Here is a 137,537-nt window from a genome sequence, read left to right as displayed (position 1 = left end):
AGCCCGATGCTCCCAGTGATGGCAGCGAAACTTGGCCAGTGGCATAGACCAGTGAACATGGCAGTCAGGAACTCGAACTAAGGAGGTGATGTTTTGCCAAGGCTCTTTCTACTCAGCCCAGAGACACAGTGAGAAAGATATTGCTTTAAGTCCCATTCTATTCTATATTTAGTATTAGTTTGGGAAAGTCATTTAACCTCTTTTTGCCTCACCTGTAAAATGGAGATAACAAGGTCTTTCTCATTTACTTCCACAGAGATATTGTGGGGACCAAATAAGAACACGGATGTGATCATGCCTTATAAGCACAAAGGGATGATTATTTACATGCTTATCTCATTGTTTTATAGAACGGAGAAGCAAAGGCATAGACTCAATTGGTAGGAAACTGGATAAACCTGAGGAATGACATCACTGCACAGTTTCCAGAAACTAGATTTGCTGTGTACATGACATGCCGGTACTGAAATCATAACATAACAATAATAGCTAAAATTCATTGAACACTTACACTCTAGACATTCTGCTGACGTGCACATCTATTTTTTACAAAGGAATTTTACAAAGGAAGGCACTGAGGATTAGGGAGGTTAACACCTTGTCCAAGGTCACACAGCCAGGAGTGAACTTGGGTCTTGACATGCCACAGTCCAGCTTCAGAGCCCATAGTTAGAACCAGCTAAGCTTTCTCCCCCAAGGGGATGTCTCTCTGCTCAATATTTTAGTAAATGTCTCAGGTGCCCTCTGCAGACATTCTCTCTCAATCCCAAATCAGGCAGGGCTGTGCCAGGAATCAGGAGACAATGGGTCTTTGTTCTAGAATTTTCTGTGCTATCTGGAGATGAGACTGGATGTTTGTGATAGGGTTTTCAAAACAGATATTTTCCCTCAGCATCTGAAAATAAGCCTAATGAAATAAGATTAGGGTTTTCAGATAGGTTGCAAAATGTAGGGTGATCTGCCTTTAGAGTTTCTGGTTAATATTCATCTGTTGAACACTTCACGTCCTCTAGGATGTTTGTTTGGCATGGAGGGTAGACCAAAAATACAGTTGTGTATTTGTACGCCTTACAGTACATGTTGGTCGGGGAGAGGGGGAGAAGACTGATAAATGTAACATGGCAAACAGCAAACATCCTTAACATGTACATATTACAAAAATGCCTAAGAAGAACATTGTTGCCAAAGTTTCGTTGTTATATAAAGTCACAGTTTGGGCTTCCCCAGTGGTGCAGTGGTTAAGAATCTGCCTGTCAACGCAGGGGACACAGGTTCGAGCCCTGGTGTGGGAAGACCCTACATGCCGCGAAGCAACTAAGCCCGTACACCACAAGTACCGAGCCTGCGCTCTAGAGCCCGCGAGCCACAACTACTAAGCCTGCGTGCCACAAGTACTGAAGCCCGCGCACCTAGAGCCCGTGCTCCTGAACAAGAGAAGCCACCGCAATGAGAAGCCCGCGCACTGCAATGAAGAGGAGCCCCCGCTCGCAGCAACTAGAGAAAGCCCAGTCGCAGCAACGAAGACCCAACGCAACCAAAAATAAATAAATAAAATAAATTAAAAAAAATAAAGTCACAGTTTATCTTTTTGTAAGGAATGAGTTTATAGAAAGGCAAATTAGGAATGCAATCTTTCCCAAATGACATCTTTTACTGGTATGTATTTTTACTGTCAACATTTTCTTAAATGGGTAAAGGATTTCAAAATAACATAAGTTCCCATTTTGAGAAGGGAAATGATTTTGTAATGCAAAATTATTACCAAAGAACTTACCTTTAAAAGGGGACGCAGATTTACAAATGCCTTCAGCCACTCTGACTAGAGGTGAGGTTGTAGAACAGGGGGCCTGCCCATTTCATCCCCCATTTGAACAGGTGCTTAACTCTGGCCTTCCCTGAGCAATTCCAGCCCCTACATTTGAGTTCTTTGATTTCAAAAGACTGTGAAGAGTCATCTGCAGGCAAACCAAGATTGAGTAGTGCTGATCATAAGAACTGTGGGGACCCTGAAAATATTAGGGCTGTGTTCCATCAAAGAGAGGATGTGCCCAGGTAGTCTTGGGGAATCTCATAGCCTTGCCAGTTTGCAGCAAAATTGTCCAGATGGAAAATTCAGAGAAATCTCGGAGAAAATCCAATCTTCCTTTGAGAAGGATGAAGGATTTTGGCTCTACTGCTAGCCCATGCTGCCTCCTAAGCCCCTCTTGCTCCCTTCAGCCTGTTTAACCTGCCCAGAAACTGTCCTCTGAGTCTTCCAGGGCCTTGGTCCGCAGGAATAAAATTGAGTCACATGAGGAATCCATCCTTAAGGAACTCACGGTCAGGTTGACCCTCTGATCCGTCAGTTCATCAAGTGCCCTTGCCTCCCAGCTTGTTTACTTACGTGTTCCCAGAACAATGTGACCCTGGAGAATTATTCATTTATTACCAGCTAGTATTGTGTTGTGAGTGAGAAAATAGATGAAAAGCACTTGACCCACTGATGGGCACATAGAAGGTGCTTCCAAAACAGCCTCTGTTGCACCAGCAGTGTTGTGAGCAATCGTGTCTTCCTTCCTAACTCCACGGCAGGCCGTGGAGGACAGAAGTGAAGTCCAGCTTCGGATTTCTGATACTGTTGCAAGTGCTCGCATGCCAAAGCCCCAGAACCATGTTCTTCTTGGGAGAGGTGTTTTATGTTGCTCCGTGCAGGGCTCCAACTTCCAAGCTGCTGGGGTGAACAAAGAAGATAAGGAAGGCGATCTGACCATCAACACACCTCTCTCACCAGGACACTTACATTAAGACTGAACCGCAGAATCACTCACTTAGAGAAACTAGATATTCTGTAGGCACTTCTCCAAACGCTAACATTATGTAAGGGCACACTATTGCTTTCTTTGCAAGGCAAAGTAAAAACAACTTTAAGGGGCTGGCTTAGACTGAGTCAGTGAGAAGAGTAAAGAAGAAATCAACTTTCAATAATGAGCAACTATGTCCACCCCATCCACTCCTACTGAGGGAGGTAGTGTTTTAATGAAAACACACTGAACGGTGAAGAAACTCTAGGACCTCTTTAGATTTAATTACTGAAAAATGTAAACAGATCTTATCCCTGAAAAGGATTTTATTCCTAACCCTCATCCCGCAAATATTCTTTCTCTTGAATGAGTATCCCAGTCAATCAACTGGACAATGACCTAATATCTAGTCAGGCTTAGCTGGATGTAGGTAAACACTGTGATCATGGCTAAACATTTTTTTTTTAAACTAGAGTAGAGTTGATGTACAACGTTGTGTTAATTTCTGCTGTACAGCAAAGTGATTCAGTTATACATATGTATGCATTCTTTTTAAAAATATTCTTTTCCATTCTGGTTTATCGTAGGATATTGAATAAAGTTCCCTGTGCTACACAGTCGGACCTTGTTGTTTATCCACTCTATATATAATAGCTTACATCTGCTAATCCCAAACTGCCACTCCATCCCTCCCCCAATACCCTCCCCCTTGGCAACCACAAGTCTGTTCTCTATATCCCTGAGTCTGTTTCTGTTTCGTAGATAAGTTGTTTGGATCACGGCTAAACTTGACCCCATTATATGCATTGCTTAACAAAATAGAGGTGATCCTCTTAGGGACTAGTGAAGTGTTTCCTGAAGCCCTGAGGCTCCTAGTGGAGCCCCACCCTGCTGCATTTCCCTCAGGGCTCTCTAGAAGATCATCTTGCTCTGGGACTTAACACCCTCCGATGTGGTTTCTCCTCCTTGCCCGTTAAAGCTCAGGAGCCCGACATGCTACCACACTGGGCAGGGCTCTACCACTCTCAGCAGTCATGCATTTGAAGTGTCACTTTTACCTAAGAGATCTTTGCAATCTTTCAGTTGCAAGTGTTGCAAAAAGCAGCTGAAGCCTGGCAGGGCCAGTGGGAGGAAGATGAAGGTTGTGCACCATGATGTGAGTTGATCATGATGTGAGCTATCTTTACCACTAAACTGGGAAAGGAGAAAGAGGAAGATGATGGAGACTCACTTGAGGGGTATGAGACAGATGGGAAAACAGATGGAGGCCTTTTGACCAATGCCAAATGGAAGCAAGAATGAAGGTCTGACTTTTCATAGGCTTTCTTGTCCGGACTCCGTGGATCCATCTCTCTCTAGCAGGGATGCAATGATTTCCCAGATCCTTCTCATTCTAGAAGGGCTCAGCAAAATACCTCAGACCCATCTCACTCAAGGGGGGTCCATCATGACCCTCCAGACACATCGCAGTCTAAGAGGGCTCTTGACTCCTCAGGAACAATGCAAACTAGGAGAACATATCAACATTCCCCAGATGCAGCTCTTCTTAGGAGAGCTCATCATGACTTCCCAGATCGATCTCTCTCCAGGAAGACCTGTCATACCGACAAGACACATCTTAATCCAGGAGGGCTTTTGACTCCTCAGACACTTCTTTGCAACCCAGGAGGACCTGTCATGATTCCCCAGTTTTGGCTTTTCATGTCCATTACTTCCTGCCCCAAACCAAAAGAAGTAGTGAGATACTAGAAAGAGCCTCCAGCAAGTCTTTTCCACTTTGGACGAGCTGAGGACTCTCTCATCAGTCATTTTCAAAGGACAGTAAATATAAATATAATTTAGACTCTCTTCTCCATGAAAAAAAAAATGCAAGCAAAATCCTATTCTGGAAGTAATAAGCTTCATGACTTCAAAGGCTCTTTTCCCAGCCATAGGGAATTTCAGATAAACTTCATCTGGAAGTTATGGCTTGGGATCTACTTCCCACTGGAATGAAAGCAGGGTGGCCTCTGACCCAGACCTATCTTCGTTGTAGGATAGACCTTGACCATGGAGCTTTGATTCTGACTCCAAAGGAAACAGGAGACCAGCTTTTCTGATTCAAATCTGACCTCACTCATTCTGGATGGGTCAACCTCCTGGAAATAAGGCTGAGAACAGGTTTTCTGGGGCTCAAACAGACTTGGTATTAACTGACACACAGTGAGAATCATAGAACCTTAGGAAGTGAGATGAAGGAATCATGGAGTTTGAAGATGAATTCTAAAATGCCAAAGCCATATTTTAAGATAAACCCAATCAGATGAGGAATTTGAAACTGGATTGTTTGGAGCAAAGGAGAAAAGCAGAGAAGATTGGGAGTCTGCCAAGTGGGGTAAGGAGCCAGAACAACAGAATGTAGAGGAAACAAAGATGGAGATGCAGATGCCACTGGAATGTTAATTCGATTGGATGCTCAGGGAAAAACAGGCGGATCTATGGCCAAATTCATTGAGAATAATAAGCCCAAGGAGAACACGAAAAAGAAAGGGAAGCTTTGTGGCAGTAGCCTGGCACCTCCTCCCAACAGATTTGAAATCCGGCCTGGATATCACAGGATGGAGTAGACAGATCCAGTATTTTTTTTTTTTTTTAAAGGTTAAACTTACAGCTATTTTTTTTAAAAATTAATTTATTTATTTTTGGCTGTGTTGGGTCTTCATTTCTGTGCGAGGGCTTTCTCCAGTTGCGGCAAGCGGGGGCCACTCTTCATCACAGTGCACGGACCTCTCACTATCGCGGCCTCTCTTGTTGCGGAGCACAGGCTCCAGACGCGCAGGCTCAGCAGTTGTGGCTCACGGGCCCAGCCGCTCCACGGCATGTGGGATCTTCCCAGACCAGGGCTCGAACCCGTGTCCCCTGCATTGGCAGGCGGACTCTCAACCACTGCACCACCAGGGAAGCCCCAGTATTTTTGAACTAAAGCATTTTGCAGGTTTGTAAGCAAGAAGGTAGTGGAAGAACTTGCCGGTAAGAGGAGTGTTGAGGATATGTAACTCTTGTGACTGAGGGTATGGTCATAGGGGTGTAGAGATCCTGCTGCTGCATCTGCCTCAGCTAACAATCGGGGCTCCCCCAGACCAGCAGCAATTAATTGGGCACCAACTGTGATCCTAGAAGAACTTGGGACGGGAGTTCTAACTAGGGGCACCCTCAGCTTCTCAGATATTTCAATATAGAGGAAACACTGATTTTTCAATACTCTTAGGACATCGAGAGTTTGTTATGGTTAGGGTTTTTCTCTCTTTTACCTTTCTTAATTAAACAAATGCACATTTATTAGAGAAAAAAAAAATCACAAAGGCCCTCAGCTTGAACTTCTGGCATCAATGAGGGGTAGAGTCAAGACCAGAGTTTGGGGGTGTCCTCCTCCTCTGAGAACAAGCAACAGCACAGAGATCATGTCTGGAAGTTGGCTGTAAAGATCAGTGACATCAAACAAGATTCCACATTTTAGGAACAATAACTTGGGCTCATACGAATGCAAGTCTACTTGACCCTTTATAACAAGGAGGTGAGTTACCTAATACATAAGGGAAAAAGCAAACCAAATTGGTACAGAGATCAGACAAGGGGTCTGCAGCTCAGCCAGTGCTGGACAAGGTCAAGGTGATGAAGAAGTTAATGAAAATCAGCCCTTTGGGCTATAAAATAACCACGCAGAGAAGTTTAACGGTGGATTGCAGAGCCTCCTTCTTTTCCAGATTGACTATCTAGAGCTTGCCAAGGGCACCATGCCCTGCCGTTGCTTCATTTCGCTAAGGAACAGAGGATTGAACCCCCAGATGGGTACTGAAAGCACCCACTGATAAGGTCTCGCAAGACAATCACCTTCAAGGTGTTGAGCAGAGAGGCTGTCCAGGCAAGTTTTGGACACACTGGAACTATTTTCCCTTCACTTCCACTTTAAGAGGGAGAAGCCACCACTGGCCCTCCTGGTATGAAGGGGCCCTGCTTCTACTGATAGATAGTTTTTCCCCTTGGCCATCACTGCTCTGAATTTTTGCCCCTAACCTTGTACCGCCTGGCTACCCTGTTACCTCTGCAGCTCCCTGGATCTAATCCTGGCACCAGGAATCCACCACCAACTTCTAGGTCTATTCCCAGCTCCTGGGTGCGTCCTTCACCTGTTGGGGTCCACACCTAGGCCCAGAAATCCATCCGCCAAACACTGCAGTTCACTCCCAGGCCCCAGAGGTCCACCAGCTTCTGGGGTTTATTCCGCTGCTTCTGGGGGTCACCCCAGCATCTTCAAGTGCATCCCACTGACCCCAGACTACACAATGATTCCCAACTCTCCAACGAGGAGGTCCCCACTCATCTCTGAAGAAGGAAACGTTCCTCCCCCTCTTCCTAATGAAAAGCTCTGCCCTTTCCCCACCAAGTTTTCATTCTGTTCTGATTTCCTGTATTTTCCCCATAGGAAAGTTTTGGTCATTTTGTGGAGGAGACTGCATTATCTCCAGAGCTGATGATACAGATTCTACCCCTCCCCTCCATGATATGAATACACTGTAGCAACAACAAAAAATAAACAAATTGCTAAATAAAAGAGCCCTGTGCTATGTTTCATGTAAACTATAATTGCAGCCATGCAGAGAAACACTAATACAAACAAGTGATAACATTTTCAAATAAGGAGGAAGAGAATGAGCAGGAGAAGGGGTCTGACTTATATGAAAGGGAAACTATAAAGAAATGAAGCAAATGTTGGTCTGTTCATGCCCAGGGCTCCTGCGCCCCATACCTGTGAGGTGTGGGCAGGGCTCTCAGCAGGTGAGTTAGGCTGGGAAGAAAAGACCCAGATCAGGTGGCTGTGTGCTCTGCCCTGGTGGGTTATACAGTGTTCTCTTCCTGTTTCTCAAGAGAAGACCATAGCATTCTCAGATGTGCCACAGAACTTATATTTATCATTTAAAATAAAAATTCTAACCCGTATGTTTGTGTAAAGCTCATGGTTTGTGAAACAATTTTTAAAGGTAATTTTTAAAAAAAATTTATTTATTTATTTATATTTATTTTTGGCTGTGTTGGGTCTTCGTTTCTGTGCAAGGGCTTTCTCTAGTTGCGGCGAGCGGGGGCCTCTCTTCATCGCGGTGCGCAGGCCTCTCACTGTCGTGGCCTCTCCCGTTGCGGAGCACAGGCTCCAGACGCGCAGGCTCAGCAGTTGTGGCTCACGGGTCTAGTTGCTCCGTGGCATGTGGGATCCCCCCAGACCAGGGCTCGAACCCGTGTCCCCTGCATTAGCAGGCAGATTCTCAACCACTGCGCCACCAGGGAAGCCCTAAAGGTAATTTTAAGAAGCCATAAAGCAGGGCTCTGTGTGGGAAACAGTGACAGCTCATAAACTGTAGCAGCTATTAACTACCTGGCTGGAATGAACTCAAAGTGAACTTCTTCAGGGTTTTCAGAAACTGGTTTCACCTGCCTATTAAAACCCCAGCCCATTAAAAACTTAGACTCACTGGAAGCTTGAGAATGCAGCTTATGCTGGTAATTTTCCCTGCTGTCCTTGTTTGAAATCAACTTGAATTAAAGGAATTTTTGGCATTTTTCTGAACCCACACATAACAGGATGCAATTTTGTTTGTTTTTGTTGTCTTTTGTTTTCTCCCCTCCTCCTCCCCTCCTTCTCTTCCCCATTCTCCTCCCCCTCGTCCTCCTCCTCCCCCTCCTGCCCTTTCTCTGCCTCCTTTCTTCCTGATTGCTCTAGGAGCTGGGGCCCCAACAATGAACAAGACCCAGGTACTGCCCTCAAAGAGCCCGTGCTGGTGTTCAAGTGCCCTTGATGAGAGTCAGCATGAGCAGAGGTGGGTAAGTGGATGTGTAAATAGTCAATTTCAGGATATGGAGCAAGAAGGCAAAAAGCCTGAGAACTGCCATTCAAACTACAGGTTGATACACAGAAAACACAGCAGCAGGAGCCAGTGCACAGGGAGGTGAGATCACCAGAGCCGGCCGACAATGAAATGATTCACCCCATTCAATGCGGGGGAACGTGTCCCTCTACTCCGCAGATGGTACGCTGTGCAGAAACTGTCCACGTGTTCGCCTCTGGCCCTGGACTGAGTCTTAGGCATCTTTGTGTCTGATTTCCTGGCATTACCATCTACCACCCTTCCCGGCACAGAGCAGGGGTTAATAAATAATTGTTGGGTTAAGCAAACATTCAAGAAGGAATGTCCTCACTCTGTGGGAGGTTGAACTAGAAGATTCCTTTCTACTCTGAGGTTCTCTGATTATAGAGAGAGCCCGGCATGTGACAGGTGCTCACTAAATACTGAATCAGATGATGCCTGCTTAGGATTGAGTTTATTTGTACCCATGTTTTAGCTCCCATATAAATCAGATTGCCTTTTTCTATAAGTGTAGTAATCCTTCACCAAGCACTTTGCTAATCAATTTGCACGCATTACCTCATTTACTTCTCACAACAAACCTAGGAGGTACTATTTTGGTTCCTGTTGCTGCATGACAAACCGCCCCATAATTTAATGGCTTAAAACAACAATTTATTATTATCCGTCATGGTTTGTAGGCTGGCTGGGCTAAGTGGGGCCATACTTTTTGGGGTCTCATGGGGCTGCAGTCAGATGTTGACTGGGACCACATGCATTTTTTTTTTAATTATTTAATTTATTTATTTATGGCTGTGTTGGGTCTTTGTTGCTGTGCATGGGTGGGCTTTCTCTAGCTGTGGCGAGCGGGGGCTACTCTTCGCTGCAGTGTGTGGGCTTCTCACTGTCGTGGCCTCTCTTGTTGCGGAACACGGGCTCTAGGCACGCAGGCCTCAGCAGTTGTGGCACGCGGGCTCAGCAGTTGTGGCTCGCAGGCTCTAGAGCCCAGGCTCAGCAGTTGTGGCGCACGGGCTCAGTTGGTCCGTGGCATGTGGGATCTTCCCGGGCCAGGGCCTGAACCTGTGTTCCCTGCATTGGCAGGCAGATTCTTAACCACTGCGCCACCAGGGAAGCCCGACCACATGCATTTGAAGGCCCAGTGGTGCTGGACATCAAAGGTGGCTCCTTCACTTGGCTGGCAGTGATGCTGGCTGTCGGCAGACGCCTACACCACGACCTCTCCCAGGGCTTGGGTTTCTCACAGTATGGTGGCTGGGTTGCAACAGGGCACATTATAAGAGACCCTGACAAAATGACTTAGCTTTATATGATCTAGCCTTGGAAATCCCAGAAATTGCTTCTGCGACATTCTAATATTCAAGCAAGTCACTGAGGCCAGCCCAGATGCAAGAGGATGAGAGCTAGACTCCAACTTTTGAGGGCAAGATCATTCCAGAAGAGCAGTGGGGATGGGAAACACTTTTGTAGGCATTTCAGAAAGATACCATCTGCCCTAAGTATGTACTATTAATATCCCGTTCTACAGGTGAGGAACTTTTGCAACGATTAGCTAGGTGATATGGTTAGCTTGCTTATTTAGGATTACCAAATCCACAGTCCTTCTGATTTCTTCACCATTATGCTTGACCTAAGACAGTGTTCTAGAACTTTAATAATGAAAGAGTCACCCCTTTCAAAGATACAGGATTAATTTCAAGAATATAAAAACAGAAATTCTAATAAAATTTATAAACTAGAAATATAATAATAATTTATAAACTAGAAATATAGTTCTAGTGGGATCTGGGATGTCATGTTTGAGAAATACTATTTAAGGAAGGAGGGGCTTCCCTGGTGGCGCAGTGGTTGAGAATCTGCCTGCTAATGCAGGGGACACGGGTTCGAGCCCTGGTCTGGGAAGATCCCACATGCCGCAGAGCAACTAGGCCCGTGAGCCACAACTACTGAGCCTGCGCGTCTGGAGCCTGTGCTCCGCAACAAGAGAGGCCGCAATAATGAGAGGCCCGCGCACTGCGATGAAGAGTGGCCCCCGCTTGCCACAACTAGAGAAAGCCCTTGCACAGAAACGAAGACCCAACACAGCCATAAATAAATAAATAAATAAATAAATAAATAAATAAATAAAAAGGAAGGACTAACATTCGTTGAGTTACTCCAGTGGTCCACGTTCTTACACACTATATATAAACTCATTTAATCCTCACAAGAATCTTTTTCCTTCAGATGAAAAATGAAATTTTGAGAGGTTAAATAACTTGCCTAAAGTCACACAGTCACTAAGTGACAGAGGCAGGATTTAAACACAGGTGTGTCCCAGTCCACTTTCTATGTGCTTTCCATGCAGCTCCATGGTGCAGGTTGGGCTCCCAGGGATCAGACTCTGAGAAGAGATTAGCGTGAAGGAAGTTAACTGAGGAGTGCTCAGGGACCACACCTGTGAGGGAAGGCAAAGACACAGGACAAGGCAAAAGAGAAGGTGGGCTGTGATGCAGTCAGAACAAAGAACTCAGCAGGCCCATGAAGCCCTCTGAAGCTGGGATAGCCCTTCAGAGTTGTCCCGATTAGGGGCAAGGGGTCTGGACCTTTACTACCACCTATCCACCATAGCAGGCATCACAGTAGATGGTTGCAGAATAAACAAATGCATTAGCGGTCAATCCAGATGGAACTGTAAAAGGGAGGCAGCATCACAGAGGGGAGGGACCGTGATGGGTAAGGGCAGCCAGCCCTAGCTCTGGGCCAGGAGAGTCTTTCCTGCAGGGCTCTAGAATATTCAGGGCCCTCCTCAAAAGGAGAAGCCAGATCTCTAAGCCCAAACAAAGTGCTAAGATGAACACTCCAATTTCCTGTATGTAACCTGTCCTAGGAGCCCTCAGGGCAAGCTGGTACATTTTTAATGTTGTTGAGTTTAGGCATGACCCCACATTGAATCAACTTACAGTATTGAATTTATTTACTCTAGGATTCCAAGTTGTGACACACACCCAGTGAAGAGTTCCTAAAAGTAAATAATTCAGGAGCTGTTCACTCATAGAGGCCGGTGGTGGGAGATTGTTAATCATAAAGACAGTCATCTATAAAGGGCAGCTGCCCAAGAGGGTGGGATGGAATAAAGGAACCGCATGTTTCCCAGTCCTCAACGTTCAGTATCTGTGGGAAACGGGAAGAAGGAGAGCAGGGAGAATTAGAAGTCAAGAGGGAAGAGGAAAAGATGAGACAACTTAAGGGAAATAGGACTGATTTATCGAATATATGTTATCTCACTTAATCCTTATTACAACCCTATGAACTACTCTTTTTTTAAAAAAACTTTACTGGAGTACAGTTGATTTACAATGTTGCGTTAGTTTCTGCTGTACAGCAAAGTGAATCAGTTATACATATACATATAACCACTCTTTTTAATATTATTTTCCCATATAGGTCATTACAGACTACTGAGTAGAGTTCCCTGTGCTGTACAGTAGATCCTTATTAGTTATCCAATTTTTTTTTAAGTCTTTTCTGAATTTGTTACAATATTGCTTCTGCTTTATGTTTTGGTTTTTTGGCCGCGAGGCATGTGGGATCTTAGCTCCCCGACCAGGGATCGAACCTGCACCCCCTGCATTGGAAGGCGAAGCCCCAAACACTGGACCACCAAGGAAGTCCCTAGTTATCTATTTTATATATAGTAGTGTATCTATGTCAATCTCAATCTCCCAATTCATCCCTCTCCCCATTTCCCCCCTGGTAACCATAAGTTTGTTTTCTATATCTGTGACTCTGTTTCTGTTTTGTAAATAAGTTCATTTGTACCATTTTTTTAGATTCCACATATAAGTGATATCATAAGATACTTGTCATTCTCTTGTCTGACTTCACTTAGTATGATAATCTCTAGGTCCTTCCATGTTGCTGCAAATGGCATTATTTCATTCTTTTTTATGGCTGAGTAATATTCCATTGTGTATATGTTCCACATCTTCTTTATCCATTCCTCTGTTGATGGATATTTAGGTTGCTTCCATGTCTTGTCTATTGTAAACAGTGCTGCAATGAACATTGGGGTGCATGTATACTTTAGGATTATGGTTTTCTCTGGATATATGCCCAGGAGTGGGATTGTTGGATCATATGGTAGTTCTATATTTAGTTTTTTAAGGAACCTCCATACTGTTCTCCATAGTGGTTGTACCAACTTACATTCCCACCAACAGTGTAAGAGGGTTCCCTTTTCTCCACACCCTCTCCAGCAATTATTGTTTGTAGATTTTGTGATGATGCCCATTCTGACTGGTGTGAGGTGATACCTCATTGTAGTTTTGATTTGCATTTCTCTGATAATAATTGATGTTTAGCATCTTTTCATGTGCTTTTTGGCCATCTGTATGTCTTCTTCTTCTTCTTTCTTTCTTTTTATTTTGGCCATGCTGTTTGGCTTGTGGGATCTTAGTTCACAAACCAGGGATCGAACCCAGGCCTTGGAAGTGAAAGCTCCGAGTCCTAACCACTGGACCACCAGGGAATTCCCTGTATGTCTTCTTTGGAGAAATGTCTATTTAGATCTTCTGCCCATTTTTTGATTGGGTTGTTCTTTTTTTTTTTTTTTTTGACATAGAGCTGCATGAACTTATTATATTTTGGAGATTAATCCCTTGTCGGTTGCTTCGTTTGCAAATATTTTCTCCCATTCTCTGGTTTGTCTTTTCATTTTGTTTATGGTTTATTTTGCTGTGCAGAAGCTTTTAAATTTAATTAGGTCCCATTTGTTTATTTTTGTTTTTATTTTCATTACTCTAGGCGGTAGATCAAAAAAGATACTGCTGTGATTTATGTCAGAGTGTTCTACCTATGTTTCCTTCTAAGAGTTTTATAGTGTCTGGCCTTACATTTAGGTCTTTGAACTACTCTTATTACAAGCTTTTCAGAGGAGGAAATTGAGATTCAAAAGGACTAATTGTGATCTCATGGTTGTGGGAAGAAACAGGGAGAGAAGGAGAAAGGAGTGAAGGGAGGAGAGAAGGGAAGAGACTGGAGTTGGGCAGGTTGATCAGAAAAGGGGGACAATTTTTGAAATGTTGTCAAAACATACTCATGCTGCCAGAACACCATGCTTCCTCCCTCTGCACCCAAACTGGGAAACCAAGAGGGAAATAAGTCCCTGAACCCCCAGACCTCATTCTACCTTCTCTTTCTCCCTTCTCATACCTGCAGATCCTGCTTGAGGCACCCAAAGACCTCTGATGGCTTGTCTTTCCAGAGGTTTTAAACATGTGATCACAGAGATCATTTTTGGCTTCAATTCTAATAGAACTTTCTTTTTTAATTTATTTTTAAAATTTTATTTTTATTTATTTATTTTTGACTGCGTTGGGCCTTTGTTGCTACGTGCGAGCTTTCTCTAGTTGCGGCGAGCAGGGACTACTCTTCGTTGCAGTGCGCGGGCTTCTCATTGTGGTGGCTTCTCTTGTTGCAGAGCACAGGCTCTAGGCGCGTGGGCTTCGGTAGTTATGACACATGGGCTCAGTAGTTGTGGCTCGCGGGCTCTAGAGCACAGGATCATTAGTGGTGGCGCACAGGCTTAGTTGCTCCACAGCATGTGGGATCTTCCCGAAACAGGGCTCGAACCCGTGTCCCCTGCATTGGCATGCAGATTCTTAACCACTGTGCCACCAGGGAAGCCCCTACTAATAGAATTTTCAACAATAAAATGAACACTCTCTGTACTACAGGAACTTTCAAATATGTTATTTCCTTTACTCTTCACTATAACTGCACCAAAATAAAGAATTATTATTTCTATTTTTGTAGAAGATGAATCTGAAGCTCTGAGAGCTTGAGTAACTGGTCCAAGATCACACAGCTTGTGTCAGAACTGGTATTCTAAGCCAGGTTGTAGCCTACACACTTTTCACTTGACCGTCTTGCCTCAAAATTACTGAGATCCATGAACCCCACAGATATTGCCCTGGTCTTGCTTTTGATTGATCCAAACATTCAGGGTCCATCAGGGGCTGCAAATTTTGCATAGATCAGTTACCAGTACTGGGCATTTTATCTTTATTTAGGTAGTTCAAATTTTTTCTTTCTTTTTTTTTTTTTTTTTTCTGTTGGTATCCAGATAGCATACAGGCCTCCCTCAAATAAATTAAATTTCCCATCTGTACTGAGTCATTTGGCAAGAAGTGGTTCACAGCCAGTGCAAATAGAGGAAGAATGCAGGAAAAGGGGTGGGGTGGGGTCGGGGAAGACGTTTGTAATGTACGGAGCTGTGAGTGCAAGCACCGCATCTTTGCCTCCCCGCAAATAACCAGCACCCCCATGTCAGTATTCACCCAAGAAGCCATTCAGTCTCTACTTTGGGTCTGTAGTCCCTTAGCGACCCCACAGCCAGCACCCATTGCCCCGTGCCTTTGGCAATCATCCTTGGCCTGGGACTGGCTCTATCCTGTGTGGATGCCTGTGGATGCTCCAGTAGTCCCTCAAAGGATGGGAGCCGTGAGGCTCTGCCCTTCTTCAAGGTGGATGGGAGGGACTCCGTGCTCCCAGGTCCTGGCAGGGCACTGAGAGATGGGTGCGAGCGTTGAGTGAGGGCTGACAAGCCAGAGCTGGAGAGAAGAGGACCATTCTGGAAGCCCACCCAGCAGAAGGCACTCTTCTCTCAGAACCGAACGAGGAGGCAGGAAACCCCCAAAACAGTCACACTGTGACCACTGCTATCAGGCAACCAAGGAGATGGGTGAAAGAGGGGGTGGGAAGATGTTATTTCCTGGGGCATATGGAAGAACTGGAGTCAAGCAAATGCCAGGGACAATGTCAAAATGGCTTTCATCCTCAACCCTGGTTGGTGAAAAGAAAAAAAATATGTATATATAATTTCTCTTAAACAGCACTGAGTTTGAGATCCCCTCTGCCATTTACCATTGTGGGACCTGGCACAAGGCACATAAACTAAAGGCGGATAGTAATTCCTCTGGACAAGGCTGCCAGGGAGGATTCAAGGGCTGGCACACACGCAGCGCAGGAAAAGCTAGTTCCCTTCTCTCTCACCCCCTCGGAAGGATTAGGAAGGATGCTTTGCTTTCTTCCGAGGTCGAGACCTCGAGGAAGAGCAGGGCTTGGGACTGTTTTCGGAATTCTCTAAGGGGAGGGCCCTGGGCGTGGCGGGCCGCAGCTGCCTCGAGGGCCCGCTACAAAGAGGCATTGTTCCCGGCCTGCCGGCTGGGCGGCGCTGGCTCCGCCGCGGGCCCGGGAGTGGGCAGGTTTGCTCTCGCCGAGGAGCCAGCACAGGGGCCAACCTCCAACAATAGTTTTGTTAAAAATCAGGAATGCAGGAAAGTGCCAGAGACCGTTTATTTTCCCTTGGGGTGGGCCGGAGAGAAAGCCGCTCCCTTTCCTGGGCGGGATCGAGTCTTGTCCCGCCGGCGGTGTGGCCGCGCCAAGCTCCGAGGTCCCCGGGGAGGCGGCCAGGTGACCTCCAGGCCCCTTCCTCTCGGCAACTGCGCGCCTTTCCCAGCCCCACTCAGCCTGTTTTCTTCGGCGCCTGAAAAAGATGCTACGGTCACAGGCCCGAAAGCGGGATAAACTTAACCCACCCTCACCCCACGGTAGTACCGGGAGATGGAAAATACACACACACACACACACACACACACACACACACACACACACACACACATCGTTCCCTTCTACAAGGAAACCCGGCGCCTCCTTTGACAACCCCCCAGTCCCACGACGGCGATGGTGGGGAGGGCGTCTCCGCTTGGAGGAGGGCGGCTGGGTCGCCACCCGGTTCTCTGGGGGGTTGTCCGCTGCCTCCGGGGCTCCCCTCCAGAGACTCGGGCTCGAAAGAGGAGGGCACGGGGATTTGAGAGAATCTTTCTTCGCTGTGATCGCTATCGGCCGTGCCCGCCTGCAGGTCCGGGGTCCCGCCCGCGCCGCTCCCGACACCCACCCGCTCCCTGCATCTCTGGTGACACTCGGCACTGGGGAGAGGATGAGCCCAAAGAAGTAGGCCGAGTCCAGATGGGAGAGCCAGGCTCCTTCCCGCTGGCCGGATCGTGTCCTTCCTCCCCTTCCCAGGGCTGGTAGCCTTTGAGCGTCAGAGGGAAGGAAGCCTTAGACTCTTCCCAGAAAGTTGCGCTCTCATCTACCCAATTCTGCGTTACCCTCTGGGCCTCCCTTGGACCCGCTGAAGACCCGGGTGGGGCCCGATCCCAGCTCGGGAAGGCGGCTGGCCAGCCCTCGGCTCCGGGATCCGAGCCCCGCTCGCCCCCTCTGGGTCCTACCTGTGCGCGGCGCCCGCACATCCCTGGTGACCCGCCCGGGAAGGGCTGGGCGGTGCTGACCATGCGGAGCGTCATTTATTCACGTACAACAAGAAAGGGAGGCTGGGGTCCACACCTGTGAGTTCGCCTGCGGGTGCGTCTCCTCGCTGCTGGCAAGCCCAGTGGGAGGCCGGAGCCGGCGAAGTTGCTGGAAAACGGTGAACTCAGAGCTGGAGAGTTAGATGAATCAAAGGTACGGGGACATTAGGCTCGGACAGTCTGTTAACCCATCTCAACGTGACCAGATACTTCCGTGAGCCCCGTAAGGCTCACCCTTGCCTAGATCCGTGTCCCCTTCCTCCTCTCTTTTGTGATGAGCCCCATCTGAGGTGTGTTAATACACGCACTCAGGTTACGGTTTAGTCGGGCTGCTTTTTGCACATTTATCTCTGCACTCTTCCTCTGTGGGCTGATTTCATAGGTTCACCGGCAGAGGGCAACCTTATTCCAAGTTCTCGAGGGCTCCTAGGCACGTCTCGTCTCTCCGCCCAGCCGCTGAGGTGGGACTTAGGTCTTCCGTGTTTACAGCCATTCCTTCCCGTGATGTTCCCTTTCCTCATCGGGGTCCTCCAGAAGATCCAGCAGTGCTGGCCTGCCCCTCACTTGCAGTAAGGCTTAGGGGAGAGGGTCCCCACGCATCTCCTCTCTAGCACAGCCAGTGTGAGCTCTGTCCGGGTGACTGTCCTTTTATTCCCCCTCCTGAGAGCTGTTTACATTTTAAGGAGCCACAAGGCGCCCACCTGAAGGAGAGCAGGCCCAGGGAGGCAGGGCGTTGGGGTGTGTGCATGGGTGCATGCAGGGAGACAGAGAAAGAAAGAGCAGGACGGCTGGGCAGCCTCTGAAAGAGGGTGAGGGAAGGCTTTCCCTGCTTTCTGAAATCCCTTCAGTTTCCAGTTCAGCTAGCTTGTGGGAGCCCCTGCTCTGTGCCAGGCACAGGGTTGCACACTGTCTTCCTTAGGGGATGAGCTCTGGGCTTGGAGCTGTAAGATCCAGCTGGATTCTGGCTCTCTCCCTGTGAATCTCCTTTTAGAGAAGCACATCTTGTTCACAGCACTTCCTATATGTAATCAAACACTTGTACAGTCATTTTATCCATTCAAGACATATTTCTATGTGCCAGTATAGGACCCCTGGCCGAGCTTGCAGTCAGACAATAAGCAATAAATATAATAACTAGAGCATGTCTGTTGGAAGGGGGCCGATTGTATAGGGCTTTGCAGACATTTTATGGGCTCTAACGTGAATGATACGGGGAGCCATTCGTGGGTTTTGCCCAACAGGTGGATACTTATTCTTCACAAGGATCACACTTGGCTGCGAATAGGAGGTAACAACAAAATGAGGGCCATGGTGATGATCTGGGGAGGTTCCCTCCGGGCAGGGGTGGAAAGAGGTGCTCAGATTCTGGATGTAGTTTTCAAAGTAGGAGAAAAAAGATTCCTGCCCTCCTGTGGGGTGTGAAGGAAATCGAAGATGACTCCAAGCAGTTGGAAGGATAGAGCTGCTGCTGACTGAGACTGGAAGACTGTGGAGAAAAGGTGGAGTAGAGCTGAATTTTGGACATATTCAGGGTGAGGTATCTATTGGAAAAGCCAGTGGAGAGGTTGGCTAGGCGGACACTCGTGCCTCGGGAGGGCTGGGCTGGAGATGGAAGTGGGGGAGTTGTCAGGATACATATAGGCCGTGCTGAAAACCCTAAGGCTGGAGAGATCAGCGAGAGGATGAGTGGGACACAGGAGCCCAAGCCCTGAGCCCGAGGCGCCATCGTGCGCATCACAAGGGAGCCTGCTCGGCTCCAGCTCCCATGATCCTCTCTGGCTCATGGCTCAGGCACAGGGCCTGCTCAGAGAGCATCTGGTAAATGGACAGACCAACCTCTCTGACTCTTACTTGCATCACACGTAAAATGAAAATAAACAAGGTACTCACCTCAGAAGGTTGTCTTCAGGAAAAGTTAAATGAGGTCATGAAAGTGAAAATGCCTTACAAGTAGCAGGCGCTCAGTGTATCTTTTTTAAATTTTATGTATTTATTTATTTAAGGCTGTGTTGGGTCTTCGTTTCTGTGCGAGGGCTTTCTCCAGTTGCGGCAAGCGGGGGGCCACTCTTCATCGCGGTGCGCGGGCCTCTCACTATCGCGGCCTCTCTTGTTGTGGAGCACAGGCTCCAGACGCGCAGGCTCAGTAGTTGTGGCTCACGGGCCCATTTGCTCCGCGGCATGTGGGATCTTCCCGGACCAGGGCTCGAACCCGTGTCCCCTGCATTGGCAGGCAGACTCCCAACCACTGAGCCACCAGGGAAGCCCCGCTCAGTGTATCTTAAAAATGTAGGTTCGATGATCTCATCCTCTTCTCTCTTGTTTGTAACTCAGGTTTATATGAACTTTACAGCTTATATTTCTTGATGGTAGCGTCACAATAAATTCCTGATGCGTGCAGGGCAAGCATTGTTATTCTCATTTTATGGATGAGGAACGTGGGCTTGGGGAGGTAAAATAACTTCCTGAAGGCTCACCTCTGATAGTAATTCCACTGGCTAATGTATCTGCGTATGTCTGTGTCAGGCACTGGGTTAATGATTTTGCTTGCATCTTGCAAGGACACTCTTGAGGTGGGTATTATTATTTCCATTTGCAAATAAGGAAACTGAAGCATGGAGAGGATGGATCACTTAGCCAAGGCCACGTGGTGAGTGCCCGGGTCATGAGCAAACCTCCCAATCCTGCCTTGAATGATCCTTTCCCATCCGGTAGCTCCTCTTCCTCATTTGCATCCTAGATTCCTGCCAGGACTGGGCCTTGCCATAGGCAGCGTGAGCGGCTGCCTCCTGGCTTTGAAGTTGGAAAAATTCTCTCTCCTCACACTTCTCTCCTACCAAGGCTGCTGCAGGATGTGAAAGTTCATTCACTCCTTGGGAACTTTCTAGAGCAAGCTGGGTCAAAGCATTTTGGTTCATTGCTCCCTCTCTCTGGAATGTCCTTTCCCCTCTTCTTTATATGGTGGATGACTCCTGTGTGTTCTTCCGAATTCTGGTCAACTCCAGTTTGTTTTTCCAAATCCAGCTCGTATCTCACTTCCACTGTGAAACCTTCCCTGCTTGCACCAGACAGAGTTAGTCACTACTTAGTTCCCACGACACTTCGGTCATACCTCTCTCACAACAATGGACAGTTTCCTAGGTGTCTGACTGATGCCACTGTAAGACTGTGATTTCCTCTAGGAAATCTTATTTTTTTTTCATGTCTTTGTATCTGATGTGGTGTTTGCTTCATAAACACATAAATGAATGAGTGACCCCTCAATAATCACTATCAAAGCGATTTTATGGATATCAAATAACTGTTTCAGAGATGAGGAAATAGACTCACAGAAGTGACTGCGCAAAGCCATCCAGCTAATTAAATATTGGATCTGGAGCGCCAGAGAGGCGATGAGGTCGTGCCTTATGAAATCTCTTGACAACCGGTGAAGCCCAAAGACTCCATGCTGCCTTTGCCTTCTCTTTGCGCCGCCATCCAGGGTCCTTGAACTCTCCTCCAAATGATCCTGCAGGTGGCAACAGAGGCCAAGGAAAAGTGCAGCTCCCGTCCTGAGCCCCTGTCTGGGCGTGTACGTAAGGAAGGCAAAGCTTTCTGAGGGTGGGGCAAGTGACTTGAAGGAATCCGAGCAAGAGAGAGAGGTCTTAGGTCTCCATCAAGTGTAACTCAGAAAGAAATTGTTTAGACACTTGCAGTGTTAGCACTAGTTATAACATGGATATGAAGAAAGGAAAAAAAACAACAAAAATAAAAGGACATCCAGTAACAAAGTGAAACCTTATGTTTGGATGGAAAAGCCACACGATCTGTCCCAAGTCACAGAAAGTGGGGAGGGGAGGGTCAGTTTCAGGGCCACTGCCCTGCGTCATCTGCAAAGCAGGTTTCTGCCTGGTAGAGGAACAAGGTGTAGGTCCAAGTACATTTGCTGTGACCCAGAGGCTGTTTGGTCATGGGCTGATGGCGACCTGATCATCAGAGCTTCTGGCTTGTGGGACTGTGTCCCCATCTCTGCCCTAATAAACATTTACCAACGGCTCATTAAAAAGCAGAGGAAAGGTCAACCAGTTTGCCAAGGACAGGAAACTCTTGAGTCTTACAAGTGCCCATGTGGAAGAGTGGGCAGCGGGGACATGGAACAAGGGGACATTTACCCTGTGCTCAAAATAATTGGGCAGCATGGAAGACGCCTGGCTGGAGCAGTGGTGTATGTGGGGAAGAACAGGGCTGGGGCCTTTGTGATAACAACTCCTGTTTGTGCAACACTTGTAAGGCACTTCCATGATCTTTTTACTCCTCTCCACAGGCCAGGAGGTGGTAATGGGGAAACCGAGGCTGGGAGCATCTCATCTAATTACCCACTTATGGTGGAGCTATAGCGTGAATTGCATTTCTGTGACTCTTGGGTTATTCTCTGCTTTGGCCCCATGTCTCTAACCAGGCTGCATGTTCTGCTCCTTCCTTTTTCAGAACATCGTTCATCTCCAATCCAGCCACCTGCCCTATTATAGGAGCTGTTATCTGTCTCTTTCTGGGGCTGTACAACTTCTGCATTTGTTCTTATCCTCTCTTTCTTCCCATTAATTTGACATAAGCTATAGGAGTAAGGTCGCCAGATATAGCAAAAACCAAAAACGAGATGTTCAGTTATATTGGAAATTTAGAAAAAATGAATAATTTTTATTGTATGGACATATTAAAATGTTTCTGTGTATCTAGGGGACTTCCCAGGTGGTCCAGTGGCTAAGGCTCTGTGCTTCCAATGCAGGGGGTGCAGGTTCAATCCCTGGTTGGGGAACTAAGATCCCACATGCCACATGGCATGCCCCCCCCAAAAAAGGTTTCTGTTTATCTAAAACTCAGATTTAACTGAGCACCTGTATTTTATCTGGCAACTCTACATGCAAGTGACAGTTCTGAACACCATTTACATCATTCTGAAGATGTCCAATTGCCCTGTTAGCTATAGGGCTGAGGCCATAAGCTTCTGTGGGGTGTGGGCAGAGGACATAAATGTATGAATTGAGTGATGAATAATAGGAACGGGGCCTGGAACTAAATTGAAAATCGAAGAGCACATATTCCCCCACTCTAGACATTCAAATTCAGAATATTGTAATATTATTAAGGATTTTAAAAAAAATGTTAAAGCAAAAAGCAAGCAAACAAACAGACATACGCACGTACACACATAACACATACATGGCTGTCAGAGTCTGGCTCCTATGTGAGACTCGGGCGAGGCCCAGCCACTGCGCCTGGCATCGGCGGCCCCTGATCGAGAGCTCTGCCCTCCACTCCCACCCTCCTCCTGCCCACCCACCCCTGCCCCCCACCAGCCAATTCTCACTCATCATGGACCCCCTGGCCATCTTCCACCTCACCAGTCCTGCTGGCCACTCAGATCCACAGTGATCTTTCTCTTTCCGAGGTCAGAATGCTCCTCTCCACCCAGAGACGCCACCAGTGGTCACATTATTCTCCTCTCCAGCAGCCCAAAGGGAGGCCAGGAAGTGACTTTGAGAGACCCTTACCATGAGCCAAGACCTTTATACGCAGATCTTTGCTTATTTTTGGTCTCCTGTCCTTGGTGGGATGGTAAATCACACAAGGACAGCAACCCTGTGACATATAACTCTGATTTCCGTGTTGAGTTTTGGTACAAATATGTGCTCAGGGTATACTTAGCAATGGGACCAGGAAGGTGCAAACTCCTGAACTCAGTAACTGCAGACTGAAGGCAAAACCCTGTACCAGTGCTTCCCCACTCCCATGTTTCCTTACCACACCCCCGTCCCCTCCCAATTCTAGTTACAAGCATTTTTCAAATCTGAGGTTTTTGTCCAAATTTAAGCCTTGGCTTAAAAATCCATTTTTGGGCTTCCCTGGTGGCGCAGTGGTTGAGAGTCTGCCTGCCAATGCAGGGGACGCGGGTTCGAGCCCTGGTCTGGGAGGATCCCACATGCCGCGGAGCTACTAGGTCCGTGAGCCACGACTACTGAGCCTGTGCGTCTGGAGCCTGTGCTCTGCAACAAGAGAGGTCGCGATAGTGAGAGGCCCGCGCACCGCCATGAAGAGTGGCCCCCGCTTGCCACAACTAGAGAAAGCCCTTGCACAGAAACGAAGACCCAACACAGCTAAAAATAAATAAATAAATAAATATTAAAAATAAAGGAATTCCTTTTAAAAAAAAATCCATTTTTTACAGAGCTGATTAGGACCTGAATTTGAAAGATGTTGGTTCTTTTTTGGCCTGCTTTATTAGGAAATTAGCCATAGCACCTTCAAAGACCTCCTCTTGTGCATGCTGAACTGAGGCAGACTTGGGGCTTTGAGAGGAATGCCACTGAATCTTGACAAAGCCCCACCTTTTGTTTCTAAGCGGGAAAAAGTCCCCAGGAACACGGGTGACTTGGAGCAAAGGACCGGTTGGCCCCAGACATGATCTGCTTCCAACGAGGAAAGGGCAAAAATCCTGGAAACACCCAAATTAGACACTAGACTTGGGAAACAAACAAATAAACAAACAAAAGGACAAGCACCGGCTGGGCAACCTTTCAGTCTTTCTAACTCCAGAGATTTTTCAAATATTCTCCCCTTATTGCGATTCCTGGCCTCCCCAGCTAGCGCTGGCTGAGAGGTGCTGAGCTGGGCTGGGGGCCCTGGGCTGCTGCTATGACTTTGTGGCCAGCAGTGCCCTCTCAAGCTCTCTGTTTAAGACTTCCTCTGGCCTCACAGCTGCCTCTGGGAGCCGCCCGGACAGAGAGGGACCTTTCTGGAAGCCCGGTTACCAGGACCTTTCTGGAAGCCCGGTTAATGAATTCTGTTATTACTCTTTTCTTTAGAAATGGATTCCCTTCCTTTCAATGGGAAAAGGTGTCATGACAAATATGTCTCTATTTTATCATTAGGCTCCAGACTTCTCCCCGGGGAAAAAAAATAGCTGTTTTCTGTTTGTTTGTTTGTTTGTCTTTAATTCAATAAACTTGAAGAAGCTCTTTATTATTCATCAACTTCAAAGAGATTCTACTGGGCCCCTTGGACAGGACTCAGAGCTGAGTTTCCTAATCAAGGGCAGAAAGAAAAAGAGACCAGGACACATGGGTGAGTTTACTGGATTAGTGGTTTTTCCTTAAATAGTCTAGTTTAGTGTGTGTGGGGTTGCGTGGAGGGGGAGTTTGCATGTGCCTGGGCGCCAGCTGCTATGCTGGATGGCAGCGTTGCTGAAATGAATGCAGCGTAATCTCTGGCTCTCCCCACCTGCTGGAGGAGGTGGGCTTGGGCCCCCAGCGGCAGGGAGAAGCAGTCTGGTGCAGTGGTTACCAGCACCAGCTCTGGAGTCAGAAGGCCTGTGCCCTGGCTCTGCTGCTTATGGGCTACGTGGCACTGGGCAAGTTACTTAGCTTCTCTGGGCCTTAAGTTTTGCATCCTAAAACGGGGTTCATTACCAAACCTATGTTATAGGGTGCCTGTGAGGATTGAATGAGCTAAAATAAAGGACTTCAGCACGGTGCTTGGCACTTGTGTTTATTATTATCATTCAGAAGGTGTGCAGGAAGTGCGTGGGAGCACGGAGGAGGGTGCAGCTAACTGCCTAGATGCGTCAGGGGAGGCTTCAAAGAGCCGGTGACATTTGCATTGCGCCCTGAAAGATGAGTAGGAGTTTGGTAGACCAAGGTGGCGCCGAGTGAACCCAGGGAGCGGGGAGCGTGGTCAGAAGCATGAGAGAAGGCAGCGGCTTGAAGGAGGAGCAGAGAGGCCGGTGCAGCTGTAGCCAAGGACTTGTGTCTGGCTTGGGGAGGGAGTAAAATCACAAAAGGAGTCCAGAAAGGTGCGGTCAGGCTAAGATTGGCAAAGGATCTTCAGGATCTCAACTTAAGAATCTCAAGTACCATAGGTCATTAATTCATTCGGGTAAGTCACTTGGACCACGTTCGATGTACCTGAAGTGTTCGATAAATGTTAGCATCGTTATCATTACTATTATTATCAAGTCCCTTACAGACGTCATCTCGTTGAATTCTCACAACATCCCTGCAAAGAAGATTCTGTCATCCTCATCCTATAAAACTAAAGGAAGGCGGAAGGAAGTTTCGGAATTTGCCTGTCACTGAACCGGTAGGGGGCAGGGCCGGCAGGTGGTGGAGCTGGAGTTTTGAACCTGCGTCTGTCTGACCCCAGAGCCTAATCTCTTCACTGTGGCTTCGCGCTTTCTCACAGTGCTGAAGGAGGCTGCCTTAAAACAGGACTTTCCATTTGCTTAGTTAATGGGATTGTATATAAATAATACTATACTGTTTACTTTGAAAAAAATCAATTATAGAAATCCAATAGAGCAGTCTGACAGGGGCTTTGAGTGTATAAATTCACCCTTAGGCCGGGGTGTCTTTCAGGCAGCCTGGGCGGGTGAGGAGCTCTTGGGCTGTATTCCCAAGGCTCAGGCCCCAGAGGTACCGCCAGGTGACACCCACCCCCCAACCCCACCCGCGTGCCTGTAGCACAGAAATCACCATGGCAACCCCAGTTAGCATTTCTTTGCAGACTGCTTGGCAGGGCTGAGTGGTACCTGACACCCTCTGGGGCACTTGGCTTTGAACAAGGACTCGGCTCCCTTAGGGGCCGGTGCCAGCCAGGTCTTCAGGTCTCAGGCCTTGAACAAGAGCCCAAACACCTTCCAACTGGACCAGGGCTTGTAACAGCTTCTCTCCCACCCATTCATGGCCAGCCGGGCGTTTGTGTCCTGGGTCAGTTCTGCAGGTCCTCTCCCGTTCTTTGGGGAGACACTCACTAGTTGAAGACACTTAGTCACTAGGGTCCTGGCAGCTGCAGGGAAGGAGCTGGGGAGGGAAGAACATTCTCCAGTGGGAAAGCAGATAACAGGCACGAGGGAGTTCCCCTTCTCCAAACACTTCCCTCTTCATTGTGCACTGGCACCTCCAATGCCAAGGGTTTAAGAAATCGCCAGGGATCCCGGTGACATTTGCCCCGGGACAGCTGCCCCAAATTAGCATCCTGTACAGGTGAGCTAATCTGCATAAATGTCACCTCCTCTGAGAACCCTTCCTTGCCCCACAATTCACTCTTGTTCCCTGTCTTTCCCCTTACAACATTTATTCCAATTTCTAGTTCTAAAATGTTAAGATTTTCTTGCTTACTGTTCCCTGCCCCCTGCCCCTGACTGTAAACTCCGTGCGGGCAGGGAACTCATCTATTTTATTCCCTGTTGTGCAGCCAGCGTTGAGAACAGGTGCAGCCCATGGCGTTTTGGTCAGGTCTCTGGCAGCTCCTTCTCATCCTCTTTTCCCAGCACTGGTGCCTTCTCCTCGTCCTGGCCTTGACGGTTGAGTTTCTCAAGGTGGGCTCTTAGGCTGCCTTCATGTCTCACTCTTTTTCCTAAGCCATCTCACCCATGTCCAAAGCTTCTATTTGCTTACTTGACATTTTTGTCTGTGTGTCTTCAAGTCACCCCGAATTCCCATGACCGAGGCAAAACACATGGTCTCTTCCGTGGAACGTGGCCCTTTTCCAGGGTTCTCTGAGTCCATGGCTCCATCAGGCAGCCACATGGGCAAACCAGGAAACAAGGAGTCGTGGGTGCCTCCTCCTTGTTTACCCTCCCCCCAATTCAGTCACTTTGACCTCTTTCGCATCTCCTAGATCCATCTACTTCTCACCACCTCTGCAGTCTCCATCCTGGTCCATGCTACCTGCTCCTTTCACCTGACTGGCTTATTAACACACCTTCTTACTGCTCCTCTGGTCCCCTTCATTCTCCATGCTCCAGCCAGAATGTTCTTGAAATGCAGATCCGATCACGTCATCCCTCCCTCCTCCACACACACAATTTGAAACAGCCTTGACCACACGGGGACTGACTCAGGACATGCACTCTCTGGGTGACCTCTTGTGATCCCACCTTCCACTGGCAGGCCCCCTCTTAGACAGTGTCCCTTCAGGATGGCTCCAGCCAGCTTATCTTCCAAGGTCTTCTCTGGTCTAAGAGAGCTCACGCACCGTCCCCTGCCAAATGCCAACCTGGGCAACTTGAGTCGTAATCTAGTCTGTGTGCTTTCTTCTAGATTGGAGGCGAACACTGTCCATGGGGTTCTTTAAACCCCACCAGATGTGTGTAAATGCCTCAGAAAGGTCTCTGTGAGGAGCTCAAACATAGTTCTTTGTAAAGAAATCTCCTCCTGCCTTTTCAACTTCAGCTCTTTCATAGCCAGGAGCAGGGTTGAGGTTAAGGATCACAGACAGGTGTGGGATGACCTCTCTTGCTACTCCTGAGTTCATGCGCCATTATTTCACTTTGGAATATGGGAGCACCTCACCAACTTCTAAATCCTTTGAGGCCCACCAGAACTGAGTAAAAAGAGTTCTAGGTATAGAATACTGTTTTACATAGAAAGTGCTCCATGGAAGGAGTTGGCTAGAATCTACCCCTCAGAGACATGGGCATGTTGCTTTAGGAGAAGTCGGGTAGGCATAGCCCCAAGCAGCTGGGAGTCCCATAGCAGCACCAGGAAGCTGAGAGAGAGGGCACAGGGGTAACTTGGCTGTGTCACCTGAAGTTAGAGGGCAGGGTCTTCCGAAGCCTTCAACCTCACCGCCTCTGTTGACCTCCCACCCTCTCAGTCACTCCCTTACCCCACCTGGGGGCCCTCTCCATGGAGTCAGCCCCGGCCTCAGCCCAGAGGAGCTGCTTCCATAGGCAGCACCCCCCAACCTTCTGCCAAGCAGCTGGGGCCGCCACAGCCCCTCCGGGCTGAGAGCCACACTTCTCTTGAAAAGCACAGACAATCAATCAGGGGGTCAGAGTCCTTTCTGGCTCAGAAGTCCCATGGCTGTCTGAGCCTTGCCCCTCACTGACTCCTTGGTCCAGGCACAGTGTATTTCTATCTTATCCCATCAAGGCCAGCGCTGGGCAAACTCATGTAGGAGATACAGTTTGTCTGAAGTGTTTGTGACCATAGGGACGGGCATCTCATGCACACTGGCAAGGTGTAAACTGGCACAGCCTTTCTGGGAAGCAATTCAGAAATGTGTGCATTTCAAGAGCATTAAGAGTGTTTTTGCCTTTTGACTGAGAAGTTCCATTTCAGTAGATATTTGTAACTGAAGTTTATAATGGGGAGCTCATTTTCACCGTGGGGAGCCCATCTTTGATGCAGCTTCTTCTGGATGCCTTTTGATTTGCTGCTTTGATAACATGGCAACCTTCTTTGGTTTCCCAGTCATATACTGAACATGGAGAGAGGGTGGAGACAGTCAAAGTGGATTTAAGGCTGTGTAACTCTGTGTAAAATCCCCCTAAGGGGGCCTGTCCCCAAAGATACATGGTTCTCAAAAGGAGACTCTTGTGGTGCTGAGTGCATAAAAATTTGTGTGGGGAGCTTGTAAAAAGGGAAATTGTATTGGCCCCCGACCTCCCATTCTGATTCAGTAAGTTCAGGTGGTTTCCAGGAATCTCTGTTTTTAAGAAGCTTCCCTGTAGATTTCGATGCACAGGGAGAAGGTTTGAGAACCATTGCTTAGACTTGTAATCTTCCAGAGTCCATTTAGTTTTTAAAGAATTCCCCTAAGTCTTATTTTCATGGCATCACACAGGATCTGTGCATTCAAGAAATATCCAAAATACCAGACAAGCATTCTTACCACAAATTTAGAGGGAGAGAGTTAATTATCAAAAAGACACGATGTAACCTGTATACCACACTTTTAACTGTACACACTGCATATAGAGACAGAGACATCTAGAATGACTTCAGTATGCAAAACTTGTTCTGCCCACAAGCAAGCGTGGGCAGTTGACTTCTTTTCCTGGGGCCATGTGAACTGGCTGTATGTTTCCCAGCACTTCTAAGACTCTGCCATAAAGTATGATTTTAGAAGCAGATGAGAATTCCTTTTCTTCTCTGCCTAATCCAGCTGTCTTCTCTCCATTCTGCCTGGAGGTCATAAATTGGGCTGTGATTCTTCCCACTGTTAGGAAGAGATCTACTTGGTGGGAGGTGTTATTAATTTTGTCCACTGGTTCTCAAAAATGTGCTGGACGTTGGAATCACCAGGAGAGCTTTTCAAAACCAAATGTCTTGCTTGCACCTCAGACTAATTCCACCAGAATCTCGGGGTGGGTGTGGGGTTCTCAGATATCAGTATTTTTAAAGTCCTCATGTGACTCTAGGTGCAACATGGTTGAGAACTATTAATCTAGCCTAAACTTCCCTTGAGGTAGAAATAGAATTAGCACAGGAAACTGTAGTGAAAGGCCAGGAGAAAAATATTTCTTTTCCTTGTACCTGATTCATGATTACTTTCTGTGGCCTCTTGTCTTCCTGTGGATTGGTTTGCTTTTTTTCTTTTCACGGACTTCAATTATTACCCGGTTGCATGACCCCATATTATAGTTTTATTACATTCAGAACTGGAAAGCTCGTCTTGTAACCTGAACCATTTTCCCCTCAAAGTCTGACCATGCCACCCCCTGTTACCAGGGATACTTTTTAAAAATGGAGATTCATATGTATAAAATAGAAAACTAATAAGAACCTGCTGTATAAAAAAATAAATAAAATTAAATTAAAAAAATAAAATGGAGATTCCCGGTCTCTGCCCATATTCATTAAATCAGAATTAATGGGGATGGTTCCATGAACCTGGATTTTTAACAAGTTCCTCAGTGATTCTTATAAAGTTCGGGTATTTTGGCCCTAACCTCACCAGCCCCGTTATGAGTACAGTCACACTTTGGATCCAAAATATTGAGGATGAAGACCTAAGAACAAGCTTAACAGGAATGTGATACATTTCACCCCATGAAGATGGACATTCTGAGGACAGGGATGAGTAAAGGGCTGATCGTTGTTACCAACGACATTGACTCTAGTTTAGAGATTATAAATGAAAATCCCTACAACTATTCTCAAGGCTATCCTTCAGAGACTGTGATGTAAGAATAATTTTTCCAATCCAGTTTCTCTGTGGATGAAGTGCTAACCACCTCCAGCACTGATGTTATATCAGTTATTTACTGCCACAGCCATGCTGTGTAACATACAACCGTAAAACCTCAGTGGTGCACAATACAATGCTGTTCATGAGTCTGTGGGTTGGCGGGGTGATTCTGCTGATCTGAACTGGGTTGGGTGAGGCGCCCCCCCTGAGTCAGCAGTCAGTTGTCAGGCTAGCAGTCAGGCTAAATGACTTAGCTGATCTTGCTTGGGCTTTCCCACATCTTGGCCAGAACCCCTGGGGCAATTCAGCTTGCTCCAAGGTGCTCGTCCTCCAGCAGGCTAGCCCAGGCGTGGCCAAATTCTGAGAGAGTGTGGAAGCGTGCAAGGCCTCTTAGAGCCTAGCTCTGCGACTTGTACAATGCCACTTCTGCCACGCTGTTGGCCAACTTGGTCACAGGAAGAGCCCACATTCAAGGAGGTGGAGAAACAGACCCTACCTCTTAATAAGATAAGCTGTAAAGTCACATTCCAAAGCGTGTGGGTCCAGGGAGGACATCAATTGGTGCCATTTATACAAACAATCTACCACATCCATCACTTAATCTTTATCTGTTTAGGTATTGCATGGCTAGAAGGCACCAAGTTCTGAAGGGTCTCACATTGGTTCTGGGCATCGAAAGAGTCTCTGCGCACATAGGCGGGAAGGTAAGGCCTTGTATGGCAACTGTCTGCTTCGAGTATGTTAGGCTTTAACCAGTCATGGCCTGGAATACATCATCCAGGGGGATGTGCAAAAGTATTCAGGAAATTATTCAAGATATTCAGAAAACGTCCCAAAGAAGGCATCACAGTGACCTTGCAGATCCTGTTTCCATGCTGCCCTGAAATTCTAGTTGGGCTCTGGTTGCCAAGGAGATGCTATTGTTTTAAAGTGGGACACATCCATCCCTGTGCTAAAGACCCATTGAAAATGGCTTTCGTCTCCTTTTCCAAATGAATGAATACAAGTCCTTTAGCCTGACCTTTCAGACCCTGCACATCTGACCAAATTACAATTTCCAAATTCATCTTCTAATGTAGGCCCCGCGCACGTGCACTGCATGTTGCAGCAGGCTTTTGCTCCCTCCGACCTCCTTGCCTAAACATGTAGTTCCTCAATCTCTGCAAATCCAGATCGTAGCAATTCTAGAAGTGCCTGTTTCAATATTCACTGTTTTAAAAACCATCACTGTTAACAGCAGACAAAAATGCACGACCCTCCTCTTTATTTGGCATCTGGTTACTGAGTCTAAGCTTGTACTGCTCGCCGCGCGACAGGCCAGCAATCGAAGAGACGAGTTGTTGAGGCAAGGAATAACGACTTTATTCGGAAAGCCAGCAGACCGAGAAGACGGTGGACTCGTGGCCCAAAGAACCATCTTGCCTGAGTGAGAATTCAGACTCCTTTTATATTAAAAGGGGAGGGAGGAAAGTCAAACACGTCCTGGCTCCCATCAGCCTCCGGAGGAGATGTGTTAATTTCTTCCTCCCTGCAGTCATTCATGGGTGAACCTGGTCAGGATGTTTCCTGTGAGCTAAACAAGGGTATTTTAGCTGAATGCTCATTACCTCGGAAGGAAGGTTCTTTTTAACTCTCTAAAATGGGGATAATACCTACTTGCAGGGGGGTTATAATAAAATAATGTATTTAAAGTTCCTAACATTTAGATAGGACACATGATAACTTGATAAACGATGGCTATTTTTATGACCCCACATTACAAGCTATTATCTTCTTTCCTATGTTGTCTGATGTTGCCTATTTTACCCTCTTCTTACCCACACTTCCCCCTTCTTAGCGACAAGGGCTATGTCTTCTTTGTTATTACTGTTAGCTGTATTTACAGATGAGGAAATGGAGGAACCACAAGATCAGGTAGTTTGTTCAAGTCCAGATAGTTCACAATGGTGGAGTTGAGGTTTGAATTTATTCTAGGACCTGCTCGATAAACCCCTGTGCTGCACTACACTGCCTTATCTTGGCGTGGACTTCCAGGAAGCAAGGCCCGAGACCAAAGTTTATTTGAGATCAAGTGGCCGGAGTGGAGGAACCCGGGGGAGTGAAATAGGAAAAGGAGGAAAGAGTAGACTGGTATTCGATTCCACCAGGCCCTCTGAGTCTCCGAACTGCAACCTGGGAGATGGAAAGAAGGAAACACTCATCCCTTGTCTCCAGTGAGTCACTGCTCAGGGGTTAACTGTTAACTCCCTGCACTTGCGGTTGTGCATGATCAGTGTTGAGGCAGGTCCACCTGGCACCCTGCCACAGGCACTCAGAGCAGCCCCGGGGCAGGAAGCCAGACCTAAGAGGTGCTTTCCCACTGTCTCTGGGAAAACCTGGCCCCAGCCTGCGCGGAGTTGGTGGCCACAGCACAGGGCAGGAGGGAGTTAGCGATGGGCCACGGTCAAGTGGTTGGTGTGCGAAGCAGCTGGTGTGTGTGGAGTGGTTGGCACTGCTGCCTCAGCAAATAAAGGAGACAGTCAGTGGGTGGTGAAAGTACTGTAACCAGGAGAGTCTTCCTGAGTTTCCTTTTGATGTGAAGATGAAGGGTTCGTTTATGTTTATTTTAGAAGCAGGCCAGTGTAAGAGGGAGTATTAAGAATTCTTGTCTCAAATTCCTTTTAAAGAGTTCTATGGATGAATTAAAAAAAAAAAAAAGGACTTCCCTGGTGGCGCAGTGGTTAAGAATCCGCCTGCCAATGCAGGGGACAAGGGTTCGATCCCTGGTCCGGAAAGATCCCACATGCCACGGAGCAACGAAGCCCGTGCGCCACAACTACTGAGCCTGTGCTCTAGAGCCCGCGAGCCACTACTACTGAGCCCGTGTGCCACAACTACTGAAGCCCACGTGCCCAGAGCCCGTGCTCCGCAACAAAGAGTAGCCCCCGCTCGCTGCAGCTAGAGAAAGCCTGCATGCAGCAACGAAGACCCAGCGCAGCCGAAATAAATAAATAAATTAATTAAGTAAATTTATATATATAAAAAAGAGTTCTATGGAAAGATGTGGGCCCACCTGTGTTTTGAAACATGTCAAGTACGTGAGGTTATGGGAGAAGAAAATTACATACATTAGAAACTATGACTTTGCATTGGTAACTTCCACCATACAGAATGGTCCTAAAAATAAAAAAGTAACATGGTTGTAAGCTTTCCTGAGTCTTCTTTAGCATCAGGCTTATTGTTCTCTTTGGAGACTTTTGGCCTTTAAATTGACAAGACCTGCTTTTATATATTGGTCTGTGAACCTGTCCCTCGGGGACCATCTTTTAAATTGAAAGGCCCATTCAGGACTGGAGGAAAAAAATCTATTTTTTAAAATTAAAAAAAAGTTGCCAGTTAGTTAGCCAGAGAGGTAAGTTATCTAACCTCTTGTTTGGAGCATGGACTATCCTTTTATTTTTCAGTTAAAATGTCATGTTGAGAGCATAGTCATTTATATCATTAACTTAAGAAGCTTAGGCTGAATTAAGGTAGTGAAGTTTAGTATACACGTGGCATCAGAAAGACAGAGTTCAGATTCCCACTGTGCTGATTCTAGGTGCCAACTCTTGGGCAAAGCTCTCAAGACTTAGTTTCCTCTTCTGTAAAATGTTATCATTTCTTTACAAAGTTATTATGAGGATTAAATGAGATCATATATGTGAAAAGATCAAATACACACATAAACAAGGAGTTTCATTTTACTTTTAAAAATGGCTCAAAGTTATTAATCAATTCCTAGGGAACTAGTGTCAAAAAGCTGGATTTTGAACTGGGGGAGAAGTGCAAACTTAGCTGTTGGCTGAGTTTGGTCTGATGTGTCCTGTCCTTTATCTCCCCCAGAGGTTGCATATTATTGAAAAAGACAGACTCTAATCAGCAATAAGCTGGTTTTTGCTGATCTCCCAGTACAGCTGGACACATGGCACAGAGGGAGAGTTCTTGCCTTTGCTATGAATTTTTATGCAATCAGCGAGCTAAGAGAAATAAAAAGGGCTCTCCTTGGAATACCTTGCACAAAAGGCTTTGTACATCCTCTATAACTTTCCCAAAGACTATTTTACATTTCTACTTGGGAGTCTTACTATCACCTCACATTACACATGTATAAACCCCCCTCCCCCCAAATTCTCCTTCCTAACTCTTTATTTCAATTAGCAACAAGAGTATTCTCCGGGCTTTCTCATTTATTCGCTCAGAGTCATCACTGTACTGAATATTTCAAATACATTATTACACTTCACCTAATCTCAAACAACCATCTCAAGAAGGCATTATGCCTCTCAGATTGTGGTACAGAAATCGACGTTCCTAGAGATCAAATTACTTAAGGTCACAAAGCTAGTAGAATGTGAAAAACGAGCTTTGAATTCAAGCTCTGACCCCAGGTTCAATGCCCCTTTCCTCATTCTACCTTACTATTTTTGGTTAATAAGAGATAATAGTGAAACTAATTTGCCTATTGCTGAGATCACAATGGACATTTTCAAAGGTAACAATAACTGTACGTTTTGCACAACTTACACTATTGCAGTATTCCATTAATGCAGTATCAAGTGATTGTAAGAAATATCCCAAGAAAACTGTGGGTCACGAAGAAATAAGGGGAAAACAATGACTCTTACAATGCTGATGTCTTTCAGAATGCCTGTCCAATAATTTAAGCAGAAACAAACCTAGGAAAGAATGCTACTCCAATATTAATTTAAATATATATACATAAAAGCAAACAGTGTTCAGTTTTGCCAATTTTATTGAACCAATAAAATTCCTACTAATAACAATGAAATAAATTTCTGCAAGTATAAATGTGATACAGTTTAACAAAACCCATTGTTCTGTACCTATAAATAGATTTTCAAAATGTCATAAAAAGTGCAGTTATGAATTGTTAACATGTTAATACACAGTTCCTTTATTTCAAATGTGTTTGCCTTGACTCACCAACAGTTCCTTCTGCATCTGTTCAAATAATATTACCCATCCCTCCAAAAAAAAAAAAAAAGAGGCATTAAAGCACTAGAATATTACACAAAAACTGATCCATTCAGGTCAGCTTTAGTCAGAACTGTAGAATCAGCAACATAAGAAAAATAAAACCTAGTTATACATACAAAAAGCTTTCATGGGTTCTATAATCTTCTTAACTGCTGACTTATGTGGAGGGCATAATAGTTGAAAAGGCTTATATGGTTAACTAACTTAGACTATATCTACAGCAGGGTCTGATTTGCCAGAACAAGTTTAAAGTGGCTGTTTAGCAAGTTTGCTATTTTCAGAATTGAAACTATAAATGTAAGACCGCCATTTGACACTGAAAATTGTGTGAATCCTAAATTGCATCAATGATCTATTTGATAAAAGCTTATTCTAATTGAAAACCTTATATAGTAAGAGACTGATAGATATATAGCAGTCTTAAAGATCACGTCATCCGCCTCACGTTAGTCCAAAGTCACGTGCTTCGTAAAAAAAAAATTACAGTAACAAAGCACAGGACTACAAAGGCAAAACATCACAGCTTCTGATTACATGGAATAAAAAGTACCAAGGAACGCAAAAGATAACTCTGTATTAATACTGATGAATTAAAGAACTATAACAGACGTTTCACAGCATGCTACATATATCACTCACAACTTAAGGATAAAATGATGTCTAAAATTGAAAGATAAGAAGTTGGCAATCTGATTTCATGTGCAATTCAGCTACAGAGTCTTAATATATACATTCATGATGTAGCTGCTCTGCAAAATCAGGTTAAAAAAAAAAAGAGATTTCAAGTTCAAATCCTATTTCATAAGCTAAAGGATACATCCAGTTCTTCCATGACCAGGAAAGTTATTTTCAGGTTTGAAGGAGCTAATCCAAGTAGCAAGGCCATGTTCCAAGTTGACCTGGCAGGGTTCTTTGTAACCTTGCTCCAACTGTGCATGTGGCTGTGAGTATTCTATTAGCATGGAGAAGATGCCAAACTGGCTTGTGGTTTGCTTTCTGTGTCTATCTTATCAGATTGAAAAGAGTAAATGTGAGGAGAAAGAGGAAGGGAAAAATTGCATTTTCTTTCCAGGGAAGATATATGGATGTAAAAGAAATTATCTGCAGTAGATATAGAGTTGGGATGACTTTCTTTCCTTGATGAACAAGGGTACCATTTAACGCTTACCCTTTATTTTAGCGAACCAGTGAAATTCAGAAAGGAGAGGACAGTCTCAACATTACGAAGGAAATTTCTTGGCTACCCAACTGATACATTTCCTTTATCCTACCTTTTGATCCTTCCTTATCAGATTTGGGAGTCAGTTGACAATTTGTAATGACTAACTCGAGAAAGAGACGTATAATCAGTTTCATTCAGTAAGTGTCATAATGCATATACTTAAGCTAATCAGCATTCATAAACAATATTTTAACATTAAAGACTAGAGAGTGTCTCTCCTTTTGATATTCTTTCTGTTAAAATTATACATTCATTTTTAAGAGGTTAAACTCAGGGGTGCAAGAAAATAGACTGTTTTAGCAAATTTACATACCAAAAATTACATTTATCATATTTAGACTTACTAACGTTTGATGCTGTCCTATGAGCTGTAAAATGGGGTGTTTGTTCTAATGGCTATTTTATAGTATGCATTTTATTATTTCAAAGATTTCCACAAGCATTGAAAAGAATCAGATATGCATCCCCCCACCCACCGCCCCCAAATTCCTTCTGTTTTCAACTCTGGACTTCATGGTGGTGCAGTCATAATTAATTTAAAGCTAGAATGAACACTTCATGACATATGATTTAATAAAAACCATCCTTTCAGTCTCCATCATTCAAGTCTCATTTCTTAACTGGGCATCTATTCATTTCTGGGCCCTTAAAGGAATTGACTAGACTCTGTTATCAGGTTGGGTTGTTCATGAACGGGCGTGGAAGGCCATCCAAATACCACTGTAGATCATAATAATCTGTACTTTCAAACAAGGGGGGTTTGTCTTCAGGTCAGACAAGCGTCTGTAGATAAACACGCCCCACGTTAGAAGCCTGACAGTGTTCATCTATGGACCACACTGAGCAGGCACTGGCTATAGAGGAAGAACTGCTGCTTCTTCCTCTTCTGTGCGTTTCCTGTTCCTCAATGATACTGTCTGGATATACCGGAAGTGCAGCCATGGTTATACGGACTACGAAGGCAGTGCATTCCCTTTTCATCCCGTAGCTCATTTTCCCCAATGAGAATAGGGTAGGAATAGGGGTTAGAAGCTTAGTCTAACCTAGGGAAGCTTGATCAAACCATTATGTAGCCAATTTTATGGCATTTTATCTATATTATAAATCAAATGGTCTTCTGTGATCCAATGGGACCACCTAAACATCCTTTATCATATGTCCTTCTATTGGAAATGTGTTTCAAGGCCCAAATGACACCAATAAGACAAATGTCTGAAACACCACCCATTCGTATGTCAGAAACTTCCTGTTCCATTTATAGGTTACAGATCAATCTGGATTGCTGGAGAATTTTCACTTTACATTCAAATAACTTGCACTAACCAAATATAGATCCAGGTTAAGATGGCAATTCAATCACTTTAAAATCCTGCTAAATGCTAAATTCTGCATGGTAGAAATAGTTCAATTTCTGTATCATGTATAAATATAAAGATTCCTACTTTGATAGAAGGCAAAAATCTTCTATGATTTATTTAAAATATGGAAGTAGTATTACTGAACAACAGAGAGTGAATCCATGAAAAGGTTGGATACTCTGAGTTTATAGGCTCTTTGGGGATGAGGTAGAGGAGAGCAAGATATTTTGGCAGCTGTGAAAGGGTAGAACAGTATGGGATGGACGAGATTACACGTGGTGCTGCATTAGATCTGGTAGGGTGTCTAGGGCAAAGGTTAGCCAAGATATAGCTAGATGGTAGAGGGATTTCGAGGGAGTTGGGACAAGCCGTATTCCTCATGGATGGAGAAAAAGTAACTGGGGAAAGTAAATGCTGGTGACGATCAGCAGGTGGCTGGTGGTGTTTCATTTGGATTGTGAAAAGGCGCTCAGACCAAGATGGGCCGAGGGGAGGGGAAGAGAGCGAGCGTGGTAGAGGTCGAGGCACTTGGAGAAAGAGAAAGCAGGCAGGAAAGGACGGGCTGAATGTAGGCAGAAGCTCCCACAATAGGAAGTGCTCCTTTAGATTAGGTGTGTGATGCTGAGGGCAGTCACGCTCTTAGAATTATGGTCCATGTGTTCTTTGAAAGACTCTTCCTTCCTCACAGGGTTCTGCCTTGACAGGTACCTCTACCTCTATGATCCATTTCACCCCAGATATTTTTGTTCTAGGTCTCACCTGAGCGGATACTACTAACGAAGCCAAATTAGCATGGAAGTAATCTACACATACAGGGGGCACTGAAGTTCTGTTGACTGAGATGAATACATTCGTGTTACAGTACTGTTTTAAGGAAAGATTATTTGATTCTCAGTCTCCAGAGGGATATAATCGGGAAACATAGTTTATGACTATGGCCACCTAGAATAGTTTCTGACTATGAAATTAGTTAACTTAAAACTCGATCTGAATAGAGGAGCCATATACCTTTCAGTTTGCTGTTGAATTATACTGTTAGCAAATTTCCTGTACTATTTATATAACATTATTGTTGCATAATTTTCACTTCATGCAAGACCGTCTATTTGCATAAAAGAAGAAAAAGTCCCCTTAGATAAAGAGAAGAGTTTAAGGTCTTGCTTTCCAGAGGAATGATTTAGAATTGTCTTTAAAACACAACATAAAACAAAACAAAAACCTCATTTTACTAGCACAGTGCAAATCATTTTTATAATATGCACTGAAATTTTTTTTCCCTGACGAATTGTCCTTAGAGTTTAAAAGAATCTTACCATCATATATGCATGCGCTCTGCATGAAAGTGGTGAACTATTTTTAAGTACAGATCTTTAATTGTTCGTTGATAATTTCATTTTGCTGTGGCATAAAGATCTAAGATTTTGGATTTAAAAACTCTATGAGGTGGGAAAAAAAGTTGCTCAGGAATAATGTTAACTAGTTGTTAGAAGCATTTAAAAATTTTAAGGGACTTAATTAATTAATTAATTTTGTATTGGGGTATATTTGTTTTACAATGTTGTGTTAGTTTCTACTGTACAGCGAAATGAAGTAGAGTTCCCTGTGCTATACAGCAGGTTCTCATTAGTTATCTATTTTACACATATTAGTTAGTGTATATAGGTCAATCCCAATTTAAGGGACTTTATAATACAATTTAAATAGGGGCTCTGGTTCAAATACGATTTTGACATAAAGCTGACATCGAGTTTTCTGTTCTAAGACAGTCCTCTGTTGCTCTGTCACTATTATTTGGGTTTAAAGTCATAATTACAGGCCAAGGCCATGCCCCAGATTCCACACTAGCCATTCTTTATTTTAAAAAGTCCCCAAATGGGACAAAGATTCTTCCTGAGACTGAGATAGTATCCTTAGCTCAAAAAGGTGAAGAAATAATAAGTTGTCCCGTCTCAAAAGCCTGTTTTCCTCTAATTATCACAAGTCCATCTGAGGAAGCCTCATCAGAAGGCTCCAAGGAGGCACCTGCCTGGCCATTCCCGCAGTCAAGGGATTGGGTTCAAGATTTACCTTCAGAGAGGAGAGTAGTTGGATTTTCCTAAGGTGATCTGAGAAATTGAGAGTTATAACTGGAAGTGGGAAAACTTGAAATTCAAAAGTAAACGGCTATCCACCAAGCATATACATCAGTGGATTATTAGACTATTTTGAAAATCATAAGCAACGGAGTTAGAGACTTCCCATTCACGTGTGCTTTTCTCACGCACACCTGCACATCTCAGTTTGGCACAATGAGAGCCCAAGGGGTGGGTTAGCAGATCGTATAGTCACATCAATACACCAATTGAACCAGATATCTCTTTTAAAAATATCACATTTTAATATAAAAAGCTATACTATAAATTACTACATAGTAAATTCAATACTCTGAAAAAATACCACCCTGGAAAACCACATCAGAATTTCAAGTTTGCATTAGCTGAAGTTCACAGCAAACTCGCTGTACAATGGATTTCACAACCTGGAAGGCTGTGCATGCTGCATCTTGGCAGGTGCTTTGGCACCTTCAAAGTCAACTTTTCTAGGCTGATTCAGTGAGGTTCATAAATATATTGTTTTGTTTTTGTTTCTAGTTCCAAGTCAACTGATTTTCCTGATTAGTGATGAGACAGATCGATGCTGAGCTACTAAGAAACCTTGCTAGGAAAGAGATCTAGTGAAGGCACTAATATTTCCATAACCCAACTCCAACTACCTACATTTCCGGGGGGTTGGGGGGAACACAAAAAACAAAAACTAAGTGGCCTTTTTAGTTACTTAAACCTTGTTTCCCCTTTTGGTCTAAAGCTCATATGGTGTTCTGTGAGAATTTCTCCTCCTTTTCAATATATAAAAATCATTTTTTATCCTGTAATACAGGTCACCTGCACAAAAACATAGGGATATTAACTGAAAGAATTCTAGTAAAAAAAAACAAGAAAAAAAAAAGTCAAGAGTAAAGGATATCCTCAACTTGAAAGTTCTAAAATTAGGGAAGTCAAATGGACATGCATGTTGTCATTCGTATTTTGCCATTCCCCTAAAGACTTTCTTCGTGGTTAACACATATCTATATAATGTGATATGGCATAAAATCAACATATTGTATATGCAATAAACAAAACAGACTAGATCTGAAACGAGTTCTTTGAATAATCTCTTTAAATAAACCACCCTGTCAAAAAAAATTAGCAATTTTTTTCCTCAAGTGGAAGATTTCAAACAAAATCCTGGAATCTAAAAATGCAGAACTATCTCATATTCATAGGTTTACAGTCATCTTTCTATTTTCTTATCTAGAACAAAGCCTAAAAGAAAGCAACCTAATGGATTGTACCAGAAAAGGATGATAAATGGAAGGGGAAAATGATTGAACAGAACACTAGTCCACAATTCTTTCATGAGAGAAAAAAAGTAAATCCTAGATAACAAGTAAGTCTAAAATGAAATCTTTGTGGGAACTCTAATGGAAAATTTTAACTATCTTATTCACTATGAAAAAATGGACCTGTTTTAAAACAATTAGCATGTTTGTGTAAAATTCAAGTCACCCTTAGTTAACCAAAAAGTGTTTAAGCAGTGCAGTCGTGTCCTACTGGATAGCTGTAAGCATCTCTTTAGGCACTTCACTGGTTCATTAACATAATATAAATTAAAGCTATAAACACATAACGTTGTGCTCTGTGAAGATAATCTAATCAAGTAACATAAACCAATGCAAAAATGTGACTTTTGGGATGCTTTTTCTTCCCTTAAGACTTGAGATCTTTTTTTAACCAGTTGTCCAAAGAGATTTTTCTGGGGAAGGGGATGCTTTGGCATTATGAAAGGAACATTGTTCAACCCCAGGAAGGCAAAAGCCTTGGGCGATAAAGAAATCTGAACCAAATTTCTTTATGGCTCTCTGTTAAAAGGACACTTCTGCAGTGACATAATAGGGGGAAAGTCTGTTGAGTATTTTTTTTAACATATTGCACTCTTTTGTTGTTGTCGTTCAATCACATTAATGCATAGAAACACAATTTTTACCTTTGAATAATAAACTGTTTAACCTATCATAAGAAAAACCATGGAAAATAAGTTCTAAAAGCCTAGCAGGGAAAAATATAGGTATATTAACCTTCCTCCGCTTACTGCAATATAGAAAACACTATGAGAAAAGAAAAATGTGCAAAGAAAATTTTTGGTCAGTCTTATGTGGGTACATGTTTATATGTGCCAACTAAATGAACTGCAAGTAGCCCTGCAAGCACTGATTATTTCTGATGACTGAGGATTACTGTCAGTGATAGAAAGGATTGTGCATAATTCCACTTTTAATATATACATCTGATATGGAAAACGGAAACTTCTGTTTCAGAAGAGAAAGAAACTAGCTGAATTTGGCATTTCAGTAGCATGCTATAGAATTCATCATGATCAATTTCACATTAAATTATGGACAATGGCTGTATCACATTTCATGTTATCGCCAATAGCAGTAAAAAAAAACAAACAAATAAACAAACAAAAAAAAATAAACAGTGCCTGACAAATAATCTCCTGGGGACACAGATGAGTGTCCTGTGAGCAGCTTAGTTCAACAGCGCATGCTTCTCCTCCACCAGATTTAGGACACAACATTAAAATTCTAGAATGGCCAGAGGAGGTCATTCATTGCTGAATTCCAATATCTGAAAAACAATTGCTCGAGCAGATTGTAAGCGCTTTTCCATATTATAAAAAAAAAAAAAGGAAAGAACAAAAATACACATACACACAAACCCCAAAGCACTGAAGTTAAGCATTAACAAACCAGGTTCATGATTTATGATCAGTATCCAAAAACCCAACTATAAACAATGCCAAGTAGTGCTCCTCAGTATTATTTTTGCAATTGTTAGTCATGTTAAGCATCAAGAAAAAGAAAATAACATCATTGCACATTACAGCCGCCCCCAAAAAAACGGCTAAAACTTTGACACTAGAGAATTGAATAATGTTTGATGCTACATCACAAACAGCTTCTGATGTATATCCTATGTGAAAAGGTCTTTACACATATATGACATTTTCCCTGGATGATGCTTCAGGTCAAATGCCGAGTTATGGCACGAAGAGCATAGAGAAGCTCAGCTTGCATCCGTGCTTCCATTAGAAGTAAATTTACGTGAACCTAGAAATGAAAGTGTTACCAATTTAGTGACCATTATAAACAACTGAAAAAACTTTAATTTTTTTTTTCATATATCAGACATTCACAAATGTTTTTCATGGGTATTACAGACACATACACAAACACACATGCCTGGGCATATTTATGCATGTACATGATGTAATACTCATAAGAAAACTGCATTTATAAAAAAAAGTGAGCAGTAAAAATGACCCCTAAAGTCTTAAAAACGTCCAATAATTTTGTTAGGATAGATGTTATGTAAAGCCAGTCAATCTTTTGGGTTATAAAATAAAACTAATTTTTACAAATCACAATTTTCCTACAAATTACACGTTCTTCCAGTTGTAAAATTTTATATGGCTAAAACTCAGCCCCACGTTTCTTATAGCCTATGCTTATTCCTTGGAGAGCTTTTAAAAACATTTCTTACTATTTACAGGCATACCTCGTTTTATCATGCTTTGCTTTATGGCACTTTACAGATACTGTGTTTTTTACAAACTGAAGGTTTGTGGCAACGCTGCGTCAAGCAAGTCTATCGGCGTCATTTTTCCAACAGCGTTTACTCACTTTGTGTCTCTGTGTCACATCTGGGAATCCTCACAACATTTCAAACCCTCCACCAGCAAAAAGATTATGACTCACTGAAGGTTCAAATGATGGTTAGCACTTTTTAGTGATAAAGCATTTTTTTAAATTAAGGTAGGTATACTGTTTTTTAAGACATAATGCTATTATACACTTAATAGACTACAATATAGTGTAAACATAACTTTTATATGCACTGGGAAATCAAAAATTCATGTGACTCCCTTTATTGTGATATTCACTTTAGTGCAGTGGTCTGGAACCAAACCCATAATATCTTTGAGGTATGCCTGTACTTGGCAGACATTAAAGTGAAAATGTGAAGCCTAAAGCAGTTTGGAATTAGTGTCTGGTACTCAGATATGCATAGCTTGCCTAGAGTCTTTCAGATACAGCTGTGAACAAGCACCTAACTTTTTTGGGGGGATACAGCTCATCCGATAGGTTAAATTATATACCCACATATTTTCAAAATTTTACAAAGAAATATGTTGTGATATATTTAGATTATTTTGATATCTTTCTATAGGTTAGATGTATTGTTGGATCTATTCTCTTGATGAGTAAGGAGAATTTCTAGATACCACCTAGTAAAGGGAGAAAATCTAATGCAAACATATAAGCAGAGCATAGCGATCCGTCTTGGAGAGATGCTGGAGGCAAATAGGTATTTATTTATCTGATGTGTGATCGGCTCTAAGACTTCAAGAAAGTCTGCTAGGGATTGAGGTCATAACGTTCTTTATCAAAGTCATATGGTTATTGAGTGAATATTAGGACCCTAAAAGGTTTTCTTCTCAAGCTTAGAAACTGTGATATAAATGGAAGATTCGTGGCCTTTAAGGTCAAAGACCTAGGATTTATAGCCATACTTATACTGTACTAGTATATTGGTAAAGATCCTTAACATTTATTAGGTCTTAAATAAGGATTCCTATATATTTCAATCCAAAGAAATATCCTCATATAATAACATATTTGGCTCAAAAGATCCAAATCCATTATATTGTCAAAATACCAAATTACCAAATTGGAATGAGAAACCCTTGTTCTAAGAGGGTAACTGTAATGGCTAGAGTGAAATAATCTTTAAATGGATATGCCTTCTGGGCATACAATAATATACAATTATAGCTCACACAACATCTCTGAAGGTTTGATTTTTACTAGTAGGATGGTGGACAGTTTCCCAAATGTACTTTTAAAATATCAATATTCAGATCCAATCTTTCAAAGGTCAATGCTAAACTTTTACTTTATACAGCACACTGGACAAAACACATAACCAAAATTTAGTTAATACTCAATAAAACCTAATTTAAAATCCCTGAAAGAAAAACAGATGGCCAGATGATGCCACTTCCATTTCTTTGATGGAGCTAATTTATTAATATTTTCATGTATAATTTTTTCATAATCATTACTCCTTATATTGAATATTGGTCTACGGTAAAAGGTTTAGTCACGAAACACACCTTTTCTGAGTGTTTGAACTGACGCCAGTAACTATCATACATGCGCTTGGTAGTCCTCTCAGGATAGCAGGTCACTGTCTTAATGTAAACCTTCAGGCTTCGTTCAAGTAATTGATTAACTTCTCCATAATCATAGTCATCATACCTATAAGCAATATGACAACAAGATTTAGAATGACAGAATCAAAATTTCTGATTTCTAAAATTACACTAAGACACAATAATTATCTAATAATTAAATACCAAAAGCTCATTCGTTAATTCACCTAACAAATAGTTACTGAGTGTCTATTATGTGCCACCATGTTACTCCCCTAGGCACTGGTGATACACAAATGAACAAAATAGACAAAAATCACTGGACCCGGGGAATTTAAATTCTACTGGAGAAAAAAGAAAGAAATGAAAAAGAAAACCATACAATGTATCAGATAGTGATAACTGCTATGGCGATAAAATGCAACTGGAGGCTGGGAGGGGAATTGTGATTTTAGATAGAGTGGGCAGGAAGGCTTCTCTGAGATGCTGACATTTGAGCCCTAACGCAGGAGTCTAGGGCTTCCCATTTCAAGGAAGAGAGGATAATCAATTGCGTCCAATGCTACTGACTAGTCAAAGAAGATGCTACTTAGAACTGACCACGGCAAGGAGCTATGCAGAGGTCACGGACAACCTCAGTAAGAGCAGCTTTGTTGACATAACAGGAATAAAAGCCTGATACTGCAGTCGGTTCACAAGAGAATGGGAGATGAGAAAATGGTGACAGTAGACATACAAAGCTTTTTCAAAGAGATTTGCTGTGCATGGGAGCAGAAACATGAGGCAACAGCCAGAGGGAAAAGAAGGATGAAGAAAAGATTTTTTTTTTTGAGATGATGAGAGAAAAAATAGCATGTTTATATACTGATGGGAAAGATCTGATTAAGAGAGTAAAGTTGATTATGCAGGAGGGAGAAGGGAGAATTGCTAGAACAGGGATCTTTTGAAGCTGAGAGGAGATGGGATTCTATGCCCAAGAGCATAGGAATGTAGACAGTTCATCCATAATATGAGAGAAGAAAGAGCAAACAGGCACAGAGGCAGATACAAGGGTAAATGTAGGAGTGGGAGCTTGTGGGATTTCTCTTCTATAGTTTCTGTTACTTTCTAACCCAAACATAACGCTTAGTTTAAAAAAAAAAAAGCCTCCAGGATTTTATATAAACTTTATTTAGTAGCATCTAACAGAGAAATATAATCACCATAATATTTGTTATTTATTGTCTTGAATATAATAAATATTTATTGCAACTGAATTAAAATCTATTAGTGTTTCTTTTTCTTAATTAGGTTGGTATAATATCTGTTTTAAAGTGTGATGATTCTTTCTAGAATGGTAAATGGGCAAATAGCAGATTTATTATTTACCATTGTAATAGTGTCCTTTAGGTGGACTATTTCATTATTAGTTGATTTTTCAGGAAATTTGGGATTTTTTAAAAAGTTATAGAAACCACATTGCTTAACAAATTGCATTTTAATTCCATTCCATAAAGGCTTTCTGATACTATATCAGAAAGGATATAGTATAGAGTCAACTGAATGTATTCATTCAGTTGACTGAATGAGGATTTTCTTCAGTCAACTGAATGTATTCATTCAGTTGACTGAAGGGGATTTTCTCTTTCTGCAAATCCCTCTCCATAAAAGTCTTCAAAACCCAGCTCAAAAAGGATGTTCTCCAAAAGAGCTTTCCTGATTAGACCATTCAGTCTCATTCACTCATTGACTCCCTGTCCTCTCAATTCTAATTTTCTAAATTTAGAGACCACTAATTTATATTGACTTAAGTTTCATTTCAGTGTTCTTATGTGAGCTTATGTGAGCTTTATGAGGGAGGACTCTACCCTAGTTTTATTTATGCCTTAATTACCATTCCTCCAAAAACTAACCAACCAACCAGCACTTCTTATTGCTATCTAAAGGGACATAATATATACATTTTTAAATGTCCAGTTCGTCCAGTAAGGATTCTCAAATTGAGTGATTCTCTCCTATCCCCAATGATTACTGATATTCTTTTCCCTCCTTAGTAGATTCTAACTACTATAGTTATATATGCATGTTAAGATTTGTAACAGTTAAACAAAAAATAAATGCTTTTCTATAAGACAGAATTAATTTTTAAAAATCAGAAGTCCACATGTAATATTTTCTCCCCAGAAGCATATACTCCTCAATGGGATAGAAGTAAGACGCATGCCAGAATTTTCACTTAGAAACATATAAAACTGTCTCCATGATGACCATACCTGATTCCGAACATACAGTGAACGTAGTTAAATAAAGCTCTGCGCAGCATGGTTGTGTCAACATCCTCATGGGTGGCCATAGTGTTATAGGTGAGATTGTAGACCATGCGGAACTTCTCATCAAGAAGATGTCCAATGTCAGAATAAAGTCTGTTCACCAGGGAGAACCCATGATTTTCCCAGGTATAGTCCTAAAAAAATAAAATGTATCTCCAATTACAAAACGGTCACTCTCCATTTAAAGTCTAACTATGTTTTTAAGTATAACTACTGAAGCAAGTAAGTGGAGATATTTCAAAGTCCGTAATTCTTTCACTAATTCCAAGTTTGTAGCTTTACCAAGAACGCTTCCCATCAGTTTGTAGATGGGAGTGCTGTGCTGTTTCCTCGGTGGGTCCAGGGTTTGGCACACTGGTGATGAACTCTGGTTACCTCCTGTGGTCAAGTACTGTGCAAACTATGCCCTCATTTGGAAGGACCCCAGAAGACCTTGGAATATTCCTATGTGACTAAACCTACTCAGTGACACGGATGGTTAGCAGATCATATGAAGCAAGCACGGAGGAGTCTGTCTTTATTCACACTCATACTCTTTTTATGAACCACATCACTACTATGGCTCTTTTCTAGGGCTGGGGAGGGGGTGGCCCTTAAGCCTGTAGCTACTGATGTATATGATCTTATTACAAAATGCCTTTTTATTATAAATGTGAACATATCACTTGATTTCCTCCCTGCCCTCTCCAAAAAAGGACATTATACAACTATCATGTAATAATGCAAGTAACTGAATAAAGTAGTTTCCTTTTGCCTTCTAAGGGGGTTAATGTTGAAATAATAATCCATCAACTGGGACATCAAATTAGACAAGGCCGAAAACTAGGTTAAATAAAGTTATTTACAGATTCTATCGAAATGCTCTATTAATTTATTTAGAAGTCAATTTATTTACATTTCAACATTTCACCATTAAAATGACAGTATCTCTTCTCCAGTTTCTCTGAATTAAAGGCATCTCATACCTGAGCTCGGAATGTTGGCAAATGCTCCTCTCCTCGTCTGGCAAAGTCTTCATACCCAAAACCAGGGTCTTCGATATATCGGGAGACATCAGATGTTATAATCATGTCATCCTCAAAATCTAAGGACAATAATGAACAATCTAGTGTTAAGGAAACCATATGGAGTTAGAACAAATGAATCAGCTTCATTTTCCTCCACTTTTTCGCTTAGCTTTTCCATGGCTTTCCAAAGTGACAATATTGACTACATGGCTTAAATTCACATAAAATATCTTTAGCTGAAGTTTTGAATACAATTTCATTACCAAATATTGGCAATCGTAACATTCAGCTGTAGCTACCCAGGCAAAAAATTGACTAAATATCTAAATAGTAGTAGTCAAGGATCAATACAAGTGTTTTACTTATTTAGAAAAGGAAGATAGCACAGGCCTTTGAATATAAAGCTTAAAAAATTTTTTGATCTCTCCAGGTGATGAAGTAGGATGTGGGGAAAGAGAAGGGATGAAGGTGAAAGACCACTTAAAATTGAGTTTAATGTTAAGATGAATTTTATTAAAATTAGATGGTGTTTCATCTGGATGTATTCACAGTGAAAATTAGTTCAACAGAGTTCATTTTTAGCTTACAAAGAGGCATCCAGGGAGAACTGGTAAGGGCTCACAACAGGGAGGAAAGTAGACTTTTGGGTACCACTATTATTCCCTTAGTGGATTTGGGTGCTAGTTAAACAGGAAGGATCAGTTTGTGTGTAAAGTTCATTAAGTTTTACACCTAAGATACATGCGCTTTTCTGTGTATATGAAAACAACAAGGTATACAACATATGAAGTAAACAATGTGCTTCTGAGACTGTGATTAGAATATTATCAAAATGGCATTCAGAAAGACAGAAGACTATAATAATATTTTAAGACAGTTGACTTCTGTATAGTTGATAATATTAAAAATTTACCACTGAAAAATTGTAAATGCCCAATGCGTGTTAATTTGGTTTAAAGATAATTCTTTTTTAACTTACTTTTTTTTTCCTAGGTTACTCTGTCTTTATAATTACTCTTTTTCTGATTTCAAACACTAAAAGGGAATGAACGACCTTTATTTACTACCTTCTACTCTAGAAAATGAATACATATTTTTCAAAATAAAACACTAGTTTCTTCCACATAAAGAACAGTATTTTCCTAATAAGTGTTTTAATTAATATTAAATAAATTTAACATTTAATAAATAAATAAATATTAAATAATAGTAATGAAACAATTTTGTGGCATAATAAAAAGTTATAATCCTCAAGTGGACAGTCTTGAGAAGCTTAAAATACAAGTGCAATTACAGTAATTCATCTGAAAGACCTAATAGACTAGTAGTACCTGAATTATCTTTAATCTTTGCTATTCATGAAAATCCTAGCAATTATTCTTTTCTCACGAGTTTTGACCCTTCCTTAGTTCCCTTAGCATGGACTAATTAGGGTGCTTAATATAGGCAGGAAAGCTCAAGTGCCCAGGCTACCCAACCTAGGAAACAGCTTATTAAAATCTTACGTAACTTATTACACATAAAGAGAAGAAACTAGCATTTGTTGAGTACTTACAATATACCAGATACTATGCTATGTACTTAATATCTATTTTTTCATTGTTTCATTAATATGAAAAGAAATATATACTTAAGAAATAAATATATACTTAAGAAATATATACTTAAGAAATATACTTAAGAAATAATATGAAAATAAATATATACTTAAGAAATAAAACTAACTGTAAGTTACTAATACCATTATCAGTACTGAGTGTCAGAAACGAATACAGTGTGGGTTAGTTTAAGATGATGTGGGAAACTTGTAAACATTAAACTACTTAAACTGATCTGAAGCTTTTAGGTGACTTGCAGTTCTCCGAAGAGAAAGCTCAGGCTTCTTCCCACCCAACCCCACAACCACTGCCCTGTCTCCTTGTGCTCCAGCTTCTGTTCAGATAAATAGAAACACTTAAAAAATGGTGTTTTCAATGCATTATCTCTTAACATGTATGGACGAGGTTATGCTTTCCTTAATTCAGTCCATCACATAATAAATATAAATGAAGCCAAAAATGTAAAATGTAGTAGCAATCACTGAGGTTGCTATGAAAACTAGGAGTCTTGTGGGTTAAACCAAGACCAGTGAGTGATAAATAAGTTCTATAAAATAGTTCCTCTCTTGAAGTGATCTGCCCCCCCACACTGTACAACCAGGTGGTCTCATTTGGCAGACATCGATCCTGGGGTTGACTATTACACAGCTGGCTCCTTTGACTTTGCTCTTAGCTTTTGTTTTGCTCATATATATTTCTAAGTTGTCATAGGAACTTTAAACATTTTAAAATAAACAATAAAGAGTAAAACCAAACATGATAGAATTTATCCTACAAATAATATCCATCTATTCATTTTCAAATTAGGAGTCAGTCAAGATCTGTTTTCTAGACAATTTTGTCCATAGAAGGAAATGTACAAAGTTCTCTCAAACTACAAATTTTTTTTTCCTAAATTTACCTTAAGAACTTAAATTAAAAAAAAAAATGTGTCTGATCGACAAATCTAAAACTCTAATCTTAATTCTATCTAAACAAATATTTCAAACTCTGGACTCAAAATATTATTTTACATATTATCTGCATTCTTCTGCTCCTAAGATGTGGCTACTAATATACTACAGAAAATACTATGTTACAGTAATGGAACACCATTCTAACTTGGAAAAAAAAAAATAACAATAAAAGCTAGTTAACTCTGTTATCAAGCTACCGAATTCTCCCCTTGTAGAACACTTTAAACATTTATTTTCTCCAAGAGGTTTGAAAAACTATTCTTAGAATCTCTGCATGGAATCTGAAATGCTTTTATCACACTGATCAAACCAAGAAACTTGTTATAGGGAAAAATTAATTTCTATTTCCATTTTAAAACGTAGTAAGTCTATAAAAATAACTCAATTAGCCACATACTGAGTCATTTTTCTATTATCTTTGTGTGACCAGCAAATTTAGTACTGGGAATGGTGAAGAGTTAATAATGAAACAATTTTTCCTTGAATAATTTATAAATGATGCAGCCTTTTCTGTTAAAATCAGAACATAATTTTTGGCTAGGGTCTAAGACTTGCTGGTCAAAATTCACTATAGAAGCTAGAATTCCTTGCTCAAGGGTCCAAGAAGGTAAAGACTGGGATTCTAAAATATATTTTCAGTACTAAAAAAAAAAACCTAAAAGAAATAAAACATTTATATGTCCTTTAAGCTCTAATGGTCTTAGAGAAGCTTTACAAAATTAATGTCTATGCCATGTTTCACTGCTATTCAGCTCCAAGTATTTTCTAACCATTGTAACTTTTTCTTTCACTCTGTGCTATTTAGAAGTATACTGACTGCTTAATTTCTAAACACTTGAGAAGTTTCCAGTTATTTTTGTTACTGATTTCTAGCTTACTTCCATTATAGTCAAAAGTTATGATCCATGAAATTTTAATCTCAAAATTTGTTGATATTTGTTTTATTAACCGTATATGGTTGACATTGGGAAATTTTCTATGTGCACTTGAAAAAATGGTATATGTTGCAGTTTGGGATATAGTGTTTTATACATGTCAATTAGCTAAAGTGTGCTAAATAAGTTAAATACTCTCTGGATTTTTGTCTACTTACTCTTTCAGTTATAAAGAGATGTATATTAAAATTTTTCATACATACACACAAAAATTAATGTCTAAAAGCGAATAGATATTACTAACCTTAATACAATTACATTTTAAAATATTGGTTTACCTAGAAGGCTCATTACTTTCCTTTGTCCCATTTGTTTTCCCTGGATGATTTTTATAAATAACCCTTTTGATTTTAACTCCCACATATATGCTGATAACTTCCAAAACTTTATCTTGAGCTTAAAACCCTCTCCTGCTCAACGCTTGCTGCTCCAAGTGCGGTTTGCTGACCAGCAGCACAGGCATCACTTAGAGACGTGATAGAAATGAGGCTTCTCAGGTCCTGGCCCAGATGGACCAAATACAAATCTGCATTTCAACAAGATTCCTCAGTGACTCAATTGCACATTAAAGTTTGAGAAGCACTGTACTAGATGTATCCAGACTGGAAGCTTTAGAGACATTGCAACTCAACATGTCCAAAATAGGGCAGGTTACGTGCTCTGTAAGGTTAGAAAGGTCATCATGATAAGGCTTCTGCCTACCTAATCAGCTTCCTCCTCACATTACCTACCTCGTGAGTTACGTCCTAATGCAGAACCACTTGCTTCTGCACCTACCATCCTGTTTCCTTACCACCGTGCCATGGCTCAGGCAGGTATGCTGTTCACCACCAACTCCCCATCCCCCAGCCACCGTCAGACTCCCTTGCACTCCAGTCTCTAAGATTTAGCTTCGAGCCAAGCAGCTGGAGGAAGTCCTCCTCTAGGACCCTTTCTGTCCACACTCCTCCCCCACCACGACTGGGTCCATATACCCTTCACATTCTGCCATGTATTGTAATTATTTCTTTCTCTCCCACTAGCAAGGAGAGCCCCCCAGAGGGCAGGAATCATGCCTTATTTAGCCTGGAAACCTTAGTACCTACCACCCTGCTGAGATTACATAGGGTACAATAAATGTTTGTAGTATGAATAGTAAATCAATAACCAAAACAATAAGCTTCTTTAGATTTGGCATTTCCTGCTGGTTAGAAGCTCTGAGAAATTATTACTAAATATACTCAATTTGGTAGATAAAATCTTTCATAAAAAAAAATCATCGGGGAAATGATAAAAGGGGTTCTTGTTCTTCCTGGTAAAGCTTCTGAGAGCTATTGGTCAACGCCATATTTAACAAACAAGTCATGGCCAAATCAATTACCTTCAGGATTTATGAGACTGACTAGCTTTATGACTAGTCATTTTGAAGCCCTCTTTTAAACCAAGGGAACTCTAAAAATAAATGTTATGTAGATTGATGACTTTGAAGGGTTTAAGCTTTCAAAGTCTATTGAGTCTATGCTATTTTAATAACATTTACTATGTGGTGTTCAATATCTTTTTTAGTCATAATTGGAAAGTTTCCCTCCTATTTCAAAGTCTCTCAGGGTATTAGGAAAAAAAATGTGTTTTTAAGACTAGAGCAAAGAAGCCTAGCTTTTAATACAGAATGAATTCCTCCAAATTCAACCTAAGAAAATGACCTAAATAATATATTCTTATAAAATTCCAAAGGTTTCTCCAAAGAAATGCAAATGCAAGTGCAGTGTAATTTTAGAACTAATCTGGAAAAAAGTGGCAGTGTGAGAACAATCCTCCCACATAACTCCCCACCCACAAAAAAGGCAGAGATATTTCTTACAAATGACATCTGTCGAAACAGAATCATACTTATCATTAAAAAAAATTACAAAAGTAGGATGGATTAAATATTCCTATCTAACCTTATAAGCAACCGGTCTGCTCTGAAAAACATTTTATCCAGGATAGAATATGAACTACAAAACTGAAGTACCTCTCAACTGAATCTGAAATATATTCAAAGATACACCAACATAAGAGGGGAAGCAATGGCATTAGGGTCAGGTAGAGGAGAACTAAATGAAAGGAACATGGTAGTAAAATCATTTCGACATATCCATATGGAAAATACTGAAGGTGGTCTGTCAGGGTTCTAAGAACAACTAAAAGGCAAAGACAGTGAAATAAAAAAGCACCTGAATGAGGAAATGAATGAAAAGTATCTCCAGAGACCACAAAAAGACTTTCTTTCTTCTCCTTCTCAAAGCGAGTGGTCATTTCTTCCTGAGATGCCTCTTCATCTTCCCTTTCTTCTTGAAGCCTTTTCATTCTTTCCATTAAGGCCTCTAGCTCACTTAGAGAATCGACGATCTGGAGCCAGAGAAGATAATATTGGGTGTTACTAATAATAAAAGTTGTTCCAGTCAATGTCTCCATCTCCCAATGTCACCTTATGCATAGTGGCACTAGCAGAGTTATTAAGTTCCTAAGTGGGTTTTCCAGGAACTCCAAAGAAAATCATATGACAAAATCAAACATTTTCAGAAGTGTAGTGTTTTTGCTTCAGCTATAAATACAGAAAGGTTATATGAATGGATTTACTTAATCTAGAATTCTAGAATTTGGTATATGTTAAATTACATTATCACTTATTTTGAAAATTGAGGCAGCCTTATGATTTGTAATATGATTTGTAATCTATTTGCTTTAAAAGTTTCCTTAAGACAATTCAGAACTTCAGGTACAGGTTAAATTTTTACAGTAATAAAAATTATATGAAATATTTCAAGTACATAATATCCTGTTTAATCAGATAAATTCTCTAGATATTTTTAACGTAGCAAGTTAAAAGGCAAAGTAGTAAAGAAAACAGTTAAGAAAACTAACCCCAAAGTTGCTGCCTGTTAGAGATGCATTCTCTATGTTGTTGTCATTAGCGAGATCACACACACAGAAATTGTTGACTGATATTAGCCTGAATCCATTGGAGATTTCTGGATCTCTTTCTGGATTGATGCCACTACCAAAAACAAAGCTTGCCAAAGCATGATAATGTGCCAGTAGGACCACAGCATGTACCAGTTCGGGCAGAGACCAATTATTTTCTCCAGTTTTGACAAGTTTCTGAAATGAGAAAGCAAATCAGAGTAAAAGTGAAAATCATATAATGCTACAAAGCAATTTTAGAAAGTATGGAAAATCTATAAAATTTCACATGTCCATTTATAATACTTAAAATTCCCTTTAAAAATGTTCCATATATTAAAGATACAGCTTTGCTCAAACAATGTTACATTAAACCTATCAAACCTAACAGCAGAAGTACATCGTGGCTTCTCTGAAATTCCTTATATATACAATGCAACTTCTGCTTCCAAAGCACTTTTACATATTATGCTATTTCAATAAGGTATTTTAGAGAATCCAAGAACACTGAAGCTACTTTAAGTAGGGAAGGGACTTTAAAGATTCTCTAGCAAAATCATTCATTTTAAGGTTTTGAGGTAGAGACGCTACCTTAAAAATCACATAAACATTTACTCAGTAAGTTAACTTTTAGTTATCTTCTCTGACGGAGGAAGAACCTATAGCAGATGAGAGAAACTGTAGAATACTAGCTCACATTTGAAAGGACATAAAGAATATCAAAGCACTTTTTTATATGCTATTTTACTGGCTCCTCCAGGTGAATGATGGAATCATAAGTGAAGCCATTAAAAGTAGTAATCCCTCCAATACCAATTCCAGCTGTTAATCCGTCAGGGATCCTCTCCCATCCGTCTCTGTCTATCTGTCTGTCTGTCTCTTTCTCAGCGCGTGTGGATGCGTGGGGATATGTCCTGCTGTGCCTTCACCCCCCCCCACCACCACAAATGTAAAACTTTCATTTGTTTCACTTCACAGCTAAAACCCAAAACCAAAAAACTGCTTTTGCCTTACTCCCCATTATTTAACTATATACAAATTTAATATATTACCAAAGGATCAGGGGAAAAAAAGGGAAAATCAATCATATTCTACCACTTTAATGTAACTTTTACATATCTTCTTTTATTTTCGTAAGTAGTAGTATATAATCCGAGTATACCTACATTTTTCTCTGCTTTTCAAACTTTTTGAAAAGTGCGATGTTCATGAAGCATGGGCTATATTGTAGCCCAGAACTACATCTCCATTCCCTTACATGTTCAAATTGCTATAACTTTGTTCATATTTTTGTAAACAATCCCTAACAGATAATAAAAGTCTGAGAGTACGCATACTGACAAAAGCTAAGTTTGGTTTAACTGGGCAAACAACTAACAAAACGAGGAAAAAACAAAACAAAACAAAACAAAACCAAGGACATTTCTATGCATTAGAAGCAGGGATTTTAAATACCTAAGGCTTCTACTGATAATGATTTAGATGATGACTCCTACTTATTGAATAGTGAACAAGTGCCAAGGACAGTGCTAAGCATATTATACAACAACCTCACCCCGGAGGCCTTTCACAGACGCTCCTTTTGAAGGGCAAATGCTCCAGTCAATCACAGTTCTCTTTTTTTATCTAAGTTCTAGTTTCTAGAGGCATGTAAGCATACACACACCAGTTGGCAAATCATTTTTATTTGCAAAACCATTTTTTCAAAATCTTAAAATTATGAAATGTTAGAACTAGAAAAGAGTTTAGAACTCATTTAACCTAGGCCCCTCATTTTATAGAAGGGTGAACTACCCAGGCCCACAGAAGTTAACTTACTAAAGGTCACGAACTTGTGGGTAACAGAGTTAAGAGACTAGAACCCAGGTATCTTATCCTGCTAGTGTATTTTCTTTGTTCTACCTACTGCTTGAAAATAGGAATCAACTTTTCTTATAGCTACTCGCTAAAGCGCTAGTACAAGCTAATTACTGATTACTTGAAGAGAAATATTCATTTACATTTAAATTATACCCACTGACTTTCTAAATTTATCTTTCCTACACATATTAATACACTATTTTTTTATTTTTCAAGTTCCTAATATGCACGTATTTAAAATTAAGTCTTAGGTAAAATACTTAACTAAAAAATTAACTCTTAGTGAGAATCGTTAGTAAACTATTTTTTTTTCCCCAAAAGAAACACTCGGTACCTGAATGTGCTCTTTTGTGATCAGCCAGGGTCGGTGTGCTAACAGCTTGTTTATTTCATTAAGATTTTTCAGTCTTTGTGGTACATATTCCAAACCATTCAACCACTCAGCAATACCTCCTGTCTTTAAAAATTCATCCACATGCATGTTTATTAAGTAAGAACACTGATGTCTAGCTGCAGCCTAAAACACAAAGAAAAAAGTTAGTGGATAAAATAGTCATGGTATGGTCTTATTCTACTATTACTAAGCCAATCACTGAGATAGAGTTAATTTTTATAGCTAATAATTCTTTTCTTACAGAATCCTCTTCCTAAAACTTTCATCACAATGCTGTCATAGATTCTTGAATCAATATATAAAGCTGATACTTTATATAAGCAAATGTCACAAGAAGCCAATTACTTCCCATCCAGAAGTGATACGGGTCAACCTAGAACCCATTTTCTATTTATGTTAAGGAAATACATGTTCATTTCATTATGGTAAATGATATCAACTGTATTCTACTTAAAACACAACAAAATCTCATTAACTTGTACTGTACCAATTCAGAATGTATGCTAATTTGAGTACTTCTCGTACTCCCTTTGAGGTAACTGTGAATCAGCCTTATCTGTGCCCATCCTCCTATCGAGATGAAACTGAAGCTCACTGAACCTTTGTTTCATTTGCAAGCCAGAATCAGCCTTGATAAGTTGGTAAATCCATGCAAAACAGACTTTTCACCTCTCATTTCCTCAGGGCTGCTTCTCAATTAAACAGTATTGTTTTATTCTATTTTCTACATCTTATTTCTCTCTTCATTGGTGACCATTCTAAGTTGGCTTTTGGCCTCACTGTCATCAAAACCTTAAGCTGAGTAATCTTTGTCAAGTTCATCATTTAACAAAACACAGGATGCAGCCCTTTTTTGTTGTTTAAGACTTCAGTGAGAGCATAAACAAATTAAACTGGATAAAAACGAACTCTTGGCTGGCTCTGCTCACTCTGCCAGCTCAGCAGTTCCACTAACCTCTCCAAATATATAGCACTTGCATCTTGTCTTCTTCTTCTTTTCTCCAGCAACAGTCCAACTGTAGCACTGCTTCTACCCTTCTTACTCCTGCTACCTATCATCCCAATTTATAATTCTCCCCACCCCCCCCCCAAACATTAACTAGCTAACTAGTTTGTACCAAGTACTAAACTTAGAAGTATTAGAGTTCACTTAAGAATTCTTCTCTTATCCAGAGCCTCCTTTGGTGCTGGCTGATACTTTCCTCTTATTTGGCCAAATTAGTGATGTTCATCTTGTAAAGAATGACTAAAATGGCACGAACAACCTGTTTTATATATTAATAATAAAAGAAAGCTCTCAGGAGCAAAAACAAAACTTGTGGGCTACTAGAGATATTACTTTGGACCCTACAAGCATCTTTAATCATAAGAGATTAAACATGGAAAATGACTTTACTAATAATTAAACGAGAAACATTCAGTACATTAAGTGGCTTAAAGCATTCAAAATGTATCCAATGGACTTGGGATCCAAAAGTCCACAGGCTTTTTCAGTTCTTATTTCTACCTAATTATACTTAGCTGTGCACACACATATAATACTAGGAGGGAGAGGGACCAAGTAAGGATGATGTCACGTGAACACAGCGCACCATGATGGCGATGTAGTGCCGGTGCGGTAGAGGAAGGGGGCCGTCCATGCGCAGCATGTAGAACTGGCTCCTCAGGAAGGACTCCAGGTACTGCGTGTGCAGACTCATGACCTGGGTGATGTTGTCCAGGCGACCGGATGTAGAGTATTCTTCCACAAGAAAGTTAGTACGTTCATCCACTGTGTTGGCTTGGGCAACCTTCCAATCAAGAAACAAAACAATATCATGATTTTTGTAAACACACCCTTGGTTTACATACATTATGCCACGACTGGAGCAAATGAATGTTCTTTTTATATGAACAGACACTGAAATTAGGTAGTTGCTCATATTAGAAACAGAAATGAAAAAGAAAGCCCATGCATTTTTGGCTCTGGGACCACAATTTATTAAACAACAAATGTCAAATTATCAAACATTATACACACAGCTATGAAATTGGAGAAAAGAAGCTCCCATCTGCTTTGCCAGGCACATAAGGCAAAATTGGGGAGGCAAAAGCACTGGCATCTGATTACATATATTTACAATTTTATCTCAATAGCTTATGGAGATACTTAATCATTAATCACTATATCTGAAGACAAGTATTTTCAGACTGATCCTTTGCTTGTTTTCATTATTCAACATTAAAAAAGCTTTCTGCAGTCTTTTTAGGGACAAAGAAAAATATGATAATTTGTAGGAAAGTGTTAATTGAAAAATTAATAAGGACACTAGAATTCCTATTTTGAGCCTATCATATTAATTACTAAAAACAAGGTAAATTACTACAATGAACATGCTGCATTGGAGAGAATCAAAAGAGCTTTCTCAAAAATAGATTATTTACATATAGCTTTATAAACAGTGACAGCTCGGGCGTGATACCAAGAATTGGCTACGAAGGTGTTAAGAGCGTATTAGCACCTCTTAGAAGGACCCTGCTCTGTGGGAATTAATGGACATCAGATGTGTATTTCTCAGATTGGTTCATTATTTATTGGTATTTTAGAATTAGAGTTCTAGACCTAAGAAGAATGTGTCCCTTATTTTAGATAAGGAAACAGACTCAAGATTAAATTCAACTCATACAGCTATTTAATAGCAGAGACTGGTCTAAAATCTAATCTAAAGTCCAGACTCATGGTCTTTCCAAAGATCCACACTGCTCTTAAGAAATTCTGTTTACTTTTCAGGGCTGGCTTCACAGTCTCTTCTGAAAACAAGTACAAATTATACAAAGACACTACTGACTGAGGAAAATTTAATCCCAAAGGAAATGTAATGTTTAAAAAGTGTAAGTTGTGAGGAAATGTTAATTACAATGGTGTAAAAAAGAGGCAATTCCACTTTGGATCATTATAAAACCAAATATATTTCCATTTGCCCATTTCCTCCCATTTTGTCAACCACAGGGAACCAAGATGATAAAAATATGATAGGATCAAGATAAACTACATATAATTAGGGACAGAATATTTGTTGTTTTTGTTTTGTTTTCCAGCAGCAGATTCTTCTGTTTAACTGATGCCTAAAATACATTAATAGATTCACATGATGCAACAGAGCCTGAAAACAGCAGCTGCTTCTGCAAACCAGATTGTCTTCAAATACATACTGTGTAAATGGCTGTGTTTCAGGAAGTCTTTATATATATATGAGGCAATCACTCCGCTAAGAGCAGCCCTGTGTTCTATGCGGGAAATAGGACAAGCACAGCAGTTTCTCTAATGCATGGTCACCACCTAGATCAGCCACAGTCACTGAGCTCCTGAAACATTACTGTTAACTTTGGAGTTTCATGTAAATGGTAAGGTCACTAAAAAGGCAAATGAACATGATGGAATTGCTGACTCTGGCAATGGCCTGGCATGTATTATTATTCAAATTGTACTCATCCCTTCTTTTAAGCGTTGCCTGAAACATAATAGGTACTCTATAAATAGGTGTTGACTAATTTCTGAACAATAAAGGAATAATGCTGGTGCTTTAAGATAAATGATATCTTTGCAGCCAATAGTAAATCAGTATATATAACCATAGTTAATATGAATTAATAACTCCTTGAAGCAGAGAAAAACTCATTTAGTGGTCCTTAAACTTTTCTTAGCCCAAGTATAACTTAGCAGCATCTAGGAATCTACAGGTCCTAAACATTGCTGTGATCTTTCATAGAGATATATACCCATTAAATAGGTACACAAATCTTGTATTGATTATAATCTCCTTTGTGTCATTTTACATCCTTTCTTTCAACATTTACCATCTTAACTTCCCACCCTCATCAAAAGTGCAGCTTGGAGTGGAGATTCTGTGACATTCTGTCCCACCAGAGACTTAGAACCAAATGAAAAGATTGACTGCTAGTGATATAATATCATGTTTTCTTCAACAGGTTTAGTTGGGAAACGCACTTTTTCATTTCAAAATGTCTTTTCTTAACATTTATGTAACCTACAATCACCATGAAACACTAGCCATTTTAAAACCTTAAACCTTCAAAATAATATTGTTTTGTTATTGTTAGCAGCTTTCTTCAGAAAAGTTTTATTTGAAATCAAATATGGTAAAATTTATATTATTCTAACCTTGCAGTACTACCTAACTCCAAAATAAGAAGGCAGATTATTACACACACAGTCTTTTAAGTGAAGTTGAAAAGAAAATACCTCTGTGGTTTTCTGACATATAAATAAGAAATAAGAGCAAAACACATGTTTACTTCCATATTAAAAAAAATGGAGATATTCTTTGACATAATTAAGCTTTGTTTTAAAATCACACTTTATGTATATTAAGACAGATCAACTTACTTCCTTCTCTGGAATAAAGGCACTTGGTCCTCTTGTCAAGGGTTGAGATACTCTGATTCTTTTATCCTGTTTTTAAAAGAAAAGTCTTACGTATTAATGATGACTTTCTATGAAAAGTTAAATTGGTGCAAATTGACTGCTAAGGTACTAAAATAAATGGAATAAATAAATAGAATTATGTAAAATCAGAGTAAGTGTTAGGTCTTGGTTCCCCCCCCCCCCCATTGCAAAACACAAACAACAACAACAAAAACCCCATATGGCCATTGTATGAACAAGATAATGGGACAGACAAGCTCTTACCACAGTGCTGGGTACCCAGTAGGCTCCCCAAATGTCATTTCCCTCAGTCACACTCTACAGCACCATAGATTTTTTTAGCCCATATTTGACGTGACTGAAACCATCAACCTCCATAATAATCATATCTAATAGTATACTAGTACACTGTTAGACCTCAATTTGAAAGCTAAAGGAAAGGTTAAATTTTAAGAGGATTACATACAACTACCCAAAGCAATGATCTGACTTGTGTTCTTCTTTCTGAATAAAATAGGAATAAGCATATTTAATATAAAGTTTTGAAGCTTTAAGTAGGAAAATGGTAAACCTTGGAGAAGCAGAGGTTAATTTAATCTAAGAAATGGAGACTATAGCAATGCTTATTGTTCCACTGCTATTCTATTTAGTACTAACAACTGCTAGATTGCCAGAGGTAGGTCTGAGTGTTTATTTTTTTAAGTTTTTAATTTTTTTGTTAAATTGTTTTGGTGTCCCCATTCAAGTACAATTATCTCTAAGTCAGGAAAATCCGATCAGGGACTAACTTCCTTCTCCGTAGGCATGATGAAGAACTCTCAGGCTTTGAAATCCTTTTTAACCAGGAGAAGAGACAGGAGGAATGGCCACTTAATTTTCTATAATAAAAGTGACAGCCTAAGGTCCTGAAATAGAAGCCCTCCAAAGTCATTACATAAAAATAGGGACTATGCCATGGTTATAAATATTATAAAGACTGGGAAACTGAAGAACATGGGAACAGATGTCTGCTGGAAAGGAGTGTTAATATTAGGCTTGCCACCAAGCCCTCCTCAGGAAACTGCTAAAATGAGGAAGCAGCTCTAGGTGGTTCCTATCTGAGGATGGCAATAACTATTTCACATGACCTTGTGTCCTGGCCACAGCCAACTAGACCAATCAACACAGAAGCTGATCTGCAGCCCACGAGGGCCTTGATGAAAAAAGTTCTACCCAGACAGAGTTGAGGGTAATTGGCTGGACCAGTAAGATTCTAGAGTACTAGAGTTATAGGAAAGTAATGTAATCTGACAGAGAAGAGACACAAAATAGCTCTCAGAGGCAGAGGCAAAGAGAAAACAATGAAGCAGCAGCAGAGTGGCATCAACAGATACCAGCCTCTATGGGAACACCACTAGAGTTTCTACAGATTCACAAGAGAAAGTAAAGCCTAATCATCTCTTCTTTCTCTCCCTTCCCCCTCCCTCTTTTTTCTCCACAAGGTAACCTGAATTTTTTTTGTTCCTTACAATCCAAGAGCCTACCAAACACAAAACAGTTATTTAAATCCCTTACTTCATCAGGAAGCAGTCAGACATTCAACAATTCTTTGAGAACCTAATCAGATACTGTGATAGACTGAAGACATAGGTTGAGCAAAACAGATATGGTCCCTGCCCTCGGGAGCTTGGCACACAGTCTTCAACAATTTCAGGGTTCTACTGAAATAAATATAGTAAATAATGATCATCTCAAACTGCTAATGTTTCAGAAAGAAGTAGGCATCTAGGTTATATTTGTGAAGCGATGACAAATAGATCTCTATCTACTGGTGAAATACATGAGAGGATTCCATGTAAAAAGGAATAATTTAGAATTTCTAATATTGGTATTTCTTGTCTGCATCAACTATCATCTAGATTTACCTGGAAAAATAATTTAAAAGAAAATAACAGATTTCTTCCCTTTGCTAGCCTTAGTAAATTATAGAAAATAAAATTTCGAATACTCTCTATATAGTATAGCCTAATGCGCTAGTATGTGAAAAGCAATTTCCTTGACAGTTGATCATTTCAAATAAACAAAGCAGTCAGAGGAACTGATTGTGAGGACAAATCACAGGTTTGAGGGGAAAAATACCAATAGGGAGATAAGTGGAAGCTTTTATTAGGTGCATTAAAAAATACATAAAATTCAGAGAAAATATAGGGAGAGAAAAATAAACTAAAAGTGTACAAAGGGACTTTGGAGAAAGAATGATTTATTACTAATATGATTTATTTATAAAAATCATTACTTGATATATGTATCAACTGAATTTACCTTTAAATGTCTGAAATAGTTATTTTGTCTACAAAAATATTTTCTGGAATAGCAGAGAATTAAATCTGAAATACAGTTTCATCACAAATGGAACTACACACTACTGCACTTAAAAGAATATAACATCTATTAATTTTAACCAGTTGATAAGAAGCAACTGACACGATTTCATTTGTGTCAACATTCATTTGTTCATTTATTCAGCAAGTATTCACTGAGCATTCACAATGTGCTAGGCACAGTGGGGACACAAAAAAGGAGTAGACCGGCAAAAATGCATTAACTATATCATATGATATAGCCCATAGCAGATGCATATACAAAGTGATATGGGAAGACATCATTTTATTAATTGTCATTTACTTAGTCATTTTCCATTAAAGTTATGTACAGTTTTCACTATTATAAATAATGCTATGATGAATAGCTTTGTATAAAGAGACTTGGGGGCACATTTTGTGGTATTTAAGATGGTTTCTTTAGGAAGATTCCCAGATGTGGATTCACTAGGGTTTAGGTTATAAATCTTTATAAAGTTCTTGTTGCATACTACCAATATGCTAACGGAAATGTTTTACCAATTCTATTTTCATCAGCTGAGAAAATGTTCTTAACCCACTAACTTCAAAAGTGAAAAACAGCCTTCAAAAATGTGTTTGAAACTTTTAATTGTATACATATTTGAGGTAAAATTCCTTAAGCAGAGTTGTGATCAGATCTGTGTGTTTAATAATACAGTTCTGGGAGTGATGTGGTCCCTGGGCCAGAGACAAAAAAACAAAAACAAACAAAAAACAAAAAAACTACAAAATAACACCCTAAAACAAAAAACAAAACAAAACAAAACCCCAGCTGGGAAGCTAGTGCAATAGCCCAGGGGAGAGATGATGTGGCCTCATCTAAGAGAGCTATTTATACACTGAAGAGAAGGGAAAACTAACATTTTAAAGTTATACCAGCATGTATCCTTCTTCAGTTATATTTTTAAAATGGAGTCACTATTGAAAGGATCAGCTGACTTCCAGCTTCTGTAAAAGAAGCATATTTTCTGGTGAGGACTCTACTATTGTCTCGGTTGACTGTTTTGTATATATATTTTTTTAAAATAAATTTATTTATGTATTTATTTTTAGCTGTGTTGGGTCTTTGTTTCTGTGCGAGGGCTTTCTCTAGTTGCGGCGAGCGGGGGCCACTCTTCATCGCGGTGCGCGGGCCTCTCACTATCGCGGCCTCTCCTGTTGCGGAGCACAGGCTCCAGACGCGCAGGCTCAGTAGTTGCGGCTCACGGGCCCAGTTGCTCCGCGGCATGTGGGATCCTCCCAGACCAGGGCTCGAACCCGTGTCCCCTGCATTGGCAGGCAGATTCTCAACCACTGCGCCACCAGGGAAGCCCGACTGTTTTGTATATTTATATGAAGGTGAAAAAAATTTTTTTTAACGATCAAGGCAGCTTGTGAATTCTACTTAAAACTCATTTTCCTGAAAGTTTATTCCCCACCTACTTTCTATTTCTGTATGTTTTTAAAGTTGATAAAATAAAACACAAAAGAAATAGGATAGCACCATATCCAAAAGATTCCCTTTACAACCATAAGCTGGAGTTCTGGTCCCCTGTAATACCTTGTAATACCTTTCCTCAGCTTTTATTTCAAATGCAAGATGCCCAAGAACTGGGTTCCTACTTTATTCATGCCCTGATTCACTTTTCTGAAGTCTCCAGACCTGTGTTGCCTTATATGGCAGCCATCAGCCACATGTGACTACATTTAAATTAATTAAAATTAAATAAAGTTCAAAATCCAGTGGCTTAATCACGCTGGTCACATTTCAAGTGCCCAGCAGCCACATGTGGCTCTGGCTCCTACTGTACAGGCCTGTGCAGGCATCTCCATCACAGAAGGTTCCACCATCGCCGAAATGCTGCTCGAGACTACATCTGATTTTCTTTTAATCACATCTTCAGGCATTTCAATGCCTTTTTGAAATGTTAAATGACTGCTCTGCAGAGTTATTGGTCTGACGGTCACACCTACTGAATCCCATGACCAAGCATCTTAATGTAATTGCAGAAATCCTCTCAACCGAATTGAGAGTGAATCCAGACAGAAACAATTCAGGAAAAGAAAAAAAAACAAAATCAGCCAGTTCTGAGAATCTTTGTCTCAATGTCTGCACATATTACAGTCTGCAAAAAATATCAAGGACTTTTTTTTTTTCTTTTTTCCCCTTTTAAGAAATTACGGTAGAAAAACACATAACATGAGCTCTACCCTCCTAACAAGCTAAGTGCACAGTACAGTACTGAAAACAGATGTCCAGGACTTTGTCATCTGGCATAACTGAAACTTTACACCCACTGAACAACAGCTGCCCACACTCTTCAGATCCCAGCTGAGATGCGACCCCTGCAATCACCGGTCTTCTCACCTCCATGGACAATTCACATCCGCTTCTTGCTAGGCAACTCTCCCCTAGCTCAGCTTTCCTAGCACTGAACCATCAAATCCACTGACTTCTTTGAACACTTCTACACTCTTCCTAGACATTCCTTGCATTTCCTTCATTGACGTTCATTCTCTCAAGTGAGTGTTCTCGTCCATAGCTTCCATCTTCTTGATACAAACAAAACTCTACTGAACTGTTGAGCTTCACTATACTGGGGGGAGGAGGGTGGAGCAGATTAAGGAGAGAGAAGGGCATGTGATGTGAAAAACAAGCAAGCCCTGCGACTGACTGCTGTACCTTTGCTATTGAGCTCAGAGCTAGCTCTGCTCTGCCCTTCTGTCTGGCTTTGGGGCATTTCGAACAGCTGGGGCATTTTGGAACCTTAAACTCAACATGTTTTAAACTAATCTCCTACCCTAAACAGGTTGTTCCTCACTTTCCTCTATAAGTTACAAATCACCACACAACACCAGTAACCCTGGCTCCGATTTACAGAGTTATCTTTGACTCTTCACCCAAGAATCTGCATTCAAACAGCTGCTAAATCCTATAATTCCCTCTTCCCAACAAAATCTTTCAGTTACCCTTTCCCCAGCTCCATCTCAACCATAAGAGTGTCTCTCATGCTGAGAAATATTTTCCCCTCACAGCTGAGAATCATGTCAATTCCAGGCCCTTGCTTTTGAGGAGATAACAGATAAAAGTGTAAAAAAACACACAAAGTACAAGACAAAACAATATCTCATTTTAAAAATTTTCTTCTATTTTCCCTAAAGCATAATAAAACACCCCAAACTGGAACAGCTGTAATATACTTTCTCAACAGATGCTACTCTTAATAGAAGAATTCCAGGGTTGTTCTATATTAGAAGTGAAAATAACCCACAGCTACACTAATTTTGAGGAATAATATTGCCGTGTTTTCCTCTCTTAAGTATAAAGCTAATATCTTATCCTGGGGAATATGTGACTTTGATCATATACTCATATACTAGTGAGTCTTACACAATGACCTTGAAATCATAAACCTTGTTTCATTTCTGTGAAAAAATAAAACCAAAAAACAAGTCCTGGATTTTTTAAAAACTGTACTGTCCGTTACAGTATCCACTAGTCACATGTGGCTCTTTAAATTTAAGTTGATTAACATTAAATAGAAGTTAAAAACTAAGTGTCTTGATTGCAGTAGCCACATTTAAAGTGTATAATAGCTACATGTAGCTAGTGGGTACCAAGCTGGATTTTTCTATCATTGCCAAAAGTTCTATGGTACAGCATTGTTCCATAGCATTGATTAGTCTTGATTTCAGCTACTCGGATAATGCAAAGATACAAAATGGTTAAAAATTCAGGAATGAACATAAGCAGAATAAACAAGTATTAAGGTAACTTCATAGAAATAAAAAAAATTATTTGGATAGTAAGACTGGAAAACCAATAAAACCAACAAATTAACCACGATGGCAGAAAAGTTGGCAGATGCCATTCTTCAGAGTCTTAATTTGATGACAACTTTCAAATCACTACCTTAAAAAGAAGAAAGGAAATTCTCTAAAATGTTGACGCATGTTAAAAATAAAAGGGGGTATAAAATATTTAAGAAATTTTAAACAATAGTAAATTTAATTGTGATTTGTCTTCAAATATCTTAGACAGCAGTCACAGTATTTGCATACATTTTATTCCATAAAATCCTACCATTTCAATCAAGAGAAAAACTAGTTATAAAATAAGAACTGATACTTTTTATGTATCAGTTCCATGTGTCCTAAGAGATTATTTTACAAGGGTTGTGATCTCAAGAATGCTACATAAGGAAAGTTTCTTTTTTCAGATGTGTTATTATAGCTGAAAGAAGTTATGCTTGAAATTCATCAGGTGAAATTATGCCTATTAAGTAATTATGTGCTGGAAAACAAAACACTAAAAGGATAAAGATGAATTATATTTAGAAAATTGCTTATTTTGACACTTAACTGCTAGGCAATTTACTAGATCACTTTATATAAATTAATCCCACTAGAAAGTTACGTGGATGTTAGGAATTCTTAAAATTATGAGACTTTAGAGGTAATCAGCAAATTACTTGCCCCTAAAAGGCCAACTGCTAAGGAGAATTAATTGCTGCATTTTAAGCTATTAAATATCTTTAAAATAAATTATTCAATTTAATTTTTATATTTCTCTTCTTTAGTTTATTTCATTAAAAATGGAAAAGCAAAAAACATACAAATTCTATCCATTAAAATGTAAAAGCTGCTTATGAATTTATATCTATGGGAGACAATAATATTGAGAGTAATGTGTATAATTAACTTTACATACAGACACTAAGAGGTTAAAAATATGTGTTCAACATATAAAAAATTCTGGCAAAACAGAAATTTGACTCCACTTAACATACTAATCCCTCAATTTTTGAAGATTTTTAAAGGTATCCTTAGAAGATAATTTAATAGCTTCAACATTTTTTTAACATACTATAATGACAAAATATCTTAAGTATAAAACACATGTCCCAAATACAAATTTTAATTGTGACTATAAGAAAGCTAACTGCAATTATCAATACAAACAGTAAATTACAGTTGTTGACTCTCCTTCTATTCTTTTTAGATGTTCCATTTTGGCAGAAACCACTGCAAAAAGGGCAGAGATGGGCAGGTGGCTCTATGCTATGAAATAATGCTGATGTCATCTTTTTATTCCTTAGCAGACAATCTCAGGAGTAATGACTGGGTTTATAGAAATTGATGATATTACATATTTCAGAAGGAAAGGGCAAATAGAAAAGAACACAGAGATATTCTAAAAACTCTCCATTCCTAAATGAGAAAAGGACGGGTTTTAAATTAGATTAATTGTAATAGATTTTTAATTTTATAGTAAACTCAAATTTAAATGTCTGTCATTACCTGGAATATACATTACTTCCCACCATCCCAAAATGGCCTAAAAGACTGTTTAATAAAATTGTGACTTCTCCTACTCTAGGTTAAAATATGTATTGACCTTCAATATAATAAAGGTATGTATTATAATAACTAACTGAGATCTAAGGTCATTTAGTGAGAAAAGATTGGTAAGCAGAAAACAGCAATAGCATCAAGGGCAAGAATCTTGCAAATCACACAACATCTCTTCTATTCCTTGGAGCTAGAGTGGTATAGGGACCCCAAGAGCACCAGGAGCCCAGCCCCACATGTAGGGTGTGGCAGAAATTTGCAGACACTCTTAAGAGCACTTGAAATTCCCCTTCATAAGTGGGGAATCCTGTCTCCAAGATCCTGAGATTTCAGTTCCCCTTCTAACCAAGCTATTAAAACCAAGGCTACCAAGCCCTTTCTGCAACAGCTCCACCACTGGGTATAGTCACTTGAGGAACACTGCAAAGATCTTGTAACTAATAACATGAATTTCAGCCTTCTTCAACAACACATACTGAGTAAGATTTTTAACTTGAACTCTCAAAACATTTCCACTAAAAGTACTGCATTTATCAATTTCCCTACCTCCTCATCCCCCTACTAAGCTGTCAGGTGCTAGTGGGTTGGGACAGTACTTTGTTCATCTTGGAGTATTTCAACTTTAGTATGGTGTATGGTGTCAGGTAAACTTCAGGTCCATTTTTGAAAGTTTTACATAATGGCCATTTGAATAACAGCATCTCTTTTCAAAAAATGAGCTGCAGGAAATGAATTAAGCAACTCTCACTACAAAAACAAAAAACCTCGGTGTGCCATTTGGTAGGAAGAGTTAGATAAATTTTGTTTTACTAACTTGTGGGCCTAAAGATAAACAAACTCACCTACTGAGTACTCTGGAAACAGTAGCCATGAGTACTACTATTACTAGTAGAAATCAGCAGTAGCTGTTGTAGTAGATGCAATTAAGTACACAAAGATGAATGGACCTCATCCTAGCACTAAAAGAATTAAAAATTAATATCCATAGAGCAAAGTTTCTAAACTTTGAGTTTCTAAATGAGCTTCCCCTTGGCTAGTAACAAAATCCCTTAAATTTTACTCATTAGAACACATGGGTGACCCTGTTCAAAGTGCAGGTAAGTTTTCATATTTACACCCTGTCTATGAAATGGCAAACTTCTAAAAACAAAGGACCACAAGTACCCTCTACAACCACAGAGTGACACAAACCTACAAAGAAGAACAAATATGGGCCTAGGATAGCCTTTAAACTACACCATTAGCTAATCCTTTAAACTGAAAGTAAATTTAAAATCATGCTCAAGTCCAGTGCCATCCAGAGGCAAGTAGCAAAGAATACACCTCGTTTTCCACTTTCCATGTAATACCACAGAGTAGCGTAAATCAATTAAGTTAGGTTTACTTGTAAATTAAAAATTGGTATTTCTAACATGGCAGATCTTCTCTGTGTCCTGTGGAATTTAGATAGATTTGAACCAGCATTTCCTGAGGCTCTGCCCTCCTTTTTTATCTCTATTGAAATTCTACCCATTCTTCCTCTAAGACCCAGCTCAAATACCAACTCTTTTGGTCTTCTTCCACTCCCACCAACTCTCAAGCTCTTCTAGTAATTTAAATCTATTCTTCTTAAGATTCACAATTATATTTTGTTTCTCTCTTGTAGCTATTAACATATATCATTATCTTATCACTCCCTTCAGACCATAAGTAAGCTCCTAAAAGAGCAGGATCAATTTCTAACATGGTATCTATAGCATTACAGTACAGCAACATGAAAATAGTAAACGCTCATACATTTGTTGAATTGAACTGAGGAGACAGGAGTCTGGTACAGGCTCTTCCATCCCTTTTCTCTTCCTTCAGCAGGGAAGAGCATCCTGTGGACTCGAGGCAGTTCTCTGGACTCTTATTGAGAAATACCAATAAATTAAACTAATAACCACAGTCCTGGACATCAATCCACTACCTTCCTTATACCCTCTGGGCTCCCTATGTGACAAATATTCACTTTTCTCCATTTGTTTATCTTTTTATGTTGTTAAAACAAGCAGGACCTGCAACTTCCTATAATTTGTACTACTTTCTTAAAAACCAGTAATAATATTGCATGCTGTGACACTGATCCTGAGCAACCAAGGGTCCCATAAAAGCTCTTAAGTGTTAAGCACTTTCTTTAGAGATGCAGAATGACAAAATATACTTGTTGAACATGCTGTAAAATTTTGGGCTAAGGCCAAGAAAATGAGAAGAGAACTATGCCTTGTACCTGAGATAATGCAACTTCATAATAGCTACCTAACTCAATGCTTCCTTATTAACATACAGACAATATACTTTTCTACCACTAATTATAAGATCACTCCCCAGGTCCCACAAAAGTATTAAGAAGTGCTTTACTTCCATACAAACAATTTTTATTTATTTATTTATTTTTGGCTGCGCTGCAGGCTTGTGGGATCTTAGTTCACCAAGACCAGGGATCGAACCCAGGCCCCTGGCAGTGGAAGCGCAGAGTCCTAACCACTGCACCACCAGGGAATTCCCTCAAACAATTTTTAATATTCTGTAATGTGTAATAGTAAAACTTGCTTTTAATTTTAGAAAGCTTTACCTATTAAAATTATGTTCTAATTAGATTAAAAGAATAAACATTGGGAGTTTTTGAAATTTAGACTCCTATTAGAGACAATTACAGTTACAGAACATTCTAATATTACTAAGTATATGGCTGAGAGTTACTAGTCTTTTGGAGAAACAAAAAATATGCTGTGAATGTAGTTACCTGGTATATGAAGGAAAAGTACAGTTTTAAGTCAAACATCTGTATTTAGTATCTACCACCCATGTTGTAACAAAATCAAAAGGCCTCTAGGTTATTCTAATGAAACAGAATGACAGGACAGTTTCCAGGTTTTTCAACACACAATGATTAACAAAATACAGGTCACTTGCTCAGCTTAGAGTAATCAGGGAAAAAAACATTAAATACAATTGATTTCTAGAGATTTTCAAAACAAGCATTTAGCCATTTGAAAAACCAGTACTTCTTTATACAATGAGTTGTCAAAAATAACAAGAACTCAGGCTCTCATTTAAATTGAGAAAGTACCTTTCACACAGCCTGCCAGGAACACAACTGAGCAAATTAAAGTATGTTCAGTTTCACATCGAATTATATTAAACTTCAGTTTCAATACAATTGAAAAGAACAGAAGTTTGAAAGGAACAATTGTGTTTTAATTTTTGCCTAGAATAGAAAATAGGATTTGTCTCATGAACTTCATCGCTTCATCTCTATTTTGTCAATCCCTAAATCTATAAACAGAGGACTACAAAACTGTGCTTTAATGTATACAGGTAAACTTAAAACCTGTTATAATTGGAATTAAAACCAGTTGCTATGCTCATGTAAGTAGATGGCTCACAAACTTTTTGATGTCAGAACCTCTTTATATTGTTAAAAATTATTGACCCCAAAAAGCTTTTGTTAATGTGAGTGATATCTATCAATAATTATTATATTAGAAATTAAATCAAAGAAATAATTTAAATATTAATTCACTTAAAAATAAAAATAGAAGTAATAAACCCATTACATTTTAACACAAATGAATTTTTTTGAAACTACAGATTCCAAAACAAAACAAAACAAATTTACTAAGAAGAGTAGCATCATTATACATTTGTGCAAATATCTGGCTTAAAGAGAACTGGATTCTTATATCCACTTCTGTATTCAATCTGTTTGTTGTACAACATGAAGAAAATCCAGCCTCACAGATACCACATTAAGACTTGACAAGTAGTAGCTTTTAAGTTTGTTGGAATGCAGAATCTGAAACCACATCAATAAACTTCTTACTCTGTTACATAAAAACCCATTGGTTTGAGATTGGTTCAAGATGGTGGAGTAGAAGGACGTGTGCTCACTCCCTCTTGCGAGAGCACCGTAATCACAACTAACTGCTGAACAATCATCGACAGGAAGACACTGGAACTCAAAAAAAAGATACCCCGCATCCAAAAACAAAGGAGAAGCCACAATGAGACGGTAGGAGGGATGCAATCACAATAAAATCAAATCCCATAACTGATGGGTGGGTGACTCACAAACTGGAGAACACTTATAGCACAGAAGTCCACCCACTGGAGTGAAGGTTCTGAGCTCCACATCAGGCTTCCCAACCTGGGGGTCTGGCAATGGAGGGAGGAATTCCTAGAGAATCAGACTTTGAAGGCTAGAGGGATTTGATTGCAGGACTTCGACAGGACTGGGGGAAACAGAGACTCCACTCTTGGATGGCACAAACAAAGTAGTGTGCGCATCGGGACCTGGGGGAAGGAGCAGTGACCCCGTAGGAGACTGAACCAGACCTACCTGCTAGTGGTGGAGGGTCTCCTGTGGAGGCGGGGGGGGGCTGGCTGTGGCTCACTGGGGGGACAAGGTCACTGGCAACAGAAGTTCTGGAAAGTGCTCCTTGGGGTGAGCCCTCCCAGAGTCCACCATTAGCCCCACCAAAGAAACAGGTAGGCTCCAGTGCTGAGTCGCCTCAGGCCAAACAACCAACAGGGAGGGAACCTAGCCCCACCCATCAACAGACAAGCAGATTAAAGTTTTACTGAGCTCTGCCCCCCAGAGCAACACCCAGCTCTACCTACCACCAGTCCCTCCCATCAGGAAGTCTGCACAAGCCTCTTAGCTAGCCTCATGCACCAGAGGGCAGACAGCAGAAGCAAGAAGAACCACAATTCTGCAGCCTGTGGAAGGAAAACCACATTCACAGAAAGATAGACAAAATGAAAAGGCAGAGGACTTTGTACCAGATGAAGGAACAAGATAAAACCCGAGAAAAACAACTAAAAGAAGTGGAGATAGGCAAACTTCCAGGAAAAGAATTCAGAATAATGATAGTGAAGATGATCTAGGGCCTCAGAAAAAGAATGGAGGCAAAGATTAAGAAGATGCAAGAAATGTTTAACAAAAACCTAGATGAATTAAAGAACAAACACTTAGAAGAATTAAAGAACAAACAAACAGAGATGAACAATACAATAACTGAAATGAAAAATACACTAGAAGGAATCAATAGCAGAATAACCAAGGCAGAAGAACAGATAAGTGACCTGGAAGACAGAATGGTGGAATTCACTGCCATGGAACAGAATAAAGAAAAAAGATGAAAAGAAATGAAGACAGCCTAGGAGAAGAGAGAGAGAAAAGACCCGAGAAAATATGTGAAGAGATTATAGTCGAAAACTTCCCTAACATGGGAAAGGAAATCGCCACCCAAGTCCAGGAAGCACAGAGTCCCAGGCAGGATAAACCCAAGAAGAAACATGCCGAGACACATAGAAATCAAATTGACAAAAATTAAAGACAAAGAAAAGTTACTGAAAGCAACAAGGGAAAAATGAAAAATAACATACAAGGGAACTCCCATAAGGTTAACAGCTGATTTCTCAGCAGAAACTCTACAAGCAAAAAGGGAGTGGCACTATATATTTAAAGTGATGAAAGGGAAGAACCTACAACTAAGATTACTCTACCTGGCAAGGATCTCATTCAGATTCAACGGAGAAATCAAAAGCTTTACAGACAAGCAAAAGCTAAAAGAATTCAGCATCACCAAACCAGCTCTACAACAAATGCTAAAGGAACTTCTCTAAGTGGGAAACACAAGAGAAGAAAAGGACCTACAAAAACAAACCCATAACAATTAAGAAAATGGTAATGGGAACATACATATCAATAATTACCTTAAACGTGAATGGATTAAATGTTCCAACCAAAAGCCACAGGGTCACTGAATGGATACAAAAACAAGACCGATATATATGCTGTCTACAAGAGACCCACTTCACACATAGGGACACATACAGACTGAAAGGGAGGGGATGGAAAAAGATAGTCCATGAAAATGGAAATCAAAAGAAAGCTGGAGTAGCAACAGTCATATTAGATAAAATAGACTTTAAAATACAGAATGTTACAAGAGACAAGGAAGGACACCACATAATGATCAAGGGATGAATCCAAGAAGAAGATATAACAATTATAAATATATATGCACCCAACATAGGAGTACCTCAATACATAAGGCAACTGCTAACAGCTATAAAAGGGAAAATCGACAGTAACACAATAATAGTGGGGGATTTTACACCTCACTTAGACCAATGGACAGATCATCCAGACAGAAAATTAATATGGAAACACAAGCTTTAAATGACACAATAGACCAGATAGATTTAATTGATATTTATAGGACATTCCATCCAAAAACAGCAGATTACACTTTCTTCTCAAATGCACACGGAACATTCTCCAGGATAGATCCCATCTTGGGTCACAAATCAAGCCTAGGTAAATTTAAGAAAACTGAAATCATATCAAGCATCTTTTCCAACCACAACACTATGAGATTAGAAATAAATTACAGGGGAAAAAACATAAAAAACACAAACACATGGAGGCTAAACAATACGTTACTAAATAACTAAGAGATTGCTGAAGAAATCAAAGAGGAAATGAAAAAATACCTAGAGACAACTTACAACGAAAACATGATGATCCAAAACCTATGGATGCAGCAAAAGCAGTTCTAAGAGGGAAGTTTATAGCAATACAAGCCTACCTCAAGAAACAAGAATAATCTCAAGTAAACAATCTGATCTTACACCTAAAGGAACTAGAAAAAGAAGAACAAACAAAACCCAGAGTTAGCAGAAGGAAACAAATCATAAAGATCAGAGCAGAAATAAATGATATAGAAACAAAGAAAACAATCGCAAAGATCAATAAAACTAAAAGCTGCTTCTTTGAGAAGATAAACAAAATTGATAAACCTTTAACTAGACACATCAAGAAAAAGAGGGAGAGGATTCAAATCAATAAAATTCAAAATGAAAAAGGAGAAGTTACCATGGACACCGCAGAAACACAAAGCATCATAGGAGACTACTACAAGCAACTCTATGCCAATAAAATGGACAACCTGGAAGAAATGGACAGATTTTTAGAAAGGTATAACCTTCCAAGACTGAACCAGGAAGAAATAGAAAATATGAACAGACCAATCACAAGTAATGAAATTGAAACTGTGATTAAAAATCTTCCAACAAACAAAAGTCCAGGACCAGATGGCTTCACAGGTGAATTCTATCAAACATTTAGAGAAGAGCTAGCACCGATCCTTCTCAAACTCTTCCAAAAAATTGCAGAGGAAGGAACACTCCCAAACTCATTCTATGAGGCCACCATCACCCTGATACCAAAACCAGATAAAGATACTACAAAAAAAGAAAATTACAGATCATTATCACTGATGAATATAAATGCAAAAATCCTCAACAAAATACTAGCAAATATGATCTAACAACACATTAAAAGGATCATACACCATGATCAAGTGGGATTTATCACAGGGATGCAAGGATTCTTCAATATATGCAAATCAATCAATGTGATACACCATATTAACAAACTAAAGAATAAAACCCATATGATCACCTTAATAGATGCAGAAAAAGTTTTTGACAAAACTCAATACCCATTTATGATAAAAATTCTCCAGAAAGTGGGCATAGAGGGAACCTACCTCAACATAATACAGGCCATATATGACAAACCCACAGCCAACATCATTCTCAATGGTGAAAAACTGAAAGCATTTCCTCTAAGATCAGGAACAAGGCAAGGATATCCACTCTCGCCACTATTATTCAACATAGTTTTGGAAGTCTTAGCCACGGCAATCAGAGAAGAAAAAGAAATAAAAGGAATACAAATTGGAAAAGAAGAAGTAAAACTGTCACTGTTTGCAGATGACATACTATACATAGAGAATCCTAAAGATGCCACCAGTAAACTACTAGAGCTAATCAATAAATTTGGTAACTTTCAGGATACAAAATTAATGTACAGAAATCTCTTGCATTCCTATACACCAACAACAAAAGATCAGAAAGAGAAATTAAGGAAACAATCCCATACACCATTGCAACAAAAAGAATAAAATACCTAGGAATAAACCTACCTAAGGAGGTAAAAGACCTGTACTCAGAAAACTATATGACATTGATGAATGAAATCAAAGATGACACAAACAGCTGGAGAGATATACCATGTTCTTGGATTGGAAGAATCAATATTGTGAAAATGACTATACTACCCAAAGCAGTCTACAGATTCAATGCAATCCCTATCAAATTACCAGTGGCATTTTTTGCAGAACTAGAACAAAAATATTAAAATTTGTATGGAGACACAAAAGACCCTGAATAGCCAAAGCCTTGAGGGAAGAAAAGAGAGCTGGAGGAATCAGACTCGCTGACTTCAGACTACACTACAAAGCTATAGTAATCAAGGCAATATGGTACTGGCACAAAAACAGAAATATAGATCAATGGAACAAGATAGAAAGGCCAGAGATAAACCCACACACCTACGGTCAACTAATCTATGACAAAGGAGGCAAGGATATACAACGGAGAAAAGACAGTCTTTTCAATATGTGGTGCTGGGAAAACTGGACAGCTAAATGTAAAAGAATGAAATTAGAATACTCCCTAATACCATACACAAAAATAAACTCAAAATGGATTAGAGACCTTAGTGTAATACTGGACGCTATAAAACTCTTAGAGGAAAACATAGGCAGAACTCTCTTTGACATAAATCACAGCAAGATCTTTTTTGATCCACCTCCTAGAGTAATGGAAATAAAAACAAAGATAAACAAATGGGACCTAATGAAACTTCAAAGCTTTTGCACAGCAAAGGAAACCATAAACAAGACGAAAAGACAACCCTCAGAATGGGAGAAAATATTTGCAAACGAATCAACTGACAAAGGATTAATCTCCAAAATATATAAACAGCTCATGCAGGTCAATATTAAAGAAACAAACAACCCAATCCAAAAATGGGCAGAAGACCTAAATAGACATTTCTCCAAAGAAGACATACAGATGGCCAAGAAGCACATGAAAAGCTGCTCAACATCACTACTTATTAGAGAAATGCAAATCAAAACTACCAAGAGGTATCACCTCACACCAGTTAGAATGGGCATCATCAGAAAATCTACAAACAACAAATGCTGGAGAGGGTGTGGAGAAAAGGGAACCCTCTTGCACTGTTGGTGGGAATGTAAATGGATACAGCCACTATGGAGAACAGTATGGAGGTTCCTTAAAAAACTAAAAATAGAATTACTATATGACCCAGCAATCCCACTACTGGGCATATATCCAGAGAAAACCATAATTCAAAAAGACACATGCACCCCAATGTTCATTGCAGCACTATTTACAATAGCCAGGTCATGGAAGCAACCTAAATGCCCAACAACAGATGAACGGATAAAGAAGATGTACATATGTACATATATACAATGGAATATTACTCAGCCATAAAAAGGAACACAGCTGGGTCATTTGCAGAGACATGGATGGATCTAGAGACTGTCATAAGGAGTGAAGTACGTCAGAAAGGGAAAAACAAATATCGTATATTAACACATATATGTGGAACCTAGAAAAATGGTACAGATGAACCGGTGTGCAGGGCAGAAATAGAGACACAGATGTAGAGAACAAATGTATGGACACCAAGGGGGGAAAGTGGCAGGGGGGTGGGGGTGGGGGTGGGGGTGGGATGAATTGGGAGATTGGGATTCACATGTATACACTAATATGTATAAAACAGGTAACTAATAAGAACGTGCTGTATAAAAAATAAATAAAATAAAATTCAAAAATTAAAAAAAAAATCCATTTTTTTATCTTACACTTTGAAGGGATTGTTTACCCATGCATGATTTTGTATTATTAACCATTGGTCATTTAGAAAATAGTGGATCACTGCATTTGACAGGTTTTCCAAAGTTGACACATTGAATATATTATTTAAAATAAAATGTGTTAATGTCAGCACTGTTCATATCAGAAACATCTTTAAGTTTTGAGAAGTTGTCAAGCTCATGGTCAAGATACCTGTTTTCCAAAATTCTTTTCTCCTCAAAGTTCAAATTTTATCATTGGCAATAAACTGTACCAGTTGTTTTCCTGGGAGTGATGGATTCGCTTTGTTCATTTTTATAAAAATGTCTACTAAATACCCAAGTCTGAATAACCATAGCTATGAGTCGGTCATTTTTTCATATAAAAATGGTATTCAAAAAAAATGACTAGTTTGGCTCACAACTCAGTCACACAGCTGCTTTTCCTCAAGACAGCCACCATACTTTGGCATGGAGAAGAGCTTTGTTTATATTCTCCATTTTGAGACAGAGACTATTAAAATGATAAGTATTCAATGGTCAGGATTTAATAAAATGCATAATTTTTACTGTTTCATCAAGGATACTCTTCAGTGAACCTGACTTTTCTTGTGTGTGTGAATACAGGGTGGTGAGTTAAATAATGATTATTATTTCAGTGTAATGTCACTGCTTTGATTTTGTGCTAAAAGCCGGAGGTCCACAGCCACACTTTGGGAACCACTGACTGAAATAAATGTTTCCAATACACTCTCGTCTCTCCTCCTTTTAATTATGTATCCTCATAAATGGTTTCGGTTGCAAAAGGATTGCTAAAAGTAACCTTTACGTGAAGACAAAGTGTTAAGAAACCATTAAGAACAATTATTATTTTTTACTTTTCTCATTACTACGTGGTCATAGAACTTCTGTGGAAGTGTTCATTTCCTTATTTGTAAAATAAACTTAATTGTAAAACAATTAAGCATGAATGATCAAGAAAACCCTATAACAGAAGAGCAATGTAGAAGGGGTGCAAGCTCTACCATATAGTAAAACATAGTACTTTTATAATTAGAGGAGTTGTGTTAGCACATAAATAGAAAAACCAATGGAACTTCCCTAATTATGACTCAAAATCCAGAAACAATAAAAAAATTGATAATTCAACTACACACACACACACACACTGAAAAGAAAAAAAAAACCTTTTGTATGGTACAAAAACACAATAAACAAAATCAGAAGACAAATATTTGCAATTTAACACAGACAATGGCAAATATATCAATTATATAAGGAGATCCTGAAAATCATGAGGGAAAAACCAACAACCAGATCAAAAAGTGAACAAAGAATGGGCAATTAACAGAAGAAATAACTCATAAAAAGAAAAGCAAATATTATATTTCACACACCAGATTGACAGAAATCCAAGTTAGGCAACATATTTATTGACAAGATTATAGGGGAACAGGCATTCCCAAAAACTGTGGGAATGCAAAATCAAACAAACCCCCCCCCATAGGAATTTGACAATGTCTAGAAAAATTACATATTCATCTACCCTTTGACCCAGCAATCCCACTTGCAGGAATCTAACCTATCAATACAGCCATAAAATAGGATGAGGAAAATGTCTATATACAAAAATAATTTGAACCTGAATTTAATCAAGCCTTCAGCCCCAACTTCAAATTCATAGGAAACAGAAGGTTAGAGGAGCAGGTGAAATGACAACACGAGGAAGCATAGAAAACTATCCAGGTTACAAAATATTCTAGAGGACAGCTGAAAACAACAAGTTAAAGCCATGAAAAACAAAAACAAAAATAAAAGGAGGAACTACTGCTAAGAGAGACTTAAAAGACCTAACAACCAAATGTAATGGTGGACCTAATTCAGAAAGAGTTACCTCGAAAAAGACATTAAACAATTGGCAGGAACTTGAATAAGATGAGGTATTAAATGACATCAAGCAATTATTGCTAATTTTGTTAAGTGTGATACTGGCATTGTAGCTATACAAGAATGTGTCTGTATATTTTAGAAATGCATACTAACATATGTAGGGGTAAAAGGAAATGAGTTTTGAGATTTAATTTAAATTACTTCAGCAACAATAACAACAACACAGGATTGATAAAGTAAGAGTAGCAAAATCTTGCCAATATTGAATTTGGTGATAGGTTTTGGAGGCTCATTACACTGTTCTTTCTGCTTTTGTGTAGAGTGATATTTTTCACGATAATTTTTTTAAAGGTGCCTAGCAAAGTCCCTGACATGAAACAGGCATTTAATAAATGACAATTATTACAATAAAGTTTTGGTAGTTTACAAGTTAAAGAGAAAAAAATGTGTTATGCATATTTAAACCTTACTAAGATTAAGCATTGTAACTTTTATAAAGAAGAACTATTATTCATTCAACATTTTTTTTTTGATTTTTTAAAGATTGTTATCTGGAAGGTCTTGGGCTAAGAACTGGAAGTATAAAGATAAATAAAGCATAGGTGCTGACCTCAAGGAAACATGAGGTGAATAAATTTGGATGCACAGTTACAATACCTGTTAGGAGCTTCAATGGAGATGACCAAGATAGGAAAGCCTAATTCTGCAAGAGGATGGATCAAAATTGCCCTCCGGATGGGATAATTCTTTACGAAGAAATAAAGATTTGTTAGACTACCTAGAAAAGGATGGCTAGGTCCATGAGGGTACGACATCCCAGGGAAAAGGAATAGAAAATACAAAGACAATTATACTCCAATAAAGATGTTAAAAAAAAAAAGAAAAGAAAATACAAAGACATGACACATTTGGGGAACTATATGCTGTTTCTATATGATCCCTGAATATTTCTCAGGGAATAAGACTTGAGACATAAGCAAGAGCCATATCATGAATGCCAAGAGTTTTGACTTCATATAAATGACAGACAATATTAAAAGGATATTGTCTTTTGAGAAAGCATTTCTGACATCAGTTGGAAAATGGACTGGGGTGGGGAAGTTGGAGGAAATAAAGCCCATTATAAGGCTACTATAAGTTCTAGGAAGGAGATGACTTGGCTTAACTAAGCAGTATGGATTAAGAAAAGGAATTATGTTGAGAGCTTTTTAGGAGGTAGAATAAACGGAATTGAGTGACTGGCTATGAGGATAGTGAGAGACGTCTAGGATGCCTCGCAGAATTCGGAATTGGATGAATGGATGGATGAATAATGGTGACACCAACTGGTATAAAAGAAATCAGAAGAATGAGGCAGCTTGGATTGAGGTTGATACTAATAATCCAGAGATATACGTTTATAAGGCAGGTATATGGAAGGATATGGGGTTCAGGGAGATGAAATTGCTGGCAAGAGTCAAGTGCTTTATCATTTTAATCTGCACTTAAAGACCCAAACTTCCTATCATGCATAACACCATAACATTTAATAACTTCATACCAGGTTCGCATACCGCCTGCTCACGAACTTTCTTTCAGTGACTCTATTATGCTTTCCGCTTCCATCACCACTACTGGTTTTAGGCTATTACTTTATCCCCAGTGGGGGGTGGGGATTGGGGGAAGAACAGTAGAAACAAAGAAGGTAAGGTTTTCGACATTCTGGCCCTTACCTAGCTTTCCAGTGTTTGTTTTCCAAGTGTTCCCGACACGAACACTTCACTTCGGCTACACTGATTTGCTGACTCCCAAATACTCCTTTGCATATTTCTGTTCCTTCATCCCTGAACCTCCATGTGGAATGCCATGTCCCCTCTTCATATTTATTACAAAGTTGCTCACTCATCTCATAAGGCCCAACTGAGTTCCTACATACACTATACTGAATCATTCAAATCCAGTGAACTGTCTCCTTTCTGGGTCATACCTTTACACATGTCTTTATCTTCTCTATCACCAATTTGACTATAAATGAAGTGTTCCATCTTAACTTGAATAATTAATTCAAATCAGGTGCTCAATAAATGTTGATTGAGCACAATTTTCCTATGTATTACTGAGCCTATTACACAGTTAATGATACTAAGTAACAATTTTTGGACAACCACCACTTTAAAAATCATTTCTTGGCATTCTGGACTCATGGTAGTCCTAAAAAACACACCACACACACACACCTATTATAAATGAATAGAATTATCTTACAACAGGCGTCCCCCACCACCAGCTGCACAGCAGGAGGTGAGTGGCCATAGAGCAGGCGAAGCTTCATCTGCCGTTCCCCATCGCTCACATTACTGCCTGAACCATCCCCCTTCCCCCGCGGAAAAACTGTCTTCCATGAAATCTGTCCCTGGTGCCAAAAAGGTTGGGGACCGCTGTTTCACAACATCCAAAGCTTTTGAATTTGTTTTGGCAACAAAATTCTCATAGTGTAGTTTTTGATTGAAGGAACATGCTGCAATTATGTTACAGTCGAGATCTGTGAAAATAATTATTTTCTAATAATCAAGAAGACTTTCTTTAATTTGTCATTCTCTTGATAGTTCCTCCCACTCTCCGGGTTAGCTTACATACAGATGTTATCCAGGCAATGTTCTGTTCTTTCTTATTCTATTTTAACTGACAACTTATTTTAACTAAGGATGGCCTGTACTTAAGGCTTCAGTGTTAGCATACTGAATTGTCTTCTGGTTAACTCAAAATAAATAACGATCATTCATGTGATTTAAGCATTACTAATTTTTAAGCATTAAAAGGACATCTAATGGGAACCAGAACACTGCACTAAGCATTCTAAGTTAAAAACACATACTCAAGTCAAACAACCATCCATAACCATTCAGTTATGCACTGAATTCTTCATTGTTAAACAGCTTATGTAATAGCTCTCTTAAGAATATACAAAGTATCAATATAAAAGCTACCTAAAAGGAGCTTACAACCTAGCTGGTGAAATTAGACATATATACCTCAAACAATAATAAACAGAATGATATGTAACTGAATGGTATAGGCAAGGTAATATAATGAAAAGGGTACGAAAAATCTGAGTTCTTTTCCCTTCTCAAGCACTGAGAGACTTTGATCAGTTTCTGGGGCATCACTTTTCTCATTTGAAAAATAAAAAATGAGAAAGATGATCTCTAAGGGCCTTTTGGCATTAACATTCTCTGGTATACACAATGTTGTGAGAGGCTCTAAGTGCTGGTAGAAAGTTTTCAGAAGCAAAATAACCAATTTGTTTTAGAATTACTTTCTCATTGTTTTAACTAGTTTAAAATAAATGTTATTTTAAAAATAACCAGTTTACTTATAGTCTATTAATAAACTAAAAAAGAGTTTTTGGTAAAATGTTATAAAGCCAAGATTAGAAGATAACCTATATTATAAATATATATTATATAATGTATACATATTTAAAACAGAATGACTTTAAGTATATCTAAGATTCTTTTCAATAATCCAGTTAAGAAAACATACCATACTCCAAAAAAGTTAAAAATAAAAAAACCCGGGCTTCCCTGGTGGCGCAGTGGTTGGGAATCCGCCTGCCAATGCAGGGGACACGGGTTCGAGCCCTGGTCTGGGAAGATCCCGCGTGCCGCGGAGTGACTAGGCCCGTGAGCCACAACTACTGATCCTGCGCGTCTGGAGCCTGTGCTCCGCAACGGGAGAGGCCGCGACAGTGAGAGGCCCGCGCACCGCGATGAAGAGTGGCCCCCGCTCGCCGCAACTGGAGAAAGCCCTCGCACAGAAACGAAGACCCAACACAGCCAAAAATAAATAAATAAATTTATTAAAAAAAATAAATAAAATAAATTAAAAAATCCATTCCTTGTCAGGATCCATGTTGCTTAAAGGTTTTCTTCTTTCTCTCGTTCCTTTTCCCTCCCAAATAAATCAAGGGATTATGATACGCTGTTTTATGTGAATGATGAAAGCATTGTAAGTAATCTTTATAAGATTAATAATCTTTATAATCTTTTATAAATATCATAAATGATTTTTCAAAGTCATCACAAAATGATGTACGGACTTGTTGTTCTCAGATATTTCTATTTTAAAATGTATTACAGATTTTTAGCTTCAGCATTAAGGATCACTAGACCTGTCTATATTTGTGAGTTCTAATTTTCCCTAACATATTTTTAGGGAGTTTACATAATCTTAGAGGTCTTCAGATACAGCTGTTTCTTCCCTAGAATGCAGTCTCCAAAAGATATAAGATTTTTCTCCTCTATAAGAAGAGCCACATGATCATTGCTGTGCCAAACATGTATATAATTATCAGCATGTACAGATTGCCTGATAGGTCAAGATGCCTCACTCAAACGCTGGCAGCTGGTGCTGGCTGTCTAATGGGTGTCTTGCTGCTTCTCCACATGGAGAAGGGGATGCTTTTGCTTCCTCCAAGTATGGCAGTGGGTCCAAAAAGAAGCACGCAAATGGAAAAGCTGAAGCTGCAGATCTTCCCCATGAGTTTTTATTGTTTGCCCTTCAAAGTTTAATTTTACTTTATAAAGCAAAGAATTTTTTCCCCGAGTTGTGCTCCAAACTATCTTTTCTCTAAGAGGAGTGTATTACAGTGGGAACAACTCTTGAGTTTTCTCAGCACAATTATATAAGTGGTTATAAGACCCAAGGATTAAGTTCACATGACAAAGTACATTTCCAAATCAATAAAACTAGTCCAATGATAGTTTTTAGAGGATTTAGAGACGAATCAAATGGTGATTTTATGTTATACTCAAGAGCAGAAGTGAACTTAACGAAATCAACACTCTTACCCATGTGAATACAATTATTTTAAATAACAGTTTGAATAGATGTGTGATTACTGAATCATCAGAATTTAGTTGGCAAATACTTTTTAAATAATTGCAAGGTACCAAGGGACATCTGCATTTCCCATAGCCAATGATTTCTTTGGTATTTTGTTAATGTTATTATTTGATTTCTCAGAGAAAAACATGAAAATATCAAATAAGAATGCTATATGGAACAGAGGGCCCAGTTTAATTTCACGGATAAGCCTTGAAGTAACATTTATTCCTTTAGCAGCAAAACATGAAATACAGATTCATAAGCCTTGAGTGGCAATGTTCTACAAGGTTTCAAGGCAATGGGGTCCTTCTCTACAAAAAGTTAACAACATTTTCCCCCAAAAAAGTGCTTTTTTCTAATTTACAGAACAATATGATAGTGTTTTTCTTATTACAAATAAAAAATAAACAAAAGTGTTTCAAAAATACACATTTCCTCAGAGAAAAAGTAATGCATTATATTGATAATAGTGCAGCATCCAAGGCAGCAGGTAAATATTTAATCTCTTCAAGCCTCAATTTATTCTTTCATCAAGTGGCGATGGTATCTCAACTTCATAAGATACGTTATAAGGATTAAATGAGATAAGGTATGAAGAAAAAAAATCTAGTACTGTGTCAAGAATATAGTGGGCACAAAGTGAAAAGTAGCCCTATATTCAAATTTTAGACAGAATTTCTGGCAAGATTTACTAATTTCCCTCCATTCTGGATTATGTTTTCCTAAGATCTTCATTAAGAAATAAATTACATTATTGTTAGTACTATACTGCACCCCACAACTTGTGTGCTCTTCCCCCCTCTGTAGTTTTTCTTTTTTTCTCATTATAAAGCTTAACTTTTATTCATGATGGAAAATAAAGAAAAACACAGAGAACAAACAAAAATTCTTCATAATTTCTTCATACAAAAACTACCACTGTTAACATGGTGATTTCTATCCTTCCAATGTTTTTCTAATTATACATATGTAGATGCATAAATATAAATTTACTAGAGATCATGATTTTTTACAACTTTGTAATTTCCTTTTCCCCATAATTTCCCCAAACATAAATTTTAATAATGTTACAATAATAAATTATGCTTTTAACCATGAATTTAGGTGATGAGTACATGACAGTTCCCTCTGGGGCCCTCACAGGTGACATATTTTAAAGATATCTGTGATCTCTAATGATCTAATTATTTTTAAAAATCTACTGAGTTTCTATGCCTGATTTATCACATTTATAATTAGTAAATTTACTAAGCTAATCACACTATTACAATGAATTAACTAAAAGCCAAGGGTAATTTGGGGAAAAAAAAAAAAGAGGATAACCTTTTCAATTACAGTCATTCTGCTATAACACAATATATGTGCCCCTAAAAATTCACTGCACTGTGCAAAATCATGCAATAAAACCACAGGCTTATGGGGAAAGTGAAGTTAAGGGCACAATACTAAAAAAAAATGCATCAGTTTCACCCTTTAAAAAAGGAACCTAATAAAAAATAGTATCAAAGTTTCACACACATTACATTGCTAAAAAATATATAAGCATTACAGTAAATATGGCACATTACCTTGAAAAAGATCTGAAGATTGTTAATGGAAGTGCGTGCTGGAGGGCCTACAGCTTGTGAGTTATGAAGCAGTGGAAGGAAGATGATCTGAAATCGGATGGAAAGTTGTGACACCAGATGTGGATGGACAGAGCTCAAAACACACTGGTGAACTGAGGTGGAGGGTGAATGTTTGAGCAACATGTGTCTTTAGGGTATTCCTAGGCAGTTCAGGTCAACTGGGTGTGGTTTTCTGAATTCACCTAGTATTTCTCTTGGATGAAATTGCCCATAAGCAAATGCAATATTCACCATCATGCTCAAATGATTCCCGAATACATCAATTGGAACAAATCCGCATAAGTGTTACAGCAGAATTAACAGCATGTTGCATTGTGACACTACATCAGTGAAGCACAGCTCTCATTAAGACAGAAAGGAATACTAAAAAAGTTTATTATCCCTATGGACCAGACGACTCAAGACTATTTAATAAATAGATGTGAAATTATTTTTATTTAAAAAAAAAAAAGTTAATTTGACAAAGTTCACAGGCAAGGTGAAGGCAATGAGAAAAACTCAAGTGTGGAAATTCTGCTTTTAATTGTCATATAGTTCATGATAAGTAATACTCTATAAATAAATACTTATCTTCCTTATATCAAAGATTTAGCCATAATAAAAAAGAAAAGTAAAAACAAAACCAGGGTTAATTCAGGCAGTTTATAATTTGATTTGCATTATTTGAAGACCAAATCCACAGAAAAAGATACCCAATTTTATCAAGAAAAATGAGATGTTCTGATATCATTAGAGTGATAAAACAGGATATATATCGCAGATAACCATCAATTACTTTCTGTTGTATAGTTAAAGAATGTTTTTAAAAATATGACAAATCACATTTGCAAATTCTAAAGTTGGAATCAAGTAAACCAGCAAAATTTCTATCACCCAAAAGTTTTTTTTTATATTTATAAGAAATATAGCTAAGTTACTCATAGAAACACTAGATCAGTAGACCATTCCCTCCCATGCTAGACAGAATAAAATCCAAATTATCTTAATATTTCTTCTGCTTTTAAAGTCTCTTAGAAGACAAAAACCAAATCTATTACCTCTCTTGATAATGACTATATCCAACAACTCTCAATCAAGAAATGCAAACGTATTCACTTATATCAGAGTTTATAGATTTATAAAGGGAAATGAAATAAAATCATCAGGGCACATGCATGAAAACTCCTGACAACTAGCAAACAAACACAAAAGCAGTTCACTTCTATTTACGAGATAGAAATGGGTGTAAAACATTGAATTTCTATATGCCTTCCTTTTATTTCTGGATATTGAGAATTTCTATCTAGGTTGAGGGAAAGTAAACATACAAGACAACAGTTGGAGGTGTGGTCATCATAGTTTCAAGCAAGTTAGCTTGTGTACCTGATCTCCTCATCTACGAAATGGGGTTAATAATTGTACCTACCTCATAGGGTCGTATAGTGTAAAGCCTAAAATTAAGGCTCAATATTACGCGCTGCCTAGACATCTGATGAAATCAGGAAGACCTCAAATGGCTCAAACGCAAGTTCCTCTCCCCACTCTGCTCATGCAGATAAGGTCCCTTGGTGAAATAACCCTTCTTATCAAATGGACCAGGTGCAATTCCTGCTGATCTCTGAGTGGCAGGTTTCAGTTCCCCACCAGCCATGGAATTACTCAAGCAAGACAATCACAGATTCCCACAGGAACCAGGAGGTACCTCACTTTCTTGATACTACAAAACCTCCCTCCCACGGCCCCTGATTGCTCACTCCTGAGTGCAACCTCCCTATGGCCTGCGTGGCATGCGGTGTTTTCTTTCCCTGGGCTGTGGTATATGTAACTAATAAACTGTTGATTTCACCTGTCCAGTGTTGAGTGTTGTTTCTTTGGTGATCCCCATGACCCAAAGCTAGGAATCCCTTCCTCACTAATGGGGTGAATAAAAGGCTATTGAAACAGATAGTAAAAACATTATATGAGCTAATACCTGTCAAGCTCTTAAAACAGTGCCATATTATCTACTACATGTGTTTGCTATTATTAGAATTATGCAACACCAAGTTCATAAAGTTCAGTGTAACTAGTCAAAGTGTTTAAACATTATCTAACAAGTCAAAGAAAAGATTTATAGAGTAGACTGGATTTAGAAAACGATTAATTGACTCACAGTAGTCCCTTAATTCAATATTTTGCTCAATAAATGACCCAGACAATTAAAAATGGAAAACAAAATTAGAAAATAAAGTTACTTAAGTGAGAAACACTCATTTACAAAATAATTGGTTATAGATACTCTATAATGTGATGATCATTTTCAAGAATTAAAATTTAGATTTAAAAATGCAGAAAGTCATCAAGATCACATCACTCTGCCTTAAAAATAAGAACAAGTATTTGATATTTAATACTTGATTAACCTTTTTGTCGATACACTAGCATATTTGGGTGACTGAAGTTTTATTCATGCCTTCATAATTGTTAAAGATAAATAATAATCTATGATTATCTATAAAAAGCCAAAAGCGTATATGTTTTCCATTTTTACCTCCCTTCATAATAATTTAGAAAAGATCTTCCTTTGCAACCACACAGTAAGCTCTCTAAAATCTAGGTCATATTCTGTATACCTTTGTATTCTTCAAAAACCCTAGAACATAAATACCAATTAAGTAACTGTAAATTAAATTATTTCACAAATTAAGCATATTTTCCTATCTTCAGGTCTTCATTGAAAACACCTCTAGATTAATATATAATGTTCAAATTACAGATTTGATACACTTCTGAAAATACGTCTCATCTACCATACATTCTTACAAAAGAATACAATTGCAGCTATCTTTTGAATTCTAAATTAAAGAGAAAAAACTAGTTTTCTGATTAAATATTAGTAAGTATATAAGGTTCCTAAAGGGAAATCCTGGAATGATTGCTATGATAACATAAAGGAATATGGTATAGAAACAGCTACGATACCTTCATTCATTTTCAGATTGTATACATCTGTGTCTACATATCTGAGTTCTCATTAGCCACCTACACACACATTACTATTCCCTCAGCAGTTTATCTGTAGCTTCGATGGATATCTATTAAATGCATGAACTTTTGTTTTCATCTCAAGGCATCTTCAATTTACCATCTCACTTGGATTTGCTCTCAGCACTATCCTTCACTTAATTTGTTCTACTCTGTTATTTCAAAATGTTAAGAGCTCTTAACATTTTTATAAAAGACATATTTATTGTTAAAACAAACAAAAGGCAATGAAGAGAAACAGATGGTAAAAATAATTTCCAGTAACCTCACCACCCAGAAACAAATACTATTTATTTTGGAGTCTCTCCTTCTGTATTATCTTTTTATTTTTTTTTAAAAAAGGAAAAACCTAATATCCTTAAAAAAGGTTTTTTTTCCAGCCAATAACCTATTATGGACATCAGTTCACATCAACACATAGATCTACATCCTGAGAGTTGTCTAGTGCTCCACTGTATTTATGTCACATAATTTGTTTAATCAATTTCCTTGTTAACGGTAACATCAGAGTATTAAGTATTTACTGATGATACTTTTAAGTTGAGAGATGATTCAGCTGGAAATTAACCCCATACTAAGATAAGGCTTAGTCAAGGAGGAAATGAATACAGAAAAGAAAAGGACAAAAGAAGATTACAAAGGATAATGTGGTCTTACTCTTTGCCCTCTACTATACAGCACACTCCTGACATTTAGGGAAGGCTAGGTGGCCCAACAGTGAGAACTACAGGGCTTTGCCTCTTAAGTGGGTGTGGATGCAAGAGGCAACAAGGGAGGCGGTTACCAGGGAAGTCTTTTAACAGGAGAAGTAATGCACAGATCCCCAATTGTAGGAACCAGTTAGAAAAAGATGGCAGAAATTGCTAAGCTTTTATTTTTAATCTTGTCATTGTTTCCAGTGTTTCAGAGATAATTCTGTTTAAATATAATCAAGAATGGCCCATAATTTAATCAGTATTTTTATTCCTTATGAGAATAAAATTACAGCCAGACCTAGGCAACCCTTTTTTCTCAGGGACCCAATTCTAATCTTATATCTGAGCTCCTCAAATTTTCTATTAATCTGAAGGTAACAATTATCACTCATTAATTAAGGGAAGGAATTGTTGTATAGCATTTTGAAATACTCAGACAAAAAGTGCTACGTAAAAAAAAAGATATGTTATGCTAGCTTAATCAGTCATGCAATAACTGACAGGAAATAGTCTCATACCTTAGTTTTGCTGTACTGCTATTTTAGACCATGAAAATGCCTTTTAAAATGTCCTTTTTTATAAATCTCAAAGTCAAAAGCTGACTGCCCATTGCCATGGAGACAGTTCTATTTAAGGTACTACATTAGTCCTTTCCTCACAGAAGAAGGATAAAAAAGTGGTCAATAGAAAAGCATCGATCTCCATGGTTTAGAATTAAGTCACTAAAAACGCTTCTTGGGCAGCCAACACATAAGGGAAATTTGGGAGTGGGGTAGGTGGGGGCAATTTAATACAGTCCATTATTTTTCCTGAGTAAGAGCAACACAGGTTAAATTTTAGTACTAAGGTAGAGACAATATGAAGAAAACTCCCATTACCTCAAAATTAGATGCAACAAAATAAGAGTACTTATATTCACTATCCTAGATGAACCGCAACTAACTGGAACTATCTTTCCTTTTCAAAGAGCAATCTTTTATCCTTTTATCTAGGGCCCATGTGTAATATACATTCCTTAAGTTTGTTTTGTTTTAATTTTCAGGCTTCCTGACATCCCATTTGTAACTGAAGAGTAAGCTACCGGTTTACAGGTAAAAAAGAATACTCATAATTTATATACATATTAAATCTTATCTAAGAGACTCAAAATAATTTTAAAAAGACAATGTGGCAATTCTAAATCTGTCTTTAAGACACATATATTCATTTCTCCTTCTATTTAAGAAAAAAATGTCTAAGATAATTTATTTTCCATGAAAACTTAAAACATCAATCTTCCTTGCAATAAAAGTCACCTAAGATGATAAAACCCATCAGAGTCTACCAGTGTTAGTGCTAAAACACCTATTTTTATGTAGACAAGCAATTCCAGGAGATATTTTCACTTGATTTCAGTCATAAACAAGTTTCCAAAACCCATCTCTTTTTTTCCTTAAGCTGAAGTTCAGAAGCTAGCAACAACATAATGACATATTTTTCTCAAGGTAAGAGCAAATTGTACCTGAAAGTCTCAAATCTGTATTTTTAAAACAGGCAAAAGAAATCTTCCTGATTCTAGAGCTGGTACTTGCCATTATTATCTCTAAAGAGTAGAGCTTTAGAATCAATTTAATTGGAAACAATTTCCTCCTTTACCACATTTCTCAAATAATTGATAACGCACACTGAACATAAAATGGATGTATAAATTTTGACTTGTAGAAGTATTTAGCTAAGAATCCTAGACTAGTAATTTTCAATCCGTAGAGTGCATCTGTACCACCTGCGGGGCTTATTCAAATACAGATTGATGGGTCCCACCTCCAGAATTTCCGATTCAGCGGGTCTGGGATGGGGTCCAGGAATTTGCACTTCTAACGAAGTCGCAGGTGATGTTGATGTTGCTTGCTCCAGGACCACACTTCAAGAACCATTGTCCTAGGCCTCAAACAAACTCCTTAGACTAGAGAATTGTTATTCCTTGTTAATAAATTACTCCAATCTTTCCCCAAATGAACCATTTTAAAGAAAACCATAGCTTCATTCCCTCGGGGAAAACAGTAAATCATAGCAATTTGGAAAGGCTATTAATTCAATCAAGACTATGTTAATTCCTAAAAAATTGCTATCTAGTGGTTGGATAACTGCTGTGAGGTTACAATGACAGTCAGGAAGATAAATCCCTGACCAGCAATAAATGGCTTGTGTCCCCTGTGAATCCTTGAAAAACAAGTGTCTACTATTAAATTGTGGAGAGGAACTTAGTACTTGAATGTAAATTTTTCTTAGAAATAACTGTAAATCAATTATGACAATTAACATATGCTCCAGAAAATGTATAATGTATCGAGTTTCTATGAGTCCCATCTAGCTTTTCCACTGACGTACATCTTCATTTTTAGAAATCCTTGATCTTGGATTGATTGATCCAAAACTGACAGCACATTATGTTTTAGTTTTCAAGTGCTCTACAGCTCTGTCAGATAGTTAATTACCCATAAACACTAAAATGCATTAAAATGACTATAAAGATAGAATAAAAGGAAATGGCCTTTTATAGTAACAGTGCACTCCTCTCCTTTTTTATGGTCATGAAATGCATACCTGTCACTAAAAAAAGTGATGGACAAGTTAGGAGTTCTTGAGGACAAATTATTTCATTTTCATGACATCAGAGTACCTTTCATGAAAGGTAACACAGTGGTTTGTTAAATGCTAAAATTACTAAATGCACACTGCCACACAGGTTCAAATTTTACTGGCACTCTAAAAGATGCAACACCCTGTAGCACATTGATGGCAGGAACCTGAGTTAGTTTCTTACTCAGTAAGAAATTGTTTCTTAAAAATATCTGAAGTTAAATGAACTTATCATCCAGGTATTCATTAATTATCAAATCTTTCCATTTGCCGTTGTGACAAATATGTTCTCTGCAATAGTTTTGATCCAAATCATTAGTAAAGGAAGCAACAGAAAAACACACAGATGTCGTGTACTTACCTTGAGAAGTTTAATATCAATTAAAAGTAAAATGTGTTCCATTAATATTTGCTGCTTAGACATTATGGAAATTTGTTTTTTTAAACCAAGTACATCAGATTTGTGATTACTTCATAAGACAGAAGAACAAGAATGATCATCCGTATCAATACATGGGTTATGTACATTTAATTCTCCCATATATAATCATAACCATATGCAATCATAACAAGAGTTAGTCAGTAGAACTCCCTACCAGATCTAGTTTGGAGGACATATTATTAAAATGCATAGTTACCGATCTTCATTTCAATGAAAATTCTGAGTGACTGACTAGGTTTGAATCTTGCACATTGCACTAGCTGTGTCATTGCTCTGGGTATCATTAGATCTCAAGCATGGAAAATATATACTGATGCTTTTACAAATGCGGGACCTGGATAAATGGTGCCATATTATATTCACTGATTAAATGCTCAGTGTGAAATTTTTAAAGCTCATTTCCATAAAAAGTATTTTGAATAGCTAATGGTTTTCCAGGTTTAAATTATTGATAGCCGTCACTTCTACTCACCAGAAAGGGGTTTGTTTCCATGGAATTATCCTCCCCTCACACACACCCTCCAACACCAACATTCACGTATCTCTGCATTCAGGTACTACTCTTGTCAGCTCTGGAGCATGTGTTCATTTCACTTACATGTTCTTGAGTGCCGCTATGTGAATGTTGGTTGAGGAAGGTAGATAAGGAATTAGGACTTTAATGGAATAAGACAGAGTTCAACACTTTAAAATTATTTACTATAAAAACTACAATGCTTGTTGCACTGACAATCTGTAGTCATAAGGAATGTCTATGGAACTACTGTATATTCTCTTCATGTGAGACCTCAAAGATAATATGAGTAACAGAGCTCTGTGATACTAACACGGGGACTCTGGCCAGCACAAAAACAGATTCTTAAGTGATTAGTTGTGCACTGTGACATATCAATCCAAACAACTCATATTAGATTTTGGAAAACTCTCAAAATGTAACTTTAATTAAAATGTTAGCCTCTGTAATACTAATGGCACTTCCACGGAACTGAAACAAGGTGTGACAGTTTCAAAAGAGGTAAAAAACACTCTGTTTATAGGTGCTAAATGACCTGACAAATGTGCTTTCAAGTATATTCAGTATCTACAGATTTTTAAAGTTTTACTTTGGATCCATCCAAATTACATGCTATCTATCCAGGTACTAAATAGGCAGGTCATTCCAGTTAGATGTTTTTACAAATGGTAATGTTTATTACATAGTTGGCTTTTGATTAATTTTGTACACCAATGAAAGTAGATAGAATTACATAGAAAAAACTTTTTAATAGGTCTATCAGAAAGGTCACCTAACCGAGGTCTCTGATGCAAAATGCCTTGCACTGCTTCTATACCAAGAGGTCAGCAAACTTCTGACTGCTGGCTAAATCTGGCCTGCTACCTCTTTTTCTGCTGCTTGAGAGCTAAGAATGGGTTTTATATTTTTAAATGACTGAAAAAAAATCAAAAGAATGTTCATGACATGTGAAAATTATACAAAATTACAATTTCAGGACCCCTAAATAAAGTTGTATTGGAATAAAGCTGAATCCATTCTTTAATGAATTGTCTATGGTTGGTTTCACAACACAGAGGCAGAAGTGAGTAGTTGTCACAGAGACAGCTACCTAGCCCTTACTTTGGGCCAGCAAGCCTAAAATACCTACTGTCTACCCCTTTATAGAAACAGGTGCCAAACATGATCTATACTATCTGCCAAGGGAGGGGCATAATCTTGAAGATCTCTTTGTGAGATCCAGGTGTGTGTTGCAACTCATCACATTGCTTAGGCAAGAACCCTGATGTCCTCACTTGGTGTTCTTTCTGCATCTAACAGGCAGGGGCACTTCATGTCTGTTGAATGAATAAATGAATGAAAGATATTCACAAAGTATGTGAGTGGTTTATAAATGTTTACAGCCTTTACATTTCTTGCCTGCTTAAGAATATGAAAGCCATTAACGGGTGATAGCATTGAGACACAGAATGAGTGTAAAATGGTAATCCATATATTTTTTACCAAAAAAGGAAAATTGTTTCTACAATCCTATTTACCAAAATATATATTTCCCCTCATTTTTAAGGGCACTAAATATTAAATAGGTCTCTTGCATAGTCAAAAGAATACTTATAAGTTCATGTTAATCTTGGGTGTTCAACAATCAATGTACTTTGCGTAACGAATATTAGAACCTAGACCTTGTAGTCATTTTAATAGCTGTACAATATAAAACAATTGATATCTCACAAGATTATTAACTATATGTCATATTAAAAAAAATAATAAAACTATAACACAAATAGGATTCCACACTCCATCTGAGAATTCATTAATTTCAAGTAATGTATTATACAAAAAAGTTTTGATAAAAGAATTTGAGCATCACTTGGGGTTTAGTGCTAAGGTACCTTTAGCTTAGGTGATTTTTGTTTTGTTTTAATTCTTTTTGAGTGGAGTAAATTTGCTGGGCTAATTTGTTTTCTTTATTAATTTATACCAAAAGAATTAAGATACACATGTTAAATTCCTAATTTCAAATAAAAAGGAAACTTGCTGGGGAGTTAAAATTGATTATTTTTTTCATTTATATTACCTTAAAGACAACAATGGGTAGTAGAAACAGTTTAAAATGCACCATTCTGGACTAGAGTCTTATTGAGTACAAAGTGAACAAAGATAGGCCAGCTTGATACTGGCCCTTGGTTATCTCAACATCCCGATTATCATCCAATTTTTATCCCTTCCATCAACTCCTACTTGAATATTGGATGAGACTGCAGTCTTCCTATTAGACACAACAACCAATAACCAAACATATCCTCAGAGTGAACATATTAAAAAATACTTTTTGTCAAAATCATTACCCTTCTTAGTGTTAAGCATACAAGTTAGGAAAGATAGCTCCAGTGAAGCAGTTACTTACGATTTCACAATGTATCCTCCCCTGGAAACAATGTTATACCTAGTAGTTAGGTTTCCAGCCTAATCAGCACATGACTATTGAAAATACTAGTTACATTAATAGTACTGCAGAACCTAACTAGCTATCTTAACTGTGTTTCTATAGAAAACTCTCAAGAGTTCCAATTAACAAATAGCAAAACCACGTCTTCCCACAAATCCCTCTCCCTTTGTAAGACAAAAAACTCTTCTGTAGACACAGTATTGTAGGCATGTTGGTAGGGGAAGGCCAGTGGAAGGATGAAGTCCGAGGGTTTCTTTGTTTTCTTTCATCATCATTGTTGCCTTAACACAGGAAGCCAAAATGAATAGTGGAGGGACTTCCCTGGTGGCACAGTGGTTAAGAATCTGCCTGCCAATGCAGGGGACACAGGTTCGATCCGTGGTCCAGGAAGATCCCACATGCCACGGAGCAATTAAGCCCGTGCACCACAACTACTGAGCCTGCGCTCTAGAGCCTGCGAACCACAACTACTGAGCCCGCGTGCCGCAACTACTGAAGCCCACATGCCTAGAGCTCATGCTCTGCAACAAGAGAAGCTGCCGCTGAGAAGCCGCACACCTCAATGAAGAGTAGCCCCCACTCACCGCAACTAGAGAATGCCCGCACACAGTGACGAAGACCCAACGCAGCCAAAAATAAAAATTAATTAATTAATTAATTTAATAAAATGAATAGTGGAAGTAATCATTCATGCTACTTCTTATCTTCTTAAATTAACTCTTTGTTACTGCAAAAAAAAATTTACCAAAAAGTGAGAATGTTTCCTAGAGGTCCTCTTTATGAGACACAACACGTAAAATGTTTCTAGACAGTGTCGTTGGTCACAGACATTATAGCAGTATTGAATGAATCAATGTTATTGAACTAATGTATGGCTGGTTGGCAAAAGGAGTTGGTCAAAGTTTGTTGGGAAATTAGGAAAAATATATCCTGGGATAAGAATGGTCACAAAATTAACAATAGATTTACATAGATAAAACAATGAACTAGATAGGTCAAAACTGTTCAATGAGAACTTCAATTTGATTCTCATTGATTTAATCTTATAAAGAGAAAAAATTACATTTTTCATGTAAAATTAAAGTAGTAGAAAATATCTGAACTTGAAATCACTTCTATTAATCTCAAGTAATCAGGTCCTATTAAGTTTCATTAATTTTACGTTTTCTGAATCTTGTACATAAAGAAAACATGTGGAGTACAAGGGAATGCAGTGTTTATAGCTGTATAAAGAGCCAGGCTTTGGAGTTAGACTGGTTTTAAATCCTGAGTCTGCCACTTATTGGTACTATGATTTTAAGCAAGTAACTAAGGCTCTCTGAGCTCTAGTTTCTTCATCCATAAAGTGTGAATAATAATTCTTTATAGGTTTGTTGTGATGATTAAATATAATAATACACATGTAGGGCCTGAATACTTAGCACAGTCCATGGCACATAGGTGGTATTCAATAGAAGCTACTATTGTTATTGACATTATAAAATGCATTTCAAAACTAAGAGCTACAGTCTCAGATAATTACCATAATCTTCCACAAAATCCAGTTTTAGTTACCTGTGAGGTAAATTTGACCTTTCTAATTCTGCATATATCTAAAAAAAAGAAAGAGAGATTTCATTTCTTCAACTGCCTAGTTCCATCTTTGCAATATAGGAAGATGTAAAAATAAAATATATATCTAGAAATGAGAACATATACCTGCAGTACAAGTAGCTATTAATTAGTAGAGAAAGTAAGTCTTACTCAAATCTATACCTTAAAAAATCTCTGGTACAAGAAATAACACGGCCCTAGTCAGCCAGTTTTACATTTGGTCATACTTATGCATATGCTATGTTCAATACATTCTTTGTGAAACATAGGTAAAATGGCTGTCATTCCTTATTAGCTTTGAGCAGCAAAATGCAACCCACCACTGAATAACCCATAATATTCATGTGTCCCTTAGCGGGGCAGTCAGTATTCTGGCCCATAGACCAATAAATAACTTCTGGGAGGATCTAAAAAGTAAAGTCTAGCTAAGAGGTAGTCCAGGCCTATGAAGAATTCTCTGGTTAACAGTTACCAAGGGTGATCTCCTTGGTGGCGAAGGAGATCACAGCTGGCTTGGGAATATTCCAAAGTAAAAGACTTGGGGGAGGTAGAAGAGGGAAAGGCTTAGCCAGAATTCTCTGGTGAAACAAACCTCAGGAGGAGACCTGCAGAGAAATTGAGGTTTAAATGTTACTCCTTTAAAGTAGCCTTCCCTTAGAGAACTCTAGCAGATTCCAGGAGATGAAGCATGTGTCCCTATCCAAGCAATGGCCATTTTACATTTCTGAGAGAGACCAACTGCTAAGGCCAGTGTCCTGATCCTCTTAGTGAACTAACATTCTTGCTGCCTATCAGAACTCCCTCCAAAAAGTGGTATGAGATTTAATCGAAACATTCTCATGGTCACAGAGATGAAAAAATAATTTTTGTTATTAAACTTCTCAAAGTGTTCAGATAAATCTTATCAATAAAGAGGACAAAATATGGCTATAAAGAACAGACAAATCTTGGAAAGTGAGAAAAGAGTTGTCATTTTCTTAGCTAGATTATACTGTATTCAATATAAATGTACTGCCAATATTTGCTAAAAATAAACTTTCCATTAACTTGATCCCAAATAAGAGGCAACCTAGTAGGGGAAAGATATATATAAATTTTAATTATAATTCAACATGCAAAGTGCAATAAATGCAGTATACTTGAGTAGCATGGCAGTCCAGAAGACAGAAGAAAAAAACGTTTGAAGATTAGGAAAGACTTTTTTAGAGATGTCATAGGTGTTAAGAAAAATTTTGAACAATAGAAATTCTACATGTTAACTGTAGGTTTAGATGCTATAGGATAGATATTTTCAAATAGTTTATACATCTACTTATACATTTAAGGTAACTGTTAACACAATACATGACTAAATGTTTTGGCTTGGCAACGTATGTACTGTGTATTGTGAATTCCACCTCCTCCCTCTATCCCCCCTCCTACCACAGTGATGTCTAATGGACAGGTCAGCTACTGGTAGTCCTTCGTAGGTCTCACCAGATGTAATCAGATAGATCCTTATGCCCATGCCTTCAACACCACACTGAATTACAGGTAGTTGTTGGCTGCCATAGCTTTGTGTACAGGGTAACCCCCCCTCTCCCAACCACACACACACACACACACACACACACACACACACACACACACTAAGTGGAAAATGCCCTATACCTTAGAGGGCTGCAATATTTAGGGACTTCCACATTCAGAGCTGTCCTATCTCCTGTCTACAGTAGTGGTTTTCTTGTTCTTTATTGAAACAATCTAGTTATCAGTAGTCTACATTGATACTCCTCTTTCTTCTGATTCTTGTCTCTTCTTCTGTTGCTTCTCCCACACTTCTCAGCTTTCAAGAAAAAAAGGTTAACCTTGCTACTCAGGGCCTTTCTTTCCTTTTCAGCCAAGAACCAACCAATTAGAGCACAATGGACATAATCTTTGGATCTGACCATTCTTCAGCTGTTGTATAGTAAGTACTAAGGAGAGCATTCCTTTAGAGCCAAAGAGCTTTGTTTTTGTCCATCCTCAGTTTCTACCAGGTAAAGGGATGCTCACAAAACTTACAGAAAGATATCTCTAGCTAGTCTAAGTCTTACTACAGCTCTTACTCCACTTATTGTGTTACATCCCAATAAATCCATCATAAGTCAAAAATATCCTAGGTCAAAAATGCATTTAATACACCTAGCCTACCTTAAATGTGCTCAGAACAATTACATTAGCCTACAGTTGGGCAAAATCAGCTAACACAAAGCCTATTTTATAATAAAGTGTTGAATACCTCATGGAACTTATTGTATACTGTACTGAAGGTGAAAAACAGAATGGTTGTATGTGTCTGGAATGGCTATAAGTGAATTGGCTGTTTACCTTCATGATCACATGGCAGACCGGGAGCTCCACTTGCTACTGCTGTCCAGCATCACAAGAGAGCATCATAAAGCATATCACTGGCCCAGGAAAAGATCAAAATTCAAAGATACAGTTTCTACTGAAAGCCTATCACCTTTGCACCACCGTAAAGTCAAAAAATTGTAAGTCGAACCTTCCTCAATCAAGGACCATCTGTACCTGTGGTACTAGAGAAGCTTCTAAGATGTCACTGAAAGGTGCTAGGCAGCGTCTGCAAGTGATCCCCACATAGAACAAAGATGACTGGGTTGGGTTTATCTACATTTTCTGCCAGTGATATTAGCCTTTTATTTCCCCCATAGACACCCTAGAGAATTACATGTATATGCAACATACACTGCTGTCAGGATCTCTGGCTCAGCAGTTCTCAAATGTTTTGGTCTTGGAACTCCAAAGAGGACCTCCTCTTGAGGTCCCCAAAGAGCTTCTGTTTATGTGTGCGTTATAACTGTCAATATTTACTGTTGGATTTAGTGTAGAAGTTAAAACAGAAAATTTTGAATGTCTATTAATTCATTTAAAATAATAACAAATCCACTACATGTTATCATGGCACATGTTTTTTATAAAAATAATTTTATTTTTCAGAACAAAAGAAATAGAAGAGATTTACATTTTTGCAAATCTCTTCAATGTCTGTTTAATGTAAGACAGCTGGATTTCATATCTGCTTCTGTATTCAATCTGTTGTGATAGGTTTTGATTGAAGGTATGGAAGGAAAATCTGGCCTCACACAGATATGTAGTTGGACAATGCAAGAGATAATTGTGAATATTCTGCTTTGATACTACACCAAAACTTGACAAGTAGAGCTTCCGAAAGGTGAGTCACAATGTGGAATCTGAAGCCCAATCAGTAAACTTAACTTTCTATATTATATTAAATTTCATTTGTCTATGTTGTATTTTGAATGGATTTTTTACTCATGCATGAGTTTGATAAACAGTTTCTCAAAAATGAGTCAAGTGATCCTGAAAATCCAAGGAAAACAACTGACAATATTCATTGGCAGTAGTAAAAATAATGGTCAAGATGGCAAAGATTATGTCCATTGTGCTCTAATTGGTTGGTTCTGAGCTGAAAAGGCAAGAAAGGTCCTGAGTAGCAATGTCTTCATGCACTGGTCATTTAAAAGATACTGGCTCATTGAGTCATGCAGATCTTCCAAACGTTGACACATTTTGTAATATAATATACTGTAAAAAAAAAAATCACACCCATTAATCACCCTTGCTCTCAAAAGGAGAACCTTTAAGAACTGGGAAGCTTTCAGGCTAATGGTGACAGATATACATTTTCCAAAATTCGAATTATTCCTTGAAAGCTTGAATTTTATCACTGGCAATAAATATTGTCAGTGTTTTTCCTTAAATCTTCAGGGTCACATTACTCAATCTTAAGAAAATTTTTATCAAATACCCAAGTTCGCCAAACCAAAGTTTGCCTGACAGGTGTTCTTTTAAGTAAAAATGGGGTTCATTTTAAAAGTGGCTAGTTTAGCCTGCAACTAAAACAACTGCACAGATTCTTTCCCTAGAGACAACCAGATTGCTGTGCAGTAGAAGCACATAGTATACTTCTCATCACTCAAGGGTCAGGATTTAACAAAATTTAACAGTGATTATTGTTTCGTGCCACTACCTTGAGTTACACTAAGGGGCCAGCACAGTTTTACCTCCACTGCTTTTGCACAGTGAAAACAGAAATAAAGTCTTGTATGATCATGAAAATAGTTTTGACGTCCCAGGCCCGCTGAAATGGTCTTGGATACTCCCAGGGTCTGAAGATCATATTTGAGAACTGTGCTTTACCTCATTAAAGAATTAACCAAACTACTGTTAAAGAGATAATAAAAATAGCCAGCTAACTCTTCTCCTTCCCCTCCAGTTGATCTGGAATAACGTGTCAAAGAGTGGCTAAAAGTCACATTTCCAACTAATATTACCTGGAGAGTTTTAGGTACCTATAGGCATTCCACAGATGCTGAAGCTGGGGGGTGGGGGGGATGGCTATTCCCTGATGGCCTCAATACTACAGGGGACAATTCGAATGTAGTTTTTAGCTTATTACAGAGGCGGTATTAAGAATTGAATGGACTTCATACGAGTTGTATGACAGAGTCCATGCCTTTTAAATTTTCTCAGTTTATGAGAATCAACTGATAATGTGAAAGCACTGTAAAAATTGTGAAGGTCTACCCAAACATAAGTTATAACCCAGTCCGTTCAAAGGGGAAAAAGAGGATGAAGAGATCGGGAGAAAAAGATTAAGACATTTTTTTACTTCCATAGCTCTTCTCCTAAATTAAAATAATTGAACATTCTTTGCTTTACCCTAGATTTGCCCCAACTTCTATTAAGCACAATCATCCTTAACTCTTAGTCTTTTCAAACTTAATACCAATATCCCTCATCTGCTGAGGTGTCCAAAAGGCAATTTTATTTTACTTAATTATTTGAAACGTCAAAAGCAATGCATTGAGGGTTTCCCTGGTGGCGCAGTGGTTGAGAATCTGCCTGCCAATGCAGGGGACACGGGTTCGAGCCGTGGTCTGGGAAGATCCCACATGCCGCGGAGCGACTAGGCCCGTGAGCCACAATTGCTGAGCCTGCGCGTCTGGAGCCTGTGCTCCGCGATAAGAGAGGCCACGACAGTGAGAGGCCCGCGCACTGCGATGAAGAGTGGCCCCCACTTGCCGCAACTAGAGAAAGCCCTCGCACAGAAACGAAGACCCAACACAGCCATAAATAAATAAATAAATAAATAAATAAATAAATAAAATTAAAAAAAAAAAAAGAAAGGAAAAAAAAAGCAATGCATTGGATTACTATTTAAGGAGGGGGAGGGGTAGAATATGCAAATAAATCAGTATGTTGATCACTCTAATTAAAAGCATAATATCTTTACCTCTCACTTACAGGCAATAATTAGACAAGACAGAAAAGTGAAGACTAACCAAATCACTCCGTATGTATTGAAATATATTGCCACAACACACAAAGGACCTATTCTAGGAATAGGGAAAATACATAGACTTGTCTTTCTTATATTTGTAGTTGTACTTTATGGTTTACAAAGTACTTTAACACATATTACCTCTCTCCAGCTATGCAGCAACCTGCAAGGCAAGTAGAAATGATGTACACTTTACAGAGAAAACTAGGCTTCAAGAAGTTAACTAACTTGCCCAAAATTCAAAGACCTATCAAAGACCTAATGATGAGCATATCTTGTGACTCCCAGTATCACTACATTTGCAGTTATATTTTAGCAGTTTATTTATTTGGTGGTGGGGAGGTTATAGAAGCAGTAGAATCCCTTTACAAATGAAACCTTACATTGAATCTGAGCTATGAAACACATAAATACACAAAAGCGTTTTTATAAGTGTTTTAGTTATAAATGAACAATTACTGATAAGTTTTTCTCACAAGTGAAAATTAAACATGAGTAGATATGCACAGGAAGGAAGTTTTTTTAAAGGCCAGTGCCTTCATAATCAATGACAATCCTTCTGATCAATGTCTTATTAACAAAAAAGTTCAAATATATGTACAAAGGGAGCAGAACAAATTTTAATTCAAGGCTTGCATAAGAATAGTCTTGTAACAAAAGATTTTTGGGTGGTTGTATTTTTAAATTATAATTTTAAAAAGTACTTAAAATTTAATCCAACTCAAGTATTTTTGAACACTGAAGCATCTTAGGGCTCCATAAAAAGCAGTTTGAAAACCACTGCATAATGGCTTGCTGTCATAAATTCACTGCTTGGTCTCTGTCTAGTTCATTTTCAGATAAAACTAAATAAAAATCTACTTTTGACAATCAAAAATATGTACATAAGAAACCTGATTAACCAAAGAAAAATACAGCTACTCATCCACAAAGCAATACCATTCTTTTGGTTGAACCATATAAGACTGCTATTAACTGACAATTTTGACTATAAAAATGAGGTTCATATGGCTTAAACTAATGTTTCCCATTTTATTTTCCCAGTCTCTTCACTCACCAAAAAGTTGTCAAAAGAAGCGATCGTATAAGCAGAGGGGAAAAAGTGCAATATCCAACAAAGATAAATCACTGGAACTACCTAAACATATTAAGAATTATAAAATGGTAAATCCTCTAACTTAAAGTGCAGAGTTTTATTCACTTCAGTTGCACTAACTGCTCAATACTCAAAATACATTGTAATATACACCCTTTTATTTACTGGAAGACGAGTGGACTGAGAGTTACCTACCTTTCTTAATGCAGTTTGGCACTCCACTTTGAAATTTATCTAGTTGTCAGTGGAATTTCTTCAAGTAAAATGTATTACACTTCACAACTCATTAACTTTTCCAAAGTAAACAGAAGCATTTCCTCTTTTATTAAAACCTTTATTGAATTATTTCTGATAACAGAGCAAGTTAGAATAAGTAGGAGTTATAGATTTGAGGAGAGTTTTGTTTGTTCATTTCTTTCCCTATGTGGTTTACCTCTCCATTCTTTTTACTGACCTAAGGTTACCAAATTAGGTATATTTAATACATGAAGAAGTCTCTTTTTTTTGGAAGACGCTGAATCAAAATCATAAAGGTACTTCTAAGAATAAATGTAATTCTCATACAATATACAATTAAATTTTCAGATGTTGGGTTGAACCAAATTACTTTCTTTGAAGGTGAATCCAGTTCTTTTTGAAGTTCCCTCCAAATTCAATACATTGCAACAAATTAAGCCACTTAGAGAAAAAGGTGTCATGCCACATAAATAAAGGTGACTCTTCCCCCATCACTAATGAGGATTATAACAGCCAAGAGTAATTCACACTGGATGTGCATGGTTTTCATTCTTCCATCATGAACTACACTGAACTAAAATTCAAAATGCTGTGACTCACATGGTTATTACTGAACACTTTAAGTGGAAAACACAAGATAAATCCAGAGAATCCCATTTTGAGCGTTATAGATGAATTTTGCTTAGAGTTATATACTTTCTATCAAAAAGAAAACCATTTCTTTATTAGAAAACTCTTACATGCTGTTTTTAGAATGATGAAGAACTTAAAATGCTAAACACTTGATATCTTTTAAGAGCACTTAAGGCACTTTTAAAAAGCTACAAATGTTTGCCAAGTCATGCCATAACTGGCTCAAACAATCCCATTTCCATCTAAAGTTATTTCATGCTACTGCATGAATCAATATTAAATACCTTGGAGTTACTAAAAACTGGGAATTAGCAGAGGTGTGCATAGCAATTGTAAGATCTGAAAATGGTGAATATCCATTTTCCATATACTACCTCTGTCTTTTAATAATAGCTAGAAATGAGGATGTTCTTTCTAGGTAAATAGAAATAGTTTCTTAAAAGCTAAGAGAAAGATATAAAGATGTCTTGAAAGCTAGCAAAGGGTCATGGATCCACAGCCATGGTTCTCTCAAAAGAAAAATAGATTTTGAAACTTAATACTACCTCCAAAAATTTAATTAGTCCACCAAATTGCCAGAGCCATTAAAAAAAATCCAAGTCAATACAGCTCTTTTTTCCCTTATTCAGTTAAAAAAAATTAGCTGTTTTTTTTTAAACCAGGCTTTAGTTTAATCAAACATGTCTCAACAACACTTTTTTTTTCATGTTAAAGACATAACATCACTTTTAAAGTTGGAAAATCATCATCATCATTTTTTAAAAAGCTAAGTTCAGATGCCATCTGGCCCAGAAGTGAAAGAGTTAACATTCAACTAAGCTGCTCTGCGCTTCTGATCCATTACATTTCTCACGAGCTGCCCTACAATGAGCTGAGCAAGTATCAACTGTAATTTGATCCCAGAGTTTATGGAAAAAAATAACTGCACATACTCAACATGCACATTTAATAAAAATCTGTTTCAAGAAAAACATATCCGATAAACACAATTTAAGGCATATTTCACTGTTTGATTAACTTCAAATATGCAATCCTTTTGCTTTCTTCGTGCTCTCAAATAAAATGGGGGGGGGGGGGGAAGCAGCAGCCCTACTGCAGGGAAAAGAGGCTTGAAAAACAACTTTGATTGGCACTTGGCCTGACCCACAGAGGAAGAAAAACAGTTTTTGGACAAAGAGCGCAAATATTTGAGCTTGCTTACTTACATGCTTTCTTTCTTTTTTTTTTTTTTTTAATATATAAAGAACAATCCTAATTGAACTGTATTTAGAGAAATTGACTAAAAACGGTGCCGTATTCATCTTAGTCTTTCAGTCCCGACGCATTTGCACAGCTCAGCAATTTTAATTCATTTGTACTGGACAAACAGAAGCACCTCAACTACTGTTTCCACTTAATGAAATGTAAAAATAGAGTCTCGAGAAGAATAAACTGATTATAATATTACCCAGTGGCGGCTGTTAAAGTCTGATTAAAAGCTTTTCTCAGTCTAAAACGACATCTTTTCACAGCCCCCTCACCCCACCCCCCCTTAACGGAGCGAATAAGCCAAGTAAGCTAAACAATACTGGAGTAAACTTTCTATCAGTCACTCTGGGAAGCAATAAGCTGATTGTGCGTCTGATTTTTCTGGAGCAACACCGGGGTGCTGGGGATGAGTAAGTGCTAAAAAGGGATAACTCACGTCCACCTCAGTCTCCACCTCCCCCAACCCCAGCTTGAGAAACTGTAACGTCGAATAGCATTTCCCATGGGCATAAAGTTCAAGCTGCTTTACCAGTTCCTTTCAGGATCGAACTGTAGCCACAAGACGACCATCCAAAGAATGTAAAAAGGGAGTGTTCGGGGAAAGCGTGCAAGGAAGGCAGAAGCAACCGAATAAACAAAAACAACACCCGCAAGAGTTAGGCACAGCAAAGAGTGAGCCAGGTTCCTCTGGACCAGACCAGGCAGTTCTGATTTCACACCGACCTCCATCAAGAGCACTGGGAGGAGGATCGAACAGGTCCGTCCCTCCCTCCGCCCTGGGAGCAGGCCGGGGGTGGCAAGGTAGGGAGGTGAACGGAGGAACAGACCACAGGCACCCCCCGCGCCCCCAAACCCCCAACCCCTGGGGACTAGCGTCTGTCCCGGCAGAGATCAAAAGCAGCAGCAGGCTAAACCCTCCACTCTCAACCCATGCACCCTTTTTGGGTCTCGGCGTAGGGAAGGTGCCCTGGGATCCCTTTGAGCCTTGCTCCAAGAGTGCGCCCCGGGGCCGAGGAGCCCGAGCCGCGGCCGGCAGGAAGCGCCCTTTTCGGGCCGGACCCCAGGCCGAGCCCGTACCTTCCGCAGTACTTTCCGGCAGTTGGTACAGAGCAGGTAGTTGGCGGCGGCCGACGGGCTGCTGCTGCCCCGGTTCATCGTGGCTGCGGGCACCGAGGGCGAGGGCGAGGGCGGGCGGTGGGCTGGGGCCGGGCTGTCACTGCGGCCGCCCGCGCAGCTGAGGGGCCGGACCGTCCCCCAGCCGCCGGCCGCGCTTCAGCCTCAGCGTCCTCCGGGCGGGATGTCGGGATGGGAGGCGACGCCCCGAGAGCGAGCGGCTGCCCGAAGCGACCACCGCGGCGGCTGCCGAAGCGACGGCGGAGACGGTGGCGGCTGCTCCTCACCGGCCCGTTGTTCCACCCGCCCCCATCCTCCAGACCCCCGCCCCCGCCAGGCTAGGACGAGCAGCCGCCACCGCTGCCGCCGCCGCCGCCTCCGCCGCCGCCGCCGCCGCAGCGCCTCAGTGCGGCCCCGCCCCCGCCTCCCCACCACCTTCACCACCTCCACGCTCGGGCACCGCCCCCTCCCGCCAATCGGACCGCTCCGGCCACGCCCCCCGGGCACTAACCCACAGCCAATGAGCAACTAGAGCCCGGCTGGGAGCTGCACCGGCCAATCAGAGAGGCCGAAGACGCCTTGAATCTCTGGGCAAGTTAAGTTTGTCTCCGAGGCTCCGAACTGAAGGGAGATGGCGGGTTAGTTAGGTAGTGGGGTGGGAGGGAATACAGTGTGCTGCTCCACCAATAGGAGGAAGAGGGTGTGTCATATGCAAATAACCCCGTGAAGCCCAGCCCCTCCCCTAAGACAAGGCACAGCCCCTGCTCTAGATCTCTGCAGAAATGGTGAGGGAATGAGATAAATAATTGGGAGCTAGAGCTCGCTAGTGGGTCTAAGACTGAGCTAAATATTTCCTGATTTCTTGAGAAAGAGGGTGGGGGTTGGGGGGAGCTAAAACGTTCTTACCGTCAGGGCAGTGGTTAGGCTTTCTCTTAACCAAAATCTTAGCTTAACTATAAAGAAGACTGCAATCACGTAGCACTTTGCATCCAAGGATCTCAAAGAACTTTATGCATCATTTATCGTGAGCCCTGTTTTGCAAAAGACCAGTTACCTGAGGCTTCGGCAGCGGGTAGGGGATAGATGTTGAAGTATATTTGTACCATTAATCGAGTTAGAGGGAAGAAAAGACCCAAAACCTGTAGGTGAGCGGTTTCCTCCTCCATCTAAAGCCCCTTCTCGCAGTCTCTCAGCAACGAAAATTCCTTTATTTGTCCAGCACGAAAAGGCCAAAGAGACAGGGTTGTCTTCCACCCAAAAGTCCTTCTGAGGCAGCTGGTTAGATAAACGCAGAGCATGGAGCTCTGCCTGGGAGCGAAGGTTCAGAGAACAAATTGCCATTTAAAACTGTTGGGCTGGACCTGCCTCTTTCGAAGCTAAAAATGGATTTCGGATTTTGGCGTTCACGCTCTGGGGAGAGAACGCAGATGTAATTGGGGAAAGCTCAGGCTGGCAGGGTGTGGGGGACAGGCGAGTGGGGGAGCCAGGTCTCCCGAGGAGCTAGCAGCGCGCATGCTAGTCGAATGCTGGTTCCCGACGCGAGACGCCCCGAAACCTGCTCCCCAGTGAGAACAAAGGCAGGCTCCGAGCGAGAACCTCATTGGTGCCCGGTCCTCACCGGTGTCCTCCGGACCCCGGAGATAACTTGCTCTGCCCACTGGCGCGGAGCTCCGTGCGCACTGGCGCCCCAGCTCCCCACCCGGCTTTGGCCGGGACCACATAGGACTGTGCGTTATGACATCACCTGTTTTCGCTGTTGAGAACACGATCGGTATTCTCTGCTTCTCCTTTTTTACAGGTCTCTGGTGTACGAGGATTTGTGAAGGCCTGCAGTTGGCAGAACGAATCTGTGGAGATGGTTTAAAAGAACGGTTTCACTGGTTTGCATTTCTTTCTTTTCTTCCCTTTCTTTTTAAAAAACTACCCTGGTTTCCTTAGGGATTCAGTGTAGTGTTGTGATGCAAAATCAGAAAGGTACACTTGGAGGAGCTAGCAAGTTTAGCATATCAAAGCTATTAGACCAAATTGTGTGGTTAAAACTGCCAATCTCCTCAGTTTTCGACAGCTGCCTCCTCTCTGTCCCTTTTAGAGACCAACAGGCATAAACCAAGTCTACACAAGGAACAAAGGAAATGGAAATCTGCCAGTGTCAGGTTTAAATAGATTAAAATAGACTGGAAAACCCCCAAAGGGTCTAAGTTATGTGGTTGGGTAAATGTGTTGATCCATTTAACTAGTGATAGCTAAAGTTCTCTTGGTGCTGTGCAGATTTATAGAGCCTAGAATAGCAATGGCGTGGGGAAGGTGTATAACATGCAGTTAGAAGAAACTGTAAAAGCAAGAAGATTCAGCAAAGGGAGAAATTACTACGTACACTTCAACGCAGAGATCCAAGAAATCCAGGGAGAAAGGAAGTCTCAGTTGTCCTAAGAACTGAAACACATATGTGTCCCCATTTAGTGGTAAATATCTTGAGTTATATTCCTGGCTTGTAAAGCAGATTTTATGTGAATACATTTTAAAGGAAAGGAGAAATTGAAGGATGAAGTGAATTTTTGTGCAGAGACTGAGTTTTCTCAAACAGTATTTTAACTTCAAATTATTTTCTATCATATACTTTTTATATCCTTTCCTTCTATTTAATAGCTAAAATTCTTTCACAGTGAAGTCCTTTAAGTTCTTCCATAACTAAATCTCTCAAGAGGGAGGCCAAGAGAGGCCAGCCCTATACAATTATACCCTCTAACAAAGATTGCTAAAAGGAGGTTTTAGAGGAATCTCTTCATTGATCCATGGTCATATACATGTATGTGACCAAGTGATGGCCCTCTCCACCAAATCCTCCAAACTGTTATAACATTGTCTATACTGTAATTTATTTGGCAGTCAACCATGTACTGCACTGTAACATTTCTTCTATTGAACCACGATATATGTGTCTGTGTCCCACCCCTGAAATCTCCAATCCAGTAACTCATTCTCAATACACAATGACCACCCTTTCTTCTGGTTCTCACACCCTCAGTCCCATCATCCTTCTTCTACCCTCTCACGGTAATGTTCAACTTCTGGACCCTTCCTTTCTCTTCCATTCCTCACCTGACCTCCCTTTCTTTCCCAGCTAGCCTGGATACCAGAAGGAGACTGTAACTTAGAGAATAAGTGACTTGCAAATCCTGGATCGCATTGTTAGTTAAGAGGGAAGGAAACAAAAGCCCATTCTTTGAACTTTGTACAGAGCAAGGAAAAACTCCGCCCCTTTTGTTGTCTGGTTGATCTAAAACAAGAAAGAACTTTAGGAAAGTAGGATCTGGGTGAAAATTAACAACCAATGTGGAGCACTACTTTTTAATTACAAAATGAGAATGACACTTCATTAAACATTTTACATCATTTAAAAATAGTTTTTGCTTGTTTTGAACTATTTTTTTTTTAAATGTGACTTTTTTTTCCTAGTTGTGCATAAAATCACATGGCTTGGACGTACCGTAAATTATTTAACCATTACTCCACTATGGAACATGTAGGTTGTTTCCAGTTTCTCATGATTATAAATAATGCTCTGATAAGCTTCCTCATATGTAAGTTTCTGGCAGCATCTTTTATTCCTAGATATGGAATTTCTAACCTAAAGGATATGAATATGTTTTAAGGCTTTTGATGCAATTTGCTAAAAGATTTTGTGGAAAGGTTTAACCAATTTGCAACCAACTCACAGTGAATAAGAGCACAGGGGAGAGAATCATTTGAAAGCACAAATCTGATCTGTCATTCTCCTACAGAAGGCCAGTCAATAGTCCACTTACCTCTACTTCGAATGCCCTCTATCTCTTTCTCTTTGAAAGATCTCCCGGTAGAAATATGCACTTGCCAAAGCATCCAAAGTGCTTTCCTATACCTCTTCCTTAGCATCAAGCTCAATACTGAAATGATTGGTTCAAATTCTATGTTCTCATTAGACTGGTGAACCCCTTAAGGGCAGGGATGGACTACATTCACTTATTCACTCCCAACTCCTAGCTCAACCAACTTTAAGAGAAGTGCTTAAAAAATCTTGGAGAAAATAAGGAGTTTTCACTCTGACTTTCCTCAGTACACCATAAGTTCTGCTAGAACATCTCTTTTGAATCTCTAATAACAGCTACAGGAACTTATAAAAGGATCCCAATACATATTTGTGAATTGAATGGTACAAATCAACTATTGTTGCAAAGCAGAGAGATTGGATTCGTGTCCTTATCTGTCACCAATTCCTTCTCTGACATTGTACATAATGATCATAACTGGGACTTGCTATCTCTTTTATAAAATGAAACTTCCTACCACAAACCAAGGGTGTAGGGAGGGAGGGTTGAGGCACATTTTTATGCTCGGCGCTTTTGAAAGAAGATACCCTGTTAGTAACGTGCTGTGACTTTTGGACTTAAAACTGTTTACTTCTCTAGATATTCTCATTCTACTGACCTAAGAATGGGCCCCTTTATAGTTCCTAAATAAGGATTCGATTGAAAAAAATCAATTACTAAAGATATTTTTTAAATTCCATTTCTTGAGACAATAGGTCATTTTCTAACCTTTTGCTTCCTCAGACTTCTTTTTCTTTCCCCTGGGGGCAACCAAAGCCTTTGGATTTCAGGGAAAGTCCTGCATTATTTACAAATTTGCAAATACTGTAATTTGTTTTGTGCACAAAGGAATTTGTACTTCACACAATTATAAGTTGATTGCTCCCTTTGAGCTGTTCATTAGATTCCTGCGGCCCAAGACCAATACTACTCCAAAGGAGAAATTAAGAAGATCTGATCCAAAAAGACCACTGCTTGAGTGCCCATTCCCATCCCACCCCCTCCATCACCCACCTCCACCGAGAAAATTATTCATACCAAAGCTCATTTTTCAAAGAACAAATATTCCACCAACATCCAAATTTCTGTCGGCTTTCTCTTCTAACTTCCTATTTCAGAGTTTCCTGCATTTAACCCCATGTAAAGCAGACTGCAAAGGCGAGCGAGACCCTCAGATGTGGGTTTGTTGTTGTTTGTTTGGCCTGCAAGATGTTAGCCAGCACAGTGCTTTTTAAACATTGAATTACTTTAAATATTTATAATTTAGGAGATTTTGCGCCTCCCGCCCCCAAATCTAGATTTCTGGCGTCTCTTGAAAATTTGTCAGATCTGATCACACTGGACCCATACTGCCACATGGCAAGCGTCTGCTGGAACCCAGTACCTGCTATTTGGGTTTGGACATGCACTTTCTAATTTACCAACATCTCTGTCACTCTTTTGGGTTCTATTTTGCCACTTTATTTACATTATCTTCTTGATCTTTGTAAGGATTCGCCACCTCTATAAACTGTCTCCAGCACCTAAATACCTAAATTACTGATCTGCTGACTGTCCCTCTTAACTTTATCATAGAATATGAATTGAAAAGAAGCTTGTCATCTCTTGGCTATAGCAAAAGTTGAGGAAAGGGGTCAGATGTAAAGATTATCATGATATGTAAATCAACTATATTTCCATAAAAAATATATATTTAAAAAAGGAATATCATGATGGATAGCTAGGTACCCTGACGTGTGTGTGTGTGTGTGTGTGTGTACACAATGGGAAGGATAGTTGTCTAAGAAGGGACTATTATGTCCTTTACACTCTTCACCCCACTCCTTATTCTAAGTCTGCCCGCATCCCCATTCTAATTGTAGCTTTAGGAGAAAGGGACCAAGGGGAATGTGGCAGTAGTAGAAGGACCATGAGAGTGTTTTCTTTTTTTTTTTTTTTTTTTAATTTTACTTATTTATTTATTTATTTTTATTTATGGCTGTGTTGGGTCCCCGTTTCTGTGCGAGGGCCTTCTCCAGCTGCGGCAAGTGGGGGCCACCCTCCACCGCGGCGCGCGGGCCCCCCACCATCGCGGCCTCTCCCGCTGTGGAGCACAGGCTCCAGACGCGCAGGCCCAGCAATCGTGGCTCATGGGCCCAGCCGCTCCGCAGCATGCGGGATCCTCCCAGACCAGGGCCTGAACCCGCGTCCCCTGCATTGGCAGGCAGACTCCCAACCACTGCGCCACCAGGGAAGCCCGAGAGTGTTTTCTTTGATGGGCATTATCACATGGAGACTAAGAGCCTGGGCTCTGGAGTCAGATATGGATTTGAGCACTGACTTTGCCCCTTACTAGATATATGACCTTGGGCAAGTTACTTACTGTCTTTAGGTTTCAGTTTCCTCATCTGTAAGACTGAGTAATAATGCTACCTCCTCAAAGAGTGATTGTGAAGATTGAATGAGATTAACGCACTGTAGTGTTCAGCAAAGTGACTAGAACATTGCAAGCCCTCAGAAAATGTTTGCTGCTAGCTGCCACAATACAAAGGATGTTATGTTCTCTACGTACTGTGTGACCTTGGTCTAGTTACTTAACTTTTCTATGTCTCGATTTTTGTCATCTGAAAAGAGGATATTAATATTAGCTTAGTCATAGAGTTGTTTTGAGGATTAAATAAGCTATATGTAAAGCACTGTAAAACAATACCTAGCATATAAGAAATGCTATATAAATATTTACTATTATTATATACTGTGGTCAGGAGATCTTTTTTATTTGTTTCTTTTTTTTTCTGTGAAGATCTTTGATTTTCAAGGTACTTCTCAGAAGGGAATGTAGGGTGGTAGAAATAGCAATGGACAGAAAGTCAGAGGACCCAGGGTTTAGTTCAGTAGTGCTGTAAACGATGCGATTTTGGGTCTCAGTTTTCTTATCTATTAAATGTGGAAGGGTGATTAAGTAGGGTCAGGGCCAAATCCAGATTGTAGGAAAATTGAAGCTTATATAATGTGGGGACCTGCCTTAATAAAAGAATATAAAACTATGGATGCAAAATTATTTATGAAACCAAATACTTATTTAAAATCAGCAATAGAATCAATAAACTTTAAAAAGTTGAAAATACTATAAACATCACAAAATCCAAATAAATAACAGATCTCTATTAATTAACTACCTGACACAACCCTGTGTTACTTTTTTCCCTACATATTTTGGGCTGTATATTTTGATTTCCTCTTCATATGACAATGATTTTTGAAATGTTATCTTCGATGGAGAAAATAGAAAGGTAATTCAATATTTTTCTCTAGTCTAGTGCCCTAGGATACTTATGCATCATGAAATGTCCTCCAACCTACATCTTTGTGATCTGATGCATGTAAATTGGCCTGGTGGGCGATAGAAATATTCCTAGAACCCATTCTTACGTTGGGACAACTCAAAACAACAACCACACACTGAAATGACTGTGATCTTGCTCTCTCTATATAACCCACCAAACCCAAGCTAAAGGTGTCTGCATCTTAACGTTCCCTTAGCCAGAATAACAAAAATACACATGGCTTCCCAATTCTTCCAGCATGAAGGAGAGTTTGAAAGAGGTAACTTAAGTGAAAAGAGACTATGGTCTTTACCAATAATGGTTAAAATAGCTTGCTTTTGAAATTTAATTAAGAATATGACCACGTGAACACATTGCTCTGGACTCTCCAAGGGCCTTGGAAGGGGCCAGTGCTAGTGATGGACACTAAAGTTTAAATTTTAATAAATTTGTGGTTAATCCGTGTCTGAGAATTGCAAAGACCTTTCCAAGCTCTAAAATTCTGTGAATTTGTTTTGTCTTAGGATTTCCATGAGAATCTAGTGCAAGCAGGATTAGTAGGATAGGAGAAGTAGGAGAATTTCTGCAAGTAAGCAGGGAGAAAGTAAAAGCAGCTCTAGTCTCAAAAATCCCCAGAGTTGCCTTGGTTTTCCTTTGTTCCCTTATTTCTTCTGTGAGTCTGTTCATCTCCTTGATAATCTAAATTCACTCTCCCCAATTCTCAATATCCTTCTTTCAGATGTAAGGAAACTGAGATAGAGAAATAATTTTATATATTTTAAGGAAAGATCATTGTGAAATATGCTGGCTGTCTGGGTGTTAGAAAGGAAAGTGGGTGAATAAAACAAAAATCCACATGAGAGTGAAGGAGTTTGGAAGTAGGATCCAATTAATAAGAGCACAGAAGAGTTATAATTTTTAGACTCGGATATCTTAGATGACATAGTATTCTATTGTGAAGGATTTGCAGTAAATCAACATGTAGAACTGAGGTGGGATTGAAGGGACCCTTAGAAGGAAACAGTCTATACTTCAACTTTCAGGCCTTCTGAAAGTGACAATTACATACAGACTTGGAGCATCTTCAGGGATGAATCTTATTCATCTGAGTATTTCAAGTACTTGGAACCTAAGAGGAGGTGCTTGAAAGTGCTTGTTGGATGAAATGGTTGGATGTATTAGAGTTTGTTAACTGGAAAGCGAGTACACATATTTTTACCAAATAAAATTCCCAAGTTGTCTTAAAACTGTAAAATGATTTTCATGCAAAGGTAAAATTTGCCTTGTTAGCAAGAAGCAGCTTTCAACAATTATATAAATGTAACAAACACAGCAATTTCAAAGATAAAATGTTGGCATTCCCACATGAGCTGCAAGCTTGGAATCACAATAGCATCTTGTAAGATTCTGGAAGGCTGCAACTTTGCAAGAGTATGCTTTGAAATACATGCTGTACAGATAGTCTTTTATTTGCTCATTTATTTATTGGACCCTCAGCAAGTAGTAAGTCCTGGCGACAAAAAACTAACAAAATATAAGTTTATAATCTAATAGTGAGACTGGGGTATAATCTCTGCATTGGTGTAGAAGATAAATAGAAAATGGAGAAGAGAGGGTAAGAGAATTATTAGCAAAGAACTCAGAAAGCTCCTTTGAGCATTTATGCCTGTAACTGGATGCCTTAGTGGTAGTGATGGAGACACATGATGCAGAATTCTTGCTGTGTCTCCATGCAATTTACAATGTCAACAGGAGGATAGGATTAACCCTTATAAATACTAGAGAACAATACAGAAGAGTATATAATGAAATCACCTTTTAATTCCATGTTCATTACTCAATTCATTCCCGCAGTCACACATTAATTTCCTCAACATATGTCTCTGGAGTACTTACCATGTGCCAGGCTCTTGGCTAGCCATGGAGATAAAGTGATAAACATGAGAGTCAGGGTCTTACAGAACAGATACTCTAGCAGAGAAGATGGACTTCAAACAAGTAATGCCAATATGTAATGAGTATTACAGTAGGGAAAACACAGGAAGGGAACATAGAGCAGGGGAATCTAACCTGGTCCTGGCCTCCCTGAGGAAGTAAAATGGAAACCCAAGTGGCGGGGTGTCCACTGTTTCTGACAGTGACTCCCCATATTCCAGCCAGTAGGTCCTTTCCATCTGCAACTCTCATCTTGTTGTTTCAATTCTCCTCTTAATATAGTTCCTGTTCCAGTTATAAAACTCCTATGAATCCTGACTTTTTACAGTACAGTAGACAAACTTTTATGCTGGGAGCAATCCTCCTTTCTTTTTCTAAGAAGCACTATCCCTATTTAACTTCTTTTTCCAGATTAAAGAATATCATTTAACATCATTATTTCACACTTGACATTTCTCACTCAGGCCACCACCATGATGAGTTCCATCTGTCCATGTGCAAGTTAAATGTAGGCACCATTTCTAAGAGGTACATCTATTTTATCTCTCTTAAGACTCTGAAGTATTTGAAGGTAATCCTCATATCTCTAACCTATTTTCTCTAATCCCCACAACATTCATGGTAATGATACTATAATCATAATAGATACAGTGATAGAAGCAACCACTACCACTTACTGAATGCTTACTATGTACCAGTCATTTTGCAATATCCTATATACATTATCTTACCTAATATTTATAAAATGCCTGTGAAATGGTTATTATTATCTCCATTTTTCAAATGATTTATAGGGATTAAAAGTTTGGTCAAAGTCACAGTTATTACAAGACATTTGAGATTTGAACCCAGATTTGCTTGATGCCAGTGTTTATAGTATTATTCAATCCTGCCTTGGCATTGTACATTCAGAATATTGTAAATATTCTTTGAACTAATTCTCTGTGATAGGTTACCAAACTGTGAGGTCCACTGACTTAGATCTCCCAACATCCACCAAATACAGTGTGGGCACCTCCAGTAGTTGGATTCCTACTGAGATCAATGCTATGGGAGTAGGAAAAGAAATACGCATTATTCCCTATTCTAATATTTTATTGCCCACTGGCATGTTACTCTAAAATAAAACTAAATGATCCTGGGATGTGAAAAATACTTTTGTTGACACTCTAAGTTGAAGTGCCAAATGTTTTGATATATAAGTCTGATGATTCCTAGGCACTTGGTTAGTCATGAAGGTAAAGTGATGGATGTAATGGAGATAAAGTTGAGCGAGAGGGGAGAGGAAAGAAGTAAGTTGCCATTGCTCCTCTTACATGCTGTATCAAGGATGGTCCGGGTCCATTGTGATTGGTTGAGATTAGCTCCTCTAAGAAAGAAGATGAATGAACTGGTTTCCACATAATCTGCCAGCAAACTAGAGATATTTATCTCAACCTGTCCCATTCAGATTCTCCTCTAAGGAAATCTTTCTGCTTGTGGCCTCATTCTACACAATGGTGCTCTATACCGTGTGTTTGCCCCTTGTCTCAGATGAGTGGACCAAGGGGTAGATGCTTGCTGGAAGACAGACATTCTGTGACCTGGCCAGCCATCTGGATGGACTAGCTTAAAATGATGATCTGGGCCGATCAGTTGCCTTTCTGGGAAATTCAGCAATTGGAAAGTAAGGCACCAGGCCAGTTGGCAGCAAAATCAGATTGTGAGAGGATGTCATGAACCATATGGACGCTAAAACTATGAAGGGGCAGAACAGATAGAGAGTAAAGGTTGAGGAAGCTGGTTGGAAAAGAAGCATAGAGACAATGCACAGAAAGAAAGCAAAGACACTATGACACTGGTATTTAGAGGTGCCTTCGATCCTGGGTGTTTCCAGTTCTGGTCCCTGCTATGTATCCCTGTAACCGCCCCTACCCCTATCTGAATCTCCTTCCACCACTAATTTTGTGAAGTAACTTGAGTGCGCCTGTTTCTTTCAATCAAAAGAGACTAAAACCATCTTCCTTCCCTTACATGTCAAGCACTTACAAATAGGAAGTATTACTCTTAGTTCTCATTAGTAAATGGATGTGAAAAGTCAGACATTCAAAAGAAAGAACTGGAATGCGCGGAGCCAGAAAACCGCATTTTGATTTTTGCACATAGAAAATTTTTACGTTTCATTAAGCAAGTCTGCTCTCAAACTTTTTAGAACGTTTTGTGTTCCCAGTTGGAGAATGGAGATCAGTAATCTATTAGCCGAACTGCTTCTCTCCAAGTTTAATGTCAAAGTGATTCTAATGTGTCTACGTGAGCAACTGCCTGTGAAGAAAACTTTGAGAGACAAAAGGCTTTCTCCCTTTCCACTCTTTATCCTTCATTCAGACCTCATGCCTGCTGGCCCAGTTTAATGATTTTCTAGAGTTTTTGAACCAAAAAGATTTTTTTAAAAAGTAAAAAGAGAAATCAAAGTTAAATGTCCTTGAATGTTTCCAAGAACTAAGTAGTTAGTCAAGAAAAAGATAAAGTGAATGAGGGCAGCTTTGTGTCAGTTTGCAGGTTAAAGATCACTGTGGTGGTCTTTATGAAATACAAAGGGGACCAGGCATATAAATATGAACAGGTATAAATGTTTTAATTTGACTCAACTTGCCAGGTGAGGAATGTGCCTCAACAAGTGATTTGTTTCCGTAGGGCCAATCACTAGCCTTGGAGGAGCTCAACTCAGCTAACCAGAATAGATCTGGAATATTCTTGGTTTCCATTCCTGTGCCTCACATGCCTTGTCTCTGCAGGAGCCGCTGCTTATTCTTCCCTTTCTAAGTCTCTCTCTTTCTCTCTCTCCCCTCCTTCCTCCCTTCCTTCCCCCTCCCCTTCCCTCTTTCCCTCTTTCTCCCTCTTCTGCCCTCCCTGCCCCCTTCCTCCTCCTCCCTCTCCTCCTTCTTCTTTTCTCCTCCTCCCCCTCCTGCCCCCTCCTCCCCCCTCCCCTTCCCCCTCCCCCTCCCCCTCCTCCTCCCCCTCCTCCTCCTCCTCTTTTTCTTCTTCTTCTTCTTCCCTTTCCCCTTCTCCTTCTCTCTCTCTCTCTCATTTATATTGGGCTTATTCTGAGCTCAGCCACCCTTGAACCCATTCTCTATCTTGTAGGTAAAATAGTTCTTAGGAATTGCTAAGACCTTGGAAAATAAAGGAGGTACTTCACCTGACCAGTGAGGACTGTTTTTGCCACACCTTTGGAAACTTTGTGGATGGGAAATTAAAGGAAGTGGTGCTTCTCCCTGGGCCATACTAGAAGGGTTGTGGTCGTGTTGGACTTGCTGTTGATGCAGTAACTCTACAGTTATTTCTGTATACTCAAGGCCTGTCGCTTTGCATTTTCTGTTTCTTCAAGAAGACATGAACATCTAGAGAGTCACATGTCTATGGGGAATTGGAATGCTGAGGAATGGAAACAAATGGAAATATATTACACAAGTGGAACTTCAGCTGTGACCTGAAATGTATTACCTAAGAACTCTGTACGGGTGAAATTTTTTCTATCTCGGTATTGTATAATCAAGTCACTGTTCAAAAACTCTTCAAATTTCATTTTTTAGTACTTACTTTGTAGGGTTTTTTGAGGATTAAATGAAAAAATTTATGTAAAGTGCATAGAACAGTGTCCCTCCTATTATGAGCACTCAATAAATGTTAGCTATTATTATTTTTAAAATTTTTCATACAACAATAATTTTTCAATAGCAATTGAAATTTACTTGAATTTTAATGTTTGGGTTCCCTGATGCCATTTACCACTGTTTGTTTTGATTTAAAAGGGCCTCAAGTACTTGATAACACGCAAGGTTGATCATCAAAGCATCTTTATTGCACTTGTGTTCGCAAAGTACGTTTTGGTCTTCTTTTAGTTAGTCTGTTCAATCACATTACAAGATAGAGAATTCTGTGTCAGAGAGCCTGTGGGAAAATGAAGAACCTAAGTGTCTGGAGAAATTAAATGACCACAATGTAACCCCCATTCTAACCTCTCTCTAGATGAAGATGAAGAAAGACCATCTTCTCTGGGACTTGGGCTCTCACGCGTATTAGGTGAGTGTATGTGTCCACACACATGGATATATGCCTTTATGTGTCCTGCTCTCTACAAATTCTTTTTTTTTTTTTTGGCCGTGCCTCACAGCTTGCAGGATCTTAGTTCCTCATAGTTCCTTGACCAGGGATTGAACTGGAGCCCCTGCTTTTGGAAGCGCGGTGGAGTCCTAACCACTGGACTGCCAGGGAATTTCCAACAAATTCTTTTTTGCTAAGCTAGAGATAGTGGGTCATAATCATTCCTTAAGTTTTTTTTTTAAATTAATTAATTATTTATTTATTTATTTTTGACTGTGTTGGGTCTTCATTGCTGCACATGGGCTTTCTCCAGTTGTGTTGAGCAGGGGCTATTCTTCGTTCCGGTGTGTGGGCTTCTTCTTCATTGCAGTGGCTTCTCTTGTGGAGCATGGGCTCTAGGTGCGCAGGCTTCAGTAGTTGCAGTGTGTGGGCTCAGTAGTTGTGGCACACGGGCTTAGTTGCTCCATGGCATGTGGGATCTTCCCGGACCAGGGATCGAACCCGTGTCCCCTGCACTGGCAGGCGGATTCTTAACCACTGCACCACCAGGGAAGTCCCATTCCTTAAGCTTTTAACTGAAGAACTGCAGTTTGCCAGTTAATGAACGGGACGTATCATCCCCATTTAAGAGCTGGAGTTCTAAGATACAGTGCCTTGGCTCTTGCCATCAAGAGCTTTGCCTACTAGCCAATAGCTGATGATTCTCAGTTTTACTCTACAGGAGGTAACTACCTTTAGGGAGATGGACAAAATCACAGAAGATAATATACCTCATGTATTCTGTATGACTCTAGAAGAACCTAACCATACTATAAATAGGTCCAGTTTTTTTAAAATATAGGTCTGGGCTGAGAGGGTCTTCTGGGAGGTGTAATGGGCAGGATATATAAAGCATGGACCAAGCCATGGATTCTTTCCTCTTTGCATTTTACAATTACCCTCCGTTTATAGAAACCTATTTATGAGTCTGCCTTGGTCATCAGGCAAAATGCCTTATTTATTTCATGGTTGTTTACAAAACCAAGGGCCCAATCTACAGGATATTTATACTGTTGTCTATCATAGCATTCACTGGGAGAAGAGATAAGCGATTCATCTGACAAAAGTATTGCGGCTTGCAGATTCTGAGTGCACGAGAAAGAAGTCACCGCATTACCACGTCATAAGACAATGATTTTGTTCTCCTGAACAAATGATGTAACTCATTTAGGTTGATTTCGCCTTCCTCAGATGTCATGAACATAATTTTTGCTTTTTCACTATAGTTCTTAGTTGCTTGTGCAGTGACATCTCAGGTAAAAAGGGCCTGAAGCAAAGTCTAAGTTGGATCCTCCTGAGAACATCAAGAAGATTTTCTCCTCTTTTTCAAAGAACTAAGGAGTAAATTTAGCCAGACAAGGATAAGGTTCTAGATGTGGAGGGTAACAAGGAGTGGTAAGATTTTTCTAGGTGGAAAAAGCAAAGGGAAGGCAGATGCTTGGGTGTGTTGGTGGCCTAATTTCTGTAGCCCTGGAGCTGCCCAAAGTATCTTCAGAGTGAAGACCAGCCATCTGAGCCCCGAGACAGGACAACGACCTGGGGGTGAAGAGCGGCTCTAGCTCCACCTGCCAGCTCCTGAGCCAGCTCCGCACCCCCTCAGCTTTGTTCTATTTGCTCTTTATCTTCAGGGCTTCATTGACATCATTCTACCCTATTTCAGAGTGAGATTAGGTGAATTCCTCAGAGCCCATGGATCACAGTGACATGTTAGCTATACCAACTTTGTGTCGCCTCTGCTTCTCCAGAAGCATATTCAATAAGATCACATGATTTTTCAGAGCCTTTTAATGTCTCTTGCCTTTGGCGTGTCACTTATATGACCTACTTCCAACTTTTCATGTTCCAATCATCTCCCATCCCTTTTATTTCATCTGACTCTTTCCCATATCATCAGCCCTACTTTCTGCTCCCTTCTCACTAGAGCAAACTGCCAACCCCAGTACCTTTGCTCTCTTGTTCACATTCTCCTCAAAAGTCACCCAAAGTATCCTGGAAGCAAAGGAGAAGAGCTTAAACTATTTTGTGCAGTGGAAAGCCTAGAGATGACTTACCTAAGCATGGCCTATTTGCTGCTTGATGTAGTTCATGCTCTGGCCAGGGGGAAGGTATGGTGGGATTTTGCCCAGGCACACTTTGGCCATTCTGTGTTTTGTGCTGCCCATGCTGAGTCAGCTATTGTTGAAACAAATGAAGGCAAGTATCCCTGAGGAACAGTGATGGAGGCGTGGGTGACATTCATGTAGATAATAACCTTTCAGGTTAGCTCTGGTCCTGCCCATGAACAGAATCTCAACCCCAGCCAAATCCTTCCAAAAGCAAAGATCATTTTCGTCATAGACTGTAAGCTCCCTGAGGGCACACGTCTCTGTCTGAGTTCTTTTCATTCATGTTTCCCAGGTGCACAGAATGGAGCCTGTCCCATTGTAGGTGCCCGAGAAGTCTTTGTTAATTTGAATTCCCGCCCGATGGAATTGTTACTCTAGTACCGCATTTCAGCAAGGCTCTTCTCGATCAAATAGCACAATGTCAAACAGGTATGGCAGAGTCGATTTTAATATGCTAATTCATATACACAAGGGAAAAAAAGATCGTTGTAAATATCATGGGCTTTGAATGAACGTGAGCTTCTGAGGGCTGTAAATGTATTTCAGAGAACAGGGCTAAAAATGGAGTAGAAATATACTAAATTTTAAGGAGCATCTGGAACATGAAGGGTAGCTGATAAAGAGAAAATTAAGCTTTTTAATTATAGAAATGTGAAATTGATAAAGAGTTCCCTGTTTATCTGAAACACCAAGTTTTCCTAGGACCTTAATATTATTACTCCTAAAAAGCGGGGGTCGAGGGGGGTTTAGACTAGATAAAATTCCCTCCAATTCTAAAAAGTTGAGACTATAATTATAAATCATCAAAAAATATAAAAAATAAATAAAACTGATGTCTTTATTCTCTCTTTTGGGAATGAGTGTAGCCCTAGAACAAAAAATCTTAACCTGAAGTGTATGGTTGTACTTCCTTGTATATTTGAATTCCCTAAAACCGTGCATAAAAATTTTATATATGTGCATTTTTTTTCCCCTGAGGAACAAGGATCCATAGTTTTCATCAAATTCCCAAGGTAGATTGAGACCCCAAAACCTTATAAGCCGCTGGATTATAACATTTTAGATTGTCTCCTTATAAGGCTTGAAATAACACTTTCTATGTGTCAGGCATTATGCTAAACACTTTATATGTATTACCTCATTTAACCGTAACTTCACAAGACTGCTGCTTTTCTGAGAAGTTAACTTTCTCAAAGTCTTACAGCTGATAACTGGTGAAGCTGGGACACCCACCCAGGCTGAACCAGAATGCCATGCTTTTATTCATTACATAGAACTACCTTCTTTTTGGGAGGCAGAACATTTTCCCCAAACCAGAGCCTTTTCAGTCTTAGCCATTATTTTCCCTGTAATTCATCTTTTATATTTATTTAAGAACTGCTTTCTAAGCACCCTAAACCCTTTATACACCCAGGGAGCATTCCTCTGTGGAACTAGCTTTCTAAAGCACTGAAGCAACCCTCTCCAGACCACTCACCTCTGTTCTGTTTTTTTCCATTGTACAACCAGGCTGCAGTAAGCATAATTTTGTCTTAACTCTCTATTCTAAACTCAGGTCTGGCCACGTGGCACTAATGGACAACCCATACATTTGGAGAGACTCCAAGAAATCCATCCCAAGCACTGAATGGTCCTGGCCCTGTTCCAGAATTTCACTAACCTTCCACAAATTGTGATTCCAGACACGTTCTTACCTTGGCCCCCAAGATAATGGAAGCCACAAAAGAGACAGAAATTAAAATGTCAGCCCAGCTGGGCCCACAGCAATTACAATGGAACCCATTGCCTCTTCGATCACCTGAGTGTAGCACATCTGTGCCTCCTGCAGAAGGGATAGCAAAATAATCCCACTGAGCAGTTATTTTAGATGTCTCTTTAACTCAGTGTTAATACAGTTGCTACTTAACAACAGCAACTAAGATTTTAATAAGCGACAGGAAAATTTTTAAAAACAAGGTGAGAAGCAGAGCTCAGAATTCTGATGAACTTTGTAATTCAGCAACCACTGCCATCACTCAAAACCTAAATAACCTGAAACATATGATCAAGGCTGGAGCGGCAAGTAAAAGAAAGTGTTGTTATTCTCTGCCTGAGAAAAGGGTATCACCCAAACCTTTTCACCTACTGCAGATTCTGAAAGGTGAGTAGTATGCCATGTCACTATGGACAGAGAAAAGGATGTCCACAGCCAAGGTGACATCTGAGAGGTCATATACTTTGTGGGATCATGATAGAAGTTCAAAACATCAACCTGAGAAAAATAAGTGAAACTGATGACCAAGTGGGAAGTATGGGTGGCACAAGGGATTAAATGGTGTGGGAATCAAGACATTGCTAATCTCCTCACTTCCTCCTTTTTTTATTCTTTATAGACCCAGCCACTGATAGGAGCTACTGATTTCACGTGAAGTGATCTGCTGCTTTTTGTGCTCTGAAGGTGCTGATTTCCAGTGTCTGCAATGTTACATCCATGAGTTCTTCCAGCTTTGAAACTGAGCGCTCCAAGCAAGAGGATCCCTTTTCTTCTGCTGCTATGCCAGGGAAACATTGAGATTACTTCGGCCAAAATAACATTTCAGCCAGTTGACATCCTAACTCAGAGAGGCAGCTAGTCGTGTTAACAAAGAAAACGATGTTTGGTCATAAAGGAGTGTGATGAAACTTTCGCTTTATCTTTTTCTATCTCAATACAACAATATGGAGACGAGTTATTTTCTTAAAGTACTTGTCACCTGCTTTGTGATTGTCATTTTACTTGGCTGCCTTCTCTGTGAGATTATAGGCTTCATGAGGACAGTTTTCCTCCTCATTGTATCCTCAATACAGTAACAACATTTTTTTTGAAGAAGTGAATAAAGAAAGTCAACGCAGAAAATGTCTTCTAGTCTATGTTATAGGAATAGTGAAATCTTTTTAGGTTAGTAAAATGTGGGTTGAATTGCTCAGGAATTTTTAATAACCAGTGGTTGTCAGCTGAATTTATATTATGGGCAAATGTAATACTGAATGCAGTTATAAGTTCTGGAATAGGGACAAGTGTTCAGGCCGCGGTGGCTAAGTGCTGTTTTTGTCCTCCAGCTCTTATTTTTCCTTCGGGTAACTCTTAGCCAGTGTTAGTCTAGGAAATTGCCCCCTCCTTCACCCTCAGTCCCATCTTATTCTCCTCCCACAGGTATACTTGGTCCTACACTGGTAGGTGATCCTCTGTGTACCAGAGAACCGTCTTCCTGGGGCCACTGGGCTTTGTTCAGCTACAGTTCCAGCTGGTCCGGTCAGAGGACCGTGTCCTTTCTTTGCTTTGGGGAGAAGTGAGCTGGAGCTGTGTGTGGGGTCTCTACACTGAAGCCAACAGAGGAGAAAGTGGGGAGTGGGGAGATAAAGGGAAAGAGAGCGGGAGAGAGAGGGTCCTGATGACATACATCATTAGAGGCAATAAATCACCCACAACTTAAACTTTTTTCTGTCATTTGCCACAAAAATAACTCTAACTGGTCCAGAGAATGTGTTGTGTTACTTTGTTTTTATCTTTTGGTAAAAGAAAGAAATCATTTAGATGGCTCCTAGAGGAAGTGCGGTTTGGTACATCTTGGTCTTGTTAGGAAATTCATTATTTTAATGGACCGAAATCTCTGCCTTAGATATAATGTTGGAGCTTCGGGAGCTACAGGTAACTCCGGATGCGTGTGTGCTCTCTTCTACCTGACAGCTCCGTATGAAGAGAGCTATTATGACTCGTTTGTTCATCATTCAATAAATATTGAGCACCTACAATGTGCAGGCACATCTTTTCTTCAGGATTTATGTTGAGACTGTTCTTTGAACTGTTTCTCATGTCACGGGGTTTCTGGACCAGTACTGGTGTGCCTTCCTTAGAAGGACCCCACTGTGTCAAAGCATCACCTTTAAAATATGGCATCTGGAGCAAAGCATGATAACATCCATTCATATGTGTTAAACATGCCTTAAGTGTCCCATGTGCCAGGTGTAAGGGTAACATGGATGGGTGAGAAAGTTCTGTGCTCAGAGAACTCACTGCCCAGAAGGAAGAGGCTGCCCTGTAAATAAGACAGTCCAGCATAGACAGCTACAGTGAAACCCAAATTGTAATAGGGAAGAACAAATTACTTTAACCTTCGTATTCTATTGCTTTTGCTACAAGTTAATCACTAAAGGGATGTTGCCTATAGCTTCAGGTATATATAATGGCTCATCTCTGAGAACCCTGCCTCCCATATGATGAGCGTTAAGCTAAAATACCTTTGTTTAGCCCACAGGAAACCTCCTGACCAGGCCCACCTGTAAGTGGCTACAGGAAAAAAGAAGTTAACACATCCTGGAACCAGGACTTTACCCCCTCTCCTTTTAGTATTAAGGAAGCCTGAATTTAACTCAGGGAAGATGGTTCTTTGGGACACTAGTCCACCATCTTCTCGGCCTGCTGGCTTTCCAAATAAAGTCCCTACTCCTTGCCCCAGCAAACTGTCTCTCAATTTATTGACCTGTCACGTGGGGAGCAGTACGAGCTTGGACTTGGTAAGAAAATGAGGGAGCTGCCAGTTCTCCTTGGAGAGGGGAATCCTTGGAAATGCTTCCCACCAAGGGGAGGTAATTCAGAGTATGAGTGTGGACTTCTGACAGGCAGATGGAGCAGGGGGAGGGGGAGGGTATTTCTGGGAGAGTCAGCAGCCTGAGCAAAGGTAGGGAGGAATGAAACAGCCTAGTGAGTCCGTGGAACTGCAAAGGCTTTGATAGGTCAGGAGTGTGGGATATGAGATTGGGGTACAAAAGAGGTAGGATCAGAAAAGTAGGCAGGGTAGAGCCTTGAATGTCATACTGAGGAGCTTAGACTATTTTCCTACAAGGTGACAGGGAATCTCTAAAGTTTTTAAAGAAGAGGGACAACATGACAGGTTTACATATTAGAAAGACACTTTGAAGGTGTAAGACCCAGGGGTTGGACGTCTAGGAAACTGAGGCAGGAAGAACAGCTGGGAGATCAGATCATCTGGATAAGAGATGCAAAAGGATTCCATTAAGGCAATAGCTGTAAGGATGGAAAGAAGGGGATGGATTAAAGGCAGTGGGGACACGGGGACAAGCTGTGCTGTAAGACTTGGCTACTCAAAGTGATTCAGAAGACCCGTAACATCAGCATCACTTGGAAGAAAAGCAGGTTCTCGGGCCCCACCCCACACCTACTGGATCAGAATCCGCAGCTTAACAAGATCCCCCAGGTCATTCATTCATTCATAGGCACATTAAAGCTTGAGAAATACTGGTCTGGGTACCTGAGATTCAGTGGTGAAGACACAAGACAGCTGCACCTTCATGGAGTTCACACTTTTGCATGGGAGGCAGATCTGAAATAAGAATTCCATGGTCAACATTGGAGGATGATGGTGATAAGTGCTAGAAAGGGGACATATCAGGAACTTGGACATGCCCAGGGCTGGGGGGTTCAGGGGAGGTTTCCCTGCATAGGTTACAGTGAAAAGCCAGGGTGAACCAGGAGAAGCAAGTGGAACACATGTGTATACGTATGAGGGGGGGGGGTGGAGTCTCCCATCAGAGACCAGGCTGGAAGGGACACTGGGGCCTTGGAGGAATGAAAAGCGCTGGAGCAGCGTGTGAGGATAGAGGAGGTCCTGTGGGGTGGGGCTGGAGGTCAGGTGGGAGATGGGGTCAACTTGTCAATCATGCAGAGGATTCTGATTTTTATTGCAAGAAGAAACTAGGAGGAGAAAGCCCAGAGCAGTATCAGGAAGGTGGTACATAGGAGGAGAGCTGATAGTCTTCCCTGATGGTTCTGACCAAAGCCCATTCGTTCGTGGAGACTACTACTTTGGGCTCTTTAGTTCTGACTCCATTTAAGAAAGTTTTACAGAGCTCACACTCTGTATTAGGTCCTATGCAAGGCAAGGGAGGGGTATTTAATATTTAAGATGTGATTCCTGTCCTCAAGGATACCATAGTTTAGTAATGACGTTTTGCTTTGTTAAAGAAGCTTGCAGTCAGACCAAGAAGAACTTCCAGTTAATCATTCCCTAAGTCTTCCCATATAGGCTGTTTCTGAGCCAGTTTTCACTCTTTCTGTTCTTATGTATATTTTTATACAAAATTTCACATTTTTTCTTGGTTTCAGGCCATCCTCCCAACCTGCGATATCTTTTTGAATCTTGCTTTGGTCATCAATTTTCTAACTCTCTCTCCCAACTTTATGCCACATGCCAATCTGATGAATACGTCCTCTTTTTAAGAAAACTTAAGACCCTACATTAAAAATTGGTGACAGGGGGCTTCCCTGGTGGCGCAGTGGTTGAGAATCTGCCTGCCAATGCAGGGGACGCGGGTTCGAGCCCTGGTCTGGGAAGATCCCACATGCCGCGGAGTGACTAGGCCCGTGAGCCACAACTACTGAGCCTGCGCATCTGGAGCCTGTTCTCCGCAACAAGAGAGGCCGCGATAGTGAGAGGCCCGCGCACCGCGATGAAGAGTGGCCCCCGCTTGCCGCAACTGGAGAAAGCCCTCGCATAGAAACGAAGACCCAACACAGCCATAAATAAATAAATAGATAAATAAAAATAAAAAAAAAAAATTGGTGACAGGTGTCAGAGGGACCTTAAGCCTCTTAGCACGGTAGTAACAGAGTTTCCCTTCTGGGTGATTATTGACTGATTAATCAATACATCTTGGGCACCTTATAGTATTTTTTCCTGGGAAGAATCTCTCTATCTTGTAGCTAAAGTGCACTATTTATGGGAACCCACAGCACCTGTGAATACCTGTGTCACAGTATTTGTAACATTGCATTTTAATTTTGTTACCTCTCTGACCATCATCACGGGGCTGCTGTTTTACTCATCACCATATTCCCAACAGCGAGCACAGTGTATTGCATATGGTGGGCACTCAATACACACTTTATTCAGTGACTTAGCCTGCATAATTTTTTATGAATTTTCAGAAACAGCCAGGCTATTTGATACATTTCAAGGATTGAAATATAGAGTTTAGCCCTCCCGACCTTTCCCAGGTCTGTGGCCAGTTTAGCTCTACACGGGTCAGTAACAAGGCCTCACATTCATTCCCCAGAGTCGGCGCCACAGTATCATACCCTTTGCTTTCTGGAACATTTCCTGATATTTCATAAAAGTTTTTAGTGTCTTCAGTTTATCCTAGAGATTCTGCAAGTGATGCAGTGAAATCTGGAGAAAAGAGATGTGTAACCCCTTCTGCACATAACTAATCCCCCAATTTCATGGGCAGGGTATGTCAGCCCCATACTGAGAGTCAGATAGGTAACAAAATTAAAATGCGATGCCACACATACTGTGATGTGGGTATTCACAAGTGCTATGGATTCTTATAAAGAGTACACTTATCTCTAGCTACAAGATAGGAAGACTCTAGGAAAAAAATACTGTATGGTGCCCAACATATTGGCTGGATTTTGCCAACAGAACTTTGGTTAACAGGTATACCAAATATAATGACAACCATGGTTTAATTTGGCAAAGGTCATTAATAACAACAATCAGGGACTTCCCTGGAGGTCCAGTGGCTAAGACTCTGCGCTTCCAAGGCAGGGGGCACGGGTTCGATCCCTGGTTGGGGAACTAGGATCCCACATGCTGTGAGGCCAAAAAAAAATAAAAATAAAAAATAAAAAAATCCTTCTTTTTGATGTTAATCATCTAGACAAATTTATAGTTTTTCATATTATCCCTGCATGTTTCATATTTTCTTTTATTTATTTTTTGGCCTCATTGCACGGCTTGTGGGATCTTAGTTCCCCAACCAGGGATCGAACCCAGGGCCTGGCAATGAGAGTGCCAAGTCCTAACCACTGGACCACCAGCGAATTCCCGCACTTGTGTTTTTTAACCATGGGATACTACAGATAACTCATTTTTGAAATTTGCTTTCATTAATACCTTGCTACCTTGATTTTTTCTAATTGTATCTGAAATTCTGTCAGTTTGGCAAAAGTACTTGGTAACCTGTTGGTGGGAATGTAAATTGGCAAAGCCACTGTGGGTAACAGTATGGAGGTTTCTCAAAAAACTACAAATAGAACTACCATATGACCTAGCATTTCATCTCCTGGGTATATATCCCCTACAAAAAACGAAAACACTAATTCGAAAAGTTACACGCACCCCAATGTTCCTAGCAGCAGTATTTACAATTGCCAAGATATGAAATCAACCTAGTGTCTATCAACAGATGAATGGAAAAAGAAGATGTGGTATACACACACACACACACACACACACACACACACACACACACACACACGAATATTACTCAGCCATGAAAAAGAATGAAATTTTGCCATTTGCAGCAACATGGATAGACTTAGAGGGCATAATGCTAAGTGAAATAAATCAGAGAAAGACAAATACTGTATGATATCACTTATACATGGAATCTAAAAAATACAACAAACTAGTGAATATAACAAAAAAGAAGCAGACTCACAGATACAGAGAAGAAACCAGTGGTTAGCGGTCGGGAGAGGGAGGTATTGAATACAAACTACTGGGTGTAAGATAGGCTACAAGGATGTATTGTACAACAGGGGAATATAGCCAATATTTTGTAATAACTGTAAATGGAGTGTAACCTTTAAAAATGGTTTAAGAAATTTAAAAAAATACTTGGTAACATTTATTGGGACTTTTCTACACCCCCACATCCCAGTTCTGTAATATGGATTTCACAGGCATTATCTTATTTAATCCTCATTTATAAGAGGTATGTATATGAATATTCTTGACTTATTAAAAAAATGACATAAATGGGGGAGATTAAATTGCCTACACATTTATATTGCTTTCTGTCCTTCCTCCCAGGCTCCTGGTGTGTTGCAGACCTGAGGTTTGAATGAGGCCTGATTCCAGCACCCAGACTCTTAAGCCAGCACACACAATTCTGCAAAGGGCCCAGAGACTTAGAATGCTGTGCTAGAAGTGCCCTTTGAGACTGTCTAGCTTAGAACATGATGTACACTTATGGACCTGATTCTCTCTATCACTTTCTAGACAAAATGACCCTCCCAATGGAGAGTGACAGGCTGAGCAGGGGGATGGGTGGAATGGGAGAAGGAGGGTGACTCTAGCTCCTGGGATGCCAGGAGAGGACTTTCATGTCCAAAGCTCTGGAATTGGATGGATATCATACAAAATTCTAAGCCTACATTAATGTATTACTTCAGCAAGAAAATACTTGTTGAATAATTAAGTGAGGTTGGAATCTCATTTTAGCTTTGACTGCCATCAACTAGCTATGTGGCCAAGGATTTTTTTCCCAAACATTTACTGTCTTAACTGTGCATTTTTAAAGACATACATTTCAGGCAAAAGGATAGCAGGAGCGAAGGTGTGCTGTGTTCACAGAACAGAGAGGGGACATCTGGATGTCAGAACTGTCTAGGTTCACTCTGGAGTGTCCATGAGACCGATTCTATTTTTCAATATGAAAAATTATTTGCTACCTTAAAATAACCCAGAAAGATAAAAATCAATAAGTTTGTACTTTCACAGGCAGTGAAAACATGAACATCTGAGCAGTGTGAAACGAAGCCAGTTTCAGAGAGAGCATTTTGCTGAAATCGAGAGTGACGTGTGTGCATCAGTCACACACAGCAAGCGAGAGACAGGAGGATGGAGGGGGACACATGGTCCCACAATGTCCCCAGAGGGAAAAAGGCAACTCTTGGGAAAATGATAGAAGCATGTAAAGTCCATGAAATCAGCTATGTCAGTTGTGAAACATAAGTCCTAGTGCTATGTGTTTGGGGGCTGCAGCCACAAAGACTGAGAGAGAAAATAAAAACTTACACTTTGGTGTCTGAGTCATCTGTGCCCCTCACTCCCACGTTCCCTTCTCCAACATTTTTGTCTCTTCAGCCTTTGTTGAAGGATTCTGTCTCACTGAAAAATAAGGATGGGGGAGGGAGAATTGTTTTCACCTGAGCAAACCAGGGGTTCCATGGAGGGGCTCCATGTTTTTTTTTTTGCTCTGCTTATGTAAAAGGAACTTAGGGAAGCTGAACTATTTCAAATGGGTATGAAAAGTTCAAGAGAGAAAGGCTTTGGAGCAATGAATGTGATGAAAGAGAAATCTGTGCCAGGCAAGATGAAAGCCAAGCAAAGAGCAGTTAATCATCCCAGCTGGAGATCGACAAGAGAAATCTAGTGTCTCCTCAGAGATGAGGAGGAGCCCCACTTGCCAGGGCAAAAATGTCTCTGACATCTAAGCACCTGAGCTGGGTACTAAGCCTGCTATTTCTGCTCTGTCAAAGTCATTCTATTAAAAGTTAAAATAAGCCTGCAACTAGAGACTCTTACCCCTTATAGAAGCATTATGTAACGTATGCAAATGTGCATCTAAATTATTAGGCTTCTATTTTTTCCCCCTCAAAGCTGCACTTAATAAGTAAAAAGCTTGTGAAAGCCTAGAAATTTCTAAAATAAATGTGTATCTAAGAACACCTCTAAAGAAAACCTCTTGAGATCTAGCAAGAGGTTTAGAAGCAAAGGCTCTGTAGGGAGAGGGGGGATTGGTGGGTGCTGGCACTGGTTTAGCTCCTTACTCTGCACTGGCTCTTGCAAACCACTTAATTTCCCAGGACCAGAAGATGCTATGTCCGAGTGGGAAGGACTCAGAAATTAAGGTCAGAAAGCCTGAGTTTGAGTCCCCCACCTTGTCATTTATGAGCTATGTAGCTGGTAAAGAATTTAATATTTGGAGGCTTGTTTCCTTATCTACAAAATCGGGGAGGTAATAGTACCTCACTCATGGGATTGCTGTGAGGGACAAATAGATGATGCACATAAAAAGGGCTTTGCAATCTGTAAAAGGCAATAGACAAGTGAGCCCTCACTTCTCCTGGTTTTCTGTGCCTCACAGAATACTGGGAGAATAAATGAAAGCTAGAAAGGGTTTATTATAGAAAGTCCAAAGCACTACTTAACAATCATTATGGCAAGTAAGGACATACTTCAAATCTGTTGATAAAGGGAAACGTAAACTAGTCAGAAAGCCAGCCTCAACTGGGAGATATTTAAAACACCTTCCATCTACACTCAAAGGAAAATGGTGCTCTAGAGCGTGCTGGGGGTTGGGTGGCCTGGAGGAGACACTGCCACACAAAACGAGTTGCTAGATTATGGGGGAGGGGGAAGCACGCTATCATTTAAGAGGCGTAAGGTAACTGAAACGATCACACAAAAAGAAGACCTTCTAATTCCATTTGAGCTGTAATCTGATTTCACTGCTGGGTACACCGTCCCCTTCAGGACAATCTGAATGAAGTCAGTGTCGAGGACGGTGCGGCAGAAGTTTTCCACCCAGCAACAGGATGACGTCAGCGGCCAGGAGAACCGCCAATCAGCAGGCAGAATGAATCAGAGCGCGCTGGGATTCTGCTCAACGGTCTCCTAGCAAAGCAAGCTCAGCTCTGAAGTGCAGAGGCTCTTTGCACTTCCTCTGCACTTGAAGCTGAGACTCAATGGCTCCTCAGCTGAAAGGGTACCAATGGGCGTGCAAGCAGTTAAGATTATTCGCGTTCAAACAGCCAGTCCCATGGGTAATAAGAGTCATAGCTATGCTCTCCGGCGAATACTTTTTGGCAATTAAAAATGCAGCATTAATAAATATTTTAAAGGCTTGATTTATATGTCGTGCCTTATAACTGTTTGAAACCTGTTTCGTTTCATGCATTATGTGCTGCTGGGCAGCTCTGGGCCCATGAGCTACATATGAAGTTCAATACTGTACCTTATAGAGTTTGAACTTGCTTCTGATTTTTCAAGTCTCCTCTCTAATGACGGGCAGACTGGAAGTCAACAGCTGTTTCATTTCTGGGTCAAAAGCTCCAGTTCTCTAATTGCACTAAAATGTGTTTTGTGTATGCTTTAAAAATAAGTGGGAAGGTTATGAGGTGACTTGCAGAAGTCGGCTCACGCTGGTGAGGGTAGAGCTTTGTGGTACTGCTGAGAACATGCAGTTATCTTCTGGCATTTTGTTAGTTTTTCTGACCTTAGTATACAGTGACAGCAGACCCGGAAAAGGGCGCAAAAGGTTAAACCTACTCACGCAGCATCCCATCTCTTTCTTACCCTTCCCAGGCGGGCTCCTCACCTACCCAGCCTGCACTGCGGGAGGACAATGGGCAATAAGGCCAGAGGCATCTCTCCTGCGAGTGGTGGAAACATCTTTCCAAAAGCAAAACATATGTAACAAAGAGGGAGTGCTTTTCCACCTGGTCTCCTTCAGGGTCATAGGTCTCAGGAAGCACCGCGGACTAGGATTTTATAAGCCCAGACCTGCCGTAACCTCTCTCTCCTTCGACAGCTTGGTTCTTGGACGAATGCCTCTTTTTTTCCTCATTACTGAAATGAAGACAGAGTTGAGAAAAGCTAGCTGATTAGGGCTAATTAGGGCCAAGCCATTTTGAAATATTGAGAAGACTGACTTTGGGAATTTAGTTTAGAGAAAAGCAGACCTAACATGTTCAAAGGGTGGTTCTGCTGGAGGAAAGCATACGGGTTCTGGAGATCAGATTCACGCAAGTTTGAATCCCGGTTCCACTACTTACTAGCTCTGCCCCTTGCGGTCAAATCTCCATTCCACAGGTGCAGACTGGGGCAATGCTTAGCTTCAAGGATGGCTGTGAAGATACAGAGGAACAATCTCTCACTGAGCACAGGCAGGCGCGTTGTAGCTACTCAATAATTCATAGACCCACCGCCCCCTTTACACTGGAAATAAACAACTTGTTGGCAAATAGAAATCCCAGAGGGACCCGCTTTCACAAATACCGAAGGGTTTGTAATTAGCATGAAAAAGGATTGCTTCCAAGCCTTGAAAGCGGGTCGTCCTTTACAGGCTCTTAGGCATACTTGGGAAGCCTTGTTTACACTCTAGCATTAATTTGCTCAGCAAATCCTTACTGCTAGGACAAAATTAAATTTCAGCTCAGGCTCTGTTTGAATGACCCCAAACTCCAAATGAAGGTGGCTTTATTGTGATCTAAGTTTCACTTTTCTGGAAGCCTTGAGATGAATGCGGTGGGCTTTCTAATACTTCTCTAAAGCCCTGGCACTCTTGACTAGAAAGATGGAACTGTCAAGTATCTGAACCCATCCTGTTCATCCCCTTCTTCATCAAAACATCCCTGAAGAGGACATGCTTCTTGTGCCCAGAATTTAGAAAAGCGTTCTGCGACTGGGACAGACTGGGAGTCTGAGGGGATGTGAAAGCCCCAGGGCAGATTAGAGGTCAGAGCAGCTGTGGTGCCCGGAGGAGAAGACAGGAGGAAGTCGGGGTGGGGGGGGTGTACTTCCTGGGCGAGACCGAATTAGCTATTTTAGACTCCTTGGTTCCTCTTTAGTCAGCAGTCAAGAAGATTACAGAAATGGTAACGTTCTATTATTTCAACAGGGCCTTTCTCTTGAAATATGCATTTGCTGTCTAAGATATAATGTCTTAGATTCTCTGTTCACTCAAGGCTTATTGCAGAAGGTATTGAGAAGATACCTTCTTCCCACTTTACAGAGAGATAAACTGATAGCTTGTGAGCAAAGCTCAGGGATTTGTGAAAGATCAGCCCATATTAGGACAGCAGAATGGAGATACTGAGTAGGGATACAATGAAACAAAAATCTGAGATCTCCTGACCTGCCTCCCTTATTACAATCATTTCAAATCCAAGCAGAGAAGTTAGAAATGGGTAAAATTGCAACTGCACTTTAACCAAGAGCCCAGACCTGCCTGTTTTTGATTGATTGGACCTCTGTATATAGGCCCTAGCAGATCCTTTCCTGTATTTAGGCAAGGTGAAGCCAATTTATTCCAAGAGAGTGCCATTTTGTGTCAGGACAACTTGATATGGTGTTATAGGTTGAATTGTGTCCCCCTTCCAAAATATGTTGAAGTCCTAACCCCCAGTACCTCAGAATGCAAACTTATTTGGGCATAGGTTCATTACAGATGTAATTAGTTAAATTAAGTGAAGTCATACTGGAGTAGAGCTTGTCCCTTATCAAATATAACTGGTGTCCTTCCAAGATAATGATGGTGTGAAGATAGACATGTACAGGGAGAATGCAGTTCG

General features: G+C 39.9%; 1 protein-coding gene and 1 long non-coding RNA gene across 2 annotated transcripts; one reads left to right on the top strand and one right to left on the bottom strand.

Annotated features, from left to right (window-relative positions):
• Positions 1-34,726: 34,726 nt before the first annotated feature.
• On the bottom strand, positions 34,727-108,417 carry SESN3 (sestrin 3). The gene is made up of 10 exons (XM_036860372.1): positions 108,068-108,417; positions 61,237-61,302; positions 58,442-58,639; positions 56,790-56,972; positions 54,557-54,793; positions 53,866-54,040; positions 48,140-48,258; positions 47,118-47,308; positions 44,827-44,971; positions 34,727-42,760 (listed from the first exon to the last, which is right to left on the bottom strand). Exons 1-10 carry the CDS (start codon positions 108,143-108,145, stop codon positions 42,674-42,676), a joined length of 1,479 nt encoding a protein of 492 aa, XP_036716267.1. The 5' UTR covers positions 108,146-108,417; the 3' UTR covers positions 34,727-42,673.
• Positions 108,418-109,897: 1,480 nt separating this feature from the next.
• On the top strand, positions 109,898-126,225 carry LOC118899664. The gene is made up of 4 exons (XR_005020971.1): positions 109,898-109,983; positions 121,197-121,250; positions 123,708-123,844; positions 124,971-126,225. It is a non-coding gene; the product is annotated as an uncharacterized LOC118899664 (long non-coding RNA).
• The last annotated feature ends 11,312 nt before the right edge of the window (positions 126,226-137,537 follow it).

This window comes from Balaenoptera musculus, chromosome 8 (assembly GCF_009873245.2).
Source record: "Balaenoptera musculus isolate JJ_BM4_2016_0621 chromosome 8, mBalMus1.pri.v3, whole genome shotgun sequence".
Classification (NCBI taxonomy): domain Eukaryota; kingdom Metazoa; phylum Chordata; class Mammalia; order Artiodactyla; family Balaenopteridae; genus Balaenoptera; species Balaenoptera musculus.
Note: the sequence above shows the minus strand (reverse complement) of the source record. Positions and strands in the feature narration are given on the sequence as shown.

Excerpts from the sequence above, each read along its gene's own strand:
- SESN3 (XM_036860372.1), bottom strand. The coding sequence starts at position 108,145 with ATGAACCGGGGCAGCAGCAGCCCGTCGGCCGCCGCCAACTACCTGCTC. Across the intron at positions 61,303-108,067 it reads GCCGGAAAGTACTGCGGAAG|GATAAAAGAATCAGAGTATC; the intron begins GTACGGGCTCGG and ends TTTTAAAAACAG. Across the intron at positions 48,259-53,865 it reads TCATTCATTTCCTCATTCAG|ATTTTGAGGATGACATGATT; the intron begins GTGCTTTTTTAT and ends TATTGTCCTTAG.